We start from the raw sequence: 121,896 nt of genomic DNA, 5'->3' as shown, positions 1-121,896 counted from the left end.
TCCTCAATTCCTCCATCCAAGGTGTTTCTAAAGTCTGAAGAACAACAGGCCTGGGTCAGAACTCTGTGGTACCCCACAGAGGATGAGGAACCATTCATGAGCACTCTTTGGGTTCAGTCAGTCAACCAGTTACAAATCAACCTAACACTTACCTCGTCCAGCCCACATTTTGCCAGCTTCTTCCCAAGAATATAGGGACGCGGGTGGCACTGTGGGTTAAACCACAGAGCCTAGGACTTGCCAATCAGAAGGTCGGCGGTTCGAATCCCCGCAACAGGGTGAGCTCCTGTTGCTTGGTCCCTGCTCCTGCCAACCTAGCAGTTCAAAAGCACGTCAAAGTGCAAGTAGATAAATAAGTACCACTCCGGCGGGAAGGTAAACGGCGTCTCCGTGCGCTGCTCTGGTTTGCCAGAAGCGGTTTAGTCATGCTGGCCACATGACCCGGAAGCTATATGCCGGCTCCCTTGGCCAATAAAGCGAGATGAGCGCCGCAACCCCAGAGTCGGTCATGACTGGACCTTTACCTTTACCTCCCAAGAATATAATGAGTGACTTTGCCAAAAGCCTTGCTGAAATCAAGATACACTATATCTGCAGCATTCCCCTGATCCACCAAGCATGTAACCCTATCCCTATCAAAAAAATAAACTTGGCATGACTTTTTTTTTAGAAACCTATGTTGGGTTTTAGTAATCACAGCATCCTTTTCTGAATTAGTTATACCAGAATAGTGTTGTGCCTGGTTCTATCCATCGCCTCTAGCAGGTTGCCCTAGAGCGAATGCTTTCCAACAGAAAATGGCTATTGTACCCTGCAGAGATGATGATGACCAAACTTTGCTCGCTTACACAATTTCCATGATTCATCTGAAAGTCATGCATTGTTTGATTTACAGCTTTTATCTTGTTCTTACTCTCAAGGTAGCATAGATTCATTATCAGGGCACTCACCCATGCAAACTTATTGGGGACTCCCTATGAAATCACCTAGGCTTGGCGATGCAATGAAACACTGATGAATTGTTCATTTTTATTTCTGCCATGGCTAAGCATTTAAGGGAGGGGGCGGAGGGTCAAAGTACATCACCCAAAATAAGTCTGCATCCCTGGAAAGGGCATTTTCCAATAATCAAGCTCCAAGCCACTGGCTGTCTTGTCCATGCTAGTAAAATATTAACAGAGGTATCTGGTTGTCATGGCAAGATGAGAGGTGGTTCTGGACGTAATCTCATTTGGGGGGTGGAGGGGAGATGCAGAAAAATGAGATCATGACAATGTCGGCATATAAATGATCAGAGCATGAGTTAGCTGGCAGACTGCAACCTCTGAGAAGGAGACCGTACCAAGTGGGAATTGGAGACACAAGCGGATTGGGTTAAAATAAACCAAGAAGTTTTTGTCTTTCAATACTAAAGGGATCCAGGGAAAGTTTTATTTCTTTGCTCATTCTTCCCTAGTGGTGCCTGCGCTATAGTTTTGGAAACATGTGTTGTGGAGGGTGTGCAAAGTGCCTTGGAGGTACTCTCATTCCTCTGGCCGTGCTATGTACCCTTGCTAATATTTTGTTGTTTTTCCCCGGAGGAGAGGTCGAAACCAGTGACCATATTTCAGATGAAGTTTGGTACTTTGGAGGGATCTTGGGTTCTGGTGTACTGGTGAGTAGGACAACGCATTATGTTCTTCTCATTTTTATTACTGCCTTGAGCTTTACAGTGAGCAGAAATCCGACTACACTATGGGTGTGGTGGACAGTCTGTGTTGGAAATTAGATTGCCAATGCGTTGAGTATGCAGGCTGGAAATTCAAACAGATTAACTTGAAAACTAACTGAATAGTCTATTACGAAAGTAGACCACTTGCCTATTATGTTAAAAACAAGACTGCTGTTGCCTCTAATAAGTCCATAAGCATTGCTCTGCGAGATTAGACCAGTGTTTCAATTGATTGATGGATATTGATTGATTGAAAGCTTTTATATGCTAATATTTTAAAGATCTTTCTAAGTGATGTACAACATAAAAAAATGAACAATATCATTAAAAGAAAAATACAAAATAAAACCAGTATAACAGCACATGAAAATAAATAAAAGCAAGAAATTGGGGTATTCAAATGCAAATATCAGGGTCCGATCTTATGGGTCAGGCAAAAATATATGTCTTTCCTACAGGTTTGAAGCAACGAATGGTTGTTTCTTTGTCTATGGCAGAGGGAAGGGCATTCCATAATACAGGGACAATGACAGCAAATGCCTGTTTTTGGGTCACCACCCTACAATATTCTTGGGCACAGAGTTGAATTTCCTGAGACAGTCTTCTAGGTGACCTGGTCTTACATTCCTACCAGTCCAGCATTACTTAGTTTACAGCAATAGCCAATACAGCTGAGGTTTCTTAATTAAAATTACTGCTTTGGGTGCTGGGACATTTGCAGCCAAGCTTTGTACCTTGTAAAATTTGGAAGTAAGTTCCAGTGCATTCCATGGCACCGATACCTAAATGAAATTTGGTGAGGATTCCATTGTTGCGCTACAGTGATCCTGCTGCTTCCTCTGAGAGTAGACCTGCCAGATGCAAATGCTGGGTTTGGAAAAAGACGGTAGACATTTTAGAAGAAATATAGTGATCTTAGGAACGACCAAGCCTCAAAGTGCATTTTCTGTTGTCATCAGATGGTATTTCCTGCTTTAGTCTTCCTGGGTCTTAAGAATAACGATTGCTGCGGCTGCTGTGGTAATGAAGGTTGTGGAAAGAGGTTTGCGGTAAGTATAAAAGCAATGCCCTCCAACATCTCGCTGTCATTCCTCACCCCACCCCTAGCATTTTCCTCCTGAGGCGGCTGCCTTACTCTTATCTAATGATAGGGCTAGCCCTTAACATCACTGAAGAGACTCTCTCAAGGCCAAAGGGTTGAGAACCTCACTTGCGACTTCTGCCAGCGTAGGAAGCTGGTCTGGTGAGGTGGAGACACACAGCAACAGGACTGGCACAAATGCCACTTACTGAGAGGGTGGGGGGAGCAGGGGTAAGATCAGGGTTGTGTGTGTGCCCAGGTGGTGCCACTCCTTTCGTTCCGCTCGCACAGTCCTGGCCTCGACACCATTTATCTCCTGATAAGCAGGAAAGACGCTGGTGTTCCTGGCGCCAGGAGGTTGGTGCTTGAGCCACTCCTGCCCACAGGATCAGGAGAAGTCTGTGGATTTGGATAAGGTGACTCTCTGATGCACTTCCCTGTGCGCCATCTGTGAGTCATCAAAACTGCAAACATGCCAGATGGATTTTTAGGATGGACTTTGGCTTTGACCTTTTGCTCGTTCTTGGCAGATGTTTACTTCCGTAATATTTGCGGCAGTTGGAGTTGTGGGTGCTGGATACAGCTTTGTTGTGTCGGCTGTCGCCATGAACAGAGGCCCTAAGTGTCAGGTAGCAAACAGCACCTGGATGTATCCCTTTGAAAACGGGTAAGATGTTTTTTTCAACCTCTGGATAGATTCTCCATCTCTACTGGAAGGGTTCTTGCTTTCTCGTCTTGATCTATAAATCCTGCAGCAAAGTGCTTACCAAATATTATGAGCCACTGGATGGCCTCCAACCATCAGTTTTTCAAAGAGCAACTTGTAAGGCTGAGCAATCACATTTCTGACTGGCGGTAGGAGTTTTCCTCATAGTCTGGGTGGACAAAGTCAGCAGAGCCTTTTCAGTGGTGGCACTCAAGATTATGAAATGCCTTGCAGCTGGCCCCCACCTTCACTTCTCCCCACACCAGTTAGTTACTAAAGACTATTTTATTCCACCTGGCTTGTAGTTTAAGAAGCAGACAATGGGCGGCATCCATAAAATGCTTCCACTAGATGTTTTCTTGCACAATGGAACTTCTCCTCGCCTGTCCCCATGTGCCCTCTTTCCCCCCTCCCCATAAGTCTGCTCCAAAAGGTTGAGGAACAGACTGAAAGGGCGCATGAGGAGAGGAAGGGAAAGTTCTGTCATGGGCTACTTTGTTAGAGACCACCCAACGCTTTTAAACATTTTAAGACAGCAATACCTGTGTCTCTTCCATCCTTGTTTCGTAAATTGTAGTGTTTGAAGTTGTAAGGCACCTTGAGTGGCGTTTTTACAGTGCAAGGGTGAAACGAGCCATTCCTACAGGTGGCAAGAAGTTCCAGAGGAGCAGTGCTTACCCAGCTTTGGATACCTATGAGAGGAAATCATTGGAGCATTACTCCCAATTAATAGATATATATTGTTTTCATTTACAAGTGTACTGCTTGAGTATAGTTGAGGCACAGCTTAAACAGCCAAAGTTCACTGCTCCCATGTCAGAGAGAGACAGCCAGCACCCCAAATCCTTCCAGAATCCAGAACTCACTTATTTGTGTGTCTCTCAGTCTCCGTTAGAAGTGCAACCTGCCTCTTATTTCCTTTAACCTACCTGAGACACATGCCACACCACTGAATATTACAGGATAACAATTTGCTTGCATTTGAATGAGAAACTACTTAATTCCGCATTTCCTGAAACAATATGCAAACTAAAGCAGCTATCCTTCAAAATTCGCACTTCTCTCTCTCTCTTTTTGCAGCACACTTCTCCAAGGCAAACAATGTGTACAAAAATGCATATCTTACAGGGAAGCGTGCATAAAAAGCATACGTGCTTGAAAATAGCATATAGGAATGCATTATGGTACAGAAAACGTATTGCCAAAATGTGTATATTAGGAGAAACTGAACAAAGATGTGTTTATCAGGGAAAATTTGCACTGAAACGCAGGAGTTGCATGAGGATTAAGAAAAAATTTCTGCAGAAATGTGGAGTGTTGAATTAAAGATTGACTGGGGGGGGGGAAATATGAGAAACTGACAGTTAAATTGAGAGGTTTGTCCATTTCTGAAAGTGCTGGCCAGGTGTTCCCTCACAATGATAGCCTTACTGACAGAAATATAATAGAAAATCAATAAAACTTCTTTTTCGGGCACAGGATGTATCTGACGGACCATACGTTATGGGAAGACTGCAGATTTCCAGAGTCCATCGTGCCCTGGAACTTGACTCTGTTCTCTCTACTGCTGATAATGAGCGGAGCTCAGCTGGTGCTGTGTGGCATCCAAGTTATCAACGGACTCCTCGGAACGCTGTGCGGGGACTGTAAATGCGGATGCTGTGGGGTAAGATGCTTTCGTTGGTAGCAACATGTATGAGCATTCCTGGTTCCTTTCCCCCTTTGCCAATTGGGTTAACCAGCTGCTTACAGTCAAGGCCAGCCTAAGACATTTTGCTGCCCGAGGCAAAGTAGACATACTGAAGCTGACCCAACCAACCATTTGACCTTACTTCGCACTTCCCCCGCGGTAGGGAAACTCTAGCTTGCAGGCCAGTCTTGACCCACACGGATCCCAGTTTCACCTGCAGTGCCTTCCCCCCCTTCAAAACATCACCCACTTGTCAATCAGCTGGCATCACTCTGAATGATGAGAGTCAACGAGCAGAGGATGAGATTCAATTCTTAAGTTGCGCATGTCAGTTCCTCACAGGGAATTGACTCATGCAGCCAAGGCACCAGGATTTAACTCCCCCCCCCCCACTTAACAGCTGATGAATGGGGGGATTAAATCCTGCTTCCTGGTTGAGGTGGTGGTGGTTTACATCCTGCTCAGTTCAACTAGGATTTAGTGAAATCCTTTTCCTGGAGCAGGACTTTGTTTAATTCAGAGCCCATGATAAAACAATTTTCCTTCCTCCATTTTAGTGACATGTGATTGATGGCCCTGCAAAACTGTCAATATGGCCCACAAGGGTTAAAATATGGCCCATGGAGCAAAAAAAGGGGGGGTTCCCCACCCCTTTCTACTAATGATAGAGCCGGCCCTACCTATGGTGTTTGTTAGTATTAACCATGCATTTTCCAATACAAACAAATGCACAAAATGTTCCCCATAGCCTTGAAATTGCAAGGAAGGAGGGGATGAACAAGCTGTTCTCTAATTCCCAGCATACTGTGGACCTTTATATGGGAAGCAGACTTATCCGTCATTTAACAGTTGGAGGGGGTCTTGTCCATGTAGTCCAACCCCTTGTTTGATGGAGAAAACCCAGAGCTAGAGCCTCCCTAAGAAGCAATTGCCTGTCCTGTGCTTGAAGACCTCAAGCAACCACCTTGCTAGGAAATTTGTTCCAATGTCACACGGCTCTTACCGTCAAGATGTTTCTCCCTTCATGAAGTCAATATGCATTCAGATAGAGGTGATCCATTAAATACACTGTATGCTTAAGATTTGGGCTGTGTATACATGGCTGGCTGGTTTAGGGGGAAACTCATCAAAATACAGAATTTTCATAAGGAACAACAACAAAAAAGATACGGAATAAATATGCACCAATGTCATGTGCACACCACTTTCCAAATCAGCTATGGGAGCATAGAGTAACCCCCCCCCCAAAAAAGCTTTAAATTAAAAAGCTATAAATTTAAGGCAACCTAGTATGAGAGCCCCAACTATGGACAAGCTGGGAGCTTCAGCTGATGGATTCTCATCCTGAGTAAACTTAGCAGTCATGGAATAAGAAGCGAGGTCCTCTTATGGAGCAGTAAGTGGTTAAAGATCAAGAAGCAGAGAGCAGGAACATATGGGATAGTTCTCCCAAAGGAGAGAAGTGAGAAGTGGGGTCCTCCAAGGATCAGTATTTGCAGCCATGCTTTTCACCTTGTTTCTAAATGACTTGGTGCTAGGGGTGAGCATTGAGATGGCCCCTGTTTGCTAATGGCACTAAAGTGTCCCAAGGTGGTAAGGACTAAAAAGGGATCACAAGGAGCTCCAAAAAGGATCTTTCTAAAACAGTTGAATAGGCATTAAAATGCACGTGTGGTTTAGTCTCACTGCAATCAAGTATAAGAGACGCGGGTGGCGCTGTGGGTTAAACCACAGAGCGTAGGACTTGCCGATCAGAAGGTCAGCGGTTCGAATCCCTGTGACAGGGTGAGCTCCCATTCCTCGGTCCCTGCTTCTGCCCAGCTAGCAGTTCAAAAGCATGTCAAAGTGCAAGTAGATAAATAGGTACCGCTCTGGCGGGAAGGTAAACAGTGTTTCCGTGCGCTGCTCTGGTTCACCAGAAGCGGCTTAGTCATGCTGGCCACATGGCCCGGAAGCTGTACGCCGGCTCCCTCGGCCAATAAAGCAAGATGAGCGCTGCAACCCCAGAGTGGGCCACGACTGGACCTAATGGTCAGGGGTCCCTTTACCTTTACCTTTAAGCAAGTATAAAGTGTAAGCTGGGGAGGAATAGCAAATATGCACAAGCAGGTTTGTTGCAAACTCTCAACAGTCATTTAAACAAAAAACAGAACCCTGCCGGAAGACTTAACAGCATGGGAGCATAACTGGAGGCTGACTGAGAAGTGTCAAAATAAGGCTCCTCCTAGCTTTGCCAAATAGAGAATGAAAGATATGACCAAATATCATGATGATTAGCCTTTACTCTTGTCAACCAGTGTATAAGAATTCATTTCCCTCTTTTCTTTTCTTTTAGGGAGATGGAGCAGTTTAAATATACAGAGACTGCAGAAATCACCTCGTACAAGGCCGAAAATGCCCTACCAGACCTTGATATGATGGGCCAAATCAAGTCCGCACTAAGCACATCTAGAATGAAGGGTGTTAGAAAGAGCCCTGACGGCATTTTCCCTTCACATCTCCCAATGAGTTTTGCAACTGTTTGGGCTATATAGCAGGGGTGAGAAGAAAATGTCCAGCCCAAGGACTTCGTTCCCTCTTGGCCAACCCTACCAAACCACACACACATGCATGCAGACACATCAGCTGTCCGCCCGACCCTATAAAGACATTTTAGCCCTTTTCAGGTCTCATTGCTGGACCCGTGGCAGAAATCTTCCTGGAGACTGCCGCTGGGCAAAGAGGTTTAATCTTTCCCAGCTTCCCCCAACTATGCCCTCCATACTGCAAGAAGGCTTTGTCCAAGCCTAATTGCAGTGAGGGAGAGGCAGTGGGAACGGGGGGTGCTGGGTGGGGTGCTTGCAAGAACAGTGGTTTAATTAGGGTTGCTGTGTAAGGACCTGGGCAGCCTTTTTAAAAAATGAAAAGCCAGCCAGTTGATTTTTGTCTACTTCGATACAACCCCAAAATTAGAATTTATGGCCTTGAAATGTTGGCAATCCAGAAGCATCTCCCTGCTCCTCTTTCTCCCCAGCTGGGGGAGTTACTTTTACGTGAATACTGACCTCCCTATCACCACTTATAATATAAATCTGGGATGGGGAACATTGTTCAGCCTGAGGGCCATGTTTTATTCTGTGTAACCTTGTGAGGGCCAAACGCCAGTGGGTTGAGGGCCAGAGACAAAAGTGGGTGGGGTCAAGAATGTAAATGCCGTCTTTGTACAGTTTCTACAGCCACCCCTCTGTTCTCCACTCAGGCGAGGAAGAGGACTTGTCAAAGGTCCAGGGCACGTTCCAGCCAGGCACAAACAGTAAAGGAGGGTGTGAAGCTGGCCCAGTGAAGGTTGTGGCCTGCAGAGTCCCAAGGGCCAGAGAAAGAGGTCTGAAGGGTTACGCTTGCCTCCTAGGTCTGAGGTTTCCCACCTCTGCTATAATTATGCTGAGTCTTGTTTGCCACGTGGAAAGATGACAACCCCCATGCTTCCAAAACTGAAGCATAACTGTAGACTTCCTGACTGGATTTGGGGTGGCCAAGAGAGCCAATATTTGTATACACCACATCCCAATGAGGCTTTTGTGCTCTTGATTACTACATGTCAGGAGAAGTTTAGCAGAGGCAGCTGTATTGCAGTGAGAAAAGCTGCTCCTCCTCCTCCTTCTTTTGGACATGTCTGTTATAGGCACAGAACCTTCCTTTGAATTGATTTTTTGCTCATAAGGTTGCCAGATAATTTCTGGGCTTGCTCCTGTGCTTCTAAAAGCAGCGTTGCAAAGAACTTCTAGAAATAGCACAGGGATTGGAAAGCTATGGTCCTTTGTTGTCTTCCCTGGCCATGGTCCATGCTGCCAGAAGTTGATGGGAGTTGCAGTCCAACAACATCTGGAGGGTCATAGGTTCCCCAGTCCTAAAGCAGAGGTCTTCTTTGGCATGAGGGTTTAAGTGCTGAAGGAAAGCTTTAGCTTTCTGCATCTTTGAAGACACGGGAGCAAAACTAAGGGGGAAAGCTGTCAGCTCTGGCCAAACATATTTGTGAGCTTCTGTTGATTATTAGCAGCTAATACAAATTCTGATGTTATTTTAATGATTGCCCCCAATTTATTTTATGCTCATGGAATTACAATTCTGTGACACAAATATTTCACTGTATATACCTTTGTGCTGGGGTGGGGTTGTGTGCATGATATGCAAATAATTAAAGTGTTTTTCAATTTTCTTTTTCGGTATAAACTCTGTGTGTGTTCTGAATGTTGTGACTCGGGTTTTTTTTTCGCTGACATTCGGTATCCGTCTTTCTGAGAGCACCCCATACCTATGCATGTTTACTTGCAAGACCCAGTGTCTTCATGGGATGATGACTTTGAGCCTGAAGTTCCATCAACCCTGGTTTCCCATTCAAATTAGTCAGTGTAGACAATACAGAACTAGCTGGTCCAATGATCTGAATCAGTGTAAGGCAGCTGCCTCTGTTCCTGGGTCCCTAATTTTGTTGACACCACAGGCTCACTGAGCATGGAAAGTTCAATACAGATTTATTGCCAGCTCTGTTTCTCTCCATGGTAGGTCCCCAAAACTGGCTGATCTTGGAGTAGATTGGAGGTGGCCTTGCTGGATCTGAAACCCCTTCATTCACTCAAAAGGCTCCAGGGCTGAACCCACCATCTATGCCTAACCAGAGCTGGGATAGTTACTTTCCTCACGCTGGTTTCATTGGGGGTGTAGTGTTTAAAACAAGTATCTGCTAGACCTTTTCCTGGGACCACACACACACACACACACACACACACACACAATATTCTTGCCATGGCTAGTGCATGGCAGCATAGATTTGGGAGTAATGGGACTCTCTGCCACTTCACGCACATCCCCCCAACACAGAATTGCTCAGCCTAACATCAAAGTGGACCACAGAGATCTGATATCTTGAGAAAGCCCATCCTTTTTTTTTTTTTTAATAAAAATTTTATTAGGATTTTCTCATTTTTTAAGACAAACACACACACAAAAAACAACATAAACATCAACATTACACACAAAAGACACATATAATTTCAAAATCTTATTTTCCTAACCACTTTCCCAGACTTCCCCCGCCTCCCCTTCTTGCATCCCCATTCAAAATTTAGCCCAGCAAGTTCTTTATGCCCAAATTAATCCCTTATTAATATTTTATTTAAATCATCTTCATTAACCATTTTCAAACTTCTATACCTCATTTTAATACCCACATCCACCTTTTCTAAGATCGATCCACTTTCCCTTTCACGAAATTCCCAATTATATATATTTACAGAAAATCTTAACAAATAAGAGCATATACTTGTAACCCTTTGGATTCTAACGTTCCTCCCCCCCCTCCCCCGGTTTTGGTCCCCCCAAAAATTGTCTTTCTATCTGACAGTTCTCAGCCTGGATCTATCACGTCCGAGGCCTTTAAATCTCTTTCAGTCCCTTTCAGCCGGTTTTGTTGACAGTCCTTTATGTTGGACATCCAATCTCGGAGCATCTTCGACCCAAAAGGGTCCAAATTTTTTCCAACCAGTCCTTCGTGTTCAAAAGAAGAGTCCAGATCTTGCTTCTTGTTCTTTCCAAGTCCCAATATCCCAAATGCCTCAAACGGTCCAATTTTCACCTTCGCCACATTTGTAATCCATAAGTCTTTTGGACTCTCCATGGGAAAAGATCCCCACTCTTCATTCTCAATTTCAATTTCAAACCAAATTTTTGACATACGAACTTTATCTTCCATGCATCCTGACCTTGAAGGCCTCTGGTTGTCCTTTTTCACTTGCATCATTTCTGCTCCTTCTTCACGTTCCTCCAAAACAGCACTTAAATCTTTCTTCCCAGCTGTAGATTCTTCTTGAGTCATGTCCACCACTTCAGCAGAGTTGTTTATTTTTAAATTCAAGGTTGTCAGATTCATAGCCATAACAGAACTCTGCTCTTGCAGCTTTCCCAGAAGTTCAAAGACCCTATTTAACTCTGCTTGTAATTTTCCATCTGCAGCCATTGTAATGTTCCAAATCCCCTCTAGAGGGATTTTTGTTACTAAGTATTCTTTTTCCAACAATCCGGATATTTTGTTATTGTTGCCACTCTAATTTTAAAAGCTTACAGTCCCAATGTTACAAAAGTAACCGACACAAATAACAAAAAACAGAATTTCTTGACTTTGACAGCTCAGTTGACAGCTGTCAAACTCTGTAAATATCTTCACAGGCTCCCTCTTGGGTCACTCCCGGATCGGGGGGGGGGGGGGTTGCACTTCAACTCCAAAGATCAGTTCAAATCCTCCAGCAATTAACTTATAGGTCCAAATCGTGAAATTAAGAATTGTATCTCAAAAAGAAAAAAAACAGTCTCTCGATCTTAGTTGTTTAATTCTTGCTTTAAATTGCCTGCAAGAGGGGGGGAGGCGGACTTCCTTTTGGCACCTCCCCCGGTCGTACCGAATTCAATTAGAAGAAATTTTTAGTTCCAATTACTCACGGGTTGTTGCATTTTAAGTCCAAATATTCAAGGAAAGAAGTCAGCGCTCTCCAGCCATGGCTTGCGGCTTCACTCCGTGGAAGAAGCGGTCTACTCACAGCACCACGCCGCTCCCCGTATCCTCTCCAAAGCCTTTAAAAAGGCTTCTTTGTGGGTCGGGGGGGCGCAAATGGTGCCCGCCGAGTCACCAGGTCCACAGGCATCCGCGCCTGTGGTTTCTGAGGGTCCCCGCGTCGCCGCCGCGGCAGGACCCCTCCTCCACCGAGCCGATTCCCTCCGGAGCTCGGAGGGAATCCGCCATTAGCTGGTCGCACCAACCCGGAAGTCTGAGAGAAAGCCCATCCTCCTTGTCTAGGGCTCAAGCGTGAATATCCAACATCTTCTACAGAAGAATGGGGAAAAGCAACCCATTTTTCAATCTGTTCCAGCATTCGTGTTATTCGGACAGCTATCCATGTTGGCAAGCAAAGCACAGAAACAGACCTGAACAGGAAGGTGAAAGCCCATTACCTTCAAAAGCAGATTCCCTCAGGTCTCAGGTTTTCTTTGCATGGTTAAGAACTGGGTTATCTGAGGCCACAAACGTCTGTAGTCAGAGACTTCTGTCAAGTTCTCAAATCACAAAGGCAGCTAGCAAAACCATTTACAACAGCAGCGCCACAAGGCAAATAACCTAGAGTCACCGAAATGCTCCCAGAAATATCATCTGAGCAATAATGATCTCAGAAATGCCACATTTCGAACATTTAATTGCAATACAGCTGGGAAGGAAGAAATGTACTGCCCTCTTGTGACTTGGCCCCATAAATAAAAATGAAGTCAGTTTTAGCTTGGCAGCATCTTCTGGTGCTTTTCGCTTTCCTGAGTGTTCTACCCCTGGGAACGTACCTTGTTGAGAGAGCACAGGAGTCGTTCCAGCTTGAACAAAGCCATCTCCAGGCATGTCTTGATGTATTAGGGAAACAGAAAATAGTATGAACAAGTTCGTCAAGTACATATTAGGTTGCCAACTCTTCTCTCCCAGTCTCATTTTCTGTGCCTGTATAATGGCAACCCGTCACGTACAAATTAACGAGATGCTTTCCCCCTCTGCCAGGAGAAACTTCGGACGATTGGTTTAATCGTCATGCTCTTGTTGCTAAAACAGAGGTATCAGACCTAGCTTCATGCCAAATGAAAGAACCATTATCTTCGTTTTCTTTCTAGTCACAATATACAAGCTCAATTAGAGAAAGGAAGGACTGGACCTCGTTGGCTTTGCATGCCGGACCTCTCTGGTAGGCATCACTAGGTAGTTAAGAAATACACCTGCCTGTAGCAATAGAGAGCAGCAGCTGCCGGTCAGTGTAAGGCAATACCAAGATAAATGGGCCAATGGTCTGATTTGATAGAAGGGAGTTTCCTATGAAGTTCTACCCCCATCCCCAAGAGTGACTGGACGCTATTACATCAAGTACATAGATTGGAAGTTTAAATCCATTTCTATTTTATTTTATTTTTTTCTTGTACAATATTAAAAGAAATATTTTTTTTTTAAAAAAAGAAAACCAGAACCAAACTCTGGATACAACCGTTTGATCTGATTGAATTTTGAAGCATACGCTATGTATGCAAATCATTCTACATTGAAAAACAAATGCTCACACAAGATGGCATATAGCATAACAAACTGATGTAAATAAAATAAAAAAAGTATTAAAGTATTAGCACATAACATGGATGTAGTGTATTAAGAAAACTGAAACATGTGTTTCATCACCCATTTCCCTTACTGAAAACAGAGACTAGTCCCTCCCACCCAACTCTTAAAAAAACAACACCAAAAAACCGCATTTGTTTTCATGAAGCCTTCTTTCCCAATAGTTACCTTCTAGTACAGCGGTTTTCAAACTTCTGCCTTTAGGGAATCCTTTTTTTCGTTGGCTGAGGGACTCTGGCAAACCTGCTACATAACCCCTAGTTGCTGCAGAGGATTTTGGGGAAACATTCTAGGGTGTAAACTCAGTGAACACGGGGCACAGACTAGGCCTGTTGGACCTCATTGCCACTTAACATGACCTGAGAACGAACCCTAAAACTCATCCAATACTCCTCTGTTACAGGGGGAGGGAAACGGAGGGTTAATTTTTTACTACCCTTCCATCCCAGTTGTCTTTCAAGAAGCTTCCCTCATAATGACCCTGAGATGTAGGTTAGGCTGGCCCAAGGCCACCCCTGGTGCTTCACAGCTCACCAAAGACTCCTGAGCAAGCTTAGCAGTCAAGGAATAAGAGGCAAAATCCCCTTGTGGATCAGGAATTGGTTAAGTAACAGGAAGCTACTAGCCATGATGTCTGGGCTTTCTATCTGCACAGTCAGAGGCTGCAGTGCTTCTGAATACCAGTTGTCAGAAACCACAGGAAAGGAGAAGGCTCTCGTTCTACTCCCTGGTTTCTCATAGGCATCTGGTCGGCCACTGTGAGAACAGGATGCTGGACTAGATGGGCCACTGACCTGATCCAGATGGCTATTATTAGGTTCTTATGAAGCAGGGAGAAAGAATAGATGGATAAGTTTTCCATATGGAAGGATGTAGGAAGTGGGGTCCTCCAAAGACCATATACAATCTAGAGTTAGGAGTGAGCAAGTGAGATGGCCTAGTTTGCTGATGATATTTAAGTGTTCAGGGTGGTTAAAACAAACAAACAAAAAAGGGTGTGTGTGTGAAGAACTCCAAAAGGACCACTCCACACCAGTGTGGTGTAGTGGTTAAGAGCGGTAGACTCGTAATCTGGTGAACTGGGTTCGCGTCCCCGCTCCTCCACATGCAGCTGCTGGGTGACCTTGGGCCACACACTTCTTTGAAGTCTCTCAGCCCCACTCACCTCACAGAGTGTTTGTTGTGAGGGAGGAAGGGAAAGGAGATTGTTAGCCGCTTTGAGACTCCTTCGGGTAGTGATAAGGTGGGATATCAAATCCAAACTCCTCCTCCTCCGTGGTAAGATGCTAAATGCAATTCAATGTAAACAAGTGGAAAGGCACAAAAAAAGTATTAATTCCACACATGTACTCATAGGGTCTGTACTGGAGCAGGACTATGGATTCATAGTGGATAGCTCCATGAAAATGTTGACCCAGTGTGTGGCAGCTGTGAAGAAAGCAAATTCCATGCCAATAGGTCAATAGGAAATGAAATGAAACCTGCCATTATAATAATGCTGCTACCTCAAAAAGGTTGGGAAAAGTTCGAAAGACTTGGAAAAAGTTCAGAAAAGGGCAGCCGGTACGATCAAGATGATGGAGCAAGAGCCCACCAGGAAAGGTTACAGCATTAGAGACTTTTTAATTTGCAAGTAAGAGGCGACATGATAGAAGTGCACAGCATGGAGAAAGTAGATGGCGTCAAGTGTTTCTCCCTGTCTCCTAACATTAGAATTTGTGGACATACAACAAAGATGAATGTTGAAAGATAAGAGAAAGTTAAAACTATGAAATCCGCTCCCACATGAGGCAGTGATGTCCATCAACTTGGATGGCTTTAAAAATTTAGGCAAATTCATGGATAAAACTATCAGTGGCTATGAACCCCAATGTTCTGCCTCCGAATACCAGTTGCTGGAAATCGCTGGAAGGGAGAATACTGTTGCTGTCAAGGTTTTGCTTTCCTGTGGACATCTGGTTGGCCACTGTGAAAACAGCTTTCTGGACAACATGGTCAACTGGACTGATCCAGTAGGACAATTCTTCAGTTCTTATGGCTGAGTGGGGGTTTGAACCTTGGTCTCCCGAGTCCTAGTCCAACACTCTAACCTCTACGCTGCGCTGGCTCTACATGCAAGGTGGCAGGTCTTCTCTCTTTCATGCTGGGTCATCCACCATTACTTATGGTCTCATTGAGGAGCTCCTGAAAGGTACCCCAGGCTTCCCTTTAGCGCCGTTTGAAAACCACTGCTTTTAACAGCACAACTGGGTGACAAGTAATCAGCACCTCACCATTTGCATATAAATCAGCATTTACATATGAAGTCACTCAACCTTTCTGATCGACTCGGTGCCACTCGCATATCCGTTCATTGTCGATACAAGTAGTGTAGTGTAAAAAAATTAAAATTGGGTTTCACAAGCCAAAAGTCACATGTCAACGTTTTGTCAAATAATTAACAATAGATTCCATTAGAAATAACTCTGTCTGTGTTTGCAAGCCTTTTTTAAAATTAAAAAAAAGGTATTTGAAAATAGGGCTTCAATGAAAGCCCCTGATCTCTCCCCCATCCCTAAAACACACACACACACACACACTTCTCTGAATATTAGAACAACACCCCCCCTCAAAATCTTCACTATCGTTTGGTTCATTACTTAATTTTTTAAAAAAACAAGTTTCTGGCAGTTGTTTTACAATAGTAGTTAATGTTTTAACTGCAGCTTTCACCATAGCATAACACACACTGCCTTTTAAATCACAGTCACAGGGAACCAGAGGTTGTAGAAGCCCAGAAGGTCCCCCTCTCAGGCCTGATTCTTAGCTCTCACAGTATAGCTCTGAATGAGACTCCCCCACCCACTGGTGGCCTCCAGACATTGCAGGACTGCAGCTCCCATCAGCCTCAGCCAGCCTGGCTGATGCTCAGGGATGACTGGAGCAAACATCTGACAGCCCAGAGGATGGAGACGGTTGCTCTAAACTCTCCAGTGGAGATACTCCTTATTCTACAATCCTAAGCGTGTCTACTGGAAAGTAAATAAGCCCCACTGAGTTCCACAGGACTTGCTTCCAGGTAAGTGTGCTTAGAACTGCAAACTTAAACCAAGCATACTTTCCTAATCAAAATGTGCCCCTCTTCACTTTAAGCTACTTCAGACAAGAGGGAAGTGGAGCAAAGAACAGCATAATTACTTTCTCCCAGGTTTTCCCATGTTCACAGCCCCCCGTCCAAAGATCTGGAGGTGCTCCAACAATAAAATGAACATCCCCATTGACTTCTATGGAGGAGTTCGCTCTGCTGGGTCAAAGGGATGCAGGGATGGAGATGTCCCTTCCACAGAAATGAATGGGAAAGACCTTGGTGCATACCATGTGGTTCACACACAGGATATGCTGCTTCTAAATCAGGTTTGTTCTAGAAATGGCACCACTTGCCCTGAATTTTGCCTCCCTCTTTGGGATGGTGTCCTTGGCACAAGGCAATACATTAATTATCCTTGCTGTTGCAACCTCTGACCCGGAATTTCTTGAGCACCTCTTCTGCCACCAAGTTCCTTCTCTAACCTGACCCCCGCTTTATATAGATGTGAACACTTTCTGGGAAATGAGTGAAGGGGATTTTCCACTCCCTGAAACGAATTGTTGGTGGGTATTTTGGATGTACAAACCGGCACGTGAAGTCCTTTCCCCTTTTCCTATGGCTAATGAAAATTTGGAGCTGGTCTTTCAAGTCTAAACTTATGTGGTCAGATCCCCCCCCCCCCGGATAAGCCAGCCCCTCTTCATTCAAGCCTCAAATCTCAGATATGATCGTCCAAGTATGGCCAGATCTTATCTTGGATGCAGCAGGGAACCATGGGGTTGTTTTCACATATTGTAAGCGAGCACGAAGCCCCTAACTGGAGAACAATGATTTACATTAGATTTGGAGCTGGCCCTGGATATTGTCTGCTTTCTGAGCATTTTCAGCCCCCCCCCCAAAAAATACTAAGAGAATAAACACCTTAGGACTGCCTGATTTGCATTTTATGGCCGATATCTATAAATAATAGGAAAACCCAGGGTCACTGTTTGAAGATGTGCTTTCTACTTTGTTAATAACCAACTATATATGGTAAACCAGCCAAGGAGAGGAAAGCCCTTTAAGAGAAGGGCACAGGGAATGCCCATTAACTGAAAATATACTCTGTGGGTGCAACGATCTGCTAAAATGAACGGAACTCACAAATGCCTAGCTTTCTACCTGTCTTCTCACCCACCCTGGCTCTATGAGTCAAATAATGAACTTTTTACCTTTCATCATCCACATCTTAAAATATTTATAATAATAATAGTAATAATAATAATAAACCTAACAAGCCTGGTGCTGTCAGATCAGCTACCTTCAAGCAACAATTCTCCCATAAGGTAGTATTCACAGGTATTGATTTGATCAGTGGTGGTTCCACATATAGTCAGTTTCCATGACCTGCACTTCTAAACACTCCAGCACTGCTATTTCCCGTTACAACCAATCTCCTTCCAAGCCCAAATTCTGACGACTTCAACCTCCCCACCCATTTCACCTGCCTTTTTTCTTCAACTAGTCTAAAGAGAGGGGTGGGCAGAGGGGACCCATTCACTGTCCAACATTGTGCTATAGCATCCCTTCGCCAAGCTGGTGCCCGCCAGGTGTTTTAGACTAGAATTCCCATTGGCCTCAGCCAGCATGAGTTGGCAAAGGTTAGTATGCTACAGCAATGGTTTCTTACTCTTAAAACTAATGCACAGCAAAGTGCTATGCCTCTTGCCTGCCCTGCCTATTGTGTATTAAGAGGCTCGCACGAATTATAATGCCTTCTATAAAAAGAAGATTTTTTTTTTCAATATAAAAAAAAGCTTAAAATTCATAATTATAAATAATATCAGTTAAAAATACTTAAGGATCTCAGGACGTCATTTGCATTTCAGGGGAAGTGGAGATTGAAGTCCTTGATGCATTCTCAGTCCCACATATCAAGCTGTTTTTAATAAAGCAACCCTATATATGAATATTATAGGTATGGAGTACAACATGTATAGTGCCTTGTGTCCCATTAAGTCAAGAATAAAAAAAGCCATTGGGTAAAGAATCCTCAGCAACTTTGCCAGGCTGACAAATAGATGCTGGCTTATCACCTATATGATAATGTGAGACTCCTGTTTCTAGCTTCTTTAAAAATTTCAACGACAAAATAATTACTAAAAATAAAGAGAAGATAATGAGGCTTTACAAAATTAATTCTTACTGCATTCAGAAGCGTCAAACCTGTGCCGTATTTTTATCCTGAATTTTGGAGGGGGAGGGGGAAGGTGTTCTGTTGAGTGTCCGCTTTGTGCAGACTAAAAGCTGCAAGAAAACCATGTACTGTTGCAGAATTGTAGTGAATATTAAGCAGCTACATATAAAGTGTACTTCTTAGGGGAAAAAACACTTTCATAATCACATTTTTAGTGTTATATATATATATATATATATATGTCTGTGCGTGTGTATATATAAAATGGCAGCAATTAGTACCAAACTGGTCTATTTTACAATATTGTAGTAGTGTAAAAAAAAAAAAATTGTAATTAAAACATTTCACCTACAAACCATTCAATAATATATTGTGGGGGTGAGGTGGGGAGGAAATGCAAATAGTATTGTTTGTGGATTTGCAAAAAATCTGGATCTGGAGCCTTGTGGCTAATTAGAATTTTTAAAAAAAAATGTTTTCCATACAGCCCAAGTTCACTTTTAAAAATGCAATGATTTTTAAAGCTCAAGTTATATAAGATGAGAAGCATTTGACTGTCATAAATACAGCTGTAGAACTGCACTCAACCTGATAACGTGCAGGATTTTTGGAACTAAGCTGCCTTCTTACAATCTAAAGCTTCTTCTGGTCAGATTTATTTTATTTTCTTATTATTTGCTAAACTTGTTGTGTGTAACTGATGGCTGCTAAGTTCAGCTATGCACCAAAAGACAAAGAGAACCGCTCATATGTAACTAAAGAGGAAAGGTTATAGATGCATATATAAGCAGTTCTACTTTGAAAATATATATATATATCTATATATTTCATACTTAAGTTACTGTCAGTGAAATCTAGACCGAGATTCACTGATTAAAAGGGTCTCGCAGACGTCGGTAAGGCACCAAGGATGGCTAACTGAGAGGCTTGAGGATGCTCTGCCCTTATTTTTTGTTTTGCTAGGAGGAAAAGAAAACGTTGCATTATCAGTTACAGCCAGGTGAGAAAGGGCTCGTTTTTGTTGAGGACCGATTCTACATCGTTGAGGATGGGGATCAGGTCTTCAGATTCCAATGTCCCAAGGTCAACGTTTGTTCCTGGAAGACAGTCAAGGAAGTCGGGGAAACGGGTCTGTGGTGGGTTGATATTCAGGGGAGTCTGTGCTACATTATCTCCTGCAAAAGAAGAGAAGGAATCAGTGAGGTGGGAGCTTCTTAACCAGGAAATTATTCGGCCTTTGATGGCAAATCAGCCGCTGTTAGCTACTTGTAGACTTTGTTGCTCTCTCAGCTTCCATCTCCCAATCCAGACTCCCTGGGTACTTTAGTGTGGCTTAGTGGTCACAGTGTTCAACCTGGGAGACCTCTGCTCAAATCCCTACTCAGCCATGAAGCTCACTGGGTGATCATGTAGCTCAACCTACCTCACAAGGTTGTTGTGAGGATAAAATGGGGAGGGGGAGAACCATGTATGAGCTCTTTGGAGAAAAGGTGGAGTGCCAATGTAATAATAATAATAATAATAATAATAATAATAATAATAATAATATAATATTTGGTGGGGCTCAACTTTCAAAACGATATAGCTCACACCCTAATCAGTGCTTGGATGGCAAAACCACACTTCATTTCTCACTAACACCAAATGTAGTTACAGGACAGAGGTTTCCCTGTGTCGGTATCTGTGAAGACCCGTCGGGGATCACATTTCCAAAAGACCATCACAACTTTTGATTTCTAGTAGGCCGGAGAATACCTTCCAGAGGCAAACCCTCAAATCTGTTTCAGAAGTTCTTGTTGAACATGGAATCAGGTTCTCTCATGTAAACGACCAGCTGGAGAAGAGAGCACCTCTGATCATGTGCAGAGTACCTGTTCTGCACTCCTGCGTCGCCAGTGCCAGCCCCACCCATGCCAAGGGGTTAATGGAAGGACTGATAGCTCAAATTACAGGTGGGGTCAGAATAGGGTTCCTTCACCTTTGCAATGGGCCCCATTGCTCTCTGTTTTAGAAGGGTATAGGGAGCTATGGTTTGGTTAAAACTGGAGGGAGTCAAGGAGGGACACTTGTGGGTTTTATTAAGGGCCTCCCTACCTCTCCCCCCCCCAATAATGAACCCCAGACCCCACTCTTCTTGTGCCCACACGAAAGCATGTGCTCTGCACAAATGCAAAAGTAACACTGACAGTCAAGCGGATCTCTTAGGGCGTTGCTAAGAAGTATATATATTTTTTTCAAAAATCAAAATGCTTCTCATTCCTACCTGTGTCCATCTCATCTACATTGCTGAGGTAGTCTTCAGGTGTAGTTGGTATGCTGTAACATCCTAAGCCTAGGCCACTGTCTGTGCTCTGCTCCCTGGAATGGTATGGCCCACTATGAATCAAAACATGAAGAAACCTCGGTCAAGGAAGTGCTCATCAGATATATGTCACCAGAATGGCTTTAGGGAAGGACAGCCTGCAGCTAGGCCTGAATGCCCTAGATAGGCCTGAATGTACTCCCATTTGTTTGTGGGTTCCAGCTCACCAGCCTAAAATCTGCTACCTAGCGCAGAATAGGGCGATAAAAGCAAACCTTCTAACCCCTGTGGTTTAGGCAGGTGGGCAGAACATGGCGAGAGCTCAGAAGCCAAACGGAGCTACTGTAAGTATGCGTTAAGGAGAAGGATCGTAATTCGGTGCTTTGCATGCAAAAGGTTCCAGGTCTGATCCCTGTAATCTCTCTCGTTCCTGGCTCTCTTCAGCCTTTGCCAGCACAGTCAAAGGTCAGGGATGATGGGAGAGGCAGCCCAACAATGTCTGGAGTGCCACAGGAGATCCCCATCTCTGCAGTAGGCCATTCTGGGCCAGATGGACATATATTCTGACCTGGCATAAGAAAGCTTCATATATTCATATACTGTACTTTGTGCACTGAACAGCTCCCTCTCCATACCTGCACTGTCCTAATTGCTCTGGCCAGGCTCCCTCCTTCCCATCTGCCCTCCTCCTCCCACTCTTTGCCAAGAATTCCAAATTTATCAATAGCCAGATTCTTGGGAGAAAGCTTATCCATAGAATAAGTAGGCATTGCAAGCAGAAGTGCATGGTGATTTGCAAGTAACCAAATCTGTTCCCAGCCATTCTCCTCTTGGCAGCAACAAAGGCTTTTTTGGGGGGCGGGGGACACGCCACACCTAGTACTTTAACTGGGAGTCAATAGCAATGATCTCCATGCTAGGGAATCACACCTCCACAAATACGAAATGATGCCAACTGTTGAAAAGCAGCCATATTGGTCTGCTAAAGCAAAGTTCCCAGCAAGCTTATTAGGACCAGCCAAGGTTCTTAATACGGTGTACATGCTCCCCAGTTACACCAAAGTTGTCCTCAGAACGGATGCCAAACCTGTCCTGTCACACTGGAATGTTCCCAAATCACAAGGATTTTTGGCCAGTTTCTGGCTGATATTTATAAGGTGCAAGTCATACACAGTAAGATCAGAATTGGTCATAGAGGCCTGGTTTGTATGTAACGTTAAACCATAGTTAAAACGAAACTATGGTTTATTGTGAATGTGCAGCATGCTTGTAGACGCTGCTGAAAAGATCCTGCTCCACTCCATTCCTCACTTGCTGCTGGGGAAAAAGTCAGCCTAGCATGTTGTGATGCCAAAACGGCGGGTCATGGTTTGTATATTTCCAAACAAACCTTAAGTACTAAGCCAAGAACAAGCCTTAGTTACTGCTTGTGATTTGTTTGGAGAAGAACACACCACAAACCCAGGTTTGAATGTCATGACACAAGCCGGACTCTGGCTGTAACAGGAGCTGGGAAGGATCAGAGCGGGAACTTTTCAGCACTGAGCACGAGCACACTGCACTGCCACATTAAACCATGGTTTGTTTTTAACTATGGCTTAATGTGATGTGGGAACTGGATCAGAAGGATCAAACACCTGCTTTATCAAAGGGTTTGCATCTTACAAGCAAAGCTGGTGGCTTCTGTCTCGGTCTACAACCCAAAAAGCTAAATGCTTTTGCTAAGAAATCACATGCCTTAGCAGGTATGAGAATTTCAAATGTGGCCTACGCTGCAGAATATAAAAAAATGTTTGTGAGCAAACAGTGTACTTGCCTGTTCAGGAAGGGATCCGACCCATTATTTGTAACAGACCTCATGTCTTGTGTCATGTTAGGAGGTGTGCTCACAGCAGTCTGAACTGGAGCCATGTTCTCAGACTCCATGGGAAGTTGTCTGTACAAATCAGCTTCCTAAAGTAGAAAACGAATACATAACTGTCAGTGCTGGGGCCGGGGGGGCCTGGAAAACAGGTTTCTAGAGGTACGAGTCCCATGTATGCCCCATCCATCCCTATTTACCAGGGATGGTGCCTATTTCCTGCAGCCTGGTCTGGTTTGCTTTGGGGAGGTATTTTGTGCATGTCTTTAAACAAAAAAATTTAAAAAACTGCTGGCAGACACACATGTGCTGTAGAATTCTGCAGGGTTCGGCTTGCCCCACATCTCCAACCTCTAGAGGATAAAATGTCTAACTCAGGAACCAAGGCACCTTAGCTCTAGTGCAGGTGGTCTGTGGATCACCAGTGGTCCACAAACTTCTTTCAGGTGTTCAGCGGCATTGTCTGCAAAAGCACCATTTAAAATCATACAGGAACCAGCACTGCACCTTACAATTGCTACAACAGGCAAAAATAATAATCAGTAAGCGGTCCATTAGAAATGTTCCAAGTGATCCGTGGGGACAGAGGGAGTTTGGGAACGACCGCTCAAGTGTACAAGGCATACACATGCATAGACACAAAATTGCCGTGACTTACTAACGGCCTGCAGATCACAAATGTTACAAGGCATTGCAAATATTTTAAGCGGCGATCCTAACTGAATTTAATGGGCCTTACTCCCACATAAACTGTGTTTAATGTTGCATTTTAAATCGTTGTGACCTTCCCTAAGACTGTGTGGCAAAAGGCGGGTAATAAATCAAATTAATAACAACAAACAAACATGCAACAACAAAATGAGGTTAGGATTGCTGGATCTGCCCAGTTTCTTTTTCCAAACCCTGGCCCCTTTTGCTGGAAACAAATACCCTCCGTTATTTCACAGGCTAGAAAAGGAAGGCAGAGGGGCTGGGGAAAGAGGTGATTCATTACATTACAGAATTTCACTAACACAGACATAAGCTTCTCAACAGGCAGTCCCAAAGAAGCAGTTAAAAAATGTCCACATACTGATCTCAGTAGGTGCATCGTTATTTCCTGGAGCGACTTCTGATTTGCAGTGATGTAAGACAATGCAGGAAGCCCATGATACGAAAGTTAAGACAGCATGCATGCATCATTTGATTCAATACACCGAGTTTGCCACTCATACCCAGGAACTAGCAAGTGGGTACAATTTGTGCCAGGATGACCTACAGTTAATGTGTAGCAGCACACCTTGTTTCCTTCCCTTTATTTGGAATATAATAACTAACTAAAAGAGGAAGTAAGCATGCAAAACTTCTATACAGGAAGTACATGAGAGAATGCCAGGAATGTCTGTGTTGTTGTTGTTTTTTTGCAGTGTGACAGTGACACCAAGTGGGTGAAAAGATGATGACACAGGGTGTGTTCCCATTTGTACTTGTATTCCCTAAGGAAAAATAAAAAAGGAACTTCTATTACTGTAATAGGAAAGAGCAGAGAATCCCTATTTCTCTTGAGAGTCGTCTACACAACTGATTGCATACCGATCCAACTACAGATTGTAGCAAAAAAATTATGGAAAGTTAAAAAATATAGCACATTGCAATTCTAAGTTTACAGGTCTGCAAGTTTGTCTGTGGGCATAATCCACTGGGAATTTCTCCTGCATAAACTCACAATTCCCAGAGTTCCCTGTGAACGGATGATGGGAATGTGGGCAATTGAATACTTGTTATTGCTTCACTCCAGATATAATCTTACGCTTGCACCCTTGACTAACAGCAGCAACAGTCATGAAATAACACAAAACCTGCCATGGGGGGGGGGGGGCAGTTGCATGTGTCTCTGTACCTTTACATTCAAGCTCTTTGCCACTTCAGGACAAGGTAACTATCAAACAATTAAAACCCGCTTCCCCCTTCTTTTCTCCCAGCACAAAGGAATATCAGACGGCTCACATTTGCTCAAACCTGCTGTGTGTACTACACCTAATGAAGTGGCAGTACGTATCACAGTATGTGTATGAAATATAATATCACTCGCTATTTCCTGTTGTCCAGCCGAGCAGATTTAATTACTCCTCACCCTGGAAATCTAATGACGCTGCTTCTGGAATGCAAATGGGAACCAAACCTAGTTTGGGATTCTGATGCGGTACGTGTGGCACCCTCCTCTCGGATTGCTAAATTCAAACTGTGCCTGTCGTTTTCATGCTTTCACCAAAATCACTTAATGTATGTCAATAAGTGCTTGTGTTTTAATTGAAGGGGGCTAGGCGATATATCATCCAAACCGGTTTGAAGTCCATATCATGATATCAGTTTCATATTTTTTTGACCTGGCAATATATTGCGAATCATGATATGTGCTATGCAAAAGTCACAATGTGGGAAAAACCGTGAAGCCAGCCAATGCTTCTCTCGATTGCTGCAGCCCCTGTTAACTCTACCAGTTCAGTTCTCCCCTGCCTCCTTGCAGTGGGCAGCAAATCACAAGAGCAGGGACTGGCAAAAATCACGATACGGGGAAAAACTGAAGCCAGCCAATGCCTCTCCCCCCCCCCCACCCCCAACACACACATTGATTTTCCCTTCCTTTGCTCTTCTCAGGAGCTCTTGGGGAAGCTGTGGCCTAGGATCTATGAGCAGGGCTGTTGCCTCTGTTGCACAGATTTGCAAAATTGGAGAACACACAAATAATTTGCAACTGAACACGCGGAATGTGGTGTAGGGCTGGGTTACTCGCTTGCATTGCTGGCAAGGCTAGTCTGTTTGCCTGGGGCTGCTTCACACAATGATGTTCAAAGGCTGCCACCTAAATTTCAGCTGGCAGACTTCCTTATTACGTGCTCCCCATTTAAAGTAAGGGTGGGAAACCTTTTTCCCTGCCAGTGGCCGCTTTCTCTCAGGCGGCGATGTTTCAGGGGGTGGGCACATGCCAGAGATGGGTGGGGACAGAGGAGAAAATAGGGCAGGGCACCCCCCCCTTCTGCTAACCTTTTCCCCCTCCTCAACTGCCCACATGGAATTAGGTCATGGGCCACAGGTTGCCCACCCCCATGGCTATAAAGCTCAGGTACCTTCTGTAACAGGGACGCGGGTGGCGCTGTGGGTTAAACCACCGAGCCTAGGACTTGTCGATCAGAAGGTCGGCGGTTCAAATCCCTGCGACGGGGTGAGCTCCCATTGCTCGGTCCCTGCTCCTGCCAACCTAGCAGTTCGAAAGCACATCAAAGTGCAAGTAGATAAATAGGTACCGCTCTGGCGGGATGGTAAACGGCGTTTCCGTGTGCTGCTCTGGTTCGCCAGAAGCAGCTTAGTCATACTGGCCACATGACCCAGAAGCTGTATGCCGGCTCCCTCGGCCAATAAAGCAAGATGAGCGCCGCAACCCCAGAGTCGTCTGCGACTGGACCTAATGGTCAGGGGTCCCTTTACCTTTTACCTTCTGTAATACAAGCAGTGGAAGCTTTGTGGCACTCTTGAACTAGGCCGAAAGCCTTGCCTATAGTAGCATCCTTTGATTTTCTGCCTCCAGATGTTGTTGGACTACCTTTCATCATCCGCTGGCTACCCTGGCTGGTGCTGGTGGGGGTCTGAGTCCAGCAACATCTGGGGAGCCAAGGTCAAAGAACTCTGGCCACAGGGCAATTTTTGTCATTCCAGAGGTTGCTGGACTACAACTCCCATCAGCCCTTGCAAGCATGGCTGCTCAGCAAAAACATCTAAACGGCAAAAGGTACCCTGCACTGGCATAGAGCCTGGGATCTCTTTTCTGTCTGGCCTTCGATCCAGTTTTGAAGCCTAAAGACAAAACCTACAGTTTCAGAGCAGGAGGGGAGGGACACTAATTTGCATGTTTAAATCACATATTGATAAAGGCACTTCCACATGGAAGTTCCTGGGTCCATGGGTACACTGCCTGCAACTTTCTCCCACTTCCCAAGCGGCAACTGTTGCAGTGTAATGTTATGATTAGATCAGCCTTTCCCAAACTGGCGTCCTCCTTATGTCGCTGGACTTCAACTCCCATCAGCCTGACCAAATGCATCCAACAGCTAGGGATTGTGGGAGTTGTAGTCCAAAGCATCTTGTTGGGAGAAGGGTGAGTTAGCGTGTTAGACTAGGATTCAAGTGACCAGGCTTCGAAATTCCCAGTCACAGTGTGGCTTTTGTTAAGGGTGCGGAGTGTTGTTAGGAGACCCCTGGATTCTTTGGGGGAAGTTGTGGTAGTATGACGCTGCTTTAAATGCAAGGCCTCACTCTGCCTCATGGTAGGGCTAGTCAACATCAGAGTACGTATGGGAAAACCTCAAGCCTTCAAGAGTGTTTCTCTGCCTGTGTGGACTGTACACCTGAAGTCTGATTCAAGAGAGAGAGAGATTGAGAGAGAGAAGAAACTAGCCTACTGTACAGAAGGTAGAACTCAAGTTCATTCCTCTACCCTCTTTTGCACCGCAGGGATGTGTCCCACCTCCTATTCTGGAAGGGAATGTGTCCCTCAGGTGAAAAGCCTTCTTCACCCATGCTTTGCAGCAAAAGAAGACTTTAATGAGGGGTGTTTCGGGTCTGCTACGGCAGTGCCAAGCGGATGACAGGTCTGTGAGCACACAGAACCAGACATGACACTTCTGGGAGAGCAGCAAGTCATCTGGCAAAAGGAGTCCCTCCTGCAGGCCAATCATGACATGCTCAATCATTGACACCTTCTTTTCTTTCTTTTCTTTTTTTTAAAAAAATGACCTTTGGCAGCCGTTGCAGTCTGTTCTCTTTGGTGGTGGTGCTGTGAGTACAACCATCTTCCAGAAAGCAAAGGGGAGAGGAGTCAGGAAAAAAACACAGAAAGGGGAGATCAAGGCAACTGTGTGATGTTGCTGCAGCATTCAAATGCCCCCCATTGCAGCAGCAGCAGCCGGAGACCTGCTCTTTCGGCAGTTTCTGTAGAGGCTGCCAAAACATTGTAAACGCTTCAAACGGGCTGCAGCGTGCTCAAGTGTTCACTGTCTCTACACACACACACAGAGAGAGAGAGAGAGAAGGAACAGGTGCCTTATACTGAGTTAGACCATTGGGCCATCTAGTTTAGTATTGTCTACACTGACTGGCAGGGACGCGGGTGGCGTTGTGGGTTAAACCACAGAGCCTAGGACTTGCCGATCAGAAGGTCGGTGGTTCAAATCCCTGTGACGGGGTGAGCTCCCATTGCTCGGTCCCTGCTCCTGCCAACCTAGCAGTTCGAAAGCACGTCAAAGTGCAAGTAGATAAATAGGTACCGCTCTGGCAGGAAGGTAAATGATGTTTCCATGTGCTGCTCTGGTTTGCCAGAAGTGGCTTAGTCATGCTGGCCACATGACCTGGAATCTGTACACCGGCTCCCTCAGCCAGTAAAGCGAGATGAGCGCCGCAACCCCAGAGTGGTCCGCGACTGGACCTAATGGTCAGGGGTCCCTTTACCTTTACTACACTGACTGGCAGCAGTTCTCCAGGTTTTCAGGCACGATTCTCTCCCAGCCCTGTCTGAAGATGCCAGGGATTGAACCTGGGACCTTCTGCTTGCCAGACAAGATGTTCTACCCCTGAGCTACAGCCCTTCCCTGGCATAATTTACTCCGTGCAAAATGATTCTGGAAATCTCCAGCCACATTTCCTGGACCCTTTCCCTGCAGAAATAGCTGCAGATGCGCCAGCCGCTGAACTGCCCCTTTGAGAATGCGGGAAGGTTCTGGTTTCATGCTGCTCCTCACTGTACTTCCGTCTCACCCGGTCCTCTGATGGAGGGCAACAACAAAAAACATCCAGATCACACCCCACCTCCCCGGCATTTGTATTCCTCAAATTCCCCTGTTCTGTAGTGCAGCACTCTAAGTCACACCCACACCATACATTTGAAACTCATTCAGCGCACAATTATAGCAAATGGCTTACCCCAAAGAATCCTGGAAGGCGTAGTTTGCATGGGGTGCTGGGAACTGCTGCTCTGTTATGAAGTAAATCACAGTCCCCAGGATTCGTTTTTGGGAGAGTATGTGCTTTAACTGCAATCATTCTTATGCTGCAATCCTACAGTCCCTGGACAGGGTCTCAGGAGCCCTAACATAAACCAGATCTTTGATGCCAGAGAGAGACTGGATACCAGATTCCCCCTTGCCTGCTACTACAAAAATATTTGATGCTCTGACCCAGCTGACATTGGAGCTGCGATAGGTGTACAGATGAAAGTGGTGGTGGTGTGAATTGTCAGGGTAGTATTGGGAAACTGATTAGAGCCAAAGGATGCAAAATATTTCTGGTCCAGCAACACCCCACCATTACCACCACTGAACTGGGGTGAAAATTATACCAGCTGAGGAGCTGATCTGAATGTCTCCCTCAGATTTCCCTCCCATTGCTCCTAATGGGAGGGGGAAAGTCATTTAATATTAGAAATCCTGATGGGTTTTGGCTAGGTGGTTAAGCTGTCCTTCTGATTTACTCCAGGCTTAGGACTGCATGGTGAGATGACGATCTAAGAACATAGGAAGTTGCCTTATACTGAGCCAGACCATTGGTCCATCGAGCTCAATATTGTCCATACTGGTTGGCAGGGACTCTCCAGGGCTTCAAGCAGGGGGCATTCTGGGAATCACACCTGAGATCTTTGGCATGCAAAGGAAGCAGACGCTCTTCCCATTGCGAGCTTCATCAAGGAAACTGTTCGAAGCCCGTTTGCCCATTTTAGATCATATTGGCTGCTGTCCTCAATGTACTTACTAGGGAGTAAACCCCATGGAACAAGTCTTAAAATTCAGGGGAGACGTTCATGGGATGACACTGCTCATTTCCGAAACAGATGGGGAGAGAGCGCAGACATCAAATTAAGTTACAACTGTGCACATGAAATATGAATCACATGCTAACTGACGAAACTAAGGCAGCTCTCTCAGCTCACCAAACCTCTTTAGCTGACAGGGTTTCCCAAACTTGTTTTTGGACTACAACTCCCATCACCCTTAGCTAGCAGGACTAGTGGTCAGAGATGATGGGAACTGTAGTCCAAAAAACAGCGGAGACCCAAGTTTGGGAAATGCTACTTGAACACATATGAAGAGCCTGAGAAGTCAGGTCAGCGGGCCACCTAGTCCCAACATCCTGTTCTCACAGTGGCCAACCAAATGTCTATGGCAACCCTGTAAACAAGACCTGAGCACAGCAGTGCCCTACCAACTTGTTACTCCCAGCCAGCGGGCATTCCGAGGCATACTGTCTCCGACAGGGGAGGTAGACCAGAGCCCCTGTGGCCAGCAGACATCCCTTATCCTCTCTGAATTTGTGTGATCCTCTTTTAATGCCATCCAAGTTGGGGGCTGTCACTGCTCTTCAGTGGAAACAAATTCCATAGTTTAACAATTAAGTGATTAGTGATCAAACATCGTCCCAACCTTCTAAAACTGCAGCGGGATATGGGGAAGGAGAAACCCCATCAGCTCCAGAGAGCTGCTGGGCGTATCTCTCCAGGCAGGGCAGCTGCAGAGTCGGAAATTTCTGCAGAGCAAGCCTGCTGTAAAATAGCCAGGCAACAGCAGCTGCCGTCAAGTTGGGGACTCGGTACTGGAGGAGAAATAATTCCACTCCCTTTCACCCAAACCCTTTCCCTCCTCCTTTCAGTCGCCTAGCAGCCAGCCCCCCCCCCGCCCCCCAACACACATCATTTTTCCTCCCCTTAAATGGGTTGCATAATTCTACGATTCTATGAAAAGAAAAGGCAACATTCAGGCAGCTGGGTGGGGTCTGCTACCTTGAGTCGACCATCAGTACCGCCCAGACTGCAGACAGGAAGTTCATAAAAGTTCCTGCTGATTAAAGGCTGCAGGCCAAGGATTGCACCACAATTTCTTTTTTTAAAGCTGCTGGCGGGGGCAAAAAAAAATCTGCTCCTCATTAAAATTAGCACGCACAACTGCGACACAGCGGAGCTCGTAAGGTTTGAACAGCTCCGTCCTCCCAAGACCAAGTGACTTGCCTTGCATGGCTCGGCTAAGGATTTTTCAGGGTGCAAAATCGGAGCCTCCATCCAACAAGCGACTGAACGCGGCACAGACCACGGAGTGCCAAGGAAACACAATTCTGGGTTGCTGGAAGCAGTCTTGCTGAGCCAATAATCTAAGCCTTCCGAAGTCACATCTGTGCCATGCATTTAAAGCACACAGCTTCCCCCAAAGCATTCTGGGAACTGTAGGCAAGCCGTATGCTCCATAAACCATGGTTACAGCAACCAAAACTTGCCATTTTGGGGCCAGGTGGCTCCAAAGTTGTATTTTTCAATACCTTGGAACTCGAACTCGAACACTCGAAGACGAGTGTTTCAGCTCCCGAACGCAGCAAACCCAGAAGCGATTGTTCAGGTTTGCGAATGTTCTTTGGAACCCGAACGTCCGTTGCGACTTTTGCGGCTTCCGGTTGGAAGCCGTGCCTTGGTTCCCAAACGTTTTGGAAGTCAAACGGACTCCCGGAACAGATTCCGTTTGACTTCCAAGGTACAACTTTTTGGTTCCTGAAATTCATTCTGATTATGCAGTTAAAATATAATGGATAGACTTCTACAGGATGCGTTGCTAGCGTGTGAAAACAGTCAAGACCCAAGGATCCCCAGGCATGATCCTCCAGATGGCGGAGACATCTGGCGCCATCCTGGTGCCCAGGTATCTTCACTTGGTCACAAGTGGCCGGAAGCCAGGAACAAAATGTGCCTGGAGAATTTCAAACGCTGATATGAGGGGTACCCAGTTAGAGACTATGCCCTGCATCCTTTTTGACATCTTGTGCATCATTTCATAAACAAAGAAGATGTTTACCGTATTTTTTGCTCTATAAGACTCACTTTTCCCTCCTAAAAAGTAAGGGGAAATGTGTGTGCGTCTTATGGAGCAAATGCAGGCTGCGCAGCTATCCCAGAAGCCAGAACAGCAAGAGGGATTGCTGCTTTCGCTGCGCAGCGATCCCTCTTGCTGTTCTGGCTTCTGAGATTCAGAATATTTTTTTCTTGTTTTCCTCCTCCAAAAACTAGGTGCGTCTTGTGGTCTGGTGCGTCTTATAGAGCGAAAAATACGGTGTATCAAAATGTAAGAGAGGCTCAGTATAAACTGATCAGGGGCAGTTAACTTCTCAACAACAACAAAAAGACTGAGAAAGCTGCTCCATTGGGATAACTGCCTACAGAAGAACCTAACGTCACCAGCTTGCATTCATGTCAATGAAGATAAAACGGAATCCATTTTTATATTTAATTTTACTATTATTGGCCTTTGAATGGACACAGCTTTCCGATGAGGGAGATTTGACATAAACAGCTACATATATCTTGGGCTAGTTATTTTAAAAGCAAAAAAGATGGGGCTGTGCGGGGGAGGGGATTTTGCAGCCCACGCTTTGATATGTCCTGATAGGGTCAGTGGCATCCTTGGTACATCTGACGGAGCGTTAATAACCCGCCAGAAGCGACATGCCAACTGGTGTCGCTGCACAAATAGAAACCATACCTCTGTTTGCTGCCAAGAAATTCGATACCGCCTTACTAAATACAGTATAAACAAATGTTACCCTGGAATAGCCAAAGGGGGTTAAGGCAGAAATCCCAAAGGCAAAAGGACACTGTAGGCAGGAGAATTCCAGTCCCACCCCCATTCTAGATCTTTTGCATCCCTGTCCCATGCATATTTACCCGGAAATAAACCCTGTCAAGTTCATTAGGATGAGCTCCTAAGAAAATGAGCACAGAATAGCAACCTAAGCTGGGTTTTTTTAAAGTGCAGACAGATCACCATGAGGAACTGGTGTGATGTGTTTGCAACTTCCCTTAACTGTGTATGCTATGAGGGCAGGCAGCAATGTGGGTTTTCAATTTTTAAAAAAATGAATTGGAAAAATATCCCAGAATGTTTTGCCTATGCAAATTAGGATAATTTGGCTTGGCCCTCCAGATGTTACTGAACTGCAACTGCAATCATCGTTAGGCACTAGGCATGCCAGCTGGTTGTTGGAAGCTGTAGATCTTCACCCTTGCCCTAGAGAGCGATCTAAATTCTTACGTTTATTATTTTGCTTGTATTTAGTAAGCAAAGCTAAAAACTTTGAAACTGCCAAGCTTATCTAATACTGTGTATTTACAGTTGGCATCCATTCATTCTTAGAAATGGACCTGCGCAACTGCAGGAAACTAAAGCACTGAAAAACATACGAAGACAACTTTCACTCAATGCCGAAATTGCCTTCATAAAACTAGACTATACTTAATTCCTACCCACATTGCTCCTTGGAGTAAGTGGTTAATTGTGTTAGCTAGGGAAACTGATTAATATTTGGGGCAAAATACAGTATCTTCTAAAGGGAGCTGCTCCCCAGTTTGTGAAAAGCATTCTTTGGTTCAGAATGCTTTCTTCCTTTGTGTATTTCGTGTTTTTATGTCGTGATTTTATCTTGTGAACCGCCCTAGGACCTGTGGGTATAGGGCTATATACAAGTTTAGTTAATAATAATAATAATAATAATAATAATAATAATAATAATTCCTTAAAGCCATGTAAAGGAAGCACCAGATGTGAGGCATTATAAAATCCAAATCTTGTATTGTAAGTGAAGTCCAAAATTGTGCAACAAGTACATGATGAGGAAAGTCTCCAGGCAGTGTATAATTGCTAACAACATTAAGTCTAAGATATCTGTAAATGCAAAATGACATCAGTTTCACAGCTGGCCGCAAACTGCTGAAACAGACTTAAGAACTAGCCCTTGGGAGTATTTGTAGCCTTTGTCACAGGGAGGCTCTCCATGTGATGGTCATGTGGGCACTAGCCACCAATAAGAGCAAAGCACATGGGAATATTAGTGCCCCATATACATCCTGCCCCCTGCCTTCCTGTGAGTCTGTTCATACACCATTTGGAGAAGCTAGGAACAAGTCTGCATGCTCCCTCACTGTGTGAGGGAGTGAACACCCAAGCCAGGACACTCCATGAACGCAAGTGTTCACCCAACTCTGCAGAATTCAGACCTCTTTAATCTTCCGAAGAGCCAACAGCACTAACAGGGTGTGCCTAAAAACATAGCAATACCTGACGCATGAGTTCCTCCTGGCGCATGCGAATCCTCTCTCGTTCCATCTGGATCCTCTGAAGCCTCAGCTTCTGTTGCTGCTGCTGCTGGGAAGTCAAGGCATTCGGCATGTTCAATAAGGCGGCTTGAGGGTTTGGGGTAGGGTGGTTCTGCTGGGATATAGTTGTACTGGGTGTCATTTGCGGCTGGTGCTGGTGATTCATTACTAAGGAGAAAACACAGTTTAGAAAATTATTTGTATATTATTATTATTATTATTATTATTATTATTATTAGCACCTGCCCTTCAACAGAATATTAATTACAGCTTTAAAAACCATCCAAAATAAATTACAGGCCAAGGCAAAGAGGCATGTCCTCAGCATACACCTCCCTTCTAATCTAGGCTTTTAAACACCAGTGTTAACACTTTGAATTTGGCCCAGAAACACACTGGAAAGCAATGCAGCTGTTTTAAAATCTGCAGCTTTGGAACGACACTGACAGGTCCTTACTACTGTATGCGTGATACTTCCCCATGCATTGTTCTGAACATAGGAACAGAAGACTGGTTTCCTGGATCAGGCCAATAGTCCATCTAGCCCAGCATCCTGTTCTCACCCAGATGCCAGTGGGATGGCGAGCAGGATCTGACCTCAAGAGCACAGTTCTCCTCCTGTGGTTTCCAGAAACTGATGTTCGGAAGCATCACTGTATACCACGATAGCCATCGTGGCAAGTAACTATTGATAGCCTTATGCTCCATGAATTTGTCCTTTAAAGCCCTCCAAGTTGCTGAGACCATCGCTGCCTCCTGTGGGAGCGAGTTTCATGGTTTAACTTGGTGGATCAGTGCCAGTGGATTTGCCCCGAGCTATCCATTCAGATTCATAACTGAACTGCGACTTCAAACCACGTTGAAAGCCAACGCTTTGTGAAAGCCATATTAAAAGTCATTGACAAGTTTTCAGTGGGGTATTTGCTCGATAACAAATGTTGGAAATATAAAGAAACTGAAGGTACATTCTTTCACCTTTGCTGGACGTGCCCAAGGATTAAGGCTTTCTGGGAAATGATATATAATGAACTGAAAAAGGTATTTAAATATACCTTCTTGAAGAAACCAGAGGCCTTTCTCCTGGGCATAGTCGGCCAATTGGTGCCAAAGAAGGATAGAACCTTTTTTATGTATGCCACAACAGCAGCAAGAATACTCATTGCAAAGTATTGGAAGACACAAGATCTACCCACTCTGGAAGAATGGCAGATGAAGCTGATGGACTATATGGAACTGGCAGAAATGACTGGCAGAATCCGAGACCAGGGAGAAGAGTCGGTGGAAGAAGATTGGAAGAAATTCAAAGACTATCTACAGAATTATTGTAAAATTAATGAATGTTAGAATGATGTTGGATAGAAATTAAGTGGTTTCCAGCTGTAATGCTTTAAGGGATTATGAAAAATGGGTTGTTAATAGGTAAAAATTTAACGTTACTATTTTAAGACTAAAGATTAGGATAAATAAAGAGGGTAAGGATTTGCTGAACCAACAAATTGAACTGGAATACAAAAAAGGGAGGTATGAGGAGGTCCGGGAAACAAGCTAAAGGAAAACAAGCAATGGAAAATCTGTGTGTTTTTAACTATTTTTATTTTGTATTTTTGTTATTTTTTTCATTTTTATTGTAATACTCTAAAAAAGCTTAATAAATATCTTATTAAAAAAAAAGACAAGTTTTCAGTGGGGTGTTACAATCACCACAAACTTACCGTAAGTGCCTCGGTCTTTTAATTGAAAGTCCCCCAAAGTGGTTAATTAAATCTGACGAACAATGTCCAAGTCAAAGATTCACAATGTCCAAGAACTCCTAATTTAATAGTTTAATAATAATAATAATAATAATAATAATAACTGAACATATTTTGCTCTCAGAGCTCAGGAATGCCCCTCTTTCTGAGGTCCTCCATGCTCCCTTTTCATGCTCAGCTGCCTCATAGATCCAACCACGACATAAGAACAACAGTCTTGTAGGTAGGGGTGTGTGTCTTCAGCAAAATGCAATCATAGAATTTCAGAGTTGGAAGGGATCTTGAGGACCATCTAAGTCCAATCCCCTGCAATGCAGAAATATGCAGCTGTCCCATACAGGGACTGAACTTGCAACCTTGGTGTTAGCACCACGCTCTAGCCAACTGAGCAATCCAGGCAACTGAGTTTGTAGACACCTGGCTGATGGGCTTGCTTGGTGGGTGGTAGCGGTAAGCAGAACAGGCAGAAAGAACAGAGGACAGATTGCAAGAGTTAGGAGGTTCAAGGAGAAAAAGCAGATAATGGAAACATAGGCATCCATACCAGCAGGCGACAGGTAAACTAAGTGTTTTGGAGAAAGCTAGACAACTTTTCAATGCTTCTGTTTAATCTCTCTTACAGTTGACATATCAAAGTGGGTAAAACAATAATGAACGCGGAGTGAGGAAGTGACTCGGAATCTATAGGGCTTTCATAAATAACAAAAGAAGAAAAGGAAGCAAAGCAAAAGAAAGGAAAATCAACACAAGCTCTGTGGCTGACTCTTGCCAACTTTCCCCCGAGAAACTTGTCTATACCATCTGAACAAAGAGCGCCTTCCCTTCCAAATAGCCTCTACAAGGTTTACTTTGGGTTGCAGTCGGTGAAAATCTGCCCATCTGCGATTACAGCATGCAAACTGCATGAATAGCAGAATGGTGCGTTTGACAAACTGCTGTTATGCCATACCGATTCCTTTTCAGTAATGTCAGCAATTCCTTAGGTATCCTACTATTCCCCACCCACTCGTGTTAAAAGGTAAGTTTAGACTGGTCAATTTCCAGAACCATCAGAGACATCAGTTATAATAGCTGCAGATCCCTCTCTACGTGCCTACTGTGAAAGATTTGGCGTGGTTTTAAAATTTAGCTTAAAGTGTGGGATATCTGGCTGGTTTCAGTAACAGAAGTGTGGGACGCAAGAGTGGTCTGAAGTTACCCAGTGCAATTCAGTTTCTTAAGCTAAGCTGCAACCCGGATAGACCATCTGATATGAGCCACCGTGATCACCTTCGGAGGACAAATGAGATGCAAATAATACCCCTCGAAAGCAACCATTCATGAGTTACCTTACCACTGGGTATCCTATTTTTGCAGCAGCTCAGACATTGCCCCAGGAGCAATTGGCTGAAGCAGTGCTGCTAATAATGAACAGCAGAGTGTTTCTCTGATAATCATTCCACCTGGAAGGAGCAGAGAGCAGTTGAGGCCTTCATACAGCGAGAACAGCCTTCTTCTTTTTTAAAAAAGGGCCACATTTCCACACAACCCACAGATGTGTGCCTTATTATGAAATGGCCCAGATACACTCTGTGTGACACCAGATTGTACTGCAGGGATATCCAACATGGTGCTCTCCAGATGTTGAACTACAACTCCCATGAGCCACAGCCGGCACGGTAAATTGTTAATAGATGATGGAGGGCATCTCGCTGGCTGGCTGGCTACCAATGTCCTCCCCTTGCCTTTCTGCAGGCTACGAGGTGGAAATCGTCCTCAGGGCAGGACCCACCATTCATAATGCGGGAAGAAGGCTGCCTTTTCTAAGTCTGGTGCATTCAGCAAATCTGCCCACATTTTTGCCCTTGTTTCTTGCTGGCTATGAAGCAGCACAGATGGCTTTAAACCCAACTTGAGACTTACAGGGGCTCAAAAGCCCCATGAGTTTCAAGTGTATTTTAAGAACGTCAGGAGATCCTGCAGGATCAGGCCAGTCACAGTGGCCCATCTTGTCCAGCATCCTGTTCTCACAGTGGCTAACCAGGTGCCAGTTGGAAACCAGCAATCAGGACCCAAGCACAAGAGCACCTTCCTTCCTGTGACTTCCAGCAACTGGTTTTCAGAAGCATTGACTCATGAGCAAGAAAAAGAAACAGGGAAGTGATCTCATTTGGCACCAGCTGGAAAGCGACCTCACTTGGGCCACTTCCAGATAAGCTATTTATTTAGCATTCGTTCTGACTTGCTTACACAAAGCTTGTGGGGAAGTCAGACAACGTTGGCTATTTATCAGGCAATCGTTCCCATTGATTCGCAGGGAGGGTTGCACAATGTACAGAGCCTTTCCAGCGTGTTTTCTCATCACCTTCCTTATTGCAAAAAGTCCAGCTTTAGGATTCAAACCCTACTTGCACAATGGAGGAGCGGAGGAAGGAAAAGTAAGATGAGCCTGAGCATTCAAAGGCATTCAGCGCCATCAGTAAGGACATGCAAATGAGATCACAAGGCCACAACCACCTTCACACGAGACAACCTTGACCTCTCTAAGTCCCAGGATTAACGTGTGATTTGTGACCATCTGTGTTTTCGTTTTGCACTGTAAACTGAAGCAAGATGATTTTTCTTCAGTCCACTGGGAAACTCAGCTACGCTTACTTTCCAACTAGGCCTCGCACAGGCCCTTGCTATATTCTTCGTAAGTTTCATGTACAAATTTACCACAGAGCAGGGTTAACCACTATTAGCAAGAATGGTCCCTTGGCAGCGGAAAGGGGCGATTTATTTGCTGGATATACGCAAAGCGGAGGCTACAGGCGGAGGAGACGCCCATCAGCACAGGTGTAAAACGTCAATGACGCATTTGTTAAAATGGCTGGCACAGTTTTTATTCTTTTGGCCTCGGCAGAGTCTAAGTACAGTTGTGGGTTAGCCCCCATAGAAAAGGTACTCCACCCCACCCCCAGAATAGTTCATTACGAACTGGCCAGCGTCAAGTGTCTTGCAGAGCTGTCTGATGAAAAACACATGTCTGCAGAAGCAAAACCCAGCCACATTACACTTTTGACTTAGTCACGACATTGTGGGGGGGGGGGGAGAGTCTCTCTCTCTCTCTCTCTCTCTCTCTCTCTCTCTCTCTCTGCTCTTGCCAACAAAGAACTGCCTGTTTCGTTTACTTCCCAGAAACAGCATTAGCCTTCCAACAAGGTCAGCAAAAATACTGCTTTTCAGTTTGGAGCATGCCATGGTCCAAAAATCTGTAAAGTATTAAATAAAAACACACTGCACTGTCCTACGTGCACAGAGAACCTTCTCCTCTGGAGTTCTGGGTGGAGAATAATAACCATGCAGAAAACTCCCGTCCATTAGGAGCAGATACCTAGAGAGGTCTAGGGCAGCAAACACTCAGCATCCATTTCCTATCCTCATTGGTTGGTTGTTAAAACGATGCCGGTGCAATGCCACTCATTTGGATTAATTGCAAAACAGTTTTAACCAGGTGGTTTTTAGAGACTGCAGCCATATTACCTTTCACATCAAGGACTGGATGGATCCAATCAGTGTGCAAGTGTGCACCTTGGAGTTGCCCTTCTGCAGTACACCTGCTTCCCGCATATAGCAAACTTGGTCTGACATCAAAATCCTACACATGTTTACTTAGATGTAACTTCCAGGGTGTTCAATCGGGCTTATAACAAGCATAGCTTTTTTAGGATTGTGGTCTTCATTGCACAGGTGGAGCTGTGGGATGTGGGGGGGGGGGGGTAGAGACTAAGACACTGGCATGCAGTTTTATGAATGGTATTTTTGCACTCTCTGGATTGGACTTCGCAAACCCTATATTAGAGTCTGCATTGTGAGACAAGGTGACCTAGATTCTGTGCCAAACAAAGCTAAGTTTTGGAGCATGCGCATCTTTTGGAAATCTAGATAATTCTGCTCATACTGCACAACTTATTTTGCTTCCACAAGCCATGGTGAAGGTGGAGACATAGAGGGTGTTGGAGCCCCACTCACAGAAAGAAAAAAAACACCACTCAGTCCATTTCCCACCCTGGTTTCTAAATTTTCACCAGGCATTGACCACATGCTGTCATGCCTCTCTTTTCAGACTTATGAATCAGCAGCCTGCTTTTAATATGTATTTCTAAAACCAAGGTGTCAGGATGCTAAATGTCTCCCCAAAGAGCTTGAAGTCCAGCTGCAGAGTCACAGAATGCACATAGCCCTTCTAAGAGAAAACATGATTTTCCACATCAAGGTACATGCAGCATACATAGCTTCAAATGACTCAAGTAAATGAGCCAAGCGGGAAGATGGAAGCAGGAATTCCCTTCCAAACCTGAATGTGGCAGACACTAGAAATTACAGTACTACCCAAAATTATTCTAGACCTTACTTTGCCAAATTAGTGCCTCCCAAAAACCTGTTCCCCACAGAAGTGGTGTAATATTCAATTCCTCCTTCCAACAGGGGCTGGTAGAAGTTTAGGGTTTTTTTTGAAGAACCCACTGGTACATTTCTGGAAGATTTGAAGAAGATCAGTAAAAAGTTTCCTACTCCCAATTATTTAACACACAAAATTGAAAGGAGGGGAGGATTATCCGTCATGGCCTTCTGCCAATCATTTACCTGTCAGCTTCTATGGCCCTCACCTGCAAAACATGCCTATTAATATTGCTTTTGCCAGGTCTGTGTGGTGCTCTGATGGTTGGTTTTAAGATTTGTGTTTTAAGTTGTGTTGTGTTGTGTTGTGTTGTGCTGTGTTGTGTTGAGTTTTCAGGTGCCGATCTGTATTTATAGATTTTGTATTTGTATGGCTCACTGAAGTGGGGTAGATAATTGGCTCTGTCCCCCGGGAGACCTTTTCTCGCCTGGTTCGTTGTGGGTGAATTTCAGAATTTCTAGTAATCAAGAAGGAAGAAGGAAGGAAGTCTAAAGTCTGTCCATCTCTGTTTTAACCTTCTAATTGTGTACACATTTGCACACCAGTTCTGGCCTGTCTCTGGTGACAGTTCTGACATGGATAGGCTTCATGTAATTGCTTGATGCTTACAGTATGGTGCGCTCAAATTTATGCAATTTGTTCTGCGCTCAAGGTGTCTCCACCCTGAGATGGGGTTAGGTCAAGAGAAAAGACGACTGGTCCAAGATAACTGAGTAGGGATTTGAACTCAGGCCGTTTTCTCTCGGGCTGTCTCTACCCACTAAACATCACACATATATTGCTGCTTACATCTGGAGGATCACATTTGAGAAAGTAGGTACCGTATTTTTCGCTCTATAACACGCACTCGACCATAACACGCACGTAGTTTTTAGAGGAGGAAAATCCGTAGGCATGCCACCCGTAGGCATTCCCTCCATAACACGCACAGACATTTCCCCTTACTTTTTAGGAGGAAAAAAGTGAGTGTTATGGTGCAAAAAATACGGTATGTCTAAAGCCAACCCTCTGATTGTGAAGCAAAATCTTTTCAGCCTGGTCTTCCATCAACTGAGTGAAAGGAAACACATTTCTACAATGGTCTCGTAAGGTAGCAAAAGCATACTGGGAAATGATATATATTAAGCTGGAAAAAATGTTGAAAATAATATTTGCTTTAAAAAAACAACAACCCAGAAGCTTTTTTTCTTAGGAATAATAGGTTTGGAGATACCCAAAGAACAAAGGAAATTATTTATGGAACAAAGAAACAGTTCCAACTAAGGAAGACTGGCAACAAAAACTGATGGTATATGCAGAAATGGCATATGCAGAAGATTAAGAAACCAAGAAGAGAGATGTTTTAATATAGAATGGGGAAAATTTATTGATTATCTGGAGAATTACTGTAAACAACTGAAATCACTAGCAGGACTGATATAAAAATGTGCAGTGAGAATAACTTAAATAGAACATAAAGGATGATTAGTGGATAAGATATGAACTGAATATGCAGTGGGGAAAGATGTAACAAAATTAACCACAGAAAGGGGGGTCATTGATGACTGGATATTTCAATTGGATCTGCTAACTCAGATGTGGGATTATATTGTAAAATGTGAAAATGAAAAATAAAACATTTTTGAAAAGGAAAAGCCTTTCTACAAAATGGGGCAGAAGTTGATTCAGGTGCCTCAGTAATTATACATCCATCACCTGAAAACTGTATTATTCATCACAATCCCCATTTGGCACCTGCCAGTTCATTTCAGGATCTGCTGTGATCACAGCTTGAAACCGGAAGAGCTTTCACAGCGCAGGGCTCACAGAGCTGAGGCTGGGGCGTGCTCTCTCAAAATCTCAGGTCTGTTGTAGCGAACACCAGCTTTGGCAAAGGTAAGTTCATTCTCCTTATTTCTGGAAGTTCCACATGACTAATGTACCCAGATCTGAACAATCGCCACCTCTGAAGGTCACATCCCATACTATCACAGCAGGATGTGGAAAGTGTGGTTCACCCACTCATTGTTGTTAACAGAGGTTTGCACTATGCTTTTATCTGTAGGATTTCCTGGTGACTTGAAGAAAGAGAAAAAAATAAGTCAGAATGGATGGAAAGTATTAATGGAGCCAAGCCTGAGAAAGCCTGCCCTATCTCCTCCACTCGAGGAGTTTGGAGGGGCAGTAGCAGTTTGGAGGGGCAGTAGCAGAGGCTTGTGTTTTCCTTGCCTCTCCTTTTTTCCCACCTGCTGTGAAAAATACAGCATAGGCAATTGTAAAGTGTGCCTATGTGAAGCAATGATTCTTCAACACCAACTTCGTTGGACTGGTCATGTTCTGCGGATGCCCGATGATCGTCTTCCAAAGCAACTACTCTATTCCGAACTTAAAAATGGAAAGCGTAATGCTGGTGGTCAACAAAAGAGGTTTAAAGACTGTCTCAAGGCAAATCTTAAAAAATGTAGTATAAACACCGACAACTGAGAAACACTGGCCTGCGAGCGCTCCAGTTGGAGAACAACCTTTACCAAAGGTGTCATGGGCTTTGAAGACACTCAGGACGCAAGGGAGAAATGTGCTAAGAGGAAGGCACACTTGGCAAATCCACATCGTGATCAGCTCCCGCCCGGGAACCAATGTCCCCACTGTGGAAGGACGTGTGGATCCAGAATTGGCCTCCACAGTCACTTACGGACTCATTGTTAAAACCGTGTTTATGGAAGACAATCTTACTTGGCTATGAGTGATCGCCAAAGAAAAAGAAGAAGATATATATCACATCATACATGCACACACACACAAATATATAGCACATGTATCTTGCACATGTGCGCACGTACACACACACACACGCAGCCTAATGTGAGCATGCTGCCTCCCAGAGAGGAGATGGCAGGAGTAGTCTTCTTCCTCCACTTCTCCTCCTGCTGTGCTGCTGCAAACCTGGTAATGGAGAGATTTCCATTTGCCTGCATTCATAAGAATGCTATTTGCAAATTCAGTTCTTATTTATCAGCCAAGAATCGAGCACATCAAATCGTAATCCTAGCTGGGGGGGAAACCTCATACATGAATAGCAGTGTGGGTGGCCACTTGAAATGCAGCTGCATGAAGGCAGATCTATGTCATGATTGCATTTATGTGTGAAGCAGCTCCATGTGCGCCGATTCTCATTAAGATAATGCCAGCCATTTTTAATGCAGTTTGTGCTAGCATAACGCAGTTGCTTGAAAACACTGCTGCAGGGAGCTGTCACAGAGGGTGCCCTTTGCATTTCATGGACTTCTGATTCCACTTACCCCACATACCTGTGTGTGTGTGGTTATGTGTATATAGGGTTGCCATATTTCAAAAAGTGACACAAAATCTCAAATAATAATAATAATGAGGTTTTGAGCTTTTTAAAAAAAATGAAATTCACCGAAGTCTACACTTTCTACATGGGCTGCCATACGTCCAGATTTTCCCGGTCATTTCAGCGATTTCCACCCAGATGCTGTTTACAAGGGCCAAATACCGGCTATGTCTGGGAAACTCGGAACATATGCCAACCCTAGTGTATATCTATCTATCTCCATTCACAAACAGTTTGGGCTGTATCCACAGAGCTGTGTCCTTCATGCAAGGACTTCAGCTTGCTCAATGGAACCTCCTTTATCTCTTCTTCATCCACATGCCCCCAGATCTGTTCTGGGAGTTCCCCCAACTCTCTGGAGCAGATTTTGCAGGGAAATACCATAGTGCTGGGATGCGGGTGGTGCTGTGGGTTAAACCACAGAGCCTAGGACTTGCCGATCAGAAGGTCAGCAGTTCAAATCCCTGTGACAGGGTGAGCTCCCGTTGCTCGGTCCCTGCTCCTGCCAACCTAGCAGTTCGAAAGCACGTCAAAGTGCAAGTAGATAAATAGGTACTGCTCCGGCGGGAACGTAAACGGTGTTTCCGTGCGCTGCTCTAGTTCGCCAGAAGCAGCTTAGCCATGCTGGCCACATGACCCGGAAGCTGTACGCCGGCTCCCTCAGCCAGTAAAGCGAGATGAGCGCCACAACCCCAGAGTCGGTCACGACTGGACCTAGTGGTCAGGGGTTCCTTTACCTTTACCATAGTGCTAGAAGGTGTCCTTGCAACTTTATTGGTTACCACCCTTACTGTGTGTGTATGCAATCTGCCAACAGAGGGGAACACTTCATGCAACTGATACAGTGGGCTCTAGTCCATGGAAGCTTATGCCGCTAGTCCTGAAGATACCATAAGACTTTTCTTTTTAAAGGGGGGCTCACCAACCAGAGCTCTCTCCAAGTGGCTGCACTTCAAAGAGCCACTCTGCTGTCATATGCACATGAGAACCAGGCCAAAAATTCTGCACTGCTATGCCAAGAAGGCTGACAGAGAAAGAGTGGCCAATACATTAGTTCAACACTGCTGGTGGAAGCCAAAGGATAAAATACTTCGGATATGGAAAGCTGTCCCAGAGAACCGGTGTGGCATGGTTCTTGACTCAACGGCAACTCATTGGGTCTTTTTTCCTTTGACACTTCTACCCCTTGCATCCAGCTCAAACACCCGACCAGCTTTTCTACTTGCCGCCCATCAATCACGTCACAACAGCAATTGCAGAGGCCTACAGCCTGTCTGGCAAGCCAACGGTGCAGACTGCCAAGTAGGAAGGTCAGATCGGAATTCCTTTTCGGGTGGAAAGGATAGAAAGGGGAGAGGGAGCACCTTCTTCTTATTTTCTTGTGGAATTGCCAACTAGAAGGAAAGGCAAAGTAGCATTAACGGGAACAAGTTGGTGTCAGCAAGGCCTCTAGGAAAAGAAACCAGGAGGTACACAGAGGAAGGGCCATAGCTCAGCAGCAGAGAATCTGCTCTGCATTCGGAAGGTCTGCTTGGATGATACAGTGTAAAGGTAAAGGTAAAGGACCCCTGGACAGTTAAGTCCAGTCAAAGGCAGTGCTCATTTCGCTTTTCAGGCCAAGGGAGCCAGCGATTGTCCAGTGTGGTGTAGTGGTTAAGAGTGGTAGACTCATAATCTGGTGAACTGGGTTCGATTCCCCGCTCCTCCACATGCAGCTGCTGGGTGACCTTGGGCCAGTCACACTTCTTTGAAGTCTCTCAGCCCCACTCACCTCACAGAGTGTTTGTTGTGGGGGAGGAAGGGAAAGGAGAAGGTTAGCCGCTTTGAGACTCCTTAGGGTAGTGATAAAGCGGGATATCAAGTCTAAACTCCTCCTCCTCCTCCTCCACAGAAAGCTTTCCGGGTCATGTGGCCAGGATGACTAAACTGCTACTGGCCATTTACCTTCCTGCCACAGTGGTACCTATTTATCTACTTGCACTGATGTGCTTACAAACTGCTAGGTTGGCAAAAGCTGGGACACAGCAACAGGAGCTTACCACCGTCGTGCGGATTTGAACCGCCAACCTTCTGATCAGCAAGCCCAAGAGGCACAGTGGTTTAGACCACAGCGTCACCTGTGTCCTGGAGGATACAGAGGTGCATGTGGGTAGAAACTAGCTTATTGCACAAAGGTAACATTTACACTATTGGCTCCACCCACTTTAACCACTGGTGCCATCCACCATTTGCACGTGGCCCTTGGAAGGCTCTGTCATGAACTGGCTGGAGACAGAGGAGCAGTGGGAGGCACCCAGGGGAACCCCCAGGGGAAGACGGCTCAGAGCCAGGCGATTGTTGGTGGGATGACAATGAATGGTCATAGGGAGAGGAGTTAGCAGACTGGGAGGAGAAGGTATCAGAAGCTGAAGGCACAAGAGGGTTTGGTGAGCAGGAAGAGGCTGTGGCAGAGAGCAGTCCAGAATCAGAGGCAGAAGTGGAAGCTGGAGAGAAGGGGCGGGCGGGCAAGAGACACAGATAAGGCAGGCTGCTGAAGGAGCCAAGGAGTCTCACTCTCCTGCCGCAACCAGCTCCCCTCCCACCAAATCTCCTAGAACATGCAGAGAAATAAAAAGAGCAGGACAGAGATGGGTTGTGTGCAAACACAGTTTGTGACTATTTGGGAAAGGCCCTGGGGAGGAGGAGCCGAGGAGAGAGTGGTGGGAAGGTAGGGACCTTCAGCGCTTGCAACTGTTTCATTGGGGCAAGACCTACTGAGAAGAGTTGCTGGGATCACCAGGCCTGTGCTGTTGTGTTTCTCTGCATAAGGAGTTATTGCGGACTTGTCAAGTTTGTTCTCGTTTTCAAAGGAACAGACCATTCCATAGATAAACCATGGAATTCGCTCCCATAGGAAGTAGTGAGTGCCACCATTTTGGATGGCTTTAAAAGAGGTTGAGACAAATTCAAGGAGGGTAAGTATCAATGGCTACCAGCCAGTGTTCTCCTTTCACAGTCAGATGGGCCACTGACCTGATCTGGCAACTTCTTCTGGTGTTCTTATACCATTTTTCTCTTTAAGAAGGAATACTTTCACCACACAGGTGGGGTTTTTTTTAATAATAATTAAAAAAAAAACAAGACACACATCTTCTTGTAGTCTGGGAAACTGTTCTTTGCATATAACCATATTAGGAGAAGGAATCAATCTAGACCCAATGTAAGACAGTGACAGTATCAATACGGATTATAAATTGAATGCATGCAGTTAAGAAGATGGTCCTGCCATAAGCACTAGACGTCAATACATCATGAAGAAATACAAGAGATGAACACACACTGGCAGGGATCTCAGAAATATTGAGCTGGGAATATGAGATCTTTAGCTCATAAATCTACAGCATGAGTTAAAGACTAGAAAGCAATGGGAGAAGCAAAACCAGGCAGAACAACTGTTAATTTCAATCATTTTTTACCTCAAGACTTATCTACGGGGTTACTACCGTTTAGTTGCATTATTGTTGATAGATCCTCCACAGGTATTTTTGTGTGCTTCCCTGCAAACATAGATGCAGGGGAGATATAAAGCAAAAGCAACACGCCATATAGGAAGAGCCAAACTTTCCATCTCATCATCGGAAGCAGTGCAAGATAAACACACACAGACACACGTGTTTGTAATTGGAAGTGCAGGCCAGGACACAGACCTGGAAAAAAACCAGGCCCCCACCTTGTTCATGGCACAACTTCAAAAGAATTTTTTAATTCCTCTGGTGCTGAATAACGCGAGGGCAAGAGACAGAGGTGTAGCCTGCTTTCACTAAAAGGTTTTGAACCAGCTATTGCCAGAAGGGTGGTTTTGACTTCTTATCCAGTTTCCATTCTGCTTGTGTTGTCTGGTGGGATGTTGGCACAAGAGAACTGGCTTCGGGGCTCAAGCAGCGTTCCAAAAAATCTGCTTGCTTAAATACCTGACATGAACTCAACGAAACAGATTTTACAGCATTGGGATATGACCGGGGGGAAATGGGTCTTACTGCCACTGAACTGCAAACACCGGTGCTCTGAAAATCAGAATTTGCAAATTAGGAGACAAAACATAATTCAGCAGTAGAGCACAGGCTCTACATACACAAGGACCCAGGATCAATCCCAGCATCTCCTGCTAGAGCTGGGAGTGTCCCCTATCTGTAGAGCCACCACCACTGAGAGTAGACCAATGGACCAATGGTCTGATTCAGTATAAGGCAGTTTTCAATGTCTGGGAATGTAAGCTGTGGTTCCCCACTGCCAGCATGAATCTCCTCTTCCCTTGTCAGCTTTATCTCTAGCTTAGTAGTCACATCCATGTAGGTATTAACCATGGTTAATGCTAATCAGGTTCCCTCTTAACCAGGTTTTATAAATCCAGTTCAGATCCTGATTTTACATAGAATTATGATTCCCGAAAGAAAAGTGTGCAATGCAATTATATGCATATCTACTCAAAGAAGCTCCAACTGAATTCAACTGGACTTACTCTGGGTAAATGTGAATGGGGTTGTAACTGCTATGATTAATAAAGAGAAAGTAACTTCTTTTTTCAAATAGCACGCTCATGTGATGAAATGCCGTTGCACTCAGAAATTGCTTTTGGGCTTCCCATAGGCATTTGGTTGACCACTGGGAGATCATGATGCTGAACTAGATGGGCCATTGGCTAATCCAGTAGGTTCTTCTCACATTCTCAATGACTACATTGGCCCAGGCTGCAATACAACAGGCAAACCATTCAGGAAGCATTCTCCATCAGGCTTTCTGTGCACTTGGAATCGCAGTTCGTAATTGCATTGTCTAACCTGAGTATGCATGGGACTATACATGCAACCAACCAACCAACCAACCAACCAACCAGAGCCGTATGTGAATTACAGCCTAGTCTTCCCCAATCTCATTTGCTCAGGTGCTGTATCAAAATAACAACTTTGCATTTGTCTAAAAACTAGAATACATCCTCATCTGCTTAGTTTGGTTAGTTTTGGCTCATATAATCTGAAGCATACTACATTCCACTTGCTAAAAAATACCCTGCGATTTTCTGTCATAATCTCTTAAAATGGTCTTAACACTTTGGTCAGTATTAGTTATTTATTAAAACAATCTCTGTACTGCTTTTCCTGTACACATCACAAGGCAGTGTACAAAAAACATTAAAAGTACATTAAAACTTAAAGAATAAATACAATAGCAGCCAACATTAGGCCCAAATACCTGGGCACACCTAGGTTACAGCTTGTGGTTTATCTGGAGAGAGGTAAACCATGAGCCTTAATTCAGATGATATACTGAGCCAAACCATGGCTTCACTCAGTATAGCACAGAAAGAAAACCACTAAAGAAAAGAAAAACAGTTGCAATCTTCTTTCCACGAGTCTGTATATTTGCTAATTCATACTAAACCATGGTCTGGATTAGGGTTACATATAAGCAGGAGAATTATTACAGTCAACTGGCCTATGAAAAATTCATTTTTAGCAGACACCACAATGCCATCAATCTAATTCAAAGGGGAGGTGATTCTAAAGAGAACCACTTTGCAAAGAAGTATGCAAGTATCTTAAGTAAGTACATACACCAATCTGGTCAGGGAGGCCGAGAGGTGCATCTGAGGGGTGAGGATCTGTCAGTTATGAGCTTTCTCTTCCACTGGGGGCTTACCATTTTCACTATATTTTATTAGGCCAGTTCAAACCTCTGTATAGGCAGCTATGTCATGATTGGTGTGAAGCAATAAGAGTGTTAATTTCAGTTTTTAACAACGTATTACTCACTCTGATCCTTAGGATATTGCAGGAAGCAAGCTCACTATTACCATTTGGTATGACTCACTTAATTGTCCCCTAGCCTTCGGGGGTTTACTCAGGTTTATTCTTTATATTTAATTCTCATGATACATTTGCCACTGTCCAGTGACTCAGAGAGCAATCCCACACTCCCCCTTTATGCTCCAGATAAAAGTTGCTGAGATGGTTGCCAGGAGAAAGCAAACAGAAAGGAAGTTTATCGTAGCACAAATAATACTGATTTGGTTCAGCATTGCAAATCCAAACACAGATCCACAAAGTGAACTTGAAGAACTCCCAAGTTATCTGTGTATGGTTATGCATACCATCCACCCACAAGTTAATGTGGTTTCTCTATCAAAGTAAAACATAGCACAAACTCAGACCCTCCAATTGTCCATATTTTCCAGGGACATCTCTGATTTACAGAAGTTGGGGCGGTTTCTGATTTGATCCCAGAATGTCCCGCTCTCCCTTAAAAAGGTAAAGGGACCCCTGACCATTAGGTCCAGTCGTGACTGACTCTGGGGTTGTGGCGCTCATCTTGCTTTATTGGCCAAGGGAGCTGGCATACAGCTTCTGGGTCATGTGGCCAGCATGACTAAGCCACATCTGGTGAACCAGAGGAGCACGGAAATGCCATTTACCTTCCCGGTGCAGCGGTACCTATTTATCTACTTGCACTTTGATGTGCTTTCAAACTACTAGGGTGGCAGGAGCAGGGACTGAGCAATGGGAGCTTACCCCGTTGCAGGGATTCGAACCGCCGACCTTCTGATCGGCAAGTCCTAGGCTCTGTGGTTTAACCCACAGCGCCACCTGTGTCCCTTCCACTGTCCCTTAGGACATCCCTATTTTCATTGAAGAAATGTTGGAGTTATCTGACCCCCTGAGCCATCTGAGCAGCCCTGTATAGGAAAGTTTTTTTAATGTTTATGTTTTATTATGTTTTTTTATATGTTGGAACCTGCCCAGAATGGCAACCCAGTCTGATGGGTGAGGTATAAATAGTTTAAAATTATTATTATTATTATTATTATTATTATTATTATTATTATTAGATAGGTTGTCCCTATTTTCATCAGAAAACTGTTGGAGGGTGTGCACATTTACTATGACCTGATACCAAGAAAGACTTCCAGGAACAGCTATCAATGGGAGGGGCCCCCCTCTGATATCATCCTCACTGCCTCCCAATGTAGGCCTTAACCCAGAAGGGGAAATACATCAGTTTATGAATCACAAGAAGTTAGGCATCATCCCCTCACCTGTCATACTGAGTGTCCATCAAAGGGGAAGCTTTTTATTATTTGGAATCGTGCTGCTGTTTGCACAGAGTCCAATGCCCTTTCTGAACATCCTGTTACTCACCCAGGTTTGGCTGTGACATTGCCATGGATCTCTGCGATACAGGGGTGGAAGCGGCTGAAGGATGATGGCTCATGTGGTTCAATGGCTGGGTCATGGTCTTTCGAGGATCTTGCCACGTCGTAATCTTCTCTATATGGCTGCAAAACAGAAACACAGGCATTTTAGGCTGAGAGGAACTGAGGAGATTTCAGTCACAAATATGACCCAGAGCTCCGATTGTCCATCTGTGCACATCAGCCATTCCCCCTAACTTTTGTTAGGTCTTACAACTGTAATATTTATCAGTATCCAAAAAATGCCCATCATCCCTGACCGCTGGTCCTGCTACCTTGGGATGATGGGAGTTGTAGTCCAAAAACAGCTGGAGAGAGACCCAAGTCTGGGACACCCCAGTTTAAACAATATGCCTTTGTACTCTGATTGTTCTTCCCCCACTATCCTTCTCTCGTGTTATCTTCATTTCCCCTAATATTATGTTGGGTTGGTTTGTGTGCCCCCTAATGTAAATGTCTTATGAATAATAATAAGAAAAATAGAAGTCATTCGAATATGAAAAGATATACACTCTGTCAAACAGAGTGTCAAACATATACACTCGAATTACAAGTAATTTGAAGCTTGGTTTCACCTTTACCCTACATTTTCAAACTTTGCAACTCAAGGTCACTTTCACTTTGTACGTCTCACATGCCCTTCCTTCCAGCAACTGACTCACTTCCTCACTTCAAGGTTTCCTTCAATACTAATTCATTCTCCCTTTGTATGACACCATGCAATGTTTGCCTTTCCTGTATTCTTTAGGTTCCCAAGCCGCCCACCCCCTTCCCTCTGATTTTGACTCATTTCAGAATAAAGACTTGAATAATATATTGGGCTGAAAGAGTTCCCTTGTGAAAATAACCTGTGAGTGATTCTTTCATTACAGTCGTACCTTGGATCCCGAACGCCTTGCGAGTCGAACGTTTTGGCTCCCGAACTCCGCAAACCCAGAAGCGAGTGTTCCGGTTTGCGAACGTTCTTTGGAACCCGAATGTCTGATGCAGCTTCTGATTGGCTGCAGGAGCTTCCTGCAGCCAATCGGCAGCCGTGCCTTTGTTTCCAAACATTTTGGAAGTCGAATGGACTTCCGGAACGGATTCTATTCGACTTCCAAGGTACAACTGTATTAGGTAAAGGTAAAGGGACTCCTGACCATTAGGTCCAGTCGTGACCAACTCTGGGGTTGCGGCACTCATCTTGTTTTATTGGCCGAGGGAACCGGCATACAGCTTCTGGGTCATGTAGCCAGCATGACTAAGCCGCTTCTGGCAAACCAGAGCAGCGCATGGAAACGCCGTTTACCTTCCTGCCGGAGCAGTACCTATTTATCTACTTGCACTTTGACGTGCTTTCGAACTGCTAGGTTGGCAGGAGAAGGGACCAAGCAACAGGAGCTCACCCCGTTGCAGGGATTCGAACCGCCAACCTTCTGATCAGCAAGTCCTAGGCTCTGTGGTTTAACCCATAGCGCCACCCACATTATGACCTTAAATGAGAATGCTTCTAGCAGAAATGAGAGTAGGTTAATATCTATTTGACTGCTGGGTAAAGTTTACAAATTTGGCAAAGGATAGGTTCCCAAAGGCATGTTTATGAGAATAATTGCGATGATGCTCTCCATGGTTGCCCATTTGGTCTTAAATTAGCCATGCCCATATTTTTCCCACAAACTATTTCTTAGAATCAGAAATCCAACTGTTAAATCGGAATGCGTATGCATGCACAGACTTTATCATCTAGCTCAGCAATGACTGACTGGCAGAAGCTCTCTTGATTCTTGAGAAGAGATCTTGCTCATATTTAAGTGCTCGCCCCCAAAACTGGGAATGCCAAGGATTGAACCTGGGAGCTCCTTTCCAAAAACCAAATTCTGAAATGAATGGATAAACTGGTAGTTTCAAAATGTAAAGACAAGTTTACACTTAAATTCCATTCATTGAGGGCTGATGCACATACAACAGCTTCCATATTGCAGTGCTTCACCATATTCTTTTGTCATACTAGTTTTAGCCAGTAATTAAGCAGATATAAGTGTACTCTCCTTTCTCCTGCATAAAAAAGATAAAAGCTGCAGGTGGTGACACGCTTGGGATTTTAGGAGAAATTAGGAACGTTACTGAAAACATACAACTTGGCTGCAAGTTGTAAATCACCGAACTCAGTTAGGGAAGCTGTTTAAAATCCAACTTAGCACCTCCATTCAAAACTCAGCTTTCTTCCTGAGGTCCAAAATGTAGCTGAAGCTTTTACCACAAGGGCCGCCAACATGGTGCCCGTGTGCACAATGGTGCCCTTGAGGTCTTCCCATGGTGCCCGCAAAGGATCTAAACGCCCCCGTCCCCCCAAGAAAAGCACATAGAAATTAAGGAGGAAGCTGGAAGAGCAATACTTTTCCTACTTCCTCGTTCAGCTCCTACCTGTTCCCCAAGACTTAGATTAATTCTAGTAGATTTTACTTTCACCCCAATCTCTAGGGGAAAATAATGTGAGTATGCACATACTTTCTCTCTGTTGTTCAGTATGGGGCTGATCTGAGGGGATAAGTGATCAGAGGGTGTGGTGCCTAAAACCCAAATGTGCTGATGGGCCTTAAAAAACGGTGAGCACTGTTTTACTGTTTCACCTGCATATTTGCAATAAGACCTGCTCCAGCTGTTGGTACTTCCAGGAGGCTGTGGAAAAGACTTGCCATCATTGCCCATCCTGCCATTTGAATTTTGCTGCAAATGGAGGAGAAATGTGAGAGCCTATGTCATCTAGCCTGTATGCCAGCTGCATAGCTCCCTCTGAACTGCATTTATGAAACATTCCTTGGCCAGTACCAAAAACTTTATTGTTGCTTAACTTTCATTTTTGCCTTGTATTTATGCAATTTAAGCCTAGATTTTTGTTGTTGTTGTAATACTGGATTTATTCTGTGTTTGCTAAATGGCTGATTTTTGTTATTTTGAATTTACTAACATGCTCTGTGTTTTGTATATACAGTATGTATTTCCAGTGTTCTGATGCATTGAATGTTTGCTGTAGCACAGCTTGTTGTGGGAAAGCGACATACAGTATAAGTAAAATCAATCAATATTTGGGCAAGGTCCAAAATACTAGACCTACCTCCAATAAATGCTAGAGGGAGCAAACACGAAAGCTTACTTTAACAACACTGCCACTTTAAAAGCAGCCATTGTTTTCGGCAATAGCCTCTTCCTGCCCCCACCCCGGGTTGCTGGCATGCTGTAAATGTCACAGCGCCAAGTGATATCTACTCTTTTGGGAAACACATTTGTCACACAGCACTCCCTTGCTGCAGCATTTGCTTTCTTGCTCACCAATTGAGAATGAAAGGAACCGCAGAGCCTGGCGTTTTGTTTTGCTCCTCTTTGCTTTGCCAGCCAATACTCTAACCCTTCATGTAATCTGGACCAAACCCACTGGAAATGCCCCTGTTTTCTGCGAAGGGATTTGAAAGGCTGAGCCCTGCCAGCTGCTTCCTGTCCCTCCTTAGCTACTGGGGGTGGGGGGAATAAGGAAGCAAAACAGCACAAAGTACAGTGGTACCTCGGGTTACAGACACTTCAGGTTACAGACTCCGCTAACCCAGAAATAGTACTTCGGGTTAAGAACTTTGCTTCAGGATGAGAACAGAAATCGTGCTCCGGCGGTGCGGCGGCAGCAGGAGGCCCCATTAGCTAAAGTGGTACCTCAGGTTAAGAACTGTTTCAGGTTAAGAACGGACCTCCAGAACGAATTAAGTTCTTAACCCTAGGTACCACTGTACTGAAGCTGAGGTCACACAGAAAGGAAAAACCAAGAGCGGACCCATGAAACACAGAGATAGATTTCAGGTTGTTGGAATGAGAGATGTTCCAACTTTGACTGTCATGGCTTCCCCCCAAAGACTCCTAGGAACTGTAGATTGTTAAGGCTGTTGAGTGGTTCCTTGACAAAATACAGTTCCTGGGATTCTTTGGGAGAAGCCATGACTGTCTAAGTGGTGGGAGAAGGCTTTAAATGTGTGGTTTGGATGTGACCAACGCCACCCAGTGATCTTCGACGCTGATTGGGGATTTGAACCCTCATCTCCCAGCTTCTTGTCCAACACTCTCTCTCAGGTATATTGGGCTTCTCAGAACTTTAGTTTTCAAACACCCCACCTCGAACACGTAATTGCTGAGCTTCCAGTGGCCTCATGAAAAGTTTGAAAGCATGTAAGAAATGATTCTTGAAGTTTCACATGCACGGGCATCGCTCAATCTCTCCTCACTCGATTAGTCAACAGAGTGACTCATAGTTAAGCACATAAACTGCCTTCACTGAAAAGTCCTGAGAGGTGAAGAAAACTATCTGTAGTGTGATGTTTGTGCCACAATGCCTCTTCCCAACATGAGAGTCATTACCTGGCGTTGCAGTCAATCAATCCATGACCACGCTTGCATCCACAGAGCGCTCACTTCCAACAGATTTGCACAACAGACAGAAACAAGTAACTGGGCATTGCTGCAGAGATTTCCAGATACGATGCAGAGCTCAACTAGAGGGAACAGGGACTCAAATATGCCAAACGATGCAACAGAAGGTATTCGACGCTGCCTGGAAAACTGATCAAAAGGTGCAGGGTGCATAAATCTGAAACTCTGCAGCTGCACAAGAGAGAGAGGAATGTTCTATGCAAACATTAGATGTTCAAACTGCCTGAAGCTAGAAGCCAGGGAGTGCCCTGGATTGCCCTTCTGGTGCCATCCTGGCGAAGGAAAAGCATTTCAACTTCATTCAAGAGCATGGAGGTGGAATCTATTTGGAGGGGCGGCCTCACTCTGAGATACATCTAAATGTGCTCCTAGTTCAAGGAATTCAAGGGAAAGCTGCACTTAGCAAACATGGCTTAACTTCATAAGGTGTGGAAAGCTGCTTATTTATTTTTAAAGACTGGTTTATAATTAGCCCCCAAATTTCAGCTATCCCTGGAAAAAAATGTCTAAGGCTTTTTATAGGCCAAGAAAGCTGAGGCAAGTATGAAAAAAAGGAGAGTCTTTTTATACTTGGATTCAAGAGAGTCATTCACTATCCATGTATCCCGACACGTAGAATAATTGCTCCTTGCTTTCTTTGGCGAAAGTAAGCATTCTATAGACGGTTATAAACAAAATCGGTACATCGGGTAAAACCAACTTCAGTTTGTGAATGTACAGATTTTGACCCAAAATCTGACCATTATCATGCACACACCCTGAGTATTTCTGCCTAGCTGGAATATGTCCTTAAACGCTGAAAATGCTTATTGCTTGCCTGGTTGTGCGAGTGCAAGGTCTACTGTACCAAGCTAAAATTCACATTTGTAGCTCTGGCCACTTTTGCCTCTTATCCCTACAGCCACAGGAATGCGGCCTCTGTTAGCCTGCTCAGAGAGGAATGTGGCCCCGGGGCTGAGAAAGGTCCCCCACCCCTGATTCAAAGTCTGCTGGAACCAGGACATGCCAGTGTCTCTGAAAAAGAGAGGTCACTGAAGCAATACGAAACTGCCACATTATTGATTGAAAAAGAAGGCAAACATTTGTAGGGATTAAATCCTTTAGAGGGGTAAAAACAGGAAGCGGGGAGTACGAACCCAGCATAATTCATGGCAAACTTTAATATTTTGTTAAGAGAGAACAAAATATTCGCATAAGCTTACGGAAAGCTTAAGACAGGTAAATCCTGAAGTTTGGTCGGTGACAGCAATCCGCAAGCATTGTGTCAGCAGCAGGTTAGGCAAACCTGCTCTGCAGGCGTGTCAGGCATCTGTCGCAGTTCCTGGTTGCAAACAGGAACATGTGGTTCTCAAAAAGGGGCTTCTAGGCCAGGTAAGTGAAGGCCAGTACAGTAAGGTCTCAAAACAACAATGACAGGATGCAAGAGTACCTTACTGCAAAGTTATTTACAGCTTCTGACATCCTTAAACTAGAATGCAGATTCTGAAAAACATCCTATTGTCATTTTATTTGTCACAAAAGAATATTCGGCGCTCCCTCTATTAGTGAGTTCATTCATTTATTTATCAAAACATTTCTGTACTACTCTTCATCCTATTTGGATTTCAGGGTAGCATACAAAATAATTTTGCAAACTAAATTGCACTGTAATGTAAATGTAATAATAATAATAATAATACCACCTCAGCAGACCAGGATTTGTAGAAGATTAAAATTCCTGGGTTAAATTAGAAAAATAAAAAATAAAATTTGGCCTGACTCCAAAAAACTTGCACCATACGCAGGCCTCTCCTTGGTAGTGGCGCCCGCCCTGTGGAACCTCCTCCCATCAGATGTCAAGGAAATAACTATCTGACTTTTAGAAGACCTCTGAAGGCAACCCTGTTTAGGGAAGTTTTTAATGTTTTGTGTTTTGTCATGTTTTTAATATTCTGTTGGGAGCCGCCCAGGGTTCCCCAGCTGAGGAAACGCCATCTGTCTAGATGGGTGGGGTATGTATGTATAAATAAATAAATAAATATCATCGTCGTCGTCTTTGGGAAGGACATTCCCTGATGAGGGGGTCACTACTGAAAAGGCCTTGCCTCTTGTACAACTTGTCGCTGATAAAGAAAGAGCCTGAGCAGATCTTAAAGCAGATATTATTACTATTATTATTATTATTATTAATTGAATTTATATACTGCCCTACACCTGGAGATCTCAGGGCAGTTACTGTTGTGCCAACAGGACCAGAACCCAAAGCGGGCTGCTGAAACCCTGACAGTAGGTGTAGTAGACCAATATACTTTAACGGTCCGACTTGGGATAAGGCAGCTCCCTATGTTTCCATGTAACTGGTGATAAAGGGGAGGTGGTGGAGACATGCCAAAACAGACTGAAGAGAATTGAGCATGCTCACTAGCCCTGGAAAGTTGACTTTAGGTTGGAAAATGAAAATGGATAACAGTGAGACACGGGCCGCCTGGCTTGAGCTCTCCTGTTGGGTCAGTCATACTTGTGTATATATTTTGGGAAAGTCAGTGTGTCACATTAGTCCCTAATGCACACTCAGTTGAATGTTCAACATAGCTGGGAGGGGGCCGTGGAGCAACAGCAGCACCCCTCTTTCTCTCCCTCACGCTATGGGGAGAGGCGAAGCTGCCCGGTCCCCCAATGCTTGGCTGAACAGCTGAGGGTTGGATAAGTGAAAGGCTAAATCTCTATCACCTCTCCCTCCCTCCCATAGCCCTTCAACCAAACAGCTACAGTGACAGCTGTAAGGAGGGAAGGGGCAGCAACGATGGCTGACACTGCCTCTTGCCGGATGAGAATTTTTTCTCCGCCCTTCGACTCTGGTTAGTGCAAGTTAAGAGCAAGGGGTCTCCTGGTTGGACCACTTTGCAGAGCGAGCCTGAGAATCAGAATCGAGGCAGTTTGGGGCCAAAGTCTACATTCCCCCGCGGGGTTACGTTTCCTTTCGGAACTTCCCACTCGAAAAGATCGCATGTCCTCTAGCATTTTGTACTAATGACACACACGTGATATTTTAAAAGAGTGACTAGCTTCTAATCCCTCACTTCCACTGCATCCTAGCCAAGAGAGGGAGAAAAAGAAGCAGGGCTGGTGTTTTTTCTCCCCACAACCAGCAGGCAGGCAGCAGCATGAAAAATATTGCCGGTCCTTTTCTACTACTCGCCAGCTGTAATGATCCATCTCTCTGCACCAGTCTCTGTTTCCTGGATTTAATATTATACAGGCTCATGAAACCAGATTGGAATACTTACTCAACACCTAAGCATTAATTGTTTTATAATAATAATAAAAAGAAGCAGAAGAAGAGGAAGAGGAAGAAAGGAAACATAGAGATTTGCAAAAATCTCCTATTTTTGTTTAAGGGGCTATTATAAATGTACATATTGTACACAGTTATCACACGGGGGTTCCTTTATCAAGGCTCTGCCGTGTGTTCCTGGGACAGAAGGGAGAGTGGATTTTGCGGCTGGGCTACATCAAAGGAAGGCTGCTTTAGAGCAAGTGGGAAGTTGATGACTCATCAACTTCAGCAACCCACATGTTTTCACTCATTTACTGCTCTTCACAGGGTGACAGCTTACATTGTCCTGCACAATAACCCCGTCAAACAGCTTCCACCTCTACAGAGCCATTACTAAACATTGGGACATCTGTTTACAGAAAACCATTGCTCAACTGCTTTTGTTGTTCTTGTTGCCTTCTGAAAAAAAAAGAGGTGTTCGTCTCCCCCACTATTTCTCCCTCAGAATCATCAACACAAGCTTTCCTTTCTTCTATGGCAGGGGTGGCCAACTCCCAAGAGACTGCGATCTACTCACAGCATTATAAATTGGAAGTGATCTACCCCCTTTTTTGAGGTTCAGGTCAAAATGTTGAGCTTTTTTCTAAGTTGTTGAGTGATCTACCTGTTGGACATGCCTGTTCTATGGTATTACTATGGTGATGGTTGGCAGGCAATTAAAGGCAACATCTCTGGAGCAGGTAATTGACCTTAAGGCCAAATGCCGTGAGTCAAAGGCCTCAACTCTATCAGACTTTCCAGCACTTGACAGATATATTAGGCAGAGTTGTGAGAAAAGCAAGAGGGAACAAGCTGGGATGAGAGAGGGAAGAAGAGGAGGGATTTTGTGGAACGGCCTTCCCTGGAAAATAGCATTTGGAAACATTTACTTTTCTGCATGCACAAGTCCACGTGAATATCGTTCTCACCCAGTCTCCCATTCTCAAAAAATACTTTTAATGAAACAGCGGCATCAAATGAGGATACATCTGGGGTCTTTCTTTTGGTGGCGCTGTAGTCTAAACCACTAAGCCTCTTGGGCTTGCCGATCAGAAGGTCAGCGGTTCAAATCCCCACGGCGGGGTGAGCTCCCGTTGCTCGGTCCCTGCTCCTGCCAAACTAGCAGTTCAAAAGCACGCCAAAAAGTGCAAATAGATAAATAGGTACTGCTCCAGCAGGAAGGTAAACAGCATTTCCGTGCGCTGCTCTGGTTTCACCAGAAGCGGCTTAGTTGTGCTGGCCACATGACCTGAAAAGACTGTCTATGGACAGACGTCAGCTCCCTCGGCCTGTAAAGCGAGATGAGCGCCACAACCCCAGAGTCGTCTGCGACTAGACTTAACTGTCAGGGGTCCTTTACCTTTTTTACATACCCTTCTGACCCTCTCTTTTCCCTCCAGGACTTTGTGATGAAAGACAAAGATGATGGTGAGGAAAGTGGTATTATCTTGCTTACTGTTGCTCTCAGTTTTGCAAGGCAAGCTCCAGCCTGCTCTGTATACAATGCCCTCCAGCCCTTGTGACCACTCCCTTGACTGAAAGGCATACAAACTCGCTCACCTCAAGTGCTAATCTCTGCCTCTTCACCTGCATATATATCAGTGCCTCACTGGGCAGGAAAATGCAGCAATAGCCCCCCTCCAAGTACCTCAGGAAAAAGACCAGCCCTTTTGCATTTGCAGCTCCACTAGAATTCTATTCGCTGCATTTCTGAAATGCATGTTAAGTGGTTGCTCCTTTTTTTTTTTTTTTTTTGTATTTCATTTTATCAGCACTTCAGAGAAGTATATAGTATCACAGAAGGAAGTGAGACTGGAAATATATGTACATTGTTATTGGGACCAGTTCAGGTTACTTGCAGTGGTGGCATACCCTCCAACATTTCTCCGGTGAAAATAGGGACGTCCTATTCCATAATGATAATTTCACTATTTATATCCCACACATCTTAGTGGGTTGCCCCAACTACTCTGGGTGGCTTCCAACATACATACAGTGGTACCTCTGGTTACGTACTTAATTCCTTCCGGAAGTCTGTTCTTAACCTGAAACCGTTCTTAACCTGAGGTACCACTTTAGCTAATGGGGCCTTCCACTGTTGCCGAGCACCGCCGCGTGATTTCTGTTCTCATCCTGAGGTAAAGTTCTTAACCCGACGTACTACTTCCAGGTTAGCGGAGTCTGTAACCCGGGGTGTTTGTAACCTGAGGTACCACTGTAAAAACACAATAAAACATTAAACATTTTAAAAAAAAAATCCCTGTACAGGATTGCCTTCAGATGGCTCGGGGGTCGGATAACTCCATACCCTCTAACATTTCTCCAATGAAAATGGGGAAATCCTAAGGAAAAGCGGGACATTCCAGGATCAAATCAGAAACCAGGACAACTCCTCTAAATCAGGGACGTCCCTGGAAAATAGGGACACTTGGAGGGACTGTGGTGGAAGGGTGCAGTAGATGACACAGCATAAGGGGCATTGTGGGAAATTTAAATGGTGGCTTGCTGGCCCAGACGTCAGGGCAGGTATCTGGGCCTGTGGGCACTGTCTGGGAGGTGGGGTCCCAGCAACTATCTAAGAGCAGAGATGGGGAACCTGTTGCCCCTCAGATGTTGTTGGGACTACTGTTCCCATCCTCCTTAACCATTGGCCATGCTGGCTGGGGCTGGTGGGACTTGGAGGCAAGCACCATTGGGAGGGTCACATGCTCCTCGCCCCCTGTGTTATATCCCTACATCTACAGTTCCCAGGATTGAGTGGGGAGAGGAAATGAATGTTCCGTGTGTTTAAAGCACTGGTGCAGATATTCCCTGAGAAAACTGGCTTTCCCAAGGCCAGCCAGTGTGCATGTGGATGAACTGGGGGTTCTCCTCTAAAAGCTGAGGAAAGGGCACTAGTGACAATATAGTCAACTGGTAAGACGGCACATCAGCCCTTTGAGAACAGATTAAAAAATTGCCAGAAAGACCAAGATCTATAGGATCCTAAGGCTACTCATCCCAGAATATTGCTGCGCCTTATACCACACAGTTAAACTTATTTAACGAAGCTACGAACATGAGTTTGACCAAACTGCGGGAGGCAGTGGAAGACAGGAGTGCCTGGCGTGCTCTGGTCCATGGGGTCACAAAGAGTCGGACATGACTAAACGACTAAACAACAACAAAACTTATTTATTACCACATTTAAGGGGCCTTTGACACAGCAGAACCAGCAATTCCTCTAAGACAGGCAAATAGCTTTCATGGTCTGTATCTGTATTGGAACTGTTTTTCAGATGTTTTTATTGTTTTATTGTTTGGTTTTTTGCTATCCTGGGCTCGTTTGGGAGGAAGGTTAGGATAGAAACTATACTACTACTAATAATAATCATCATCATCATACAAATTTGCTGCCTGCTGCTATGAATACATAACCTCGATTCATTCATTACAAAAGCGCTGTTGGCTATAGAATGGGATGGTTGGTGTGGAAATAAAAATCCACCAAGGAAGTGGAAATAATAGAATTTTCTGCATTTCATTTAATCCGATCAGGGAAAGCATTCTGAGCCAATTTCACAATCGTACCCTTTTTGACAGCTGCTGAAACCAGCATAAGGCTCAAGTGGGTGGGGGCTTCCACTTTGGCTCAGAACGCTCCCCCGGACCGGATCAAATTCAGCCTATCACTCTTCAGAACAGTCCCTGCTTCTCCAGCATTTTGCAGGGACATTTTATATCCTACACCTGTCTCTTTAAATCCACAGACTCTGGTCGGCACATCCATTATTGTCGTCATCGTCTTAATCCAGGCAGGGCCAAGACTGTCTTATGTTCGTTTGAAAATATTTGTATTGTAAAAGTAGCTCTGTAATGATGGCGGTGGCGCACATCCAAGAATTATCAAGTTTTCCCGGGTATCAAGATCTGCTTCTTTCTTACCCGTGATCGAAAAACACAGTTCATTAGGCACGCAAGCTGATGGGAAAGCCTTCTGTGAAGGTGCCGCTGAAATAAACAGGGATGATGGAGGTGCACAGCCCATGCAAGAGCTGCAATTGTCCATAAACGAACACAAAGAGGAAACATCCATGTTTTCTCCTATGTGAACTGGTCCAGCTCTCATTTGCATCCAACACCCTCCTCTGGGTGCTGCTGCCTTCAGAGATTAGGCAGCTGGCAACAGAGGAGAGAGAGTCTTTCAGTGGCAATGCCTTGCTTCTGAAATGGCCTTGCCAAACAAACATGGGAGATGCCAAGACTAGCAACATTTAGATGTCAAGTCGTGACTCTTTTGCTCTCTGGGGATTTTAATCGTTAGGGACGATGACTCGCTTCGTAAATGAGTTTTTACTATTTTGATTGGCTGCTTAATTGCTCATTGACTGTTGCTTCTGTTTGTGTTTGGTTGGTTGGTTGTGCTATGTTTTATAGCTATTTATGTAAAACAATTTTTTTCTGACACGGATTTTTATTGCTTTCGCTTCCTGTGTGAGCTGCTTCACGGACTGGAAAATGGGACAGTGGCAAATAACAGGGGTTGTGTAGGCGAATTCCGCTGGTGAACTTCCACCAGCAAGTCACAGCTTCTATTCTTGTCCTGATTCTCATGAGTGCTCGTGTGCTATTTCAATCGGGCCAGAGCGCTTGAGTTTTGGTAAAGTGACGATTTTGAATGCAATATGGAACAAAGAATATAAGGGGCCTGGAGAGGTCCAGGTTTCAGGTATGTTTGATATGGACAACTAAGAACAAAACGAATGAAGTCAACACATCTTGGTTTGAACATTTCCAAATCAGAGTATGCATTTAAGAGAAAATACTTGCTTAAAGCTGAAATCCTAAAGCTGGCCAAGGGGCAGCTGGGTGGGTGGGGGGGCTTAGGAAGAGGGCCATTCTGTGGACAGAAAGGAGAGGACTGGGAAAGCGCCATGTGTAGAGATATATTGCCTGTCGCTGGCAATAGGTCTTGGAAGATGATGTGTTAGGGTGAGTCATAGAAGACTTTGGGTCCACTGGGAAATTGGCCAGAGTGAGTTGGGAAGACTTGGGAAGTGGGGGCTCTTCTGCCACACCCACCAGTCCTACAAAACCTTGGCATTGCTTGGTAAGTAATGTGACAACAGGATGGTGTAATTGTCATATCTTTGATCTAGGCCCTGGGAGGCCAGGGTTCAAATCCTACTCTGGCCATGAAGCTTACAGAGCGACCTTAGGCCAGGCACCATCACTCAGCACAACTTACTTCACAGGGTTATTGTGAAGAGAGAGAAAACAGGGAGAGGGAGAAGCATTTATGCCACCCTGATCTCCTTGGGGGAAAGGTGCAATATAAAATAAGATAAAAATAATTTCCAAAACAGGAAGAAAGATTTGTTATGAAGGCTGGCTTGGCCTTACCATTATGTCCAGCAAAAGAATGCTAATGACTTCTTTAATGGCTCAAGAGCTTGCCCCCCACAACCAGTAAAAAACAAAACAAAAAACAGCTAATGGTTGAGGTGTACGAAGAATGCATGGAATGTGAGAGCCATTTTGAAGAAGGCTCTCATTCCCTCACTTCTTCCCTTCCCCTCTCATCTCACAGGAGCTGGGTGGTTGGGCTTGTCTGGTCTTACAAACCTATTAGAGTTCTTTGGGAATATCAACAAGCACGCATATATATATATATATATATATATATATATATATATCTGGTTGCAGTATTAGAAACAAAGATGTAAAAGCCAAATGGCACCTTAAACCTAGGTTACAGTCGCCACAATCGTACGTCTAGCCACGTTTTTTTACATGATTACAAAGCAAATGAAGACAAGAGGGGAGGGGATGTAGCTGAAGATGGGATAAACGCTGTGCACAAAAGACAAGTTTAAAAAAACAAAAACCAAAGACGAAATCAAATGGAAACGCAGTCTAGAAGAGATGTGGCTGCAGTTTCATTCTAGCCAAAGTAAAAAAAAACACCCCAAACCTCTTTTACTCAATTAGAGAGGATAGTTTGCCAAAACCTGTAACTTTATAAATTTGTCAACAACTTTGCATAGAGAATTTATTTGGTTGTTTTTGCAATTTGTGGTATTTGGAGGGTTGTAATCATAGGCCTTCAAACTGCTCACACACATTTAACTATCATCTAATAGTTATATCCAACCAAGTCATTCCATTTGCACAAGGACTTTCACTTGTGCAATGAAATTGCTCTCCCTTTCCTCCTCCTTATGTGCGCCCCCCCAAATCTATTCTGGGGGTTCCCACAACCCCCAAGAGCTGATCTGGGGGTGTATGGAAATAAAATGAAATGAAATTAAAGGGAAGGCAAGGTCCATCATACAATCAAGAGTCCTTGCACTAATGGAACCACTTCATTAGATACAATCTTAGGAATCTCTTCATGCAACCGCATAGAATCATGAAATCTTAAGAGCTGGGGTCATCTAGTCCAACCCCCTACAATGCAGGAATCTCAGCTAAAGCATCTGTGAGATAGCTACCCAACCTCAGCTTAAAAACCACCAAGGACTAGAGTCCACAACCTCCAGAGCGAGACGGTTCCACTGTCAAATAACCTTCGACAGTGAGACCTCAATTCCAGTCTCACATCCCTATGAATTCCTGGTCACAGAGGAACACCGGTTTGCCCTTCTGTACATGCCTGAAGCTTCCTTGCCCCTTAAAGGAGCTGTCTGATTATGTCTGTCCTTAACACATGATCACAAAATACTTGTCGGCCCCAGACAGGGTGTTATAGCAGACAGAGGACCGAGTTCAAATCCCTGCCCATCCTTAAAGCTTGCTGTGGTCACCACATCAGACTAATCCGTGGCTGCTTTGAGTTCTTTGGAGGAAGGTCAAGATAACAAATGTGATAATAAATACACACACACCAACGCTAACTACCTTCTCATGGTTCATAGTCACAGCTGCGGCAAAGCACTGTGGGTGGCTTGACTCAATACCGCGGAACAACTGATGGGAAACCAAGTCCCAAGCATTGAAGAAAAGAAGACAGCTGCTAGTTCTTATTATTTGCTAACTTTAGCCAGCTATTCATCTCCTGGTAACACATCACTCACAGTTAGGAGTGCAAGCTAGAACTTCCCAAAATAACAGTGCAATCCTATATGTGTCTACTCTGAATTAAGTCCCGTTCAGCTTTGTGAGCCTTACTCCCAAGTAAGCGGGTAAAGGATTTCAGGCAAAGACAAATGCTGTGGGGATGTGGCGTCCGTTATATAGAGTTTGATTAAATGATTGCGTTCTGTGACAGGTTCTGCCCTTTATGCTTTTAGGAATTTGATCGTGAGCCGGTTGACTATATGGCCTTCCAAACAAGGGCCATCTGTCGAAATTATTCACATAGATAAATGGAAGAAAACTCAAAAGGAGCAGGAAAGACTATTTATGTATGCAACCATGGCTGTACAGATGTTACTGGCCCAGAGATGAGAAGAAGATAAAGTTCCTACTGGAGAAGAACAGCAGATTAATTTAATGGACTAAGCTAAAATGACAAAAATGACCGGAAGAGTCAGAAATCAGGAAAACCAAAATTTTAATAAGGAATGGGGAAAATTTATAACTTAAAGACCACTGTAAACACTTGAAATCATTAGTAGGATTGGAATAGAACTTGTAGTTTGATTTTGGACATAATGGAAGAAGTAAAGGGTTTGGATAATCATAAAATATGCAGGAGGAACTGATTAATAATAGGACCCACATAGGAGAGGATGGAAGTCTAGGAGATTCCTTCGAATCTCGTTTTTGTGATTTATGCTTGAGATACCTCTGTAAAATTTGAAGCTGAAAAATCAAATAAAAATATTTTTTAAGAAAAGAAAACTCAAAGCAATTTAAAAGGAAAATATAACTGTATTTTACTGAAATTCGTTGCTCCGTATGAGGCATATTTAAGCAGAATAGAGAAAGGTGCCTGAGGAGAAACAATTTAACTTTTGGTATTTTCTGTCAGGAGCTGGTTGGACACAGAGGAACAGTTAGAGGAACCAGCCAGGGAACCCCCAAGGAAAGAAGGCTTAAAGCCAGGGGATTGGGGGTGGGATGACTGTGAGTGGCCACAGGAAGGAGAGGAGGTGTCAGAAGCTGAAGAGGTAACAGGGCTCAGTGAGAAGGGAAAGTCTGTTGCAGAGAGAAATCCAGAAGCAGAAGCAGGAGAGGGCAATGAGGGAGGCCAAGAGGCAGGGATGGGTAAGGCTGGTGAACAAATGCAGGTGTCTCCCCCTTCTGCTGTGATAAGCTCTCCTCTCCCCTGGTCTCCCAGAACCAGGAGAGGCAGGAAATGGGAGGAGAAAATACAGGCATGCTGGTGTAGTCTCCAATTGCTTGGGGGGAAATCCTGGAGAAGAGACATAGGCAACTGTGGGGAGATGGGGACCTCTAGTCTCAGCAACTGCTTCACAGGGGCAACATGGAAATGAGTTGCTGTGCTCATCTGGCCTCACGCTCCTGTCTGCACCCCGTTTTGCTAATAAAGAGTTAACTACAACTCACTCAGAGCGATTTGCTGCTGCTGGCTCCTGCCATCTTCGCACTCTGAACTTCAGAGCCCCTTTTGTGTCACAAGCTGCTGGGCCTATTTAACCTACTGTGTCACAAGTCCAATTTCTCACTCAATTAACTGTCATGACAAGTTCTTATTCTGAAGTGGAACATTACTGAATTGCTTCAGCATCTATTCTCCTACACAGACTACTAATTAAAACCATTGCTTTTCCAAAAGAAATGCTCTTTTCCTGAGCTAATTTTAAGTGCATCTGCAATTATGAACTTTTAAAGAATGCCTCAGTAATTTACTGGTTTCATTGTTGGTCAATGCTGTGGACTTAAAAACATTAAACTAGTTATACAAATGGAAACAAAACATTCTTTGAGTTCTATTGACAACTTAACCTTTAAAGTTTGGATGAAATCCCAATTTTTCAGAGAAGAGGAGGAAAAGGGTATTGAATGACACTATATAGCATTCTAGCAGGGGGGTTAAAAGTTAAATGCTCACAGCACATAAGTTTAATACATTTCTTTGGCACACTGCTTTTTGTGTAATACATGATGAATGTAGCTTTATTACCATCATTAGAGCTGTCACTTGATTGATTAATCAATTAAAACTCATATAATTAATCCACACACATTATATAAACAAAACAAAACAAAAATCCATCTTGTGTACTCAAGTGTTCAGCGGCCTCTGTTATTTCTTTATCTGGTTTCAGCTGTCCTTAGATCATTCCACTATTTATTGAAAAATATTATCAAAAGTATATTTGCAGGTCACTATGAGCCTTTTTCAAACAGTAAATAAAATAATAATTTGCATGTGAACAAAACAGCTGTTCTGAGGTAAAGGGAACCTCCTCTCTTTTGTCTTTATAGTATGCATTCACATCTCACAGCAAGAACCAGATTAAAAGATGGACCAATTGTCTGAAACTGACAAAGTACATGGCATACCCCCCCCCCAAAGAATCCCAGAAACTGTAATTTGATAATTGTAGCTGTGTGATAGGTAAACTACATTTCCCAGGATTCGGGGGGGGGGGGGGGAGTCATATGCTTTATATGTATGGTGCACACAAAGCCTTGATATAAGCCTTCTTATGTTCCTGCTGCACATGAGAGAATCAGTAACACCTCTTTTTTTTTGTAACGACAGTGGTACCTTGGTTGTCGAACGTCTCAGTTGACAAACATTTCGATTTTGAACGGCGTAAACCCGGAAGTAAATGCTTTGGTTTTCAAACACACCTCGGAAGTCGAACATGCCACATGGCTTCCTCTGAGTGCAAGATCCTGAGGCCTGGCTGTCGGCTACAGTGGAACCTCGGTTTATGAGTGTTTTGGGAGCTGGGCATTTTGGTTTTCGAACTCCAAAAACCCGGAAGTAATTTCTTCCGTTTTTGAACACGCCTCGAAAGTTGAACGGCTTCCGAGGTGCATTTCTCCATTTTTTCAATGGATTTTGCCGACCGCCCATTGCGCCTTGGTTGTCGAACGTTTCAGAAGTCGAACGGTCTTCCGGAACGGATTACATTCGACAACCAAGGTTCCACTGTAGTTGCCGACCAGCCCTTCATGGCCTTGTGGTTGCCTGTCTAAAAACCAATGAACGATCCCCAGAGGTTGCCAACTGTTTGGGGCCTGTGTGCACATTTGGATTTTTTGACCACCTCCCCCTCTCCTGGCACACAGTCCAACAACAAAAAAGTGCACCCACACCTTTCAGTTTTTCAAAAGACCAGTGTGAAAAGTCAGATCTAGTAATTAATCTGAGCCTTAAAAATCACAGAGCTGGAAATGGGAAAGACCGTCACTCTTCCAATTTCCTCCTCCAACTCTGTGTACTGTTTGGGGGGGGCGGCATGGGCATAGCCAAGGGGGGCAGTGGAGGCAGATGCCCCCCCCATCAAGTAAAACAATAGAAATACTTAACGAACTGACCAATCACGTCAAATCTGCCCCCTAACAAAAGTCCTGTCCCCCGCACAAAGTCCTGCCCCCCCCCAACAAAACTCCTGGCTACGCCCATGGGGGGGAAGGTAACCCCCCCTCACCACCTCCTGACTAAGGGTGCAGTGAGTCAGAAAGGGTTGTGGGTGGGCCCACTGCACCTAAAGGTTGATGACCCCATGTAGACATTAACACAATCCTATGTTTACCAAATTCAGACTTCCGAATTTGCAGTACAGTGGTACCTCTGGATGTGAACGGGATCCGTTCCAGAGCCCTGTTCGCATCCTGAGTAGAACGCAACCTGCACCTGCGCGTCTGCGGGTCGCAATTCACCGCTTCTGCGCATGCATGTGACGTTATTTTGAGCGTCTGCACATGCACGAGCGGCGAAACCCTGAAGTAACCCGTTCCGTTACTTCCGGGTTGCCACAGAACGCAACCTGAAAACGCTCAACCTGAAGCGTATTTAACCCGAGGTATGACTGTACAGTGCTACCTCGGGTTACAAACACCTCGGGTTACAGACTCCGCTAACCCAGAGGTAGTACCTCGGGTTGAGAACTTTACCTCAGGATGAGAACAGAAATCATGCGTTGGCAGCGGGAGGCCCCATTAGCTAAAGTGGTACCTCAGGTTAAGAACGGTTTCAGGTTAAGAACGGACCTCCAGAATGAATTAAGTTCGTACCCAGAGGTACCACTGTATTTTTCGATTACGCCTGCAAAACGAAGGTTTGGAAGGGAGGCATGACCTGCAAAAGTCTGTTTAAAGCTCCATCCTGAGGGTACATTTATCTTCACTTTGTTAGGAAAGCCACAGAGAAGGCTTGCTATACAACTTGTGAAGCAGCACCAAGCTCATGGCTGGTGGCAGCAACTTTCCTCTCCGGGCAGCTGCCATGGTCCTCTTGCCCTTTTTAACTATGTGGGCTTTGGAGGAGGCTGCTTTTGTCAAGCCTTTGACAATACGTGACTTTGTTACTTGGATCACAGGCTGCGCAGGCCTGGTCAGAGAGGGGCAATGATGAAACAAACTCCGGAGGATTCCACAATGCCGTTTCTGCAAGAAGGCTGCAGAGCGCTGCTCAGACTTTCCTGTGACAAAATCCTCCTTTCCTCCCCATTCTACTCAGATTTTCCAAATGCCAACACAATGGGCTTTCAGGAATTCCATTTCTTTAACAAACAGTTTTGCTTCCTTAGATGATCAGTGCAATTGCTCCAGAGCCGTAGCAGCTGTGCAAAACAGGTACTAACCAGAGCTCCGTTTTTGCCAGCAAGTCCTTCTCATGCAGCTCCAGATTTCAGGATAATTAACTGAGAAAATGTGGGGCAAGGAGAAGGGGAGAGACCGCACTTCTACTCTGGATTGCTCTGAACTAGAAAAGCATTTTTCATGAGCTCTAACCGTGGTGTCAGCAAGAGAGTTAGGCATTTAAAAAAACTGAGCTGCAAAGCGTGCCTCCTTCCCCGACAAAATATATATTTTGCAACATGTTGACCTTTAGCAATTTGCACAGCAGTATTTAAACCAAGAGTGGGGAGCCTCTTTTCTATGAAGATCCATGGCAAGGGTGGGAAACCTTTTTTTCCGTCTGAGATCCACATTCCCTTCTGAGCTAGGTCACATGCCAGAGGGGCTGGGCAGAGGCAAAAGCAGATGGAGCAACTGAAGTAGTTTTTTTTAGCTTTGAACAGTTTACGCTCTCTGTCTTCCATCAGGGCAAGCGAAAGGTATTATCTGAGTCCAAGGAGGCTGTGAGAAAAGCAATGACAAACCTAGACAGCATCTTAAAAAGCAGAGACATCAGCTTGCCAACAAAGGTCTGTATAGTAAAAGCTATGGTTTTCCCAGTTGTGATGTATGGAAGTGAGAGCTGGACCATAAAGAAGGCTGATCGCCGAAGAATTGATGCTTTTGAATTATGGTGCTGGAGGAGACTCTTGAGAGTCCCATGGACTGCAAGAAGATCAAACCTATCCATTCTTAAGGAGCCCTGAGTGCTCACTGGAAGGACAGATCCTGAAGGTGAGGCTCCAATACTTTGGCCACCTCATGAGAAGAGAAGACTCCCTGGAAAAGACCCTGATGTTGGGCAAGATGAGAAGGAGACAAGGAGAAGGGGAGGACAGAGGACGAGATGGTTGGACAGTGTTCTCGAAGCTACCAGCATGAGTTTGACCAAACTGCGGGAGGCAGTGGAAGACAGGAGTGCCTGGCGTGCTCTGGTCCATGGGGTCACAAAGAGTCGGACACGACTAAACGACTAAACAACAACAACAAAAGGAGGCTGTGAAACAGAGCCCATGAAGAAGGGCATAGCCTGGGGAAAGGGTGTGGGACTGGCATGGTATAGGGAGCGTCTCGAGAGTCAGATTGGGGGCCAGTGTGGTGTAGTGGTTAAGAGCGGTAGTCTCGTAATCTGGGGAACCGGGTTTGAGTCTCCACTCCTCCACATGCAGCTGCTGGGTGACCTTGGGCCAGTCACACTTCTTTGAAGTCTCTCAGCCCCACTCACCTCACAGAGTGTTTGTTGTGGGGGAGGAAGGGAAAGGAGATTGTGAGCCGCTTTGAGACTCCTTAAAGGGAGTGAAAGGCGGGATATCAAATCCAAACTCTTCTTCTTCTTCTTCTTTGTACCGGCAGGTAAAGGAAGTGCACACCTGGCACATCCAGGTTGGGAATGGAGAAGCTGGAACTGCTCAGCCTGGGAAATGGAAACAGAGATGGGGTTGGCTCCAAAGTCTACCCTACAAGCTGGCAAAGTGAGAGGACCTGGCTGAGGGCTGCAGTTGCTAAGGAGGTGGCTGAGTTGGCAGAAGCAGCCCAGGCAACCAGTTTTTGCAAGGGGTAATGGGTCTAGTTCCCCATAGAAGAGCTGTGATGGCAGCTAGCGAAGAAGGGTGCAAAGTAGCCCTAGGCTTTTCCTTGCATTACACATCTGCCTTCCCTGGCGATAAACTGATTGATTCCCATGTGGGGTGGGGTTGGGGGGGGAGAGAGAAGAGGGAGTACAAATAGCTAGACTAATCTGCAAAGTTCAGAATGTTAGCCTTTCACAATCTCAAAAACTACTGTGTATCCAGGAAATCCTGCCAGACAGTCACTGTTTGCAAACGGCTGGGAAATATGGTCTCTTGCCATCGAAAACAGATGAAAGGCAGGCTCTGGTTAAACGACCAAGCCTTTGCCCAAATGAAGCCTTTCCAAAATAAAGAGAGTGTCTGCTGGCTGCTAGCTGACCTCAAATGAAGGAGGGTGACGGGTCTGTGCCAACATGGAGCCTTACCTAATTAAAGCGTGAGGAGAAGGAGCTGAAGCAAGGCTTGTACCAAAGAGACGAAGACGCTCTTGCCAGCTTTGACACTGCGGTAGAGACCCAGCCCTAAACTGCCTCCTTCTAAAGAAGGGTTGGTGAATCCCCCACCAGTCTCTCTAGCTGACTACCACCCTTGTTCTAAAGCAAAGCCGTCTTTTACAGTGATACCTCAGGTTACATACGCTTCAGGTTACATACGCTTCAGATTATAGACTCCACTAACCCAGAAATATTATCTTGGGTTAAGAACTTTACTTCAGGATGAGAACAGAAATCGTGCGGCGGCAGCAGGAGGCCCCATTAGCTAAAGTGGTGCTTCAGGTTAAGAACAGTTTCAGGTTAAGAACAGACCTCCAGAACGAATTAAGTTCTTAACCTGAGGTACCACTGTATTCTTATAAGGTAGGGTTTCCCAAGCCTGGGTCTCCAGCTGTTTTATGGACTACAAGTCCCATCATCCCTGACCACTGTTCCTGCTAGCTAGGAATGATGGGAGTTGTAGTTAATGACAAAAGGGACCCCACAAGCCTGAAATCTGCCCAGTCCCCACCCCGAACTAAATTTTAATGGTTGTACAGGGGTACCACCAGAAAATCTAAGCTTGAGAAGTTTCAAAATGTCATGCTACGAAGGAAGATGGAAACAATCTTCTGAAGAGCAACGTGGCAGGTTACAGGCCTGTGGGTGGGGGCACAGACTGCAGTTTCTCAGTGGAGGGGGGAAAGTGCTTTGTATATTGTTTTATATTTTTCATGACCAAAGTTGGAAAGCAGCACCATGAAGGGCCCCCCCAAAAAACCCAACACAACATGGACATACACAATATGGAAGCCAGTAAGTCACACTGGGGCTGTGTACACTTTCCTCACCACCTCTCTCACACACTTGGAGCACACTCCTTCCCTCAAAGAATTCTGGATACTGTAGTTTGTTAAGGGTTACTGGGAACTCTGAGGGGCAACATTAGAACGCCCAGAATTCTTTGAGGGTAAGAATGTGCTTTAAAGGTTATAGCGGATATGTACGCAGCCTAGGTAACAGTGAATTCATTTCAGTTTTTCAAAATCAAAGCAAACACTTGGTGGAAAAGGAAAACACAACAGTCCGTTCCATTGAAATGATGCATCGGTTGGGGGGAGCTTTGACTGCTTGTGCATCCTGATGGCAGAACTCAAAAAAAAGTTCTTGCTTTTCTCAATTTTCTCTTTAAAATGCCAGCTATATGCCATGGTAATTGTGGGCAGGATCCAAAAGACTGATCTGGTTTAAATCTCACCTCTGTCATTTGGAGGTCAGTCTCTCTCTCTCTTTCCCATCACACCTCACCTCCTGCAATCTATAGTCACACTGACTTGGTTATATACAGATTGCTGAGATAATAACGTATGTGAAGTTCTGCAAATGCTCTAAAGGAGGGATGAAGGAGTTCGTGCCTGAGGGCCAAAGGCAGCCCTCCAGGCCTATGTGACCACACCTCAGGCTGCACCTTTCCCCCCACCCCCAACCAAACTTACTCCATGCCCTCCTTAAGAGCTTTCGCCTGGCTGAAATGTGCCTAACTGCAATAGCACCCCTTGCTTCCTTGGCTGGAGGATGGAGGGTGCATGTGAGGAAACCTCTGAGTTGTCCCCACCTACTTTTGCCTCGGCTCACCTCTGCTCATCAGCATTATGTCGAATACTAAATAGTAAATGTAATACTTCCGCCCTGGTATCCGTATAAATGAACATCAGGTTATAAATTACTTTTAATAATAATTTCTAACAGATCAACACAGAGCAGCCATTCTACGAGCCATTCTGCTATTGGTTTTTTTGTTTGTTTGTTTAAAGGAAGGGCAATTTGCCTTTGCCAAGCCGGGTTAAGAATATAAAGTCTCTCTTTTTCAAGCTGTTAGAGTGCCATGACCTCCAATCTATATCATTTCTGTACCCTTGAGGCCATGACCTACATTACAGATGAAGTCAGAAGTGAACTTTTATTTAAAACATATTCCACACAGGCGGCATTATATTATGCAGTTTTTCTGGTTTACTTTGTCAGGGGTGTGGAACAATAACTGGCATTTTATGCATATGTTAAGAGATAAAATATCTATATATAACATCTCTCTCTCTCTCTCTCTCTCTCACACACACACACACACACACACACACACACGCACACACACGCACACACAGTCCACAGCTGAAGATTTGGACATATTTAAGGCATTTTTTTGAAATACAGAGACTTGTTCACATGCTATTTTAAATAGTTTCAATAACCCATGGCAACAACCACCCAAATATTTGTGCTTTCAAGTAGGTATAGTTAATTACTGCCCCTGTCTTGTTGCACATGTACTGCATTGGACTTTAGGAACTGGACTTTCCAAAGATTCAGTTTAAGTTGGAACATTATTTCCTGTATCCTGTTTTGTTCACTTAGAACAGCCTTGCCCAACTTGGTGCTAAGTATTTTTGAACTACAAGTACCATCAGCTCCAGGCTTCCCTGTGAGTCAACCCAATTTCACGCAGGCACAGAGGACCTTGCCTTGCCACTGTCCCACCTGGAAATGCACCCTGGCGACCATTTGCTTGGAAAAGTGGCCACATCAAGATCTTCTTGCATACATAAAGCTTGCACACCAGCAGGAAAACATGTGTGGCCGTGTGTCTTCCAGGAAAATTTGCCAGCATTTGCCGGCAAGAAATGAAATTTTAAAAATATAGTAACGAAAGCATTCTTCCATTAGTTGGTGTGTCTTTTTTTTATAGCTCCTTTGCAGTTGGGTCTGGAAGCTGCAGTACAACTGCAAACAGCATATTACACCTCTGCACAAAGATCTGTACTGGCTGTCATTTTCCCATCAGGCCAAGTCGAAGGTTTCTTGTTGGCACTTAAATCCCTTAACACCTTGGAACCAGTTGATGTGCGGGATCACTTTGCCCAATATGGGCCAATCTGACCATTTCAACACACGGAGCTTGCACTCTTGCAAACACCCTATGACGTTCGCTCCACATCTGTGAGACATCAAGCTTTCCGTGTGCTTTGGAACTCCCTGTCTATTAACATGAGGGAGGCACCCTTGTGGTGCCGTTCCAGGAGCCTAAAAATCATTTCGTTTTAGCAAGCCCGTAAACATGTAAACCAGTGATGCATTCTCTGTTTTTAAACACAGCTGATTTTATTTGTGTGTCAATAATTGTTTTATATTGCTCCACATATGCCATGGAACTGCTCTCCTCCCTCTGTGCACCCCACTAAATCTGTTCTGGGGGTTTTCCCCAGCCCTCCACAGCATATACGGGGAGGGCACAGGGTGTGCACAAAGGAAGGAGAGGGTGGGGAATTTCTGTAGCCGAAGCATCTTTGGGCTAACGGACCAGTGGCATTGGCTACCGCTGCCTGCAATTAAGTGGCTTGTGCAATCTTCTTAATACAGTAAGTATTACTACAGAAGGATGCACTGAGGCAATAATGGTGCTTTCCTGCCACAACTGGGTGTGAAAGTGCTTTGACATCGGACCAATAGTTGCCCAATTGCAAAATATTTAGTGCTTTAAGCACAAACCAGCAAAGAATCATCAGGGGTTTCCAAACTCTCATGATTCTACAACGAACTTTACAATTCTATGATGAATCATAGAATCATAGAATCATAGAGTTGGAAGAGACCACAAGGGCCATCGAGTCCAACCCTCTGCCAAGCAGGAAACACCATCAGAGCACTCCTGACATATGGTTGTCAAGCCTCTGCTTAAAGACCTCCAAAGAAGGAGACTCCACCACATTCCTTGGCAGCAAATTCCACTGTCGAACAGCTCTTACTGTCAGGAAGTTCTTCCTAATGTTTAGGTGGAATCTTCTTTCTTGTAGTTTGGATCCATTGCTCCGTGTCCGCTTCTCTGGAGCAGCAGAAAACAACCTTTCTCCCTCCTCTAGGTGACATCCTTTTATATATTGGAACATGGCTATCATATCACCCCTTAACCTCCTCTTCTCCAGGCTAAACATGCCCAGCTCCCTTAGCCGTTCCTCATAAGGCATAGTTTCCAGGCCTTTGACCATTTTGGTTGCCCTCCTCTGGACACGTTCCAGTTTGTCAGTGTCCTTCTTGAACTGTGGTGCCCAGAACTGGACACAGTACTCCAGGTGAGGTCTGACCAGAGCAGAATACAGTGGCACTATTACTTCCCTTGATCTAGATGCCATACTCCTATTGATGCAGCCCAGAATTGCATTGGCTTTTTTAGCTGCCGCGTCACACTGTTGGCTCATGTCAAGTTTGTGGTCAACCAAGACTCCTAGATCCTTTTCACATGTACTGCTCTCAAGCCAGGTGTCACCCATCTTGTATTTGTGCCTCTCATTTTTTTTGCCCAAGTGCAATACTTTACATTTCTCCCTGTTAAAATTCATCTTGTTTGTTTTGGCCCAGTTCTCTAATCTGTCAAGGTCGTTTTGAAGTGTGATCCTGTCCTCTGGGGTGTTAGCCACCCCTCCCAATTTGGTGTCATCTGCAAGTTTGATCAGGATGCCCTTTAGTCCATCATCCAAGTCGTTGATAAAGACGTTGAATAAGACCGGGCCCAAGACAGAACCCTGTGGCACCCCACTAGTCACTCTTCTCCAGGATGAAGAGGAACCATTGATGAGCACCCTTTGGGTTCGGTCAGTCAGCCAGTTACAAATCCACTGAGTGGTAGCATAGTCAAGACCGCATTTTACCAGCTTCTTTACAAGAATATCATGGGGCACCTTGTCGAATGCCTTGCTGATTCAAGAATTTCACCCAATCTTTTATATTCAGCACCCTTATTCAGCATGGCAACTGCCTATACTGTACACCACATCTAAAAAAGAACATTAAATTTTTTATTTAAATGAGAAAGCTTCAGATTTCCCAGCTTTCCTCCTCCTTCCCCAGTATCACCTTAAAGGCGACTTTTATTCGTTTGCGTCCAGGGCAGCTGCTCCTGACGCTGCCACTCAAATTACACCACACCACCTTGCATTGCACTGGAAGAATGTTTGCTGAAACCAGTAAATCTGCCCTCAGTTCAAATGCTAGCTAGAGATGTGCAAACTCCCAAAGACTAAATGGATAAAGAGAGTTTCTTCACATCTCCGACAACAGGCTGTTGAAGCAGGAAAACGCAACATCTTTGTTAGAAGAGTCTTTTCCATGTGCATCCGATCTGTATTTTTCCAGAAGGAATCCCACCAAGTGCAGGGGGGCTGTCAGCAGTCGGAGTCAGGAACAGGTCAGCAATAAAACACCCAGTGTCAGTGAAGTGAACTCTTTATTCAAAGAAACCCTAGTGATCACAGCAACTCTTCCCAGTAGGTCTTGCCCCCATGAGACAGTTTCAAGGCCTAAGGTCCCTGTCTTCCACTGCTCTCCTTCCCTGGCAGCCTAATGCTCTGTGTCTTTTCTCTCTTTGCTCCACCTTCTTCATTTCTGTGTGTGTTCTGGGAGACCAGGGGAGCTGGTCACAGCAGGAGGGAGAAATTCCCTGGCTTCTTCAGCAGCCTGCCTCATCTCTGCCTCCTGGCCTGCCTCCTCTCCTGCCTCTAAATCTGGACAGCCCTCTGCCACAGCCTCTTCCTGCTCACTAAATCCTGTTGCCTCTTCAGCTTCTGACAGCTCCTCCTCCCAGTCTTCTCCCTCTCATCGTGGTCCCACCACCAATTCCCTGGCTCTAAGCCTTCTTCCCCTGGGAGTTCCCCAGCTGGTACCCCATCCCACCACTCCTCTGCAACCAGCCAGTCCATGACAGGGACTTGCCTCCAAAGGAGGGCATTTGTGGGTTGTATATAAAATGAAGGCATCCTAGAAGTTCAAGGACTTCTGCTTGCACAATGGGTGTCCCTCTCTGTCTTCTCTCCCTGTGTGCTCACCCTCAAAATATTTTCTGGGTTTAACCCAAACTTTCTGGAGCAGATGGGGGGGGCAGCGTGAGGAGAGGAGAGGGAGGGGAAACACTGCTGTGTGAATTAGATTGTTTCATTGGATACAACCTTTGTGAGGGTGTAGATTGTGTGCGCGTGCATGATACTATTTGAGACCAAAATGTATTACATTATTCATATTGAGAGCACCTGTGGAGAAGCACATCTATACACAGCTGCGCAAAACCAAGCACACAACTGATTTGAGACTGCCTAGTCTGAAACACCAAGAAGACTTTGACAAAGACACATTTCTTTGCACCACAGTAAGGAAACACTCTCTGTGTATTGATGTTTACTCAACAACACACAAATACACACAAAGCATCCACAGAGCTACAGAATGGCATTTCAATTCCCGAGCGAATCTGACAAACCTTAAAAAGGTGGCTTCAAATTTTAGATTCAGTGGCAGAAACCAACTGGTTAAACAATTTGCAATGCCATTACTTAGAGCCAACAAAAACATCTGATGAATGTCCCTGGGTATTCTCACTAAAGGGTGGGCAGTAGGTAGGTCTGGATCTGCTGGCATATCTCCAGGTGGTTTGCAGTAGATCAGCAAGGCTTTCCTCACTTTGAACAATGGTGGCAGCTAAATAACCCTCCTTGCCAAAATTAAGAAAGCTCAGGGGAATAACCAGGAGAGTGTTTTTGTGTGTGGAAGAACTGTGAACTCATGGCACTCAAAAAGTCTAATTCCTGGACTTACAATCCTTTTATTCTAAGGTAAGCCTTTTCCACCAGGTGATAGCTGTGAAACAAAGTAGACCTCACAAGCCTGAAGTTTCCCCGACTCATACTCTAGATAGGTACGACTTAGAATCTGGCTTGTTAGCTCAATGGATCTTCAACGTCATTCCTTCAGGTAGGACCTCCCTGACCTTCTGTCCCTTAGCCTTGCCTTACCTGTCTCACCTGCTCTACACTCAAAGCACATGACACTTCCTGCCTCTAACTCTGTGAGGGGCTTTCCCACAGCTCCTGTTTTCCATTAGCCCTTGGTTTCCTCAGTTCTTTGTTTCCTCTGTTTGTCTTTATATCGGCCCTCTGCCTGCTTTACCTCTCTATTCCCATTGGGCCGGTGCTAGTCAAGACTATTGTCAGTTTTGCCCAGCACTTGAGCCCTCCCTGTTTCCTCAACCCTCAGCCCTCATCTGCGTCAGCATCTCTGCCTGCTTCCAGTTCCTGTCAGTAGCTTACAGCCATTCTTTTCCAGAAACTCTGGGTGGAATTCAATTAAGTTTTACTCAAGAGTAGATCCATTGAAATTCACAGGCACATCTAAGTTAGGTCCATTAATTTCAGTGGGTCTGCTCTGAGTAAAATTTAGTTACATACCATCCATCTCCAGCCAAACAGACCTTTCCCCTTCCCTCACAGAACCTGCATTGTCTGTCAACATTCCGTCCACATGGCTGTCCCTTCAGAATATTCATAGGCAAACCATAATATCGACACAGCTTAGCCAATGATAGAGCAGAAAACTTGTTCCAAGGCAGGCAAAACAGGCCTCCCTTCTTAGCTGTGGCCAAGCCGAGATCAGCCACATTTCAAAGACAGAACTGCATCAGGAACCACAAGTATATTTCATTTTCACCCATTTGCTGCTAGTTCTTATTGCCTTTATGCAATACATTTTAAAGCGGAACAAAACCAGAGAGCTGCACCGAGGATAAATATTTGCATTTTAAGTTGTTCTAATGATGTGTTTTAATATTCAAGTTGTGTTTTAATTATTGTAACCTGCCCTGAGGCCTTAGTGCATGGGTAGGCAAACTGGCCCAATCGCCTTCTAAATCTGGCCCACGGACGGTCCGGGAATCAGCGTGTTTTTACATGAGTAGAATGTGTCCTTTTATTTAAAATGCATCTCTGGGTTATTTGTGGGGCCTGCCTGGTGCTTTTACATAAATAGAATGTGTCCTTTTGTTTAATATGCATTTCTGGGTTATTTGTGGGGCATAAGCATTCATTCCCCCCAAAAAAATATAGTCCGGCCCCCCACAAGGTCTGAGGGACAGTGGACCGGCCCCCTGCTGAAAAAGTTTGCTGACCCCTGCCTTAGGTGTGAAGGGCAGCTAATAAATTTTAATAATAACAAGTGTTCAGAAAACACATGGAGAAAAAGGAGGCCACTGCATCGTTGCGTATTATGATTAGGCTACTTTCATTCCCTCATTGTTTGGTACTTTTAGAAATATTACTGTCAGTAACAGCCATTGTCACTTGGGGTGCTTTATAGCATCCTGTTTTTCCTAGGAAAATGAACCAGACATCTGTGTTTCGCGGAGATAAAGAGAGAGAAGCCCGATAACAATATTGTTATAATAGCAGCCATCCTGATACAAAGAGGAAATGTATATGAGACAACATCCTCAGCGGGCAAGACGTCCACTTAGAATTGGCCGCTTTTGCCTTTGCTAGAACTGCCCATATATATGCAGAAAACACTGATCTGTGTGCGTGTTCTTCAAATGGATAAAAATGACAGCCTTGTAGGCATTCCGTGCATTTTTATTTTAAACCACATATTCTTTTTGCGGTGCCTTCGCTGCAGAAGCTTCCACCGAGTTTGTTCCATCAATACAGCAGAGGCCAAACTTGTACAAGAACACTGGCTAAGAAAGGAGCAGGGAACTCGCAAGAGATCACCTGCTCCCTTTGGAAAACCAGCCAGTGTGGTGTGTGGTGGTTGGGCAGCTATTATACGTTAAGTGGGCTCATATGTTGTTGTTGTTTAGTCATGTCTGACTCTTCATGACCCCATGGACCAGAGCACGCAAGGCACTCCTGTCTTCCATTGCCTCCCGCAGTTTGGTCAAGCTCATGTTAGTAGCTTTGAGAACACTGTCCATCTCTCTAGCTTTCTCGCTCATATGTTAGATATGCACAAATCCTTGGGTTCTATCCAGTGGTGTCTCCTCCACAGTGGGAAGACTTTTGGATGTAGCAGAGGCTTCCATTTGGGAAAGAAAAGGAGACAATCTTCATCAATTCCCCCTTTCCCCACCCAAACCACCTTCCATGCTGTTTTCAAAAGGTCATCCAACCCCTTTCAGAATAATTGGAGGAGGGAGATGAGGGGCAGAGAGAGTCAGACAGAATTCTCTCCCCATTTCACTGACAGAATCTTCCACTAGAGATCATGGCACTTTCCATCAGCTGAGGAGCACCACCAAATTCTGCTTAAGAGAAGTGTGCCTCATTATCTTGCACTGGAAACACTGCTGTAGGACTGCTTCTGGCAACCCTGTTATCATTGCATGGAGTAATGTTTTCCACTGAAACTGCTTTTGGAATGTTCTTCACTGTTTCAGAATGTTTTGCTTTGTTTTTTAAGTTGTGGGTCTGCTTGCAGTTTGGGGCTCCTTAGGGGAGAAGGGCAGAGAATAAATTCAACAAACCAATTCAACAAATAAATAATAATTATGAAGCACAGAAGTGCATAAAAATGCTTTTTAAAATTACGAGTGGCCATGTGTCCTGCTTTACAGAGGACAGTCCTCTGTCTGAAGGACTGCCTAGCACAAGTCCTGTTTAAACATATGCATAAGAGAAAGAGGCAAAGGCCTTGCCTATCACGCACAGTAGACAGAGCAGCACGTTGCCTACTAATACACAGTATTCCCCATTATGGTGGTGAGATGCATCATCTTTCTAATTAAATCCTAATAATGTTTCGCCTGCACATTTTAGATTTAGCACACACACATTTTATGCAAATCTGTGCCCTCTTTTGTTCTCTTGCTTGGCAATGCAAAAGCGGCTACCCTATTGAAAATCCATTGTTTTTTGAGTTCCACATGTTAACTATTAATGTATTATATGGCTGACTTCTCTCCTCCCTCCATTATTTGAAATGAGACTCTTGGTCTCTGAACGCACTCCAGCTTGAAATGCACAGCAAAACTGTTGGAGAAACGTCTTGTTTGCTGTACACAGCGCAGCTTCGCCTATCAAACACTTAATCTAGACTTCATGTTATGACTCAAGCGTTCCCTCTCATATTCCCTGCACGTTGCCGACACAAGATTTGCAGAACACTTTGGTAATGGTTATGAAATGGGGCAAGGGGATAGCTTTCCAACAAGTTTCAGTTCAAACGTACTTTAGTGTTTTATAATTATGTGGACAATTTATCTTGAGATCAGTCGAATCCGTCACTCAAGGGGATTTGCTATCACAACAGCAACCTGGTCTTTGTTCATTGGGGTTCCGTGTGAAAGCAGAAGAATTTTTAAGATCTCCTTGCCTTCCCCGACCACACACCACACACACACACACACACACACACACACACACAGACATACAGCATCCAAATTTGCAGGGGCACTCACAGATTATAATGCGCTAAGAGCTAGTGGCCTGCCATTAAACTCTCCACATTCCTGGACTTCTGTTTCAACATGCTGTTGGCACAAATCCAGCACCTCTCTTCACCATTCCTCCACAGTGCTATGATGATTACAGGGAACCTGGCAAACAGAAACCTTATACATAATGCAGCGTCTCGTTTACATGCACATTTTAACCAGTCAATCCCCAGTTCCCAGGAAGAGCACTGCAGGTCTCAATGGACTAGCATACGCATCTTGTGGCTTCCATCTGGCAACCAATGCAGGCTTTGGTTACAGATAGTACATGTAAAAAAGTAAAGGGACCCCTGACCATTAAGTCCAGTCATGACCAACTCTGGGGTTGTGGCACTCATCTCGCTTTATTGGCTGAGGGAGCCGGCGTACAGCTTCCGGGTCATGTGGCCAGCATGACTAAGCCGCTTCTGGCGAACCAGAGCAGCACACGGAAATGCCATTTACCTTCCTGCCGGAGCAGTACCTATTTATCTACTTGCACTTGACGTGCTTTCGAACTGGTAGGTTGGCAGGAGCAGGGACCGAGCAACGGGAGCTCACCCCTGTCACGGGGATTCGAACCGCTGACCTTCTGATCAGCAAGTCCGAGGCTAGACAAGTCTAAAAAGCCCAGGGCAAAAAAATTCACAGCCCTCTTGCGACAATGGTGGCTCAAATACCAGAAGTAATGTATTTAGTGTTAACTCTGGAAGTGTGCACTCGATTCTGACCAAACTAAGCCTCCTGGTGTATATTTTGCTCAAGGAGGCTTAATTTGGTCAGAATCGAGTATACACTTCCAGAGTTAACACTAAACACATTACTTCTGGTAAATGAGCCACTGTAGTCACTAGAGGGCCATGAAAATTTGTGTCCCGGACTATTTAGACTCGTCTACCCATGTACTATCTGAAACCCAAGTGGCACATTGGTTGCCAAATGTGAAATAAATTGGCATTATTTTCAGCTCTCCTGCCTTATCAACAAGATCCACTTCTATGATCTCAGGCCCCAGCCATACCTCGGCTTCATGTGGACTGCAAATCTCTTGTGCCTTCTTTAATTTCCCCTCGTTCTGAATAGGAGAGCTATTGAGTCATTATTTACACACTGGGAATCTTTCTTCCCAATACATTTTCAGCACGCGGGAAGGAAACACAACTGCTGCTTTGCAGATTATGCTAAGCAAGTGTTGCAGGTCAGCATCACACACGTTCCATGAGGCAAGCTTTAAAGTTATTCAATTCAGGTGCCTTAAATAGATCTCTTGACCTTCAGGTCTTCTTTTCTAAGGCCTTGTTACTTGAGTTGCAGGAGCAACTGCTGAGCATCCATTCCCCCACAGTTAAAGCCAATTGTTCCCTAGCTTGTTGCAGTATATTTAAAGGGGCTAGGCTGAGATACCTTGCAAATAATTTCTCAAAGAGCAGAATCTTCTAGGAAAGGCAAAGTACTCTACAACCAGTTTTAGACTGGTTGCCTACATATACCTTCACCCTTAAATACACATCTTGATTTTTGTTCTGACCCAACATTTTCACAGATCTTTATACAGGGTGGGTCTTTTAAAAGGAACATGTGTACTCTGTATGCACAGGGCCTCTTTTAAAGGACTCTCCCTGTATATGGGAATTCCTCTTAAGAATGTGCCCAAGTCTTCCAAACTTAACAAGTGGTCCTCATTCACACTCATGATTTACACCAGCCTCCTCCAGCTGGTGCCCTCCAGATGTTTTGGACTTGAACTCTCATCCGGCTCAACCCACCCTTTTGTAATTACGTTTCTGAAGAAGACTGGCTTGTCTAAAAAGAGGATAACAGCCAAGAGAATACGGATAGGATGGAATGTGGCACACACATGCATTTAAAAAGATAAATTAAAAAGAAGAAGACTGTGCGCAGAAGACTATAAAACTTCATCCTGTTTTTTAAAACAGCACAATCCTTTTATAATTAATATTAATCCTCCTTTGTACCAGGAAATTCTCCAGCAGAGCTTTTAGCAGTACTTTCATAAGATTGTAGGTATGATAAATGAAAGTTTAAAGCCTACGCAAGTAATTTGTCAGGCAGTATATTTTATTGCATGCTTTTGCTATTTCCCAGTGCCTTTTTGAACCACCAACAACTGGGGGAATTAAACCACTGAGCTAACAAAGGCCCCCTACTGACTTTTTTTTTTTTAATCAGCTCTGCACATTTGTTCTGGCATATTTGCCTGTAGTGTTATCATAATGCCATTGCAGTGCTAATGCAGTATTTTTCACTGTGGCGTTGGGCTGGCAACACAGTTAAGACTTGCTCTCTGTAAGTGCTTATTTGCTTGGTGGAGGCAGTCTAAGAAATGGCCCCAAAACATTCTCAGTTTAACTTGTTTTGAAAAGTAAGTCGTCTTGCTAATGAATAAGTGAGAAGCCAGTAAAGGTTTCAGAAACTCGCTTTATCACGTGATGCCTTAAACATATCACATATCCTGACAGAATATTTAAATTTAAGGCAAGGAACAATAAAGAACAACTCCTCCGGGTATAAGACAGCAGTTATCTTGCTGTACACAATATTCCTACTGATTCAGATGCAACAGACTCTCTTGTTGGGGTGACGTCAATGCTCCTTGAGCTTACAATTCTCTGAGAAGGCCTTGACGGAAAAAAAATCAGAATGGCTTTCAAACCAAGACTCCCAGACTTAACTCTAAACATTCTGAAGATGTTTTTTTAAAAGCTGCTCACAAGTACTGAGGAATACATACAGTGGCCTGCGGGGGGGGGGGGGGAATTAATGAAAAGTTCTAAGCAATGATAAGTAATAGAAACTCACAGCTTTAAAGAAGATTGCTTAGAAAGGTTTTGTGGATGTTTGGGAGGGCTTAAATTGGATCTGCTTGCAGACCTTTTTTAGGGGAAAATATTAGCAAGAGATTCTTTCTGAATCTTCACCCTGAAAACATCGGGAATCACAAATACAATCTTCTGCTTTTGTTAGGGATAATGTTTCATTTTTTCCAACTGAACATTCCAGTAGATTTATTGTGTAGCAAACATTACCAAAACTAAACAAGAGGCAGTAAAAACTGTTAAAAGCTTATCTCTGTTTGGCAGCCATTGTTTTTAAGACAGAAACTGCATTATAACGTACAGGTTTTTCAAGGTTGGCAAAGTTACAAGATTCTGTCAAGGATCTATTTCCCCCCCCTGCTTTATTTTTTTTAAGCATTTTAATATTACTTTTAACAGCAACAAGAGACACAACAAGAATGCATATTGAGAAGTGTTCTGCTGTAGTAAAAGATCTGCATTTGACACAGTTGGTGTTTTGTATGCTATTTCAAAGCCTATCATTCACATGAGCATAAAGAAGTGTCTTAACGAAGTTGCATATGGTTAAAAGGTTTACATTACAGTCCAATACATGTCTGTTCAGAAGTAAGTCCACCTGTTAGTCCTGGAAGACCTGCTCCCTGCCTTGCATATCTTTTTCCACCTGGCCTAAGCAGGGGCCCTCACTGACTCCAACTACAAAAGCTGAGACTACAAAAGTTGAACAAAATCTTGGACTGGGGTATTGATTAGTGGGGGTTTGTTGGGGGGAGAGTTGTTGATGTTACTTTTTTGTATCATGATTTATGTGGAAATTGCTCTGTTTTGTTGTGTACTTGCTGATGTTTTGTTTATGACTACTTTTGTAATATTGTTGTAAGCCACCTTGAGAATGGTTTTAACTTGGGAAAGGTGGCATACGAATAAAATGATTGATTGAAGTCCCATTGTGTAAACGAATAAGGATAGCAACCTAAAACCACAACTCTGCGTCAAGACAAGCCTGATCCTGTACAACAGTGGTGGGGGAACCTTGAGGTTTGATGGCCTTTTACAAATTGTCCTAACACAAAGGATCTGTAAAACATATCTTTACTGGGATTGCCTTTTGCAGAGCCTTGGTCTCTCGCATTACTTACGTAAAACTTATTATGGAAGACAGAGCTGGCCTCACCAGCAATAAATGAACTTACACCATTGCATAGCCGGTGCTGAATGGTTTGAACTGTGAACCGTTGTCTGAGAATATTGTTAAAGGTCAACATTTCCAAGCCAAGAGGACCAGAAATCTAGTGTGGGAGTTTCTGTACAAAAGATCTTATTCTTCACAGTGCTAATTGTTTCTGAGGTTCCACTTACCCTGTTGCCTCCTTATTGAAAGCAAGTACGATTTAGCCCAGTGGAGTCAATTTCAGAGTAAAACACACTTAGGATTCCTCCTTTGGGTGAATCATGCAAACTCTTTAACACTTGCAGGAGCCAGCAATTTCCAACATGTGAAAGATCTGGGCTACAGCAGCTGCTGCTAATCTGAAGCCCTCTTAGCCTTTCTGCAGACCCTCACATCCTCTTTCCCCACTAACTCAAACATGGCTGGAGACAGAGGCCATCTTGCAATAGTGCAGCCGTGATGCAACTGTCCCAACTCTAACCAAACAGAAGGGCTTGTGGGAAATTATAATTAATTTTCTGGTGTCAATACTTTGGCCCAAAAGCAAAACCAGTACAGTCGCACATTGGTTCACTCAAGCCTTGGTGACTCAAATGCTTTGGCTCCTGAACGTCGCAAACCCGGAAGTGTTCTGGTTTGTGAATGCTTTTTGGAAGCCGAACGTCTGACGCAGCTCCCACGGCTTCTGATTGAGTGCAGGAAGCTCCTGCAGCCAATCAGAAGCCGCGCCTTGGTTTTTGAACATTTTTGGAAGTCGAACAGACTTCCAGAATGGATTCCGTTTGAGAACCAAGGAACAACTGTACTGTACTAGAGAAGTTTATCCAGAGATTAAAGCCTCAAGTTCAATATGGGATCAACTTCCTGGAACTCTGAGAATCTCTGTCTTGCTCTCCACTAACCCACACCCACCCAGAGCATATTATACACAGTCTTAGCTCTTCAGAGGTTGCTCCTCAGGAGGTTGCCACTGCATGCAGATTTGTTTTTCTTAAATAAGACTGGGTAGTTGCTTCCTTTACCAATTCCAGTTGCACAAGTTCATGCTCTAATATAGGTCTGTCAAAACTAGAGTATCAAAACTCCTTCATCCGAGGGCACAGGTATTTGCTGATCCACTGGGGGTAAAGAATGAACGGAACCACAAATCGCTTTGAATCAGAAACAAGAGATGACTTGGGAGCGAGGCGCATTAGTTGACCACAAGATTACAGTTCTATTATTCTCTCTGTCGAACTCCAGGTCATGCCTTCTCTTCAGCTCTGCTCCCCTCTGAGAACTTTGCCTGGCTGAAATGTGTCTTCAAACTGTGATAACACACTTTGCTTGCCGGGATGGAGAGATGTGCCTGAGTCTAGGTGCCTAGAAATCTCTGAGTTTTGCATGGCTAGAATGTAGTCCATTGTGCAAAGCTAAGAGTATTGCTCTGCCCCACTTTGCCTCTGGGGCTCACCTACCCCTGGCATGCCACCCCAGAAGGAAGCCCATGAGGTAATGCAGTCCTCTGACTCCTTTAAAAGCAGCCTACCCAGTATGTAAAAGCAAAGTAAAGATGGAATCAGGATCTGACCTAGGCTCGAACAATATAACAAGGAATTCTGTGAGAATTCCCCATAGCTGCTAGGCTGAAGGACTTTTCCATCTTCTTGTTATTTTCTTCAAAGATCCCTCCCTCCCTCTTTTTACTCTTTCTATTGCCATTCTTCATTCATTTCAGGATAAATATAATCGCTCCAGGGAATTATCTTACTGGATATTCTATGAGAACGGCATAATATTTGATCAGTTTGGATGGAACATTTAAAAAAAAAAAAAGTCATTATCTCCTTCTATAAAAACGAGGAGGGAGGGAATCAATGCCACAAGCCTGTACATTTAAATTCCGCCTGTATGACATTTCCTTCTACTTTAATTGCTTCCATACAGTTTATATCTGCTAGTCACGCTAGGCCTCAGAGTGCTCCATGCACCCTGCTACAAAGGCGCTCTTGTCCTATAATAACCTCGGCAATCAAAGTGAAGGAATTATGGGTAAGGCAGAACAGCCAGAGTTATTGAAATAAACAGGTTTCCAACTGCATTCAAAAGCACATTTCTGTCAGGAAGCAAGTCCGCCCTAACAGCTAGTTCTTCTGTCAGGATCTAGAGAGAAGTTAGAAGAAAACTGGGTAACAGCGTTAACTGCACACTGTCTAGTCTACATCCGCCTTTGGCAAACCTGGTTCCCCTCCTCATGTTTTGGACTACAACTCCCATCAGCCCCAGCTATGATCAGCGGCGTAGCGTGGGTTGTCAGCACCCGGGGCAAGGCAAGTAATTTGCGCCCCCTAACCCCTAACCTGCCGCCGCTGCCAGCTTCTTCTTGCTGCTGCCTGGTCTGGTCTGGTGTGGTTCTCTCCCGCGCTCAGCGCTGCGCTGGGCGGCTGCTGCACTGTCCCTCCCCCAGATAGTCTCTCTCTCCGCACCGCACGCCTGGCACCCACCCCCTCCACAGTGGGCGGCGACCCAGCGGCTCGGATCGGATTCGCACAGCCAGCACTGCAGTGAGAGAGAGTGAGTGAGCCAGGTAGGGGCAGAGAGCTGCGAGTGCGAGCGCGCGCCCCCCCAGATGTTGCGCCCGGTGCGGCCGGCCCCCCCTGCACCCCCCACGCTACGCCACTGGCTACGATGGGCAAAACAAACAAAGACTTAATTAATTTTACTCCATGCCTTCCTAACTTCATTTCAACTGGTGTTACCACATCAGGCAGGTTGCTAAGAAAGCCTTCTGAAACTTTTTTTTGAAAAACTGCCATGTTTCTTTAAGGAAATAGCAACAACAACAACAACACCTGAATTATCTAGTCAGCCCACTTACTTGTCTATTTCTCAAGTGAATAAAACTGATTCTGAAATTACCTGTTCCAAGTTTCTCCTAAGGACCTAGTATTTTAATGGAACTGAGCATTGTTACACATATTCCTCACTCCGCCACCCTAGCCGCCTTTCATTTTACTCTAAAATTGTAATTACGTTTTAAGCCTCACACTTGGCAGACCTCCTTCTTCATATACAAAACAGACATTGTTAAAACAGCCCGTTGGAAATCATCATAAATACGATCTATCGTTTCAGCTGCAGCAGCTCGAGAGAATCGGTTTACAACACACCAACTTAGAAGTGCCTACTATGCTCTTTTCAGACACTCTTAAGCCAAGGCCCGAAATAGATACCCATCAATCCAAGCAAGTCTCGAATGGGCCTTCTCAGAACTCCAGAAATTGTTTCTTCACTTCCAGCCTAGTTTCTGCTGGATTAGAATAGCCACCCTAATTAAAACTCTCCTACTTATCTGGGCTCATAGATAACCCTCCGCAGGGTGCCAAAAACTATATAATACTTCCCTACCCCATCAAAAAAACAAAAACAAAAAGCACCACCCCCAAAACTCTATGCCATTTCATTCACCATGTAGAATATGGTCACCAACTCGGATGGCTTAAAAAGAGGATTAGACAAGAAAAATGTATTCCTCTATGTAACAGCAGCAACCAGAATATTGATTGCAAGGAATTGGAAGGGGGAGAAAATCCCATCATTATTAGAATGGCAAAACAAACTGTGAGTTTGGAGAAATGGCAAAATTGATGGCAATTATTAGAGGCCACTCAAAACAAAGAATAATTAAAAAGAGGGATGGAGTGAAGGAATACATGAAAAAATATGGTTCCGGAATTGAAATACAAATAGATAATGTGTAAAACGTGCAGGGGTAAGCAAGAAAATAACAACAGAATTAATTGGACAATTATTAAATTATAACAACACAACAAGACGGAAGAAGTAAAAATGGAGACCACGCATGGGTGAAGGGAAGTGGGGGGTATAGGGGAATTTATAATATTATTTATAATATGAACTTTCCAACTGCGTTGTATTTATATACAGCAAAGGGAAGTTTAGAGTAATTAGGTATATTTCAATTTAGGTAAATTATGTAATAGGTTTATGTTAGAAAACGAATATGGATTTTGAATTTGATGCTTGTAATTCTCTTTGGTTTTGAAAGAAAAAAAGAAAAGAGGATTAGACAAATTCATAAAGCTATCAATGGCTACTAGCCAGGATGACTTTTGTTCTACCTCCACTGTCAGATTGTACCATGCATCTGTATGTCATCAATTACAGTGGTGCCTCGCAAGACGAAATTAATTCGTTCCGCAAGTCTCTTCGTCTTGCGAGTTTTTCGTCTTGCGATGCACGGTTTCCCATAGGAATGCATTGAAAATCAATCAATGCGTTCCTAGGGAAACCGCCTTCAGACCAGGTCCGGGGACAGTCTGCCCCGGACCTCTTCTGAAGGCTGGGGGGGGGGGACAAGGGCTTTTCTTCCCACCCCCAGCATTTTAAAAAACCCCAGGACAGCGGAGGACTTCTCCGCTGTCCGGGCGATCTTAAAATGCTGGCGGGCGGCATTTTAAAATCGCCCCGGACAGCGGAGGACTTCTCCGCTGTCCGGGGCGATTTAAAAGCCCCTGGGAAGGCAGGCAGGGGGGACAAAGACTTTCGCCCCCCGCCCGCCTTCAGAAGGTGTTCCCGCCCCCCCGCCCCGCTTCGGAGCAGCGTTCGGAAGTGGGGTGGCTGGGGCAGGTGTTCCCGCCCCCCGCCCCGCTTCGGAACAGCGTTTTAAAATGCTGGGGGTCGGGAGCGAAGCGTTCGCTGCCGACCCCCAGCATTTTAAAATCTCCCCGGGACAGCAGAGAAGTCTCTGCTGTCCCGGGGAGATTTTAAAATGCTGGGGGTCGGCAGCGAAGCGTTCACTGCCGACCCCCAGCATTTTAAAATCTCCCCGGGACAGCAGAGAAGTCTCTGCTGTCCCGGGGAGATTTTTAAATGCTGGGGGTCGGCAGCGAACGCTTCGCTCCCGCCCGCCAGCATTTTAAGATCGCCCGGGGCAGGCGGGGGGAAGGCAGGCGGGGGGGAGCAAAGACTTTTGCCCCCCGCCGGCCTTCAGAAGAGGTCCTCTTCTGAAGGCCGGCTGTGGGCGAAAGTCTTTGCTCCCGACCGCCAGCATTTCCCTATGGGCTTTCGTCTTGCGATGCAAGCCCATAGGGAAATTCGTCTTGCGAGGTGCCTCCAAAACAGAAAACCCTTTCGTCTTGCGGGTTTTCCGTCTTGCGAGGCATTCATCTTGCGGGGCACCACTGTACTGAGAATCACAAACGGAGAGGGTGCTCTCTAACTCTAGTCTTGCTTGCGGGTTTCCCACAGGCATCTGAGAACAGGATGCTGGACTAGACATGCCTTTTGTCTGCTGCAGCAGGGATCTTCATATGTACTTACTGTTCTTTTTTGCACAATTGATTTGGCTGTTCTTCCACATAGCTACCCCTTGGCAGCAACTGAAAGTAACAAGAAGTCCCTAAGCCAACAAGTCTGTGCTTTGCTCCTCCCATTGTTGAGCCCAGAAACAAACCATGGAGTAGCTCAGTGAGGGGTTGCCGTTACATCTGACCCTGGGGCCATCGTTTGTTTCTCCCAAACAAACCACAACCAGGAAGCCAAGAACGAACCAAAGCATTTGTAGGGCACCGGTTGGAGAAAGCTAACCCAAACCTTCCCTCCCGCACTCCTCGCTTGGGTACCTGGGCTGTGTTCCAGAGCGGGTAACAGTTTAATTGAAAAAGGAGAGCTACTTTTAATAATGAGCAGTGCAAAATGAGCGGCCATTACTCAGGAGTCAATTTGCGGTCATTAATAAGGCATTCTTGGTCCGCAGAAATCCTTTTGATTTCTTCCATCCACGTTGAGCAGTGCAATGAGAAGGCAACATTTACACAGATAGAGAAATGCTAATCTTACAACCCAGCAATGGTCTCTTGTCACAAGGAATATAAACCTGGAAGTCAGGAGCCTACAGTCCATGTGTCATTTCTGCACAGAAACTATGGAACTGCTACAATGGCTGCTATTAATGGGGTGTAAATGAGCTATATCCAAGTTTCAGAAAAATCCTACAAAGTTTTCTCCAAAGTTCTCCAAATGGAGCCATTCATAGAGGATAAATTCATAGAGGATTTATCTATAAAGGCTATGTTGAGGGCTACTAAATTCATACAGGATTTATCTATGAAGGCTATATCGAGGGCTACTATGTCATTTAAAGACTTGCCATGGAACACAAACAGACAGAAGAGAGGTCTTGTGGGCTTCCCATAGGTATCTGAGTGGCCAGTATGAGATCAGAAAGCTGACTGGATTGGCCCTTAGTTTCATTCAGTAAGTTTCTCCTTATGTTTAGGATATATATATCCCCCATTTTCCATTAGGGTTGACATATTTCAAAAGGTACAAATCCAGACACAAAAAGTTGTTGAGCTTTTGTAGGGCAATTGCCTGATAGCCCCACAGCCACAGCCACCGCCGAGCCCACACCAGACCCAGAGACTGAACCGAGCTGCCCACGCCCCCCCAAAATTATTATTTAACCCAAAATCCAGGACATTTGCTTTAAAATGTACAATTCCCCCCCCCCGATAGGCATATAGGACCCCCAAAAGAGGACATGTCCAGGAATTCCTGGATATATGGCAACCCTGTTTTCCATACCGTCTTCCATACATTCCTACCCACGATCATGAATGCCACCATTCAATCTGTTGCCAGGCACAAAGCAGCTTAAGTTAATAATCACCTATAATCAATGATTACTTAAGTATAAGTGAAAAGCAAATACAAAACACAATTGCTTTACTATATGAAGTCCTGATTATATCTGCCTCAACACGTTGCTGCATATACAGCTTTTTCCAAGGTTCGCACGTATGATTGGATGCTGGGATGTGCCCTGCATTGTATTATCGCAACACGTCCAAGCACCAGCAATTGGATTTAGCAAGAGCCTCAAGAGAAATTAGAAGCATCTCATTTTATGGAGTCTTCATCAGGATCAGGTGAAGCCTACTTTGTAGTAATAATAATAACCATTTACCATTTTTTTGCGTCTGGCTGACACTCAAGGATCACTGAAATGTATGTGCTCTGAAGGCCCGAAGTATATGTTAAGGATAGACAATATACATCTGGGGACCCAAGTTTGAGAAACACTGTGTTAAAGAAAGAGTAGAGTGTTTTGAAAACTGAAGTACGGTACCAATATTTTTATTGTAAACACCAAATTAAACGTGCATGAACAATTTCTGTTAAAAATGTGATATTAACAACGTGTCACTTATGTGTATTGTGGATTAATTCATGCTTATCAAATTAATAAATAAAAAGTGTTGCTGACCACCCCAACCCCCCCTGTGACGGCCTGGCATTCTGTTTTGGCGCCCACAGCCCAGGTCCCAGAAGCCATTTGGCTCCTAGCTTTTCTATCCCAGTTGCTAATACTGCTTTGAACATACCTTTAAAAAAAAAAATCACATTTATCAAAAATTGGCCTCTTTACGACAACGCTCAATAGCAAATGTGCAGTGCAATCCCACGCATAGCTACACAGGACGCAATAGGGCTTACATGTGAGTAAACATACACAGACACTGTACACTGTTTCAAAGACTTGCCTTGGGATTTGCAGGTAAAGCAAGGAAATGAGATGAGGCTGTTAAAAGTTGTGCGTTTGCTCACCCTCAGTATTACAACCGCTACCCCAAGTTAAAACATGCCTTTAGGAAACCGAGCTAAGCTGAATTAGTGCCTCATCTGCTCTATTATTCTTGACCACTCCTGCTGAAGCTACATGTTTATACAAGCCCTGAATGCAACCAAGGCAATGTACTCCTGCTAGTTTGCAAGATATATCAAGATGACCTTTAAACGCCAGTGTAAGATGGGAAGAGTACTCAGGAATACCAGAAAAGCAGCTTTTCAGGGACAAAATACTTTTAAAGTACCAGAAAGTCAACTTTTCTTTAAGGTGCAATAACAAGAAGTTCAAGGACCTTGGAAGTAATTTTTAAAAAGGGGGACAAAGGCCTCTTAACAGTATGCAATCAGCTTTTCTTATTGGAGATTCTGGTTCCTCACAATGCAAAAATGTGTGTGTCTGACAGTGGAATGGACTCTCTTTCGAAGTGGTGTACTCTTTGGAAGTCTTTAAACAGAGGTTGGATGGCCATCTGCTAGGAATGTTTTGATTGTGATTCCTGCATTGCAGAGGGTGGGCTAGATAATGGATCCCTTCCAACTCTACCATTCTGTAATTCCAAGTCTAGGCCTTGCTTCTACAGGCCTTCTAAAGAACCCAGTACAGTGGTACCTCGGGTGACATACGCTTCAGGTTACATACGCTTCAGGTTACATACGCTTCAGGTTACAGACTCCGCTAACCCAGAAATAGTGCTTTAGGTTATGAACTTTGCTTCAGGATGAGAACACAAATTGTGCTCCGGCGGCGCGGCAGCAGCAGGAGGCCCCACTAGCTAAAGTGGTGCTTCAGGTTAAGAACAGTTTCAGCTTAAGAACAGACCTCCGGAACGAAATAAGTACTTAACCTGAGGTACCACTGTAGATCTGCAGTACAGACTGACTGAAGCCCTCTGCTACATGAGATCTTGTCTAGAGAGACTGGCAGAATTTAAGCAAACAGGCCGAACCTCTGAACTGCAACCAAAGGCCATTTCCAGACTTTATACTGGCAAGCATTTCTGCAGTTCCGGCGGTCATACCAAGCTCTACATTCACAGGAGCAACACAGCAGCGGGCAAGCTGCTCAGTCACAAAACTCAGCTGCCAACATTTCCAGAAGCATGGAAGCCGCTGTGGCAGAAATCCACAAGCCACGGACTCCTTTGCCAAGCTGCCCTGCAGATTCAGACAGAGGGACAACTCCCAACCGCAGGAGCAGCAATGTCTGGAAACTGCTTGAGGCAAAACCGGGACATTTCTGCTGCTTCACACCCTTCCTTGTCACAGGAAGGTAAAATTTGGGGGGGGGGACAAACTCCTACACGGACCCACAGAAAAAGATTTCAAGCATGCAAAAGGGGAATAAAAATTCGCCTCCCCGCTTCTTGCAATATTATGTTGCTTCTTGCAACATTATGAATATATTTTTGTCGATTAAACACATGCATTGTTTAAATGTAAATAGCTGTCCATCAATAAGTATCCCCTGGGCATCTTACAAACAAAAGAATATTAAAAGCACAGTGCATGATCATTAAACCAATATGCAGTCCTTGGAAATGGGGAAGGGCTTTCTTTGCAAAGAGGCAGCAAAACAGTTTACAGATCAGATTAGGCTACTTTAAATTCACCTCGGGCTGTTGTGGCCTAACATACAATTAGAAGGCGGGGGTGAAGAAAAAGGTATTCGACTGGTGCCCCAAAGACCAGAGAGAAATACTAGGTGCCGTGGCGGAGCAAGCCGATTGGGCGCCTGGGGAGGCGTGTGTCCAGGGGCGGGGCCACCGGCCCGTGGGACCTCCGAGGAATCTGCCTGGCTCCTCCCACTCAGCCGCCCTACAGCTGAGGGAGAGGCAGTGGGCGGACAGTTTGGGACAACGCCGACCCTGCACGCGCCTGAGCCAGGAGAGATGTGTGGCTCGGTCGCGCTGCAGGCCCTGCGGTGAGTGCTGCCCAGCATTTTGTCACCCCCCTCAGTGGTGACACCCGGAGTGGATCCCCCCCCAACGCACCCCCCCTTCCTCTGCCCCTGACTAGGTGAGCCTCTCTGGGGTATTCCATTGTTGGGGGTGCAACTAGCCAGACTATGCAGAGCTAGATATATTAACAGCAAGGATTCGAAACCTGCGGGACCAGAGATTCTCAGAAGACTGGAGTAAATACACAAACTATTTGAAAAGTAATTGTAATGAACAGATTACGCTAGTAGGATTGCAAGAAGTTTTGTAAGGAGGATTATTTGAAATCTTGCAAAAAAGACTATGAAGAAAATGATTAGTTAATGATAATTAAGAGTAATAGAAAAATTAGGAAATGCACAATATCACCAGAGGAGCTGACGGAAGTCAATATGAATGTTGGAAACGATTTGTTAAAAAAACTAATAAAAATATATTTTTTTTTTAAAAAAAGGGGTGTCACTAGCCAAACAGCCCTTGCTTTGGTAGCTACCTGGCTCACCATGTGGTAAGGCAGGACTTCCAAAATGGATCTTAAGGTCAGAACACACACAAGTGGCAGGAGATGATCTTCCAGGTCACTTACCAGTACAGTGGTACCTTGGTTCTCGAACTTAACCCATTCCGGGAGTCCGTTTGACTCCCGAAACCATTCGAAAACCAAGGCGTGGCTTCCAATTGGATGCAAGAGCTTCCTGCACTCAAGCGGAAGCAGCGTTGGACATTCGGCTTCTAAAAAACGTTTGCAAACCGGAACACTTACTTCCGGGTTTGCAGTGTTCGGGAGCCGATTTGTTCGGAAGCCAAGTTGTTCGAGTACCAAGGTACCTCAGTACTTCAAACCAAAACAGATTAAGCAAAACAATGTTAAAAGGAACTGTGTTCAATTTGCAACATTTATATGGGCCACAAAATCTGGGTAAGATGTCATTCTGAGGCTATTCTAATGTATACATGTTTACTATAATTTGAGACTAACTATACAATGATGTTTTTGTTTTATTGACTGGCAAACATTCTCATGAAATGCACACATAGTAGTCAATTAAAATACAGAGGTGCACTATCAATTTCTTCTTTCACTGTACAAGGCTGTTTTCACACTCTTACGGACTAGAAACTTGCTTTAAAAAAATGAAAACTGAAATTCTCAGGAAGCAAAAATTCTGTGACCTTTGTAGAATGCTTTAAAAATTGTTATAATACACTCTGACAGTGATTTCCTTCTACTGAAAACTTGTGTAAATATTTTGGGCTGGCACAAGAAAGCATCTGGATCAATTATGTCTTTAATAAAGTTGGGATGGGAAATTTTAATCCAACCATTCCTAGATCTTCCGGGTCTCCTTTCTTCAGGTGTATTAACCACCCCTTTCCAAGTTTCCCATGTTCAAAAGGGGGCCAGATGCAATACTGAGCTCCCAGCCCTCGTATGTAAAACAAGTTGCACCTTTTGGAGTTGCGCCAGGTAAGCCAAACGTAATGACAAACTTGTTTTCCTCCAGTTCTTGCCGGTCACTATTGTTTTACCAGTGACTGTTCAAGGTTTGTTAAATATCTAAACATCTCCAGCCAAGTACAGCCAATACCAATGGAGAATCGTTCCTGGTAAACACATGCAGCTTTGTTGTAAGTCTGTTTTCCACCCCCCACTTTTGAGACCCGGTGTTGCGTTACAGTTTAGGGTGGTCCTGGGGCTACTTAAGTTTCTTACAGTCATCGCCAAAAAATCTCCACAGGGACCGACATGCAAAACTGTGATTTCTATAAGTCACAGCTGGTCCCGGGTAAACAAAGCAAAGCAAGACTTATTGTCAGTACAAAGTTCCAGCTCCACTTTCTTCTATTTGCAAGTGGAAATATATACCATTTGAGAACTAACCAGTGTCCTAATATAAACACAAATTGCTTTACAAGCCTTTAAAACCTTTGTCAAGGCCAATGGGTTGGATCTTATGCATACAGACTTGAGAACAGGTCCCACAGGACACAATGGAGCTTACTTCTGAGTAGACCTGCACTGGTTTGCACTGGTGAGTTCAGCAAAATTGACGCCTATAGATTTCAGAGGGGACCGAGACTGCGAACCTAACCCCACTTGATGGAGCCAGCCTCAATGAATTCAATAGGACCTACTTCTGAGTAGACACAGTTAGGACTGTGCTGTTAGTCAGACCTAGCTTGATTCATTCATTTCAACTAACTTAGGCTCAAGTCCTAAACACACTTACTAGGAAGTCAGATTCATTAAACACAGAGGAATTTACTACTGAGTAAGCCTGCAAATGATTATGCTGCACCGCTGGATCTACCCCAATGTGTTGTACGCCGACCATTTCAAACAGCATGAGTTCATGTTTTATATGTTGGAGGCCGTCCAGAATGGCTGATGTTGTTATTGTTGTTGTTTCCACCACTTCTTGATTCTTCCAGTGGGAGCTTGTCTCCCATTGGAGAAAACATCCAGAATGGTAGCAGAATTATTCTATTGCAACAAAAATAAGTAAGAGTCTTGCAGCACCTTAAAGACTAACACATTTCCAATGGTGCAAATCCACTTCGTTAGATGCCTGAGGCCTTATTCTCAGCTGGAAGAAATGTTTATATACAGTGGTGCTAGGGCATGGGGGAAAGTGAACAGGGAAGTCGAATGCTCTCTGTGCTTTATTTTGCACACTTTTTGTGCTCTGATAGATACCATGTACTTTCTGGATTTCATTACCATCTGATGAAGCAGCCACTGGTCCATGCCACAATAAATTTCTTACAGTACAGTCATATACATTTTTGAACCAATGATGCTTACTCTCAGGAAAGTGCATATACTGCACTTACCAGGGAGTAAGCTCTATGGAAGTCAACAGGACTTACTTCTGAGTAGATATGATTATGCTGTAAATCTTTAAAATTGCCACAAGACACTTTGGTTCTGAATATTGAAAAATATTGAAAAATAATAGCCATCCCAGAGTTGTCTACATCAAGTTTGGATGCTTCTGCCCTTCAACAGAAGCACTTGCTTCTTTTTTGCAAATAGTCCTGGAGAAACATTTGTTGAATGACACTATGAACATTATTTTTGGGAGTGAAAACAACAATAACCAATGAATCCTCCTTATATTTACTTGGAAGTGAATCCCACTGTGCACAATGGCCCTAATTTCCAGGTAACAATGCATAGGATTGCATCTTAGCCAACTCTTTCTACTCAAGAGGCCAGACGTCATTGTATTCTACTCCCACACGGGTCTTTCAAGCACCCAAAGCAGCCCTGGAGGACAAGGTGTGGCTGTTACATGGAGCCTACACAACATTAAACATGTATTTTAATTTAATGTGCACTTAAAATGCAAATGGCAGCTGCACTGAGGGGAGATTTCCCAATACAAATAGCAGCTCCAGAGAGGCAATTTCTCCCAGGACCACAGCAGGGGAGGGAATAGTTAAACTTCATCTCCCTGCCGGCTGCAACTTTGACCATCATCTCATCATTAGTTCCCCAGTGGCTGCCATTTGTATTTTTAAAAATAGGCACAGTAAATGCAAAAGACACTTTTAACGTAGCAATCCAGTTTGGGAGATACAACGAGAAAACACTCTCGACGGCACACTTGGGAGTTAGCAAATGTGTTCTTGAAATATCACGCTCAGGATATTTGTTTCCAGAGTTTGAAATCATCCCCTCGCAAAGCACTGACGAATGCTGACAGACTACCACAAATGCCCACCATCTGGCAAGAGCGATGCACAGGCGGAAAGCAGATTTCCTCAACACATCCTCTGCTTGGGAATGAGCTGCACAAGTAAAAAAAAGCACGCTGTGTGGTACAGGGTATGTATCTGGGTCACTTAGAAGTGCACACACAGATCCCAGCACAAATCTGGGACCATGTAAAAAGGTAAAGGCAAAGGGACCCCTGACTGTTAGGTCCAGTTGTGTACGACTCTGGGGTTGCGGCGCTCATCTCGCTTTACTGGCCGAGGGAGCTGGCGTACAGCTTCCAGGTCATGTGGCCAGCATGACTAAGCCGCTTCTGGCAAACCAGATCAGCGCATGGAAACGCCATTTACCTTCCCGCCGGAGCGGTACCTATTTATCTACTTGCACTTTGACGTGCTTTCAAACTGGTAGGTTGGCAGGAGCAGGGACCGAGCAACGGGAGCTCACCCCGTTGCGGGGATTCGAACCGCCGACCTTCTGATCGGCAAGCCCTAGGCTCTGTGGTTTAACCCACAGCGCCACCCACGTCCCTCTGGGACCATGTATGGCAGCACCAAACAGGGAGCTGGTGCTGTCAAATCTGACAAGAATGGCCATATTATGAGCAGTCACTGATCTGTGTGCACCAGCATAGGCTCATCTTGTTACTCCAGAGGTTCAGAGCCACTGCTAGAGAAATCTCACCCAATAAATCTCACTGCAACACCCTATTTCAGTTTATCCGGAATTCACAATCAAGATGATTGGAAAATCAAAAAGAAAGGGAGGAGGGAACCAACAGTGCAAACATTTCAGTAATTTCCAATCTACCCCTCCTATTCAGTCTCCTAAGTGGTAGCGCCCTTCTTTAAGAAGCTTTGTCTACTAACATCCAGATTTCCTTGCACTGCAGAAATCCTTAATGGCCGGTAGCATTTGTCTTTAGTACAGAAATACAGGAAGCAGGGTTGGCCCATGACATTGGGGGGGGGGGGCGAGCCACAAAATGGCACCCCGCTTCCTGCCAGGAAAGAAGGGGCGAGTGAAGATCTACATCAGGAACAAGGCGGGAAGAAATATCTACATCAGAATCTGCTGTTCCTGGAACTTGCCACCTGAGGCAGCTGCTTCACCCGGCCTCATGGCAGCTGCTTTATATCAGGTCAGACTGTGAATCCATCTAGCCAAGTTACTGAACCAGCCTTCTCCAAACTGGAGCCCTCTTGGTGTTTGTGGACTACAACTCACATCCGTTCCAGCTAGCAAGGTCAGGGATGATGGGAGTTGTAGTCCGAAATATAAGAAGCGGCTTGTTTGGTCAGGCCAAAGGGTCATCTTGTCTAGCTTCCTCTTTCCCCAGTGACCAACCAGATGAATGTGGGAAGTCCACAAGCAGCACCCAAGTGCAAGATTATGCGCCACGCTTGTGATGCACAGCGACTGGCGTTGAGAGGAATACCTCCGCTAACAGTGAAGGCAGAATAAAGCCATCATGCCTGGTAAGCCACTGACAGCCTTAACCTCCATGAATTTGTCGAACCCTCTTTTAAAGGGACGCGGGTGGCGTTGTGGGTTAAACCACAGAGCCTAGGACTTGCCGATCAGAAGGTCGGCAGTTCGAATCCCCGCAACAGGGTGAGCTCCCGTTGCTCGGTCCCTGCTCCTGCCAACCTAGCAGTTCGAAAGCACGTCAAAGTTCAAGTAGATAAATAGGTACCTCTCCGGTGGGAAGGTAAACGGCATTTCCGTGCACTGCTCTGGTTCGCCAGAAGTGGCTTAGTCATGCTGGCCACATGACCCAGAAACTGTACGCCGGCTCCCTCGGCCAATAAAGCGAGATGAGCACCGCAACCTGAGTCGGCCACAACTGGACCTAATGGTCAGGGGTTCCTTTACCTTTTAAAGCCATCCAAGTTGGCTGCCATCACTACAACTTGCGAGTGAGCTCCATATCTTTACATGTGGAGTGGGAACTAGCTCAGACTAGCAGTGGCTCTCCAGCCTTTCCCATCATTGGCTTCCCAGTGTCCTTTGAACTGGGAAGGCCAGCAACTGAACTGGGACCCACCGCATACACAGCATGGGCTCTACCGCTGATTTATGGTGTGCATCCCCCTAGCCCAGAAGGATCCTTGATTTCACAAGGATCCTGTGATTCTTCTGCTGCATTCGTCGGCAGTCTGTTGTTCCATGATGGAATTCAAAGCAACTTACTTCTGAGCAATGTGTTAGCATCGAGGGTGCGATTCAAGCTGTACTCCTGTCATCCCTTCCCTATCTCACCCTTCTTTTCCCTCACTGCAGCATAGCGATGCTCTCTATAAACATGTTCCTCCCATGTTTGTTTATCTCAATGTGTAAACTGACTTTGGGGCCCACACAGGCCCTGAAGGCCATACAGATTGCCCATGTTTTAGATTCCTGTTTCTCTACCCACACACAGATGGCTTTGGGAAAGGCCCCTTCATCCATTTTCCCATCACACTGTGGCCTTGTTTGCAGGTGATGCTAGGGGAAAACTGCAGGCATACAGTCTCTGGGAGAGCAGCTTGCAGCTGCTTTGCTCTGCCCTGGTTATTTTGGTGCTGTGCTGAGCCAAGCCATGGATTGGCCTAGCCTGTCATCCGAACCTGGGCTGGTGGAAGAAGTGGCTCTCCAGGTGGGAAAGAGCCATCACACTAGCATCCATCACACTAGCATTGCTTACTGGCACAGAGAGCAGTAAGGAAATGGGATGGTTGGTGCAGCACAAATGCACCAGCAGAGCCAACCCAGTGCTCCTGCCAGTGCCGCCGCACTGCACTGACCTACCTCCCCCTCCCACCTGATAAGCAACATCAACTCTCCTGCCAGAAAGCCAGCATAGCAACTCCACTCCACCTAGCAAGCCAATTCTAGCTGATGGGTTAACTCTCTCCAGACTAACCACACACTATAGCCAAAGTATGCCCTATGGTTAACAGCTTATGGTTTGTCCAGGTTGCACTAAACCACGGCTTAGCACACAGTTAGAAACAGGCCTGGAGCTCCTAGGGTTAACCTTAGCCCCTTCTTTGGTATATTTCGGGATATAATTTAAAGCCTCTTCTCCTTTATCAAAAATAATTTATCTGGAATAACAGCAATAGTGTTGTTCTCTCTTTATTCCTTTTTTTTAATCCACAGATTAAAAAAAAATCCTTTTAAATATTATTTTTGCAATCTTCCTGGTTGCCTTTACAAAGTAGTGGAGAACCTGTACTGAGCAAAGAATTCTTTCTATTTAATAATACTGATTTGAGCCTTCTGGTGTTCATGTAAGGAAGACTGGACAATTTATGCAAAAGTGACAATTATCAGCAGACTGAAGATAACCCCGAAATGCATATGAGAAAATTTGCAAGGGGGGGAAACAAATCCATAACAACTGTAGCATAGACTTTTAAGAGGCAGGAGGTTGCAGGGTGGGAAGGAAAACATCCCTGCCAGCTGGGTGGGGAGTGAGAACAGAATAGAGTGTCTGGAACAGGAAGATAGGGACACAAACATATATATACACACACATATAAAGTGTAAAATAAAACCATTGTCTGGATAGGCCACTTCCTGTTTCATTCTGAGAAGCTATTTTTAAGACATTCCCAGGAGCAGGAGGAGTTGCCCATCAACATCAACAGGGAAATTAAAGAATTGAACAAGCTTGTCCACCATTACCCCACTCTCCCAAACAGCAATGGCGGTGGCGGGTGGGGGAAAGGAAACCCCACTCAAAAAAGAAGTCTAGTGAGAACTGAACAACTCAAGTGGGTATGGAATGCTGGCTTGACTGCTGGGAGGCAGGGCAAGGAAATAACATGAGAGGAAGGGGAATGGAATAGAGTGGAGCCACTGGAGACATCAACATGAACACACGATTTTGTTGTAGCACCTCAACTTATATTGGCGGTAAAATCAAATGTACTGTTTCCATTGACTTGCTTCCAAAGAGGTTAAACTCCAGTGGGCTACACTGCGGCATTTGATTTGTTCCAGGGCTCACCCCCAACGACTTGAGCTCAGAATTAATTTTCAGTGGTACAACTCAGCCAAAGTGTCCCTAAGTATGCACTAAGCAGCAGCATCTAGTCCTAGTCCTCACACACCTGAGACCCCCTAGCAGGGAAAGAGGCCTTCGCTTGCACATCACATCCCAGCAGGGCCTACCAGTGCTGACGCCCACCTGAGCTGTGGCCGTTGTAAAGCCATTATTTTCATGTTCCCACAATGCCCCAGAGGCACATTACACAAGGACATGAAAATGGAAGGTGACTCACAAGCAGCCATCACAGAGGCTGCCTCTTGCTTGCTCCTAGTAAACCCGCCATATGAATGGCCCTGCAGGCAACGGAGGGGGCTCACAGGAGGGCATTTTCTGAGGGGGTCCTTCACTCCCGGTTTCAACTTTGCACACCTGCTCAAGTTTACGTGTGCAGAGGAATTAAAAGAAGCATGAAGAGGTTCATGAAGAGTTGATTCAAGTCTGGCCCTAGGGGGATGAGCCCTGTTTTCTGTGCCAAGGTTGAAGTATCAAAGATATTGCACTGAGAACCAGCAGTCAGCATGTCAGACTTGGGCCCGAGAAACCCGGGTTCAAATTCCCACTCAGCCATGAAGCTCACTGGGTGACCTGGGGCCAGTTATACCATTGCAGCCTAACCTATCACACGGGGTTGTAGCTTGGATAAAACTGGGAGGTGTTTGAATGAGGCTGGGTGGTGGAAGAATGATGCACACTACCTTAAGCTCCTTGGAGGAAAGGAAGGAAAATAAATGATAAAGGTAAGCTCCTCTGAGCGGATGCAAACTCCTTCACCAACAATGGTCACTTTTGTGTATTTTTATTTATTTTTTTAAAAAACTGAGGTTATATCCCACCTTCTTCCCCATAGAGCTCAGGATTGCTTGCATAGTTCTCCCCCTCCTCATTTAATCCCCACAACAACCCTGTGAGGTAGGTCAGGCTGCGAGTGAGTGACCGGCCCAGTGAGCTTCATGGCCGAGTGGGATTCGAATCCTGGTCCCCGAAGTCCTAGTCCATGAAACACACATGGATTTGTGTGATGTAATTTCCATGTAGGAAATAGCATAAAACTCTACACCGGATGAGAGTGCTCAGATGTACTGGTTAGTCTTTGTATATCTTAACAGACCCACCTGTATTTCTCAACACTGGACTACACTCAGAAACTGCCTTATAGCAAGTCAAAGCTTTGGCCCCACTAAGTCAGTATTGTCTGCGCTGACTGGTAGCAACTCTCTGGGGCTTCGGGCTGAAGGGGGGGGGTGTCTTCTCCCAGACCCGTCCTTTTCCCCACCACTGATCTTACACGTCCCAGCCAGGCCTAGCGTTGCCCCTGACTCTTTTGAGTCGCCTCCCTGCACTCAAGAGCAGCCCCCAAGCCTTCATTCTGCTCGCTTCGCCTCCCCCCAAGCTATTTCCTCCCCAGACTTACTTGAGGAAGTATCTCTGGCCCGTGTGCGTGAGTGCCATCTCCCAGCCGGGAGGCAGCGGCAGCTCGTCCGTCACGTCGTAGGATTGCTGGCGGAGGTGCGCATGTTGCTGGGCCTGGCTCGGGGTGGCCCCGGCCCCGGCGCCCAGCTGCAGGGAGGCGGGCGACGAGTGCGAGCGGACGTGGTGGGCTCCGACGGCAGCGCTGCTGAGCCGCGGCGGGTGGCTGCCTGAGTCGGTGCTGGACTGCCGGGAGTGGGAGCCCGAATCGGGCTCCTTGAAGAAGGACTCTGGCAGGATCTTTTTCCTCCACGAGCTGGGCTTGGGGTTCATGACCGAGTTGAAGAGAGCCTCCAGGTCGGTGTCCAGATCCTGCGTGACATGGATCACCTGCTGCCCCGGCGGGGGAGGGACGCCAGCAGGGTTCATTTTCGCCACCTTTTCCCGAACTTTTCTTTCCCGAACTTTGGGCGGGGAAGTCGAGTCTCTGGAGCAAATCTCTGGGGTTTCGCCCTCTTAAATCGCCAGTTTCCAACCCCCGTCGCACAAAATAAGTATTTTGCAGTGAGGGTCCAAAAGAGACCCGAAAGTCATCCGAGACACGAGATGCAAATAATGATGATGATGATGATAAGCTTCTTCAAACCCTTCCAAAGCTAAACTTATCCGAGCGCCCTTTTTTTTTTCCTTTCCCCTTCTCCCCAGAGGCCCCGGCGGCTCCAAGGCAGCCGTCCCCTCCCTCCCAAAACTTTTTATCTCGCAGGATCTCCCAGAGTACACATGAAGCACGTCCAAGTCAGGCCCCGGCGGAAAGTTATGCAACTTTTCTTTTCTTTGCTGTCCCTCCCCGCTGCAACTGCAGAGATTTGTTACAATTCCCTCTTAAGAAAGCAGCTCCTTTAAAGGACTAGTTGGTGTGTGTTGGGGAGGTGGGGGTAGATCTGCAGCCGCGGCTGTCACGGGAGGGAGGAAAGGAGGGCTCAGCCTCGCCGCCCGGAATTCCAGAGGAGGCCTGAGGCTCGAGTGAAAGCTTCGGAGGGGCTTGAACGTTCTGATTTGGAACGCTGGCGCTCCCGTGAACGTTCCGATTTCGAACGCCGAGGTTTCCAGGGGGGTCTTGCCAGCGTTCGGTTCCCAGGCCTGACCGAAGATTCCTCCCCCTGCCTGGCCGAGCGCAAAAAAAAAAAGTTTTTGATTTTTCTTAAAGGGTGGGTGGGCAGAAAACCGATCTTTTGCGGGGGAGAAAGAGGGGAAGGGGGTCCCCTTTCCCGTTCACATACCCATGGTCCGGATCTTGAAGAGCTGAGTACTTCCCGCCGTGGTAGTGGCGGCAGCGGCGGCTGCTTTGGGACTATCCCAAACAAAGTTACCCAAAACTCTCAGGGCGGCGCAGAAAGTTTGGCAGCTGCATTATTCATGAGCTCAGTGTCTGGGACCAGCCCGATTACACGGTACACCCACTGAGAGTCCTCCCACGGCTCAGCTGAGAGCCGGACCCTGCTGGATTTTTTTTCCCCAGCTGGGATAGAGGAGCCTCCTGCGGGTGGGTTTAGGGAGTTTTACGGGGATCTTGGACGGAAATCCAGCGGGGGTTATGACTAATACATCGGGCGAAGGAAGCGTGCCACCGCTTCCTGCGGGACTCTCCCTAATAAGGAATCGTACAAAGAGGGGGAGGGGGTACCGTGCAGAAAACCAGCTCGTCCCTGTCGCTCGTTTGGGGGCGGCCTCGCCTTTATCAGACTGGCCGAAACTACCATTAAATACTTCCCTGAAGCCACTTAGCCGCTTTTTCTCAGATATTCAGTGGGACTTTCATATGCAAAAAGGAGTTTGAGCACAGCTCAGGGTTAGGCTCTGACAGATCCTGCATTGAGAGTCGCATCGCAAACGGCATGGTAGGAATGTGTCCGCCCCCCGTCCCCGGTTGCAGGTTCCCACAGGTGCCTGGTGACTGTGAGAGGAAGAGATATGTGGAGGGTTTCTATAGCTCCTCAGTGCTGATGCTTCGATTGGGAGCCTCTCCCCTTCTTTCCCCTGCCCGTTGCAAAGATACTACCGTGCTTAATCAGTCCATTGGATTTCATCTACTAAAACTGTAATCCAAACCCCATTTACCTGGGAGTAAATTCCATTGAATTAAATAGGGCATTGAATGGTTAAGATTGTGCCTTTTAAAAACTGCAATGGTAAGCATTCTCTCAAGTCCAAAATAGCTGTGTTGGCCCATGAAACATATTCTTTTGTTTATTTGACTCAAGTCTCTCATGTTACCTGTGGTGCTGGTCTTAACACAAAGAGCAAAGTCATGCAACCCACATATCACAGTATAATGCAGTACAGCTTCTGCTTATTTTCCTCTAGAGCTCTTGCATATTACAGTGGTACCTCGGGTTACAGACGCTTCAGGTTACAGACTCCGCTAACCCAGAAATAGTACCTCAGGTTAAGAACTATGCTTCAGGATGAGAACAGAAATCGTGCGGCGGCGGCAGCAGCAGTGGGAGGCCCCATTAGTTAAAGTGGTGCTTCAGATTAAGAACAGTTTCAGGTTAAGAACGGACCTCTGGAACGAATTACGTAAGTACTTAACCCGAGGTACCATTGTAGTTGAGGATATCCATAGCTAACAAATAGAAACTGCACTGCTTCTTTGCTTTCTGTCCCGAGCAACGTTGCATAGAAAAATCTTGTGGCCTGCCTTCAGCCAATCAAAACAGTAGAACTAACTTTTCTCCCCAAGAAAAGGATTGCTGTAATTACCCATTTCCTGAGAACTTTGTCAACCCTTCTGGTTTCTATCCTTCTGGGTTCAGGCACTGTTTTGGGGTAGAAACCAGCCTTAGCCTTCAGGAGTGGGCTGTGTATGACCTTGTAGCTCTTACTTGATCTCTTGGGAATGTTTAATACCACTGACCACACGGGGCCAGATTAAGACCTTTAGAGGCTGTAAGCACCTAAAAGATTTTGGTGCCCCCATATATATCTAATTAAAAATATAAACAATAATAAACCGTAAAATTAACTTTTGTTTTTAGAAATTAAACAAAACCTATAGCAAGATGGGAAATGATCTTTATTTTGTGTATACCTCCACTTTATTTAAATTTTTTTGTGGGGGGGGAGAATTCTCCCAATTTGTCTAAATGCATAGTCTTTGATCAGATCCTCAAAACAAATCTTATGTAACACATCTGCTTCTATACTTAATAGAGTTAAGGCATCCAGCCTGCCTTGTTGCATAGTTGTTCTGTTGGGGTTTTCAATATACCTCAACTGAGAAAATGAATACTCTGCTGAGCAATTTGTGATTATTAATGTTAAAAAAAATACGAAGGCAAATTTCTACATTTTGTTGTGTTCCCAAGTTCAAGGTATATCATTAATCTCCATTATTACTATTTTTAGTATTACTATCTTATTATTTTTATTATTACATATATATGTATGCAATTTCCCCATTTATTATGGGAGCCTTTATTTGTGGAGCCTGGTTTAGCTGTGCCATATGGTCCATGGTAAATCCGGCAATGGAAAACTTCTGTACCTTCCCTAGATGCCCTAAGCACATGCTTATTTTGCTTAATGGTTAATCCAGCCCTGTGACCATAGTATCCTCCTGAACAATCTGTGCAAGTTGGTGGCACTTTTTTTTGTTAAGTGCTTTGATTCATAACAATGCATTTCCCTGTACATGTGAGCAGTCCCAGTTGCCTTGCCCGTGCGCTTCCATGAATAACGTGGTGTTTGTACCATAGATAAAGTTAGCAAATCCCACACCGCAATATTTTTCGGTATAGTGATATTTTTTCAGGTTTCCAGTTGCAATGTTATGTTATCCAAGGGCATCCTTCTCAAGTCAGCTCACGCACAGGAGGTGACATCCTGTATGAACCAAACATGGTTGCTTATTTCAAGCACAACAACAATTTTGACCATAGGTTGGTGCTATTTCCTTTTGCGTAGTAACATCAGCCAGCACTTAGGGGATGGAGAATTTCTCCTCTGTATGAGTAGCGGCTGGCCCAAAAATAAAAAAAAGTAATTACAAGAAATTAGCCTGAATACAAATACATATAAAATATTACTGTATATGTTTCTTTATTCAGATCAGAAAAGATAAGAAGGAAAAATGTTTGGTCATTATACCAATAAGCTGTACAGCACATTATGCAAAAGGCAGCTGTACATAAAATTAGAAAAGCTTACATGTTCAACTAATATTGATGTCTGGTTAGATTATGATGATTATTCCAACTTGCATCTGACATTATTACTAGATTAGCACCCAAGCAAATTCAGCCCTTAAATGTAATCTCAAGAACTTGGCCGAGGAAAAGTTTTTGACAGGTCCAGTTGCACTGTTGTTTGGCGACACTGGTTTCCATAAGTTTACTGAGATGGCAAATACTACTTGATGTTACGCACTATTCGTCTACAATGATTTGTTTTCATTTCTCCCAAAGCTTGTTCCAGTTGCTGAATCAGGTGAAGCAACGTCGCAGGGTCGGTCTGTAATATTTGAGTAGTTTGGTTTCCATTCTGAGTAAGGTGGAGCTTCAGAGTCACAACAGGTTTAATTTGCTGTCTCAGACTTCTGCTAGCAAGCTATGTAAATAGTGAGGTGAGGAAAAGAAAACTCAGTAAGATTTAAAATGAAGAGATGTGCTAAGAATAGCAATTAACAAAAGCATTCTAATTCTCAGCATTCATAATTCAACAGGGAAATATAGATATATTCTACAGTGTGTACCTACAACATTATGATATCCACCCCTTGATTCAGAAGGACAATTGGATATACTGGGTTAAGAACTAAAATAAGAACCAAACACTATTATCTTCATTGTTATAATTTTGGCCTTTTAAAGTAAAACAAAACCCATGATCAAATGTATCATAAAAATAAATTTAAAATACCAACAATTTTGATTCCTAACTCACCTTTACTTTAACAGTTGTGGCCTAGTTTTGGAGTTCCCCAAGTGTAAGGGAAATACTGGAGAAATAAATCAGGGTCTTATATTCCTATAAACATTACATGGGATAATGTTTCAACTGAGCCACTTTTGCAAAGTCAAATTCTTAAGTGCCAAGGCAGCCAGGTAAATAGAACTTCCATAACAGCTGGTGGCAAAGCACTGAACCTAACTGCTGAAAATACACTTCTGTGTCTAGAAGAAAATCAGTGCTAGGTTGTAGACCCAAGGTACAGTGGTGAAGAAATCCGTTTTGCCCAAGCTAATGAAATTTATAAACTGAGATCTAGAGATCTCTGTTTAATGCTACTAGTTGCGTGCATTTTCTAATCCCAGCGGCAGAAGATGGGGTAGTAAATAGCCAAAGGTGTTAAATTTTTTATAAACAAATTTTAGCCAAAAGCAGCATATTTATCAAGCAAAGCCAGGGGCAGCCGAAATTGCTGAAGGTAAATAAGCTTTGCCTACATTGAAGACTTCGTTCTATATTGTAATGTTTCTAGAAATATAGGATTCTGATTTACTTCCCCAGTACTTTCCTTATACTTGGGGAATTCAGATTAATTTTATGTTTCAATTTTCATGGCAGACTCCAACCCCATGATTACTGAAAATATAGCCAAGTTCCTTGCTGTAGCCATCAAAACTAGGCCACAAAGGGAGGATGAATTTTGAGTCAAATTGCCTGCATTTTTAAAATATTACTTTTTGATTGTTCATGGATTTTGTAATACTCTTATTTTAAAAGGCACAACTGGTGTACATGCAAATAGTCTCCCACCCCACTGCAGCTGTCTTGATAACCCTATGCTGTATCTGAAGTTTATGGTCTGTAGACCAAATAAACTAAACTGGGGGGGGGGGGGGGAATTCCAGGAACTAGTGTTATTTTTTGAGCTTGACTAACCACATGAAATGCTCCCTATTAGGCCTCTTCTGGTGTGGGAGGAACAAGATGAAATGGATAAACATTTCAAAAACAGATCAGTGCCTTTGGTTGGCAATTTCTGGCTTAAGACTAAACTCAGCCCAGGGAAGGTTGGAACACAGATCACTCCCCTCACCTGCCTGGCCAGCTACAGTTGCCACAGGTTCATAATAGGCTGCATACTAGCATGGAGTCAGTAACATAAAGGAGGTGGGAATGAGGATATGGAAGATGAGAAGATCTGAGGAAGATCACAAGTCCTTTCATAGGGTTGGGGGACTTGTTTGAGAGTACCTACATATGCAGGTGGGAGCCTTCTTGCTTTTACTGACTTTATGTAAGATATTCTGGAAGCTTTTCAGCTAAAGAGCAGGGTAAAATGCTTAAGGTGATAGTGAACATTTAAGGGGGGGGTGTACATCTATGTGCTTGTACATGTATGCGAGTCACCCTTGCACTCAGCTCACAAATAACTTTCCACACAATTTGTTTGCTGATTTTTATTATACAGACTAGTTTGCATACTTGACCTCTTACTGGGCTCTGTTAAAGTCGACATTTTCCCCAGTTTCTTAATTCTGTTTTAATTTTTTTTGTTAAGCTACATTTTCAATAGCTTGTTAAATGTCCTCTGATTTAATTTTTCATTTTTTTTAATGGCAAATTTTAGCAACAAGCTGCTGCTTTCAAAATCAATGTTCCAGTTCCATAAAACGTCAATACAATTGTCTGTAACCAGACAGAACACTGGCGTACTGTCTGAGCTAGTTCTGATACACAGATGGGAAATTCTGTCTTAATATTAAAGTACAGCTTCAAAGTACATGGAAGCCTAAGAAGTAGGCTGCATTGTGCTGTTAAATCACTGGGCAACTAACTGTGCAGGTCGCTTTCTACTGTTCTGTCATGAATAACCGTATGCAAAAATGTGTATGAATAATACTACTGCTACCGCTGTAATTTTGAAACTATTGCCTTTAGCAGTTTGTGTCATGCCAAATGTAAACAGCGCTATAAAGATTTTCACCCTTACCTGCACATCTAGTCTCCATTCAAGACTGTGATAACTAGGCAGCTTCGGTGCTAGTTCAGTAAGAATACTTCTGATCTCCTTCCTATTGTCAAGATACAGCTGAAGCAATACGGCATTCAATTCTTCAGAGAATCCTAGTACAAGTATAGAGTCTTGGAAATCTATCTCTGATATCTAAAAATTAAAAATAGAATCTTTAAGTTCCTGATTGCTTCTATTACTGTTTTACTTACAAACATAGGAAACTCCCCTATAGTGAGTTGCAGCATTGGTCCATCTGCCTCCAGATTGCCTACACTGTCTGGCAACAGCTCACCAGGGTTCAGGCAGTAGTAGCCTTTTCCCAGCCCTGCTTGGAAATGCCTGGGGTTAAGCCTGCATGCAAAACAGATGCTCTGCCACTGAGCGATGGCCCTTCCTCTGCTCACAGTCTTTGTAAATTTGTGTAAGGATTGCATTTCCAACTGTGAAATATGTGTGAAAGGAAATCATTTAGTAAGAATTGATTGACTGCAGTCTATTAATACCAAATAGAAAAAGGAAGCAGAGGCCAACATAGAAAGTAATTCACAACATTCATAATGCAACACCATTTACAGAAATATTGGGTGGTATCCAATTAAAGCATACTCTAAGGTTATTTATGTCCACTGATCTGAACGCAGGGTGGATAAAAATCAATGATTTTTAAAAAATAATAAATAAAAATAAATCGGATTTTTTTGATTTAAATCAGATTTTTGAAATAAAATGCTTTTGGAAGGAAAATCTTTCTAAAGATACGTTTTCTATTTAAGTTACATTATAGTCCAAAGGCTATTCATCGGGAAACAAGGATTTGTTTAAAGTTTTTGATGTGTGCTAAAATTCAGTCTAAGGTTTTTTTTAAAAAAAAATTGTTTAACCACATCAGTTAACAAACATGGATACATATGCTATAATGTTATTGTTTTAGTTAAATAAATTGTTTAAATTGTTATTAAGGAAATGATTATTTTTCTCCTTCCAATAAAGTACAGCAGAAAAGTTGTCCAAATATAAACAATAATTTCATAATTACCTGTCTTTGTATTTCTAATAGTATAACCAAATCAGTAATTTTTGATATAACTGTAAAAACTACTCTGAAAATTTATCATTCCAAAAATGAAACCTTCATTTGGGTGTAAATATTAAGATTATACCAGCAGGAATGTTAAAAAATGATTTAAATCAAGTCTTACTTACTAGTGATTTAAATCAATTTGATTTAAATCAAATCCACCCTGTTTGAACGGCTCTATTCTATATCTAACACTGGATACTACCCACAGTTTACAATGTGTACATGCCCTCCTATTCCAAATGTGTATATGATGCATCTCATTTATGACATCCATGGTCAGATGATCATTTTGATACACTGGGCAGAAACTAGAATAAAACCTAAACCTAATCATACAGAAGAAACCGACTGAATTTTTCAGATTTAATCCTCTTAATATACATAAGATTTTATAAAATGGCTTTATCTTTTTGAAAGCTGGTATCCAAAGTAGCACTAAGTCTTGGTCCTGTCAGTGTTTCTTTCTCTTGCCGCCTCCACTCCACATCGGTAGAAATCAGCAGGTGAAGTTTTCCTGATGTGGAGATAAGCATTAACACCTGCTGATAAGCAGCGAAGGGGCTGATATAAAAGAAGTTAGCAACACTATATGGAGGATGCAGCAAAATATGAGTTTTCCTGAGCTTTCAACTGTGACCTTTATTTACACACACACCCCGCCACCGCTGCCCCCAACCCACATATCCAAGAAAGTAAGAAGTTCAAAGCATCTGCCTAGCTCACAAAGAGCACTGTGAGTTACACTTACCATGAGTTTTGAGCTCTCGGTGAGAAGGTATGTCAATCCTTCTACACCATGCTGAATTGTTTCACTACTAACATTAAGTTTTCCTGAAAAACGGGATGAGAAAACATCAAACAGGGATCTGATCCAATACAATATTCATGCAAGTAAATCTCAAATAAAAATAGGTTGCAAATCTAAGCACACTTAGTCTGCATATCCTTACAATATATGGTATATAATAATGGAAAGTAGAGGCAAAAAGAGGCCTCTAGCTTAGAATATTCCACTTGTGTACATGACGATTATGGAGATCAGAGGCCTTAGTAAATAGTGCTTGTATTGTAGACTTAACTAATCTTTGATGCATTTTGTACTACAGCTGCTGTCTCTTCAGAATCTATTAGGGGGGAAAATGTAAACAAGCATCATCTTAACAAATATTTGAGAAAAACAATATAGACCCAGGACCAACCTATATGTTCAGAAAAGTAAGTGACACAGTGCTCCAAGGACTGTGCCACTTAAGAATGCCACTTGGAGACAGCATAATTCCATGTTTCCCTGTGTCAAAATTCCACACCTGTGGAAAACTTGTGTCTGGGAGAAGGAGTCTAAAAGAAAAAAAATTTCACATAGAAGCATTCAAACATGCCACTATTCCTCCTCTACATTCTCATGGCAAACAGTGCTAAGACAGCACCATTTGTTTTCTAAAGACACAGATTGACTTGTACATCAGCAACCCGCAATCTGTTGCATCTGCACCAATGAAAGCTCAGTTCATTTCAGTTGACCTTACACAGGCACTACAGCCTGACAAATCTGCAGGGAATTATTTCAATTTTGTTGCTGCTTTGTAATAACTGGAGGAAGCTACAGGTGTCATCATGTTCCATTCAAATCAAAGATGATGATATATTTGACTCCAAAAAATTCTTAATCAGTAAGCCCTCAACAAGGCAGATTGCTTTCTGAAGTGCTTCTCACCTGCCTCATTTTAACATCACTCCAGGAAGGGATTTTGACTGCCCATCTGTCAACCATGTGACATCATAATGACACAGTGCAATTGACAGGTGGGTGGCCCTGCTCACCTTTCAAATTTGGTCACTGAGGCTGATGCTGATAAGGATCTGGCCCATGGAGCCAAAAAGATTTCCCAACCCTGCTTTAAACAAACCACAATGTCAGGCATGGCTAAAGCAGTAAGCTATTCCCCTCCTGGTTTATATACATGCTCTTACCGGGGGAGGAGCGAAGCAAGCAATTAGGAGCAACGCACACAGTTTGGTTAACTGAGTCAACTGCCTTAGTTTACCTTTGTGTGAAAACACAGCTATTCTAGGTCCAACATATAATTTTTGCAGGACCAACATTGTTACCTCTGAATTGGGCCGATGTCTAGCAGTGTATTGATTCAAGGCCCTTGGAAAATACTGCCCTTTAACCACACTTCTCAAATTCTTACTTGCTGCTCCTTCGTAGATTTTTGGGTTTGTGCCTTTTCTTAGGAACTCCAGTGCAATACGGCCAAATTCATTGACAACTGAAAAGAAAGAAGATTTGTTTGCAGAATTCATTGACAACTGAAAAGAAAAAAAGATTTGTTTGCAGAACCAGGAAACTAGATGATGGCTTGGTTGTAGAAAACCAGATTTCATTAGGAGTAGCTCAACTTAATATGGCTTATTTCAGCCTACTGTAAATTGTGAATCCATTTTTTTAATTTCCACAGGGCAGTTTTTATGGTAGTAAAAGTCAGCAGGAATGGGCACAGTACTAAAGCGTGCATCCTAAATTTCTGATCCTTGTGAATGTAAAGAAATGCATTTTTTGTTATTACAGTTGTGAGATTTCCATTGTGTAGCAGCTAAGGATTGATGGTTTTACCTATATTTGGATAATTTTATTATGTGTCTTTAATCTCTATTTTAAAAATTAGTATTTTACAATATTTTACGTAAACCACTTATTTATTTATTTATTTATTGGCACATAGGTTTTGCTTACTAAAAATATATAAATACCTAGTTGCTGTTACAGGGGACATGGGGCTGCTGAAGACCCCCATCTCTAAATATTTGCCTGAGGACATATGATGTCACCACGTTCGACATCTCCCCACTACCAGGCAGGAGGAGCTAGTGAATTGTGGCAGGGAAATACCAAGTGAGATGATGTCTCAGCATGTTTTAAGAGGGAGATACATGCCAGTGACAGCCACACCTGCCTGCCCAATAACGTCTAGTTAAGAATCTGAGAATGTGAACTGAGAAGTTACTAACTGAAATGTTACCTCTGCTCTATGAATGTGGGGGTCACAGCCCAGCTGCGTGTTTGCTGCCTTGGGCTTCCTCCACAACATGGAGCGTAATAATAAAGACCTATGTTATAGGACTACTGTAAATACTACTAAGATAAAGTATGTGAAGCACTTAGAAAGCTCCAAAGTCCTACTTAAATATTTACTATTAAAAGCTGTAGCTAATCATAAGCTCACACAGAAAATGCATAAAGCAAACATACAGAGGTGGGGAGGAAGCGAGTCTCAGCTCCACGCAGGCCCAAACCTGAAACATCTTGTAAAGTGAACAAATTTATTCACAAATCAGTGCTGATTTCTATTACATACAACTGCAGTACTGTAGGGGAAATGAAGCTAGATTTATTGTGCTAACTGTATCAGTTTGGTATAACTACACTTAAGTGCTGTATAGGACAACAGAGGTGGATTTAAGGGAAGCATGACCAGTTTCCCACAGTTGGTGATGAACCAAGAGGGCACCACAAGGGGTACCACAATGATATAATCGGGACGCGGGTGGCACTGTGGTCTAAACCACTGATCTTCTTGGGCTTGCCGATCAGAAGGTTGGTGGTTACCTTTGCCACAATGATGCCACAGAGGGCGAGAGATGGAGCGGGACGGGGGGGAGAGATGCCGAATTTTGGCATCACCTAGGATGCCACTAAAATTTGAAAGACCGAAGTCCGCCACTGAGGATAATGCTGCAATGCCAACCATGTCTTCTAAGACAGCAAATCCCACCGAATTCAATGGCCTGAACTCGGCCCAGCGCTTTGGAGTGAGGCTCTTCCAAGAGAGATTCTTCTCTCAACCTTGCAGCGTTGGCTGAAAATTTTTCCTATGCCGACCATTCAAGAAAAGCCTTTTCAGTCATGGCGGGCTACCTGCTTTAATTTCTTGAAGTGGTTTTTACAGTGTGCGTGTTTGTGTATGCATGCAGTTGACCTACACAAACATTTTTAAATAAATAAATAAAATGATAATGATAATTTATTCATACCCCACCCACCTGGGTGGGTTTCCTCAGCCACTCTGGGTGGCTTCCAACAAAATATTAAACTATCAACTCAACTGCATGTTAATAGCACATCTAAAAATGAATGTCAGGTAGTCAACATTCACAAAATGTTGAACACCGATTAAAATATACATATTACTGAAAGTTACAACTTCCCTACGAGGCAGGCATGTATGTTTTCTCTCTTACTTGTATAGCACCATCAAAATTACAGTCTCATTTGTTTAAAACTACGCTGAAAAACAATAAAAAGTAGCCAATGGTAAAATACTGCTTTAACTTAAAGGTCTCTCTAAATAAACAAAAATAAAATTTAAAACTACCCTTTCTCTTCTTTTTTCCTCTTCATGTTTGCAATGTTTATAAGTACTGTGCGTTTTCTTCTACAATAAGATTATTGAACTGTCCGATATTTAGTGGCACAAGTAGAAAATAAAATAAATCCAAAAGCAAATAAATTAAAAAGTATAGGCCAACCACTGGATATAAAGCTTCAGACATTGGGAACAATTCGCCAAGCACAGTCGCTGGGGTTAGGGCTGCAGCGTTTTATCCTCTATCAAATTCGATGTAATTTGGCGTTGGTTTGTCAAAAATTTGGAAGACTAATAGGTGTTGTTTGCCGCCGCCACCCCTAAAAAGAAAGAAAAGCACTGCAGCTTTTATCCCCTAATCTCGAAGAGTTGAGGGGTTTTTTTTTTACTTTTCAGGGCTCGATCCCCTAAACGCTTGCCTGGTAGCAAATCCCGTTGAAAGAAACGGGGCTTAACACCGGCAGGGCAATCCTGACCCGTGTCTAACTCACGTCAGAAGAAAGCCCCGTCGACTTCGGTGGGATGTGTCACCAGGCAAATGCGCGCATCCCAAAAAAGGGGGTAGGTTTGGGCTGCAATCCTAACCCGAATGTCTTTTCGCTCGTACCTGAGCTCTCCACCTGGAGAAGGAAGCCCAGGTGCTCCTTATGCTCCTCCGACAGGACCAGCAACATCTTCCGCAGCTTGGCGCCCCCCGCCGACCGAAACCGACGCCGACCGTAACCCCGGCGCCGCTGCTGCGCGTCAGGCGGAAGCTTCCCCCGCAGCCACTGCGGCGCCTCAGCCAAAGCTGCCCGGCCGGGAATCAACTCCCGCGCCGAAGCGTTCCGCCGCCTGATTCTGTCCCCACGCAGTACTGTACTTCAATCCATCCCCTCGCGGGGCGTTTGGGAATCGCTAGGCGGTTGTCAAGCGGCCTCCTGCGGCTGACTGCTGCCTTAATTGCATTCATTAAGGCATAAGCTTTCGTGGAGGTCGCTTCACCAGACGCATGAAGCAGTAGAGAGATATCCCTGCTGTGAGTAACACGTGAATATGGGCGTAGCCAGGATTTATGTTGCGCGCGGGGGGGGGGACCTCCGGTATGCATTTTTTTATTAACTTGATTTTGGGTACTGTTATGTACTGAGTTGAATAGGATCCAAAATGCAGCAGTCTGATTGGTCCTAGAACAATAGGATCCAGAATGCCGCAGTCTGATTGGTCCTAGAACAATAGGCTCCAGAATGCCGCAGTCTGATTGGTCCTAGAACAATAGGCTCCAGAATGCCGCAGTCTGATTGGTCCTAGAACAATAGGCTCCAGAATGCAGCAGTCTCATTGGTCCACAGGAGCCACCCAATCCAGCTCCAGGTGGAAGTGAATCCACAACCTGATTGGCCTACTGGAGAATCCTGGAACTAGCCAATCATGCAGGGCCCATTGTGTAAATAATGTATATAAAGCAGACATTCTTGGGGGAACTTCCATTCCTCCTCACCACTATGAGCTGAATAAAGAGCATGAAATCCACTCCCAACTCAGAGTATATTTCAGGTGCCCCCCTGCACTCCCTTGGCTATGCCTATGCATCTGAAGAGGATTTGGGGCCCCTTCTAGAACAGGGTTTCCCAAACTTGTGTCTCCAGCTGTTTTTGGACTACAGGTTTGGGAAACCCTGCTTTAGAATGGCCGTGGTGGTGGTTTTTTGCAGGTGCATTCTGCAACATGCAGTTGAAGGTCAGAGACCTTCAACAAAATGGTGCATTAAGAGATGGATTTATAGTGGACCACACATCATTCCCCTTTAGAAGTTGTTCTGTGATACATCTGCAGTGTTGCTACACTGCTGCCTTCTGAAGAGCAACGAACGTGGGGCAAACACCCCGCCCTGGACATTTGTGGCATAGAAAGTTGCAGCTATTTTGTTGCAAGTTGTAGGATATGCACCAGTTGGAAAATGAAGCGGCACATGCCTGCCCTGAAGCTTTCGTGGGTACAAACGATATTGAAAGCGGGATCAGAAGTTCCCTGATATCATTGGCACATTGGGAGGGCTTTTGGTCGCATGGGTTGCCAAGGGAACAAGTAGGCCAAAATGGCAGCTTGGCCCATGGAATCAGAACTGTAGAGTTGGGACACCGAGGATCATCTAATCCAACTCCCTGCAGTGTAAGAATCCTGCCCACAGCTGCCCCTAGGTGAGCTCCATGCAGGAACCATATTTCTGCTGATTGGCTCAGCTGTGGCTAAGTGTGGAGACACCCACAACCCCCAAGAAATATTTTCTTTGGGGTTGTACCCCGGATTCAAACCTAGGACTCCTGCATGTGAGACCTAAATTCTTCCACCAAGCTTGGGCTCCTTCTGTAGCCAAATGTTTGTCTTACTATACATGTGCGGTTCATTCTCTACATTCTCTACAACAGTCGTTAAGAGGGGAAGGTCAGAGACAACAAAAAAGGAGATAAAAAGGCACAACTGCTTAATTTCTAAGATTCAGTAAGCTGCAAAATGTGCAAGTGCTTTTACTCTGCTCGAAAGGTTTCACAGCCCGTTTACTTTTTGTATTTCTCCCACACGAGACAGAAGGTTTCAATTTTAATCTACAAATTTAACCCTCAATCCAATTCTCCAAAGACAGCACCTATTGTACACGTTGAGTACTGAAAATAGTCCTCATTACCCAAAGGCTCCATCTCTCTTGAGGCTTCACTTCAGTTTTTTTTTTTTTTAAAGCAATTTATTAGGTTTTACAATAAAAATAAACATAATAAGCAATGTAACATTGATCTTAACATATTTTCACATTTTCTTTAGACTTCCTCACATCTCCCGCTCCCACTTTCATCGTTGTAACGTTTTGTCAGCAATTTATCATCTTATTTAAATTCTTATATCCCTTATATTTCATAATCTTATAATTCTCAAAAGGAGCTAAATTTCACAATCTTACTTATTTTCTTAAAAACTTCTAAATTTAGTGGTGCTCAGTTATTTTGATCTAGCATCTTGTTTAGCATTCACTCAAATTACAGTACTTTTGTAAATAGTTCTTAAATTTCTTCCAGTCCTCCTCAATCCTCTCTTCTCCCAGGTCACGGATTCTGCCGGTCATTTCAGCCAGTTCCATGTAGTCTATCAGTTGTATCTGCCATTCTTCCAGTGTGGGTAGATCTTGAGTTTTCCAATGTTTTGCGAGAAGTATCCTTGCTGCTGTTGTTGCATACATAAAAAATGTCTGGTCCTTCTTTGCCACCCCTTGGCCGACAATACCCAAAAGGAAAGCCTCTGGTTTCTTAGTGAAGGTATATTTAAATACCTTTTTCAGTTCATTATAAATCATTTCCCAGAACGCCTTCACTTTAGGGCAAGTCCACCAGAGGTGGAAGAACGTTCCCTCACACTCTTTGCATTTCCAACACTTATTATCAGACAGGTGGTAAATTTTGGCAAGTTTGACTGGGGTCATATACCATCTATAAATCATTTTCAGTACATTTTCTTTCAGAGCGTTACATGCAGTAAATTTCAATCCATTGCTCCACAACCTCTCCCAGTCCTCAAACATGATGTTATGCCCAATGTCCTGTGCCCACCTTATCATAGCCGATTTAACCGTTTCATCTTGTGTATTCCATTTCAACAGCAAGTTATACATCCTTGAAAGTACCTTAATCTTTGGTTCTAACAATTCTGTTTCTAATTTCGATTTCTCCACCTGGAACCCTAGTTTCTTATCATTTTTAAAAACTTCTTTAATCTGAGCGTAATGTAACCAATCTCGCACTTTGTCTTTCATTTTCTCCAAACTCTGCAATTTCCAATTGTCTCCATCCTTTTCTAGTATTTCCCAATATTTTGGCCATTTAGCCTCCATATTTTTTTTTTTTATTTTATTTTTTTTTAAATAATATTTATTAAAATTTTCAAAAAAAAAGAAAATACAGAAAGCAAGAGTTTACATATTTTCATATATCCTTATTTTCATATATCCGCTTTCTGGGACTCCCCCCTTCCCCCACCCCTACCATATTCCTTTTTCATATTGTTGGCTCCACAAGCCCTCAATTCTAATTAAAAACTTAATTTGTTAAACCATTATTCGAATTTAAAATTTCTGCACTCCACATCAATACCCTTAATAAAACACAAAAACTTTCTTTCCCAAGGCCCACCCCATTTTCATTCCACAATTTCCCTTTTTTTAATAATAAAAACTCCCCACATAATAAAAGTATCAGAAATAAGAAATAAAGAGTATAATAGGTAAGACAAAGCTAATTCAAAAAAAAGAAATTAACAAGCCTTTGGATTA

At 44.3% G+C, this 121,896-nt stretch overlaps 3 protein-coding genes and 1 long non-coding RNA gene across 4 annotated transcripts; 2 read left to right on the top strand and 2 right to left on the bottom strand.

Moving 5' to 3' along the window:
• Window positions 1–1,285: 1,285 nt before the first annotated feature.
• Window positions 1,286–9,383, top strand: TM4SF4 (transmembrane 4 L six family member 4). Its single transcript, XM_081007568.1, has 5 exons — window positions 1,286–1,654; window positions 2,671–2,760; window positions 3,323–3,459; window positions 4,978–5,164; window positions 7,524–9,383. Exons 1-5 carry the CDS (start codon window positions 1,484–1,486, stop codon window positions 7,539–7,541), a joined length of 603 nt encoding a protein of 200 aa, XP_080863694.1. The 5' UTR covers window positions 1,286–1,483; the 3' UTR covers window positions 7,542–9,383.
• A 3,738-nt stretch (window positions 9,384–13,121) lies between these two features.
• On the bottom strand, window positions 13,122–106,712 carry WWTR1 (WW domain containing transcription regulator 1). Its single transcript, XM_081008218.1, has 6 exons — window positions 105,192–106,712; window positions 50,597–50,733; window positions 33,879–34,084; window positions 22,720–22,856; window positions 20,865–20,977; window positions 13,122–19,776 (listed from the first exon to the last, which is right to left on the bottom strand). Exons 1-6 carry the CDS (start codon window positions 105,614–105,616, stop codon window positions 19,592–19,594), a joined length of 1,203 nt encoding a protein of 400 aa, XP_080864344.1. The 5' UTR covers window positions 105,617–106,712; the 3' UTR covers window positions 13,122–19,591.
• On the top strand, window positions 24,276–27,545 carry LOC308478569. Its single transcript, XR_013987163.1, has 2 exons — window positions 24,276–24,794; window positions 27,253–27,545. It is a non-coding gene; the product is annotated as an uncharacterized lncRNA (long non-coding RNA).
• A 2,552-nt stretch (window positions 106,713–109,264) lies between the features above and the next one.
• Window positions 109,265–118,380, bottom strand: COMMD2 (COMM domain containing 2). The gene is made up of 5 exons (XM_081008345.1): window positions 118,207–118,380; window positions 115,428–115,505; window positions 113,981–114,063; window positions 112,128–112,301; window positions 109,265–109,795 (listed from the first exon to the last, which is right to left on the bottom strand). The coding sequence occupies exons 1-5, from the start codon at window positions 118,271–118,273 to the stop codon at window positions 109,598–109,600; spliced, it is 600 nt and encodes a 199-aa protein (XP_080864471.1). The 5' UTR covers window positions 118,274–118,380; the 3' UTR covers window positions 109,265–109,597.
• Window positions 118,381–121,896: the final 3,516 nt, after the last annotated feature.

Source organism: Podarcis pityusensis, assembly GCF_964106645.2.
Source record: "Podarcis pityusensis genome assembly, chromosome: 5".
Taxonomy (NCBI): Eukaryota; Metazoa; Chordata; class Lepidosauria; order Squamata; family Lacertidae; genus Podarcis; species Podarcis pityusensis.
This window is presented reverse-complemented; position numbering and strand designations above follow the sequence as displayed.

Bases quoted from the DNA above. Each gene is read 5' to 3' on its own strand.
- TM4SF4 (XM_081007568.1), top strand. From the start codon at position 1,484: ATGTGTTGTGGAGGGTGTGCAAAGTGCCTTGGAGGTACTCTCATTCCT. The intron at 1,655-2,670 runs GTGAGTAGGACA...TGTTGTCATCAG, and splicing joins TCTTGGGTTCTGGTGTACTG to ATGGTATTTCCTGCTTTAGT. The intron at 2,761-3,322 runs GTAAGTATAAAA...CGTTCTTGGCAG, and splicing joins GTTGTGGAAAGAGGTTTGCG to ATGTTTACTTCCGTAATATT.
- WWTR1 (XM_081008218.1), bottom strand. From the start codon at position 105,616: ATGAACCCTGCTGGCGTCCCTCCCCCGCCGGGGCAGCAGGTGATCCAT. The intron at 34,085-50,596 runs GTGAGTAACAGG...TTTTCTCCTTAG, and splicing joins AATGTCACAGCCAAACCTGG to TAATGAATCACCAGCACCAG. The intron at 22,857-33,878 runs GTATTGCTATGT...TTTCTACTTTAG, and splicing joins AGGAGGAACTCATGCGTCAG to GAAGCTGATTTGTACAGACA.
- COMMD2 (XM_081008345.1), bottom strand. From the start codon at position 118,273: ATGTTGCTGGTCCTGTCGGAGGAGCATAAGGAGCACCTGGGCTTCCTT. The intron at 115,506-118,206 runs GTACGAGCGAAA...CTTTCTTTTCAG, and splicing joins TCTCCAGGTGGAGAGCTCAG to TTGTCAATGAATTTGGCCGT. The intron at 112,302-113,980 runs GTAAGTGTAACT...TTTAATTTTTAG, and splicing joins CCGAGAGCTCAAAACTCATG to ATATCAGAGATAGATTTCCA.